The following is a 123,046-nucleotide window of genomic DNA, read 5'->3' as shown; positions in this document are numbered from 1 at the left end:
TTTGCTGATATGGCGAGGAGAGAGGAGTGAGTTTTACAGGATGAGAGAATAGTTTCGTCCCTATAAAACTCCTGCTGGGACTGACTTAATGATACTTTGTTAAGCGAGATATGACAGCTTTTGTCTTTGGCTAGTGCGTTCCTTGTATTCATTGTCATGCCATGGTCGTTCAGCGCGGGAAGCCCCTAAACAGTTCCTATAATGCCCAATCCACTTGAGAGAAATGCGTTCTTTTATGACTAGAAAAGCGCACAAGGAGACGTGAAAAGGGAGCAGAAAGCATTGAGCCGTGGCCCACCCCGGCACGCCACGCCCGATCCTTTCCTTCGGAGCTCAGGCTTCAGTGAACTCGAGCCGTTGTTCGCACTCCTCCACTGGGTCCGCCGCGAGGCGCTCAGCTATCTGTAGGCTGCGATCCGCGAAAATATCGTAGCAATTGGCGGCCGGCGGCGCCGTCGTCATCCAGAAGCACACCATCAGCTGCCGACCGGCATCGACAATTTCGACATCGCTCCCTGCGGGAGGTCGAACGGAATGTTTGTTGGAGCATAAAACCGGGCGGGCTGTTTCGAGAGGCTGGCTAGGCTCTTGGGTGAGGAAGCCCATGGATAAAATAGGCCCTGAATGACGCGACGCTCTTTTAGTGGCTGTATTCTCCGAACGGCCCACTAACCTACTGTGGCCCAAGGGCTAAACAGACGGAAATTATTCTCACTTGCACGGCTCATGTTTCGATGCAGCCACGGGTCGAGTGCGTGCCCCCAGGTCAGATGGACAGGCCGGAACGGCGGAACGGCAGCGGGCGTGGGTCCGTGGTACGGCGGGGCCGGCGCCGCCCGCCGCGACTATAGGTCGCTTATGCGATATCCATCGTACAAACCTTCTCTCACTGCCTCTCGTGGCCCACGGTGGTCCACACGCCTTCTTTCTCCTCGCGTCTCCTCACCGCCGGCGAGGTTAGAGTTCCGGAATTAGAGGTTCGGGGTTGCTGGAGGACGGCTGCTCACCGCTGGCCATAGAGAAAAGTTGCCGACGGCAGGGTAGCGAGCGGAGGTGGCGAATCATGGGTGGAGCGGCAAGGCCGGCGGCTCCGTGGAGAATAAACGGTTGACCCGTGGTTAGACAGGGGAGTCGCGGCGAGTGTGACGGTGGCACGGGGCCGAGCGCCGAGCAGGGTCGGCGGCAGGAGCGGCTCCAAGGGTGGGAGCCCTCGGAGGCGGAGATGGCCGGCGACTAGGGGCGAGGGCTGATGGAGCGGAGAAGAAGAAGAACAGAGGACGAGACGGCGAGCTCGTGCGCCGCTCATGCGCCTCGCGATTCAGACGACGGTTCCTCGAACCATCGGCCCAGCCGCTGATCCAACCACTTGACCAAGAGGCTGCCTGCCTTGATGGCCATAGCGGCCATGGGAACGCTGTAATGCCATGGAGAGCGAGAGGCTCGTTCAGTCGTTCGCTGGTCCTTGCACGCGAGCCGGGTCATGCTCGTACCGCCCGAGCGAGACGGGGATGTCGCCGTCCGGCCACGGATCACGGAACGCTCCGCGGCAAGCCGGCAGGTGCCAGTTGCCTGGCTTGAGCGACAGAGGACCATGAAGCTTCTCGCCGCGTTGGGTTTTCTCTTCAGAAAGCCTTTTGGCGCCAGAAAACTTGCTCCATCAAGCTCACCGTGCACCATTCTCTAAAAAAAAAAAATTGTACCGTGAACCCCCGCCGGCTGGACGGCTTGCTGATGGTCTGAATCAGCACGGCGGTCAGCTGGCCCCACATTGTTCAGACTTTCTATCTTCCGGAATTCCTTTTGACAGGAAATTCTTGTTCCAGATTGATCGACTAACGTGTCCAGTTACTGCATACGCACTGGCGACTTTGGAGGATTAGTTGGGCGATCACGGTGGAACGTACTACTTCTGCAGGAACTTTATTCCGGTACGTGTTGGAATCCTCTGTTCCGTCGACCGTCGCTCAGACCCGATGCTTTCTAGAGCCAAGAGGAACTACTGCTCTGCCTTGCAGGTAGGGTCTTTTCAGAGGGGGGTGAAAAAAAGAAAAGAAAAAAGAAGAAAAAACTCCAGGCTCCAGCTGACTCACGCGGATATTTAGGCATTAGAGTTGGGAGATTTTATGGGTTTATGGGTCTTTTCAGAGGGGTGTGAAAAAAAAGAAAAGAAAAAAGAAGAAAAAACTCCAGGCTCCAGCTGACTCCTTGGATGGTTTTATGGGTTCGTTGCATGATTACCGGCATGATAGGCTGCCTACTAAGACAGCCACATGCTGGAAGCAGCAGTATTTATCGCGGATCAGGAACGGGAACGATCACTCGCTGTCGCATTGATCATGACAGCCTCATGCGGATATTTAGGCATTAGAGTTGGGAGAGCCAGGCTGAACAGGGACAGGGATGTTGAATACTCCTAGATCTGGCGGGGGAGGTTTTCGTGATCTAACACGGGAGAATACTGGGTCGTACTTGTGGATAAACAAGATGAGATATATTCCAGCTATGAAATCACATGTATTATCCACCGGTTTTAAGGGGGGGGGGGATAGTATGTGCATTTCCTGATTTTACAAGATTAAAAAATATCGTTGCTTGTTTTTCGTTCCAAGTAATTAAGAAGGCTAATCCGGACCCCCGGGTGTCTTAGTCAGGATTCCATGCAAAATGGCATGGGTGATGTCAGAGGTTTATTAGCATGACCTCGACCACAGGGACCAGCGGACTAGTTGGTCATCTTTTTTTTTTGGACTAGTTGGTCATCTAGAAAAAGAGAAATAGTTTTTGACATCCTGCAATAATTCATTGACTCCTTTCAATAGGGGGGAAATGTTCGGCTGTAACTTTGATTTTGGAAAAAAAAAAACAGACAGTAACTTTTACTTAAATCCCATATCTTCTCATTTACGAAAGCATGGTTTGTCGCTTTATAGTTTATATACGCCAGGTGTAAAACTAAAGCATACGAAGATTACTGAAGCATGTTTTGCATTTTTTTTTTGTTGCCTTGAATACTAATAAATTCAGTAGGTGGCGAGATCATGGTGAGAGTTTTGAACCAAAGCTCAAACACACTAGGTCCTTTGTTTAAGCAAGCATTAGTTGCTGTTTGTTTTTTTTTTTGTAATGACCACTGGAGCAAGCATATTCTTACTGTTCGTTGACCATAGCTCATAGGCTCATGCGGATTGCGTAACATGATCACCCCCAACAACCACTCCAAAGTCCAAATTCCCATCGTGCCGCAGACACAGTTTCTTTTTACATCTCGCGGTATTTTTTTTTCAGAGGGAGCGAGGTGATCCAAAGCTCCGAACCATAGTCCTTTTGTAATGACAACTACTGTAGCAGACACGTTTCCTTTGCAATGATTAACCTTCTGCCTATGGAAGAAACGATGGGTGCCGAACGCATGCAGGATTAGATTACAAAAATAAACCGTTTTCAAATCACGACAGGAGTTGCAAAGCGCGTCGCGCGACGAGAGCAGAATCGATCGCGCGGCCCTCACCGGCTCACCGCCCATCATATCGCATCATGCTTCCCCGGCATCAAGGAAACCAAACATCCACTAACCATTTATTATTACTGAGTAATTTATTTATAAAAGGAAAGCGACAAATACCATTTTTTTCAAGAAGGGAAAAAGAAGGAAACGAGGAGGAGACCGAGGAACGTGGACGGAGCAAAAGGAAAAAACTTGTGAATACGAAGACCGTGGCGGGGGAGGGGCGATCGGTCAGAGGCACGGCCGGCTCACACGACGCACCTGCCCCGGGTAGAGACGGGCTCAGAGCTCGCCGGCCGGTGTCACTTCACCCGCACCGTCGCCGCCGCCGCGGCGTCCTAAAAAGAAAATTCAGCGAGCGCGTCCTCCGTTTCGCGTTCCGTTATTTAAAGTCCAGGAAAGCCAACAGCTACGACCGCGTCAGTTCTAGCTCTCCCTCGCCCCCAAGCCATCAGCAGCATTAGCCCAGTCAGAGCAGATCAGAGAGAGCCCTTCTTCCTCCTCCCCGGCCGCCGGCGGCGAGAGATCGACGAGCGAGCGAGATGGTGCTGTCCCACGGCGTCGGCGGCTCCGATGAGTCGGTGCACTCGACGTTCGCGTCCCGCTACGTCCGCGCCTCCCTCCCCAGGCACGTGCCGCCGTCCCGGCCGGCAGCTCGCTCTCGCCGCTCGCGCGCGGCTCCTCCGATCGACACAGCATTATTAGACGCGCGGTGCTCGCAGCTAACCCGTCGCCGGCGTGTGCAGGTTCCGGATGCCGGAGCAGTCGATCCCGAAGGAGGCGGCGTACCAGATCATCAACGACGAGCTGATGCTGGACGGGAACCCGCGGCTGAACCTGGCGTCCTTCGTCACCACGTGGATGGAGCCCGAGTGCGACAAGCTCATCCAGGCCTCCGTCAACAAGAACTACGTCGACATGGACGAGTACCCCGTCACCACCGAGCTCCAGGTACGCCGGCTTCCTTTACTTCGCTCCGTCGACCGATCGTCGGCACCGTTAGTTCTCTCTTCTGATGATCCCTGGATGGTATGCCCAAGTCGCCCTCCACTTTCCCCTTGCGTTGCCTGCTCCGGACGGCGAGCCCCCTGTTTCTGATTGGTCCTCGCGGTGGAAACAGAACCCTCTGGTTTTTCATTTGCCCACTTGGCCTCTGATCTGGCCGTGGATATTTTAGTTTATTTTCGGAGGACAATCTGGCCTCGGATCCAAAAACTAATGCTGAAACTGAAAGCAATCCAAAATGATCGAGTACCCAAGCCCGCCAGGCAAGCAGCCATCAATCACATTCACATGCGCGTTGAAAGCCTCCCAAGTTGCCATCTCTTCTCCCTGCTGCTGTATGGCTGGCTCTCAGCACGGGCCTCGGCTCTTCTTCCTCCGCTAGTCCATTACTCCATGTCCTTTCTCCGGGATACCTGCCTTTGAAGCTTCGCAATTCGCAAGAACAAGCGTAACGGAGAGAGCACGCCGGCCCGTGGGAGCCTGCAGGGTGGGCCAGGCACCAAGAGCACTGGCAGCCCAGCAGTAGCAGCGATGCCGACAGAAATGAAAGCAACAGGCGCCGAAGAAACGTACAAGTGTCATGCCTTGCCTGTCCGTGTCTGAAACCAAGAACGTGCGTGACCAGTGCCTGCCTGCCAGAGTGCCAGCAGTGATTTCAGATCAGCCCACTGGCCGGCTGCTGGCTGCCAATTGGCCGGTCGCCATCGAGGATGGCCGGCTACTCGCCGACTCCCGGAGCCGAGCCACCAATAAATGCCACGGCAGCCGGTGGCGCCGTGGCGGTGCTCCCATCCTTTCGGGTGGGCAGGATCAAACGAAAGATCATTACTTCATTAGGCGACGCAGGAGGACGAATTCAGATTGTGGATAAGGCCACCGAGCTCGATCCTAAAGTGTTCGACTAACCTGAAGCAAAGTTAGCAGCATCTAACCCTGGATCCGTGGCGCACGGGCCATGGAAAAGGTCATTGCCATGAACACCCTGCTATAGTATAGTTCTATCCGTTTTGTCCTTGCGTAGTTCCTCTGTCGAGTAGGCTCGTCCTTAACTTTGTACGTCTTCACTGTACAATATTTTTGGCCCGTGAACGCGCTCCTTTCCTTTTGCCTGTCCGAAATCGAGGAGAGAAAAAAGGAACGTGTGGCGCGAGTGTCCGAAATGGTAGCGCTTGCCTCCCTTGCCGGTGGCCGCCGGTCGCGATCGAGAACTGCCTGCGGCTCACCGGCGTTCGGCCAACCTGCTGATGCCTGCACCTGGCTCCCACCGTCCCTTTGGCACTTACCCCGTCCCGAGGCACCTGAATGAACTACGGCAAGAAAACAAACCGGGGTGGCTTCAAGGCCCCATGAGATTCTTTTCTCAGAGGAAAAAGAAAAGGAGGATATCCGAGGAGATCTGCGGCCCGCTGCTATCCACAAAAGCAGAGATGGGAGAAATACAAGTGGGATTGGAGCTGGGGAGGGATGGTGGTGTTGGTCATTGGCCGAAAGGTGGAGCTGAGGGCATATCTTAAAAAGGCTACAATAACTCTAATATAGAGTCCATGCCCTTTTTGAAGGGAAAAAATGTGTCATTAAGAAACACAAAAATTAGGAGAGCAAAGAGGGAAGAGGCCAAGTTGCGCTTTTGGTTCAAGCTGTGACCTTTTGTGATATCAGGAATTCAGGACACCTGCCTGCCTGGATGAGACAGTTGGGTTAGGTCAGGAGACGCTCCGAAAGTGAAGATTGGCCTGAAAAGAAAATACTATGATGATTCGTGGCGTGCGCGCATGAATCATAGAGACGCCTGCATCGTCATCGATCCACCGGCCATTCCTTGAAGCACAAGCGGACTATCTTTCCCCCCAACTACTATTGGAATCATTCTCTACGTTTCTCAAGAATGATTTTAGCATCGGATTCCAAACTTTAACCAGTGTGAAATCTCAGCACCCATCTACGAATTTTCTTTTTTTGGAAACATTAAGCGCTATAATGCCAGTTCCCTCTGCAGTCTGGCTTTTAAATTTCCTAAGATTGACGAATTCTTTGAGAAAGGTTTTTAAAAATATTTTCTTCAAATAATGATTGTGAGTCAAAAGTTCTTCCTATTCTGAAATTGGAGACAATATTTGTCCTGTCCAAGGAGAAAAATGCAGCTTGACCATCGTTTTGAATCTTAACTAATCAGCTTTGACCCGAACGGTGATTTTGCAGAACCGGTGCGTGAACATGATCGCTCATCTGTTCAACGCCCCTCTCGGGGAATCCGAAACTGCAGTCGGAGTCGGCACCGTCGGCTCGTCCGAGGCCATCATGCTCGCCGGGCTGGCGTTCAAGAGGCGTTGGCAGAACAAGATGAAAGCCGCCGGCAAGCCCTGCGACAAGCCTAACATCGTCACGGGCGCCAACGTCCAAGTAAGCAAAAAATGGCAACACCCAATTTTCCATAACGAGTAGCCCAATCATTTATCATTTATGTAATAATACTCGTTCCAAATTATAGGTTGTTTGGCAAATCTAGATATATAGATTTTACTATGCATTTAGATATAAATTATGTCTATGTACGTAGCAAAATTTATATATTTGATTTGACAAAACAAACTATAATACAATTATTGGAACGGAGGGAGTAGTTTATTTCCACCGGATCCTCTAAATAATGGGCTGGGAAAACGCAGGTTTGCTGGGAGAAGTTCGCGCGCTACTTCGAGGTGGAGCTCAAGGAGGTGAAGCTGAGCGACGGGTACTACGTCATGGACCCGCACAAGGCCGTGGACATGGTGGACGAGAACACCATCTGTGTCGCCGCCATCCTCGGCTCCACGCTCAACGGCGAGTTCGAGGACGTGAAGCTGCTCAACGACCTGCTCACCCAGAAGAACGCCGAGACAGGGTAATTGGCACTCTTTACCCGTGCAAGCGGAGCTCAATGTTCCGGTGTGCGCGTGCCAGCAGTGTGGATCCTTAACTATGAGCTTGGTCTGAACGCTCGCGCAGCTGGGACACGCCCATCCACGTGGACGCGGCGAGCGGCGGGTTCATCGCGCCGTTCCTGTACCCGGAGCTGGAGTGGGACTTCCGGCTGCCGCTGGTGAAGAGCATCAACGTCAGCGGGCATAAGTACGGCCTAGTCTACGCCGGCATCGGGTGGTGCATCTGGAGGACCAAGGAGGACCTGCCGGAGGAGCTAATCTTCCACATCAACTACCTCGGCGCCGACCAGCCCACCTTCACCCTCAACTTCTCCAAAGGTCTCTCTTACTTCATTCTGGCCCGGCCGTTTCCCCGTGTCCATTTGATTCGATGCACACAACACAATCGACGATCTGGCCAATGTGCTCACGGCCGCCACCATGATTTCAGGTTCCAGCCAAGTCATCGCACAGTACTACCAGCTGATCCGCCTGGGCTTTGAGGTAATTAAAATTGCATTAGCTTAAACTTGTTGATACCATCAATGGTTTATGTGCGAACATCATATTCTGATGAGTATTTTTTTTCAAAAAAAACACTAAACGTGCTTGCAATGCAGGGTTACAAGAACATCATGGAGAACTGCCAGGAGAACGCGATGGTCCTGAAGCAGGGCCTGGAGAAGACGGGCCGGTTCAACATCGTGTCCAAGGACAGCGGCGTGCCGCTGGTGGCCTTCTCCCTCAAGGACAGCAGCCGGCACAACGAGTTCGAGATCTCCGACTTCCTGCGCCGCTTCGGCTGGATCGTGCCGGCCTACACCATGCCCCCGGACGCGCAGCACGTGACGGTGCTCCGCGTGGTCATCCGCGAGGACTTCAGCCGCACCCTCGCCGAGCGCCTGGTGCTCGACATCCAGAAGGTGCTGCACGAGCTGGACGGGCTGCCCGCCCGCGCCCCCAGCGGCGGCGACCTCGCCGCGCTCGCCGCCGCCGAGGCCAGCCAGAGGGAGATGAACAAGCAGCGGGAGGTGATCTCGCTCTGGAAGAGGGCCGTCCTGGCCAAGAAGAAGACCAACGGCGTCTGCTAATAAGCAACCCTTGCATATATGGCCTATATATCGGGTGCAGGCCAGTTGCTGAACCAACCGAAATTACCTTTCCTTTTCTTTTTCTGAACTTCCGGTGAAATTTGTCGTGTACTGTGCTTTACGGATGAAGGCTGCAATTTGTCGACGTTAATTTTTAGAGGACGGAGTTGCTCCTGCTTCGTATGACGATGTAGCGAGTGTATTATGTTTTCGACATTTGTGTGATTTAATGAACTAGTGAGATGGACCTGCAGGTTAATTAAGTTTTCAAAGGATGAGCTGTTCGATTTTGACGCCAGGGTTTCGCCATGCGGAGAGCCCGAAGGCTGAAATCGCGCGCGTTTTGGCTTTTGGGCCAGAAAATTTTCTCCATAGCCCATCGTAGACATAGCATGAGGTCACCAAGCCCAGCCGCCCTCCGGTCTCTTCCTAGACACGCTGGCGCTCACAGCCGCCTGATTTACAGCACCGAGACACCTCTAGGTGATGCTGCGATGCAGACACCATGGAGTGCGCCACGCTCCACCTTTCTTGGACGATGCATACGCAACGTCTCCGTAGAACAACACCTGCGTACTCCCCGTCAAAAGCACGACCACTGATCCACGGGAACACCACACACGTTGCCTACCTCTGCCGATCCCAGCACACCACACCCAGTCCCAAAGCGTCGCGACTCGCGAGAGGCCAAACCAATCGAGGCGCGCCGCGCTTCTAGAGCGGCGGCAGCAGAGTGCCAGCGTCAAGCCTCCCCACTTTCCGCCGAAGCGCCTGCAAGCTCTCCCCAGCCATCCCAACTGAACCGAGCACTCGCGCACGCGCAAGCGGCCGCCCCGCCGCCGTCGATCCCCGCGATCTGTTATCACCGCCGTCGCCGTCGCCGCCTCTCTTTCTGCCGGACTGATGGCTACGCGTTCGCGCATGTGGCGCTGGGTGCGGGGGGCATGCTCGCTTGGGTTCTACGGAACGGGCCCCCGTGCCCGTGCGTGCGCCTGGCAACGGAAAGCGCTCGCCGCTCGGCTCCGGCGCGCGGGCGGACGGCGACGCGTCATCATTGTTACCCGCACCCACGGGAGATCTGCAGCCAGCCACTTGGTGCGCGACAGCGTCGTCAGCAGCGCACCACTACCTGAACACTAGCTCGTTTAGGGGGCGCAGGATGAGCTTTGCTTCTCTCTCTCTCTCTCTCTCTCTCTCTCTCTCAAGTGGAAGCTCAAATAGTTTTTTTTTAAAAAATGTGGGAGCTCAAATCATAAACGTGTCCGGTGGCTCGACAAAAACAGGGCTCTAAAAATTGCATCGCGGTAAAATACGAAAAAAAACTTAATACGTAAGGTTTCATTTTTTAAAAAAAAATTATATTATAGGCATAGCCGCATAGGCACTCACACGCATGCACACAAAAATTACACCTACGAACGTTTATGAGAGATTTGCTTGGCATATTTTTAGTTTCATGAACTCACCAATAATGTTTTGGTATCAACAGTTCATCACACACGTCACCTTGCATTGCATGAATAGCAAGCACACGAGATGTCATATCTGGAATTTGATCCCTGATGACATGCAAGTTTGTCACCACACGACACGTCACCGACATGTCTCAAGCTATACTTACTCTCCTTGACATGCAAGTCGCTAACTGAAAAGAGCCTGGAACTTCTAACCTGTATCTCCGTCGATGGAAAAAAATTAAAAAATCTTGACAGGTAAGTTTGTAATAAGCGGAAAAAAGAATAAAAAATCTTGAAAGCAAGCAATTTGAGGTTGGCGACAAAATTGACAAGACACGGTAAACCAAAGGGTAATGAAACCAGAATAGTATCCAAACCTAATTTCATTTTCCCGCACCAGAAACAATAAAGTGGCTCCCCACCTTTTCCTTCCAAAAAAGCAGTTATTAAGGTAGGGGTTAAGGAGAGCAAGAGAGCTCAATTCCGCTAACCCTGCAGACGTTGCTGTCTGCGAGATCGCAGTTAGTTTTCAGCGATCGCCTTTACTTGACTTCCGTTAGCAATTCGCCGCCACTTGCGTCCGGGCCGAAATCGCAGCAAGGCTATCGTTAGTGGTGGTGGTACAATCGGGACGGGGCTTCGTCGGAGACTTTAACCGAGAAAGAATATTTAAGGGACGTCAGGCGAAGTGCTCCCGCCTCATCGATCGCACTCCCGCGCGGGAACTGAACAGGTCAGTTGGGACTTGAGGTCATCGATCGGATGAGACATCGGCTTCTGCCTAGTGGCCCAAGTGGCGATGATCTCCGCCGGCCGCGCGCTGGGTTGGAGGGGAAGGTAGGCAAATGGAAGCTAGCGTCTCTCCAGGGTTTCTCCAACTTCCAACGCAGGCGCAGATGGAGGTGCCGAATCCCATCAGGCTAGGTGCAGCATGACCTCCCAATGCAAGCATGTATCTCTGTCAGCCGGGTGACAGGGCGAGGAAAAGCTGCGTGAGCTGAAGAAGCCTGATCGAGGAACCCTAGCTAGCCAACTTCCTGGATGGACTGCTGGGTTTCAGTCAGAAGATGACAGGTCAGACTGCTGTGCGTGCAACCGGGGAAGAATAAAACGTTGCTTTCAGTTTGAGGTTTCATCAGTCTCTAATCAAATCACACTGGGGATTTATTTGCGTCCATACACTTGTAACTAAACACGCACTTGTGGTTGTGCATGCATGTGCCTCGAAGCTACATTATATGGAGGGGGTGCCTATGCACCCACAGAAATAAGCAAAATTAGTGATTCAGTCTAATTTTTCACCCTGTAGTTTAAATTCATGCACCAACAAGGCAAGTGCACCCCTCTTCAATTTGCTCTGGCTTCGCCCAGCTCTATATATTGACTAAGTCCGTTCCTACTGTTCCTTCGAGTTTAAATTGAGATGCCAGAAGCACCGCCGGTTGCCCGTTGACTTGCATTTTTTTGTGCAAAAAAAATTGGTAGAGCTAGTAGCAATATAAAAAAAGAAATAAAATGAAAAAATAACACTTGTACAATACTCCGATCCCTACCTTTAATTTATTGTTTTTAGATATCTAATCTAATTTATTAACTAGTTATAGGCTACGAGAGGGGATGAAAGGTATATGCACGCCTGTGCCGTCCCATCCGAGGCAGCCCCAAAAGCAAACAAGATTCCCGCGCCCTCATGCCTGCTCATACATATAAAACCAAGTCGCTGCCGCATGCTTACCACCAAAGCTAACTTTACCAAGCTGTGAAGAGGCGACGAAACCGGCCGGCCGGCCGCAAAGCCAAAGCGTCAGCTCGACCGGGCGGGCGCTCACGCCAGGTGCCTTCTCCGTCCTCCCCGGCGCTGCGCGTACGTACCCATCACATGCGTGGGGGGTGGTTAGGTGAGTTAGGTATCGCTCGCGCTTGCATGGTGAGAGGAATACCGTACCGTACCGGCCCGGCCCGGCCGGCCTTGTCGTCGTCTCGCCGGCCGGCGTGCGTCCGCGATCTGCCCGCCGTCGCGGTTACTACTTCTCCTCCGGGAGCGGTCGTTTTCCGGTGCGTTGAAGGATGGACCATGGATGGATGGCGTCCGATCCGGCCGGCGAGAAGAGGTGACGGATCGGAGGCGTATCCCATCCGATCGACGCGTACCGGACGCTCACGATCGTACATGGGTGTCCGAGTGCCCAACTCGATCCAAGCCGAATACTCAGATACGTACACGGCTACCGCTGGCTCTGATGGACCATGGATGGATGGATGGATCGTATTGGTCGCGGCGCCAGACGACGGGAGCAGGTGAGCCGCGTACATCGGAGAGCGTACTCGAGCTGACGGCTGTGCTGGCTCTAGCGTAGCGTAGCCCCGAGAGCGGCCAGCTCTGCATGCCTAACAGCCTAAGCATGTGTCCCATTCCGTCAAGTACTAATCTAAGGCTACGGCGTAGCTTGATCTCAGGCAACGGCGCTCGCGAGGTGAGAATTGAGATGATGGCTTGGGCCGCGTACACCACTCGAAACCTTTACCTATGAAAGCCTAAAAAGTCGTCGTAGCTTTTGCTGCGACTGTCTGACGTCTACATGCTTCACAGTCTTTGTTTGGAGTTTCACAACTCCTCATGGTAGAAAAACCTAGCTCCTCAATCCGCTTTTGCTACGGAGTCTCGAAAGCACGGCCTTGAAGCCGCCAATGCCGCCCTATGGTTCTCGCATGGATTTTGCATGAGCTCCGGGTTGATCCGGTCCGTGTCCCGATCGAGCGCGATAGATTCGGTAAGCCCGTCGTGTCACCAGGTGTTGCGAAACTTTCGCAGGCAGAGGACCTGGTGTTCACGCACGGCACGGGCCGATCGAGACCAGATCGGGTCCATTTTTTTCCCGTGTCTTGCATGTCACTTCAACGTAGTAGGAGTGGCCATTCCCGATGAGGTCACGTTCAAACATGGTAGGCTGGAATAACCGGGGCCTGAAAGCCCCGGCTCTGGCTGATTAGGTCACCTGGGCACACAGGCGGCAGGCATCTTGTGACTGAAGGTTCGGCAGTTACGTCCGGCGTTACGGTACGTACGCGTCGCTTTTGCGCCGTTTCTTCGTCGTCGTCCCTGAGATCACTCGCGTCTACTAAGGTCTCCTCTGCTCCCTTTTTCAAATGTTTGGAAAATTAAACACTGCGCGTACAGAAAAGATTTCCATCCGCATGCGAACGAGAGAGGAAAAAACAGAGAGCCTGGTTACATACATACATACATACATACATACATACATACATACATACATACATACATACATACACACACACACACATGTGTCTCGATCGATCAGTCAAGGCTCGATCTGCACACGTGAGAACCGAGAGAATGTGCCGGATGTGCAAACAGCCTGACGTCTGATCAGTCCAAAGTTTATGCCACTGGTTCAAGTACGGTAAGAAAAATTCACCCTCTTGAAAATTCTGGTAAACAGACAGACTTCTCTCAAAGCGATTCTACGAAAGGTGTGCGTACGGATTCTGAAGATTGAGATATGCTGTAGTCTACAGAATCCAGAGGCATTTTTTTTCTCCTCTTTGTAGAAATGGTAGAAAGAAGACCGGTGCGCAACAGGTTGAATTTTGAGCTAGGCCATTGGCTCTAGCTTGTATCGGTTTCCCATTGTTTAAGCTTATTAGGTGCTGCTTGCATTGCTTCATTTCTAAGAACTTTTATCTGCGATACGGAACAGGGTTAGGCCAACGGTCGAAGCTGACACCCCGCTCCCTACTCCATCTTGTGGCGCATGTAACCTGCAACGGAAGCAGAGAACGGGCAGAAGCTCCAAGGCAGCCTGCCTGCCTGATCTTCAGTTGTTGGCCGCGGAAGCAACCTATCCCGGGAAGGAGCGAATAATGTCGAAATAAATTTACTTCTGATAGGCAGTTGCTGTTACCATGATATGCGCTCGCCGGTCACCAGAATGCATGCCATCTCCTCTGTATGTATAGTTGCCATGGCCCCATCACCTGATCGATTCTCGTCACAAAAAGATCCAAGTTTCATGTGTCTAGGTTCTACCATATCTGAAAAAGAAGCAGATCAGGAACAATAGAGACATATATGCACATCATGACCATCTGGAAGTGCAGAGATGTGCAACAACGACCAATCAAGCTAGCACTGGATTTTATTCTTCTTCTAAAGATTTCTGTGCGCCCAAAATATTTCCGATGTTTTTCAGAAAATATTGGAAATAAAGGTTCTCTAATATGGTTTTATATGCATGGACACACACACACACACACACACACACACACACATATATATATATATATGTTTTCAGTTTTGCACCAATAGTTCGTTCAAAAAAAAAGTTTTGCACCAATAGCTAGCATTGTTACTTCTGAATTATCACACCTAGAGGTCTTAACATCAACATGTTAGTCGTACATGGTTGAAGCTGTTTCACAGTTCTAGGAATGCTCGGTATCACCAATAATGTGTTGGTGATCGAGGTATTAAAATAGAAACACTTAACAGCAATCGATCGAAGTAGTGTACATATATAGTTACAACCCAGTTGACCTGCAGAGCAGGCCAATAGAGAAGTGTGTGGATTGGCCGGGTAGGTCTGAGGCGCCCAACAGCACTAGAAACCCGCAGCGACTACAACCGGCTTCTAATGGATTGGATCTTCGTCGCTGCAACGGCCTACAGGCAGAAACCAGCAGTCCATTTTTTTTTCTAAACTACTTGACTACTGCCTGCATGAAAGGATCGGAGCAACGTCAGATGAGTCTCCGACACACTTGCATGCATGAGCCTACAAACGGCTCATCCAACTAATAAACACAAATGAGATGGATTTTGTGGATCAGTAGTGGTAGTTTGCTCCTGTTTCTAAAGCATTAGCTTGTACTTCTCGAAACCGGTCGTCTGATGATCTGATGTGTTCAACACATAACATTGCTGATTACGGTCGCCCAACGCATGCAGGATATATTTTAAGGTATGTTACTATAATTAGGTGCCGAGTACGCTTGGGAAGGGAGAGTGATGGGTTGGTTTTAAGTAGACGTTGTAGGTTTGAATCATCAGAGGGGATGTTGAGACCTGAACAACAGAATTCCTCCCCCCACCAAGCAACCCTACACGGCCGCACGCCGCTTCTCTTTCCCCTTCCTCCCAAACTCCCAAAACCATTAGGTGCGCCAGGTGAAGAATTCCCTCGCACACAACGATCGACCCAGCTTGGGATGGAGAAAATAACAAGTGATCTTTCTGAAAGGTACGTACATGCTAATATTATATTCCTCGAAAAAACAATAAGGTACAGGTACTAAATGGTCGATCTGTGTCTGTCTAATCAAACCATTGATCTTAATTAGATGCGTGTTGATATGTAAGGCTAGCACAAGCTCGATGAAACAATTTTGATTATTTTTAACACTTACTGCATGTGTAAACATCTCGATCATATCCTAAATTTTGTCAAATTAACCCAAACTGTTAGAAAATAATCAATAAAGCAGTTAAATAATATACGCTGGCTCCTGCAAATGTCATGTGTAGTTGGCACTACAACACATGCAGATCGTGCCTGCCTGCTGGGCCCTGCAGGTCCCTACTACTAGCTATGTGTTGTTTGTTGAACAATTGTAACCGGCGAGGTAGTTAGTCGATCCTGTGGACCTCTAGCATGTAACTAACATTTTCTATTCATCGCCCCTGCCGAAGCTAGCTTAACGTACAAAACCACCCGTTAGCCCACACGTAGCATCAAACTAACTCTGGTGTAACCATCTCCTAACTCACTATCTTCTCCCTAACGATCAACAACACCGATGAGAGAGCAGAAAGAAAAAAAAACTGCCCACCACTTTCCCTTCTTCTTATATACCCCTGGCCCGGCCTTATCTTGCCTAGCTATATATCCCTCGTCCTCCCTGATCTCCCATCCTTGTTCAGTTCATATCCCTCCCTCCAGCCCAGCCGCGCTCTCGATCGATCGATCCGTGTTCTACTTCATTCCTATATACCACCTAGCTAGCCTCAGCTGTTGATTCTTCCTCTCCTGCTGCTGATTAATTTATTCCGCCCACGCTCACCTAGCTCGATCAGCTATTAGGAAGCTGAGTGAGAGGTGGTGCAAGATTATTGCAAAGGATATAGAGAGAGACAGCTTCAGGTACCAGCCTGCTGCTGATTGGGTGATCGATCGATCGAGGATGTGCACGAGGGGGCACTGGAGACCATCGGAGGACGAGAAGCTGAAGGAGCTCGTCGCGCTGTACGGGCCGCACAACTGGAACGCCATCGCCGAGAAGCTTCAAGGGAGATCAGGTGCTGTGATCAAGACTATGATCTCATCAGATGCAGCATAGACATGATGCATGTTTGAGTTTTCTGTTGGCTGGGAGCTATGGTGGCCTGGTTGATCCTTTCCTCTCGGTTCGATTTTTTGCGTCGAGTTTGACTTTGTGCTTAGGCATGCGCATGTTCAGTTAAAAGAAGTTTAGATCTGTTAGGCTGTCATGTCAGAGAGGTGTGCTCATCAGCCATTCCTCCTCCTCGTCGACACACACGATATATTCTCCTTGATGTGCACATCACATCTGCATCGCTTGTAGAGCAATCTTATCTCTCTGTTTCCTCTAACGAGTTTAACTTTTCTTGCTTTCTAATTTATCCGAGTGGCCGTGTATGTTCTTCCTTGGACAAGCCATGGGGCAGCATGCAGGATAGTAGCGTGATTAATTAAGGGAGCTAGCTAACTGGTGAAAATGACGAATTGTTTCAGGGAAAAGCTGCAGGCTGAGGTGGTTCAACCAGCTGGACCCGAGGATCAACCGGAGCCCCTTCTCGGAGGAGGAGGAGGAGCTGCTCCTCGCCTCGCACCGCGTCCATGGCAACAGGTGGGCCGTCATCGCCAGGCTCTTCCCCGGGCGCACCGACAACGCCGTGAAGAACCACTGGCATGTGATCATGGCGCGGCGGTGCAGGGAGCGGATGAGGATGTCGAACAGGCGCGGCGCCGGCGCCCCCGGTGCGGCCACCGGCGGTGCTGCGGAAGATGAAAATAACCCTAGGAACGCCAAGAAGCCGAGGACGGATTCGAGCGGCATGGCCTCCTTGCTAGACAAGTACCGAAGAGAATTTGCAGTCCCCTTTGCCATTAACAATGATAGCAACAAGGAGGATTATTGCTCAACTACTAACGAAGAAGGTGAAGAATATATCTTTCATGCAAGATTACATGCATATGTACACTGTACACTAGCACACATTTTTCATTATCTGATATATGTGCATGTAGGAAATCATATTTAATGTCGTAATATCAGCCTAATTATATGCGATTTTAATCTGATCATTAGCAGACACGAACAAATCGGTTGAATTCTACGACTTTCTCCAAGTGAATGCGAACTCGAGCGACACCAAGTGCGGTTCGAGCATTGAGGAGCAGGAGGAGAACCGGGATGATCAAGCCGAAGGGCAGGTGCAGTTCATAGATTTCCTGGAGGTTGGGGCTGCTTCTCATCGCCAATGATTTATATATAAATATTTAACTAGGGGTGCATATCCAAAGCAAGTTGTAATGCTTTGTGAAAGAGGCATGCTGCAAATAGAAGTCTAACACCAAAGATACTTATAGAGGAAGCAAAATGCACCGTACATACATGACATGTAATTTATTGATGCATACATATCTGTCCAAATCCACCATGGTCGGTGTATATGTGCAAAATTATTCCGAGAGAAATGAAGAATTAATTATTCTCTCACATATTTGTAAATTTTATTTAATATAAATAATGTTTAGTTCATTCCCTATACTGGTCATAATTATATTGCAACTGATCTCCACAATTTTCATTGCATTCTAATTAAATTCATGCATGCATGCATGGATTCTTCAGGTTCATTAGCTGCTAGTTAGTTCAAATCTATTTTTTATTTTTGTCCTTCACTATTGATCGTTTAAATATATGATAGCGTGCATCACATTGAACATAAGTGGTATTATCCACTGAAATATGATTAATGTATTCCAATCGTACATGTAGTGAGGTTGAACTATTAGCCCCTTGTAAGCTACGTACGCAACCGATGGTGCCATGTCCTACGGCAGCGGCCGTGTGTACCATCAATAAATCACCGTGCTGCTCTGATCTTGCTTTGTTTTGGACTTACAAGTCTATGATGGCATGTTTGATTGAACAAAAAGATTTGGAAAAGGTGGGGGAAATAAGATGCAGTAGCTAAATGATTTTTGTCGACTTTCGGTGCAGGAGACTTCATCCGTTCACGTTTCTGTCAGAATCGCTTTAGTGACATTATCCCTGCTAGACGAGTGTAACGGTGAAGACTCCTTGTACGACATGCTCGACAAGTCGACATGACATTTAACAACCTGAAAGAACTTTTTACAATGCCGCGCTGTACTGTCGTCCAAAGCTAATTAATTAGTTATAAACAGACGATTGACCGTCGTTCATATAGTATATCACATCTATATCATGTGTTTATGGCTTAACAATATTTAATTACTTATAACTGGTTCTACAGTGATGAATCAAAGTCTAGTACTCATCACCTTATTAGTCAAATCAAAGTAGTGCAAGAGCTTCTCTAACAAACTGCGTGTCTTATGAAAATGATACGAGAGGAAATTATTAGTCCGAGTTTTTTTTTATAAGCTACAGTCTCAATAGGTTTTGGTAGCAAGACGTTTTCCAGCTTCTCTAAAATGGTCATTTTCTCCTGAATTGAAACATACTTCCTTATTTTTTTTATAAGGCACCCATGAAATTCAATATTTAAACCCCTCGTAATTTTCAAACCAACAATAATCAGTCTTAAAAAATGTAAAATAATTTTATGAAAGTGATGCCATTGGTCTCGTAGGGGCAAGTGCTATATCTTAATTACGGATGCAGAATTTGGATACTACAAATATTATACTTTGCACATATTTTCGCAATGGAGGTAGTAGGTGTGTTAGCATAAGATTTGCATGCATGAATAACTACGCCTCCTTTCACCAAACAACCACCACTCTCTTCTCCTCCGAAGAAATCACCATCTATCTCTGTTTATGGGAGGAACGAAGCTACTGGCTAGGAAGGAAGAAATAGGAATCCCATGCATGCGCGCTTGTGCGAAAATGTACCGACCGTGCGCGGCCATGCGGGCACCTAATTAAGCGTGCATCGCGTGTTGCTCCTGGGGATCGAGAGCAAAGTACAGGGATTTATCGGCCGTTTTGCAACTGATGATCCAGTACGACTTGGTAATCATTGCACGAGGCCAGCGTCGTGTTAGTTATAGTGTACTTGCCAGAGATGTCAGCGTCGTCGTCGATCAGCAGAGAGCAACCGCGCGCAAGCTTGCTCGATCGGGAGCGAAGGTGTATGGCAAGCTTGCCGATGACGAGCTTAATTTGATCGCAAGCAACCTACGCGCGCACGGAAGCGCGCGTCCCCCGACCGCGCTGCGCCCCCACCGAGGCGACGTACATGTACACGCCGGCCGTCGCCGCCGCGCGCCCACTGCACGGTGGGGCGCGCGCGCGCGCCGGCGTCGCTTTCCCGGGGCGGTCCGGTATGTCATGGCGCGCTCGCGCGCGGCCGGACAAGCAGGGCGCCGTGTGCGGCTGCGTGTGTGACGCGCGAAGATTCCGAGCCGGGCCTCGATGCGTCAATCCTAGCTGCCGAGCCCACATCGCGTTGTTGGTGGGCGATGTGACCGCGCCAACGAGCGAGGAGCGAGCCAGCGTTCTTCCCCCGCGCGCGCAAAAGCTAGCGGCGGCGGCGGTTCAGTAACGGGCAAGCGGGGACCGGCCGGCCGGCCGGCGGCGACAGCTCGGTCGACCGACCGATCGACCGGTCGCTTGCCGTTTCGTTATCTCATGGCGCGTTGAGAGGGAGCCCGGCGAGCTCGCGATCGCGTCGCGTGCGCGGTGCGGCGCGGCCTAGCTAGCTTTTCGGCTTCAATGGGGGTGGCATGGTGGGGGCCGAAGTGGGGATGGATGGATGGTCGGGGTCGGCGACGGCGACGGCGAGCTAGCGTCTGATCAATGCGGGTGCAACGTGCGCGTCGCGTGGCTCGTGGGGCCGGTGACGTACGAGTTGGATCATCCTCTCCTCTGCGGGGGGCAAGGTCCAACGATCCATCACCGGGTTTAATTTAGTTCCGATCAGAGAGCACTGGTGGTGGGATTAGTGGATAGGATGTTGCTTTCTGGCCCTCTAGCTAAGATACATGCACCGTTGGATATGTGGTCTCCAATAATAGCACGGTCCTAGGTTTGGCAAGAAATCGAAAATTATATTAAACACCATCTAGTAGATTGCTAATCTCTATGCTGATGTAGTATTAGTATATGGTAGTAATCACATATAAGCTGAAAACCGTGCAACTGCATGACTAGATTAATTGCACGGTTAGATATAGCCAGCCTCATCACTTGCTATGTATAGCTCTAATTGTAAGCCTCTAATTAAGGAAAAAAAATTCCGTACGAACCGTCCTCAAAATGCTCCTGTGCGAACCATCGTGGATGGAAGACACCTGGATATCCTAGGGCACACAGAAACAGCTCAGCGCCTCCGCATACTTCGTCCATCGTGGCTTGCATTCCGGCTCCTGGCTCAGTATTCCCATATTTTATTCGGCTCCGTGGCTCCGTATTCCAATATTCTATTCGGCTCCGGCTCTGTACATACGAAGAAAACCAAGCGGAATGCGTTGCCGCAACAAAGTCGCATCGCCGCCGCCGGAAGAGGCCGCTGCTGCTCATGCGATCCGCGAGACCGTGAGTCCTCCTGATCGCAGCGTGGCTTCATCATCGTGGTGAGGCTGCTCGTCTACATCCCTTGGTAAAACACATAATCCTTCTTAATCATCATCATTAATTCTTCTTAACCCTAGCAGCTGCCATGCAAGTTGACTCATGTCTCGGTGAGGATGACATCCTAGCCGGAGATCATGATGTGGCTGGGCACGAGGATGTTGACTTCAACACGCACTCCCATACCATGGAACGTGTAGATGAAGACATTCAGTCAACTCAGGTAGAGGCTCAAGCAACTCAGGTAAAGGTCATGTAGTTTGTTTGATCTTCTATGTTTCTTGTCAAGTAGTAGATAATGTATGATGCAAAATTATGTTATACAACAGGTGACTAATAAAATTGGGCAAACTTTAATCGTTCCTAAAGTTGGAATGACTTTTGAATCCAAGGATCACGCATATGAGATGTATAATAATTATGCTGGCAAAATTGGGTTCAGCATTACAAAGAGCACCACAAAACTCCGATCAGATCGTACTATATATCAAAAATATATAGTTTGCAGTGGCCAAGGATACGGGAACACTGAGTCATCAAAGGGCACGACACGGTCAGGATGCAGTGCTCATATTCAGTTAGGTGTCCGTAAAGAGGGGATTTGGACAGTGCAAAGGGTTGTGCTTGAGCATAATCACTATCTTGCTAGTTCAAATAAGAGAAAAAAATTTAAGATCCCAACATAGAAGCAGATAGAAAGCTAATTGGCCAGATACGAGAAGCTGGAATGAGGCCCGCCCAAGTGTATGAGTTCGTGAAGGAGTTCTATGGAGCAGCCGACAAAGTGCCATTCTCAAGAATGGATTGCAATCTCATTGTCGTGAGCGCAAAAAGTATTTAGAATCTAATGATGCACAGAAACTATGGAACTACTTGAAGAATAAGCAGCGTGAGGATCCTACATTTTTCTATGCAGTTGAAATAGATCAAGAAGATGGATCTGATAAAGGTCGTATATCTAATTTTTTTAGGCAGATGGTCAATCAATCATGGATTATGCATGCTTTGGTGATACTGTATCATTTGACACCACATTTCAAACTAATAAATTTGAATTGCCTTTTGCTCCAATCCTCGGTGTCAATCATCACAAGCAAACCATAATTTTTGGGGCTGCATTGATGTTTGATGAAACTATTCCATCATTTGTTTGGCTCTTTGAAACCTTGTTAACAGCAATGTCAGGAAAGCACCCAAGCACAATTTTCACTAATCAAGATGCAGCCATGGCAGGTGCTATTGCTTATGTATTTCCAAACACAAGCCATCGTCTTTGTATATGGCATATCTATCTTAATGCTGCTAAACATCATAGACATGTAATTGATAAGCATAAAGAGTTTCTGCCTGCTTTCAAGAGTTGTGTCTATGAGGAAAGATCAGAGTATTACTTCAATGAGAAGCGGCATGAGATATTGCGGAAGTTTAATCTTGTGGACAATAATTGGATGACAAACCTTTATAACTTGAGGGAAAATGGGCTATTATCTATCGTAACTCATTTACAGCTGACATGACCTCTACTCAAAGGAGTGAAGATATGAATAATATCTTCAAGAAAAGGTTTCGTAGAAAACTGGGTCTTTCCGAGCTCCTTGTAGAATGTGAGAAGGTGTCTACCAGTCTTCGTGAAAATGAGTTGAATGCAGATTTTCATTCACGTCGAAAGATCTCTGTTCCTTATAGCCCAAATTTACCTATGTTGAAGACGGCAGCTGAATCATATACAAAGAGAATGTACTCTGAATTTGAGGCTGAATTTAAAGATCAATTTTTATTAAGTGGACAATTGTTAAAAGTTGAGGGGTCAATCTTCACATATATGGTTACACATATGCAATCAGACCAAGGGGCAACAATTGTGTTCAACATTGAAAATATGACCATCACTTGTTCTTGCTGGAAGTATGAATGTATAGGTGTGTATAAAATTTCTTAATTATGATATATTTTTATTATACAATTTGATGAATAACATCTTTCATATATGTCAGGTATATTATGCAAGCATGCCTTCAAAGTCTTCAACATAAAGGATGTTTTGTGACAGTTCGTGTATTTGTAATGCTAGGCAAATATTTTGTTAGTGTGAAGTATGTGTTTATTTGTATAAAACTCGCGTGTGTTATGTGAAACTTTTGAAAACTTAAAAGTGCAAGTAAAAAGGGTATTTTTGTAATTACAGAAAAACTTAGGGTTGTTTTTGCAAAATGTACCTGGATAAGGGTAATTTCAAAATAGGTGAAATATACTTATCTTACTTAATGTCTTGTAAAAATATATATATATATATATTTATCCAAAAGTTGCATTGGAAATGTAAGTGTTGAATTGTGTAAAAATTTTGAGTAAAATGGTAAAAATTAAGGATGTTTATGTAATTTTATCAAAATACAAGTTCTTTTATGCAAATATTTGATTTACAAAAGTAACTTTCAAAATTACTCAGGGCTAAAGTGTAAAAATGCAAATCATCATGACGAGTCTATCCCGTCATCATGACGTGTCATAAATGCTTGCATTTAGGTCCTGAATTTTATAAAATTACACTTTTAGGACAAAAGCAATTCAAATCCGACTTTTGTTCAAAAATTCACGTGTAAAAACATAAGTTTTGAGTTTTTGAATCTGAGCCCTAAAGCAATGTTGTAGAGTTTGAAAAACTCTCCGACTTTCGTTTTGCGCATTTCTTCATTAGGGTTTTAAATCAATGGGAAATTTTGTTTTACAAATAGGTCCCTACAGTTCTCTAATTTTACGCATAAGTCCTTGGAGAATTTCATTCCTCTTTCCCTGTTCTTCCTCTCTCTCTCCCCATTATCTTCTTCTGGCATCTTTATCTCTTGCGGCCGGTGCTCTGTCCTGGGGTACTTCCCCTGCCTCTCTTCCTTTTCTCCACCAGACAAGCGGTGGCTGGCGTGTGGGGCGCTCCTGCCCCGGCGGCGCAGGCGGGCGACGGGCCCAGGCGGCGCGGCCCGAGCGATGCAGGCGCGGCGCAGGAGGCACGCACGGGCGGAGCGCGGCTCACGGGCGCGGCGGCAGGCGGCGTGTGCGCGCGCGAGCTGCGCTGGTGGACCCGAGCGGCGCCAGAGCGGAAACGGCGGCCCGAGCGCAGGAGTGAGGAGGCGCGTTGGGCGGGGCCGGATCGGCGCGTTGGGCGGGGCCGGATCGGCGCGTTGGGCGGCGCGGCTCGGCGGAGCGGGAGCTGGCGGCGGCTCAGGCGCTGCAGGTGGACGCGGAGTGCGCGAGCGCCGGGCGCAGGCGGCAGAGCGGCTGCGCGCGGGCGTTGGGGCGAGCGACGGCAAGGGCGGCCAGCAGTGCGGCACGCGCGCGGGAGCTGGAGGTGAGCGCGGGCCGGCGCGACGGCTGGCGAGTGGCGACGGCTTGGCACAGATTGGGCGAGGGCTAGCGCAGCGCGGTGCGGGCCACGGCGCAGCGGGAGGAGCAGCGTGCACGGGCGAGCGGTGCACGGTGGAGTGTCCGAGCGGGCTGGCGGCTGCGGCTCGCGGGCGACAGTGGGAGTAAGCGCGGCAGCAGGCAGTGCGGTGTGCGGCCCGGCAAGGCGGCGGGCGCGGCCATGGCTCGGGTGGTGTGGAAGCAGGCAGTGGGTGGCTCCAGGCGTGGCGCGGATCGGTGTGCGAAGCGCGCGCGGCAGCAGGCGTCCGCGACGCGGGGGAGCGCGTGAGCAAGTGCTGTGTGCGGCGACTTGACTGGAGCGCGGACACAGGGAACCGGTGAGGATACGGCAGTGGCACGAACGAGCGCGCGCAGGTGGAGGGGAGGCCGAGCAGGACGACGACGTGCAGGCGTGCGTGTGCGTGTACGAGACCGGCGGCGCGTTGTGGAACGGTCTGCGCGAACTTGAGCGCGGAGTTCGCGGTGCGGGAACGCGCAAGCACACGTATGCGGAAGTGTCGACGAGGCTGTCGGCGATGGTGCAGGAAGGAGGCGGTCGCCAGTCTGGGGCACCGCCATCAATGGAGCACGCCCGACGAAGGCCGACGAATTGAAAGGAAGGATGCGAGCTCGCTCGCTCATGAGATGCACGAGGAGCGGCGAGCCGAAAGGAAAGGCGGCAAAGTGGAGGTGGCGACCGAATGCGATGAGCTCAGAGGAGCCACGCACAGCGAGCTCCCTCGGTCCTCGCGGAGGCGGAGAAGCGTTTATGGCGCGGCGAGTCAGAAAGGAGGAGTTACGGAGTGAAGGCAGTAGTCGGGCGTGACGAGCTCGGAGGAGATGCTGTGCAACCAGGCACGACGAGCTCCCTTCATCTATACGGAAGTCGAGGCGGGAGCAACGCGACGCGAGTTTGACGTGCAACGCATGACCGGCGAACTTCTTCGTCAACCACGGAATCTCGTCATCGCCGAGCTCATCTTATCACCGATTTTGTTCATCGCGGGAATTCACTTTCCGCCCATTCTTCCTCCACATCCGAAATTACCTCAAGGTTTGCCCTAACCTACTGAATTTTCTTAATGCCGGCGATTCCTTTGCCGGGATATCGTCGTTAACATCCTGTTATCTGTTTTCCCGGACCAGAGACTTGATTGCTACGTTTTAGATAGTTCTAGGGTGTTTTCTGTAAAATTTTCAGAACTTTCTTTATTTCAAATCGATGAACTTCTACATTTCATAGATTTTCATAGGAAGTTCATAAAAATGTAAAATCAGTTTCGTTTGAAACCCTAAGTCAAAACCTATAAGTTTATGTTGTGATCTTGAGTGAAAGTCTTTGATGTGTGGTTTAGGTCAAATGTTAGGGAATGAATGTTTTGTTGTGCTTTATATTGTATGCTTGTGTTATAACTGAAAAGTAAGCCATAGAATATAGATCTTAAATAGAAATATGTGATGTTTCGTTAAACCTTTCATATGAGTGCTCATATCCCTACCATCAAGACATTGTCCCCGTCTCGATTGCTGTTTCTTTAGGTTCCTTGTTGTATAAGGATCCCCGTTAGTTCTTGCATGTCTGCTGCTTAGCCAAAACATCTCGACAGCTATGCTTCAGTGGCGGCTATTAGCTCAGCCGCTAAGCATCCGTTTTCCTTGAGTTTATGATGTTCCCGTGTAACAGCTGTCGGTCGATACTTCTACCATCGGCTGATTAGCTGATACAGTTGTTACCTTTCTAGTATCGGCTGCTGCCGATACAATTCCTTTGTTCTGTCCTACGTCGGCTGCACCTAGACACTGTATCAGAGTTACACGCACGACCTTAAGATTTTTGTTATCGGCCGATCCAAGCCGATTCTAGTCGTTTTCCATATCGGTCAAATATGGCCGATCGATCCTTAGTTTCTCCATCCTTATCCACACACTTCTATCAGTCGATTTATCGACTGAGAGGTCAGCTTCATACTTATCAGTCACATACTCTTAACCACATTCCATTCGGCTATACGTCACTCAATTGCTGTACTGACGTAATCAAGTCGATACAACCACACTTAGTTACCTAGAATAACGCTTAAGCACATCTTAGTTAAGACCATTGCTTTAGGAATCATCCTTCTGCCAAGGTAATCGAAGTCTTCATCGATCATCTAGGAACTCGATGCACCTTTCCATTGGCTAAACCTTTGTTGTTTCCAATCGGCTCTGTTGTAAGCCTCAACGAAAAGCCGATTCTAATTAGTTGTCCACCTACAGCTCTATTTAAGTTTAACTTCAAATCTTTTGATTGTTATGTGAATAGTGTGTGATATGAGTTGTTTTTATTTTACCATCAAAATATATATTGAATAGATGGACTAAATATGCAAAAGAGATTTTTTTTGTTGAGAAACATGGGATCGAGAAGGAGAATTTGACCACTCAAGCTGCACGTATCTCACGAAAGGCGACATCTGTTGCATTGAAATGTTCTTTGTCGAAAGAGCTTCTTGATGATTTAGAGAATGCCATACATAAACTGGACTTGGATGCAAATAATTCTACCTCCAGTTTCGGCTTACTGTTCTACAAATAACAGGCAAGATATCATTTAGAGTTCCACGTGTAGTAAAAGGACCAAAGAAAAAAAGATCCGCCACATCCCTTGAAAAGAGAAAGGGGAAGAAAAATAAAAGTGCCAACAAAGACAAAGGTGCTGATCCAAAACAAACAATGGTAAGACACCTACTTTGTATCATTTATTATATCATTTGTATACTGTACTTACTTACATGCAAAGTTAATGTACGATTTTATATTAAGTGACATGTAGGGTCTTGATGTCAATACAATTGAAGCTAATACCATGTCTAATGATATGTATGGTCAACCTTCAACTACGGCAGTTCCATCAATGCCGGGCTTTAATATGCACATGAATTCTTTTATGATGGATGCTCTTGGTATACAAGGAGAATATACAAGTTTCTTATTTGGAGTTGATAAAGATGCTGCGTCAGCTATTAGGAAATTATATTTTGATGGAGTGCTAGATAATGAAAATATATGACTAGTCCCTTTGACTTTTATTTGCTATAAGGAATCAAACATTTCAGATTTTAGATGAGAGATGCAAGTTTCATGTTTAAATTTCCCTTTTATTTTATTTGTAATACGACAGAATCATTTAGATTGAAGTTGATGGAATGGGACTGTCCGTTTCTTTACTACTAAATCTCTGTCACTATGATGGTTCAGTTTTAGTGTGAGCTGATGTATTTGGACTGCTTGTATGTTTCTTCTCGGCAACTTAAGTTATATAATCTGTCACTATGATGGTTCAGTTTTAGTGTGAGCTGATATATTTGGACTGCTTGTATGTTTCTTCTCGGCAACTTAAGTTACATAATCTAAAGGACAGCAGCAAAGCTGTGGCAACAAAGCAAGGCCAAAGCTACGTACAGATAACTAAAAAGGCAACAAACAACTTAATTAGGTGTCTAGCAACAAACTACCTCGGGCCTAATGAAAAAGACGGAAGCTATCTACTACCAGGCCAGCCACATGAACTGCAGCAAGCAGTGTTCGAGGTCAGTAATGCCGTTTTGCCCTCTCAAATGTTTTTGCGGGATTTGTTTGTTTGGCTCCTTATATGATCGCCATCACTGAATTTATTAAGAATCTTACAGTTGGGAGCGGCTCCTATCCCGCCTGATGTGCCGGTACCATCTGTTCATGATCTTGCCGATCAGGTCGCAGATGTGCTTGACTTCTTGTGGTACTGCATGATGATATTAGTCTCCATGGCATTGTAAGGGTTCTTCCCTGTACAGAGTAGTGCAAGAACTTGTCTTTGAAGTGAATGTCTCACTTCATCGTCATGAAGAGGAACATAAACGCTTGAAGCTAACTGACACATTTTGGAGCTTCGTTTGACACCTGCTGCTTTTTATCTAAGCGGCATCACGGTCTCCAGGACGGTGTTCTCACTGACGACATCGCTATCTCCTGGCTGAACTCTTCCTCGTCATTTCATCGAACACTTGACATGTGGTGAACGTGATGAAGAAGATCAGATCTGGGATTCCACAAATTACAGCCATGAGACCTGATGAAGGGGACCTAGGCCGTGCAGGCCGGCAGCGCAGGTTCCCCGGCGGCGAACCGTTGTGCGGCGGCTTCATTTTCGCATGGACGACCACGGAGCCGAATAGAATATGGGAATATTGAGCCAGGAGCCGGAATGCAAGCCACGATGGACGAAGTACGCGGAGGCGCTGAGCTGTTTCTGTGTGCCCTAGGATATCCAGATATCTTCCATCCACGATGGTTCGCACAGGAGCATTTTGAGGACGGTTCGCACGGAATTTTTTTCCATAATTAATAATGCGTATGATTAAAAGTGCCATTATTATTCACTGGAACTAGTGTACCACCGCCACGCAGGGGCTATGCGTACGGGTGGTAACGGAACATTGGTTTTAGGATCTTTTCACGACCCAATTTAATATTTATATATTTTTAGCTCATATAGAATTAGACAAAATTTATACGCACGGCAACCTTGGAGTCTCCTTTCTGAAAAGAATACGGGGTCCTGAAGTGGGAACCGCACCGCGAGGTATGTTCGCAACCTCGCCCGGCCCCAAGCGCCGCGATCGCCACTCGCGCACTCGACGGAGTTCGCTGGAAGGACGACGTGCACGTACGTGCGTGATCACGTGGATCCAGTGGCGGCGCGAGGCGAGGCGCACGGCTCGGTGAAAAAAAAAGCTCGACCGGATCGGCGCGGATCGGGAGCGGGACCTAGGCCTGGTGGGTGGTGCCGTGGGCTGGGCAGCGCGGTGCGGCCTCGTCTCGTGGTGGTGGGGTCTTTGGGCAATTGGGCGGGCGGGCGGGATTCATGTATGTATGGGGATGAGAGAACTGAACTGAGTGTTTGTTGCAAGGCCGAGTGCACTCAGGAAGTTGTTTCATGGGCCTTCCATCGGAAGGGGAAATAAAGAAAAAATGGTTCCGTATGGGATTATAAGAGAAAGTTATGGGGTCCTTAGAGAAAAGTTACGGCACTTCCGCACTTGATGGCGGATGAACACGCGGTCACGTCAAATTCTCTCGTCAGCGTTTGAGTGTTTTTCCATATCGAACGTTGGCATCTCGTAGCAAGCTGAATTATTCTTTTTCACATATTCAAACAATGCAAATTGGTCGTTTTATCCATATTTGTCAGTTTGACTCACCTACATTCTTTTCGACTCAAGCAAATATTTTATTTCAATTCAAAAAAAATCTCAAACATCCAGATGCACACATCTTTCTATCCCTTAGGTTTTGCAGGATTTATTCAAGATATGTAATAATTTGTTCAAGAATTTTTTGCATCTAAAATAGTCTGTGAGTTGTGCGGGGATATTCACCGGTCAAATTCTTAACAGCCGTTTGTGCGGAGTGGGATGAGACTCAGGATATCTAGGAGCACTACATTCGCAAAGTCTCTTGCGACCAGTTTTTACTTGCACTTTTTCCATCTCCGTGCGTATTGATCTAGATTCTTAAATTATATATTTTTTAACATAATATATTTTTTCGTACCTCCTTGGTGCAATGCAATATTCTAGTTGTCCGGTGAGGCATTGACAAGTGGAAGAGAGTATCCACATTAAATCTAAATATTTTCGGACAAGGTTAATCTAGTTCAGACTAGGCTATGGAAAACGTCGCACCTATGCATCCTGTGTCATGATTAGACCCTTCTATTCTAGATGACGTTCGGATCATCTTCAAGAGTGAATGTGCTGTTTGCGATTTCTACTATTTTTAAAGTAAATAATAATTTCTTGGTCCGGAATTCTATTCGGAATCCGGATAAATCAATAGGAATTCTAATTGGAATCCGAACAAATTAATCGGAATTCCAATCGAAATCCGAATAATCAATACCTCACGCGGTCACGGCACGGCTTATCTATGGAGTGAAAGAGCACAAAGTTAGAGATGACCGTAGCAACGAGTTGGTATATTTATGTAGCAACGAGTTCGTATATTTATGTGCTTAGAAAGGTCACGTATTCGTAAGCTACATAGACTATGAAACATATATCATGAATGGAGATGATGAGAGAATGAAACCATTTTATCAAGCGACGAAGTGACGCACATGGGAGATCGATTCTATATCAAATGTTTGTCAGTCAGGTTGCACGAGATCAAACAAAAACTAATGGCGTGGGATATTATCGCAGTAGCTAGCGGAGCCGCCGGTTGTGATATTTGTGACCGACTTTCCAAACCTTCTTTACCCAGCCCTAGAGTTACACTCCACTAACCGCTGCTGATCACTGGGACAGTCCAAGTCCGACACACTCCAGCCACTTACACAGTGGACCCAGAAGACAGCACAAGGAAAGCCTAGTATCACCTGACATGACGGGTCCACACGTCATACAGATTCGCCTGTAGTCTACTAGTCTTAAACCCCAATCAACTTGCCAGTCCTCCCCAACCCTGCCCGCGGCTGCGCAGTCCTTGGCCGCCGCAGCACACACCACACCTGCGCGACCCCATCTCCCCACACCGCCGCCGCCGCCACGCCAACGCCCCTCCTCCGCGATATGGGCGCGCAGGAGACGGCGGTGGAGGAGGTGCTGCGCGCCGCCGCCGCCGAGGTCTCCACCTCCTCCGTGACGCGCCGCCTCCGCCTCTTCCGCCTCACCCTGCCCTCTCTCGTCGCGAAGGCCTCAGGTACCCACCCCACCTTTGCCTCCGCTCTCCCCTCTCGGGATGGCTCTCCTGCCGTCGTCTGCGTGTTTTGGTCTCCATCCCGTGCGCCCCAGCTCGTTCCCGTGCTCCTACTTTTTCTAGCGAGGGACTCAGCGGTCAGGGCTCTGCGATCGGACGGACATTTGGCGGTGGATTCGCTTCGATTTGCGCGAGCTGGATCTCCTTGTGGATCGTGACGTTTCGCGTGTCTGTTTTCATGCTCAATTCCGCTCAACTTGCAGTGGATCGTAGCTCATTAGCTCCGCCTTCTCGTGCTTGTGTGCAGATGTGCTTAACAGCATGTGTCGACTTTGGTTGAGAATACCGTGTGGCTTTGCGCTGCTTCTATGGTCATTTATGTTTTTTGATTTGATGCATGCCCTAGCCCTACTCGTCTTACCTCCTGCGATCTGTGGTGTAATTGTAGTTATTGGGATCATACATAGTCATCATCACTTAGCTGTGTAGTTTCTGGAGTTACATTTTGCTGTATAGACCCAACCTACCTGTTCTGCATGTGGGTTTTCGACATGTGTATGGAACTTGTAGACAATATAATGATGCTTGTTCTGTCTGATTCAAGTGATTGCCTTGCAGTTAAGCTAGTGACTTCCATTGACCGATTTTTAGTTTGCTTGGCTGCACATGCCGTGTTGCTGGTTGCTGTGGGGCTATCCTATGGCTTCTTCTGTCGCATATCCTATATTGAGCACTGAAAGGCATTTTAACCCATGTTAATGGCCTATTCTATCCTAGTTCAACAATTTGAGACAGGCATGAGATTTCAGCAAATGTGCAGTGCGGCCTGAGTGCCTACTGTGAGATACATATGATCCCCATGGCAATAAAGCGTTATTCTGCTCATACCAGGATTCATTATGCAGAGCATGGATTAACACCTGTGCTGCAACTAGACTGATAGTCACTGTCCTATACTTTAGCTATGCTTCAATATGATTTTAGTCAATTATTTATCTGGCTAGATGCTATGGTTGGGAGTTACTACCACTTGGTTCTAGAGCTTAGCCATATGCCTGGAGAATTGCCAATATTTTGCATCCAGCATCTTGACATCTTGTAGCGTTAGATTTAGTAAACTTTGAGGAATACATGTGGTGTGAATGTTATCATGGGATAGATTATCATGTCATTAGGGCACCCAACTGAACCCAACTCCAGATCACACTTTTGCCAGTGGTCATGTTTCCAAAACATTCAAATGTATTCGCAGTCCACAGATCTTAGACAAGTTATGTGCCACTATTCCAGATGTTTTTTTTGGGCGTCAGGTGAAGCGTGTCCCTATTTTTCATGTGATTCAAACGTATACTTCTGCTGCTCATTTATTCAATCCTTACTGAGGAGGTCATTAGGCAATTATTTTTCTTAAATTACATTGTTCTACATGCAGAGTCACCATCAGATACTGCATTGTTAGTCGATCTCATTTTCCAGACATTGCCTATATATGACGATCGGGCATCACGAAAAGCAGTAGATGATATGGTTATTCAGGCTCTTGGTGAACCCACCTTCATGAAGCCCATTGCTGCGGCGCTTGTACAATCTATGGAAAAAAATCTAAAGGTTACAAACCCCCTTACAAGCTTCAAGCTTCTCAGATGGTCTCACTTTCTTCTGAAATGGAGCCAGTTTGCCACACTTTCAAAAGGCGCCTTTTCCAGACTGGCCAATGCACAAGCTGTCTTATGTCAAGTCCTTATGAATGGGTCCTTTCGTCGGCGCCGGACTTGCAAACAGTTATTCATTCATCTTTTCTCTGAGGTAATTATTGGCAATAAGTAAATAACTGTAGAGCAAGTCAGAATTGTCTCCTTCCCATATCTTATCTTGTTCCATTTCCAGCCTACTGGAATATATAAGATGTACATAGAGGAGGTCAGAGATTTAAGGATTTCGATGAGGGATTCTCCTGCATTCTTAAATCTAATACTGGATTTTACCATTACATCTCCATCATTATCTGCTGAGTACAAGGTACATTTTCAACCTCATGTTATTTGTCAAACAATTATGTATTCACCAAATATTTTGACCTAATTGGTTGAAGCCTTTTGTTGATTCTCACATGTGTTTGACAATAAGTTGCTATTGCCTTTCAGTCAATGTTCCTTGATTTGTATGTCAAAACCATCTTGAGTTCAAAAGACCAGCCACCGAAAGCAGCCATTGAAGCTTTTAAGCCTCTTTTCTTGGAAATTGGGCATGAGGATTTTAAGAATACTGTTATGCCGTCATGCATTAAGATGCTGAAAAGAAATCCTGAAATCGTACTGCAATCTATTGGATATCTTCTAAAGACGGTCCCTTTAGACTTAAGCAAGTATTGCATGGAGTTTATGCCAGTTGTTCTGCATCAAGCTCGGCATTCAGATGAAGAGAGGAGGATTAATGCTTTGAGTATTATAGGAACACTAAGTGAGAAGTCAAGTGATCCGGACGCTCTACCTTCCATGGTCAATGCTATCAAAGCAATTTTAGGAGGTATTACATATATAGTTTCTATTTTGGAAAAATTATTATTGACCTATCATGTTAGGTTGTGTAGCCTAACTCCTGGAAAATTTGTTTCGGCAGGCTCAGAGGGGAAACTATCACTTCCATACCAGAGAGTTGGAACGATAAATGCTTTAGAGCAGCTATCAAGATCTCCTCCAAAGCAAATAGGCAAACTTGCTCCTTCAGTATCTAGTTTCCTTCTAACTTGTTACAAGGATGATGGTAAAGTTCAGTAGTTCCATTCTATGATCCATAGCCATATATAATGGCAACAATTCTTAGTTTTTCTACCTTATGACAGGTATTGAGGAGGTGAAATTGGCGATTCTGTCAGCATTAGGGTCCTGGGCTTCAACATCAGCTGAAGCTGTCCAACCAGATGTTGTTTCATTTATTGCTGCAGGCTTGAAGGAGAAAGACACTTTGAGGAAGGGGCATCTAAAATTATTACGAGTTATATGTAAAAAGTCTGATTCTTTGACAAAGGTAAGGGAGTTGCTTCCAGTTTTTATATAGAAAGAACAACCTTCCTGTTTACTTCATGTTTTTCTCTTTCCCTAAGGGAGTGTCATTTGAGGGAACAATAAATGCTGGCACTAAACATTGTCTCATATTAACTATTGATAAATTCTTGTTCTCCAGGTTACTTCTTTATTGGATCATTTGATTCAGTTGACAAAAACTGGCTTCAGCAAGGCAACACAGCGGTTGGATGGAATCTATGCACTCTTTGCAGTATTGAGGCTTGCTGCAGTTGATACGAAAGCAGGTTTTCTACAATTTCTTATTTTATCCAAGTGCCAAGTTTTATATATGCAAGTACATTTTTTCCCATTAATATGGTTTTGATAAATATGCAGATGGTACTGTTCTGAAGGAGAAACTGTGGCCACTGATTGCTCAAAACGAACCCTCGTTGATCTCCTTACAGTTGGTAATTCTTTTGTTCTTTGAATTTCCATCAAGATTAGTTTGTCATCCAGCAAAATGACACAGGAAGTGGATGTACTTCAGCATCTCATGGACCTTCTTTATTTTTTAGAATCTGATGAGTTGCTACAATATGGCACCTGCTTTTATATAAATTGTGCTTGGAGAATTTAGTGATTAGTGCTTACAAAAACTCTGGTGCCTTAGTGCAGTCATTGGCATTAGATCTTCTGATTTTTAAGATCTTTCGATGCTGCCCTGAAACTAAAGTTCTTTGTATTAAGGTTTACTTAACACTTTTTTGTCCTGGCAGCTTCCCAAACTAGCAGATGATGATTGCTTAGCTGCCGTGGATCTTCTTCAATCACTGCTTGTGGAACATCTCTTCAGGTCTAGCTCTAGCCTTTGCCTCATTAAACTGGGTTTTATGTGTTAGACAAGTACCTTTTGTTTTATGCTGTCTACTTAATTCATCTTTTGTATTGCAGGGTTCAGGAATATTTTTCTATCCAGGCATTGCTACAGGTAGGGCTACAATGCTCTAAATTGTTGAATCTTGACTTTCTTATCTTAAATGAATATATACATGCATTTACTTTACTACTGGAGAAGTATTCGCCCATCATATGTCCGCTATATGGCTGTAGTGTGCATTGATTCATTGTCGTTCGGTACAGGTGTTAATATATCTAGCTTGCCATCCAAGTTGGGAAGTCAGAAAGGTAGCTTACGATGCTGCGAAGAAAGTCCTCTCAAGCTCCAGTGGTCTGGCTGAAGATACTCTATTCTTATTCACAGATTGGTTGTCATTAGTTGGAGAGAGACTGTCAATGTTGAAACAAGGGTATGCACCTGTAGACCTATTGATATCAAATGCTTACCTATTCTTGATTCTTTGTCTTCCCCTTGGAGTCATCTGCTTTCCAATGTGTTGCTACCTTTTCTTCATCTGAATTTTCTCAATTTGCATATCTTGTGTGCTGACACTTCTCTTTTTGAATCAGTGATATGGATAGCTCTTCGGATTCACAACTACCATTCATTCCATCTAATGAGGTCCTTGTCAAGTGCTTGTTTTTGGTTGCACCTTATGCTGTTGTTCATAGTCGGAGATCATATTCCCGACTTATATTGTGCTCCCACCACCCTTGTCTTTCCGGCTCCGCAAGCCCAGCTGGTGTATATAAGGTTCGATGAATCTTGCTAGCTATCTTCTGTTGAATTGTTTTTGTGTCTGATTGCTTTTGTTTATCAAATTTTCAGAGGTTGCAAAGAAGGTTGAAACAACAACAGATTGTCTTTGTTGACTTAATTACTCCTAACATTTCTGTTATCTGCAAGGTAATTCTGAAATTTGGATATCTTTTAAGGGGTTTGCTTTAAGACTATCATATGTTTTTATTTCTGTTTGTTTGTGGTGCTGCTTTTGCAATGCCATTAGCTGGTAATGGCCATGATACTTCATTAAGTTAATACCAAAAGGTGTTGAAGTAGAACATGTTAACAAAAGCTTACTATGTAGTTCATTTTTGTTATCACAAACTATGATTGGGTTATTTAGCAGTAGTGACTAGCCTTAGTAGGTGCATTTTGGAATCTGGCTGGAACAAGATAGGGTAATCATGGTTGGTTTACTGTGGAGAAGATCATAGATTTTGATGCAAGTTTATTATGGTCTCTTGGGCCATCTTCCTAAAGTTAGCATTCATATAACCTAAGGCAACACTTTGTAATTCTTGTGAACATGAAAAAAATGAAAACTGTAAAAGGGAATTTTTTTTCCAAAATAGGCTTGTCTCTGGGGAAGTTCTGGTGGTCCATCATCAATTCCGTATCTCCTTGGTTTTTGGTTTGCAGTATTTGACAATTCCTTTTCATTGGATGTTCTGGCTGAGAAAAGGTGAGCCATGCCTGTGGCTTCATCATGCCTACATTGCTCTAGGAATATATTTTGAATGCTACTATATATTGCTTTTTGAGGAAGTTCCTTTCGGACACAAATTCTTTATTGTGCAATTTTTCAGATTTACTTACCATCCAGAATTTCCCTGTTCACTGCTACCAGTTTTTGGGTCAATAACCAGTAGTTTTTCTTTTTCAGGAATTACTCTCACAGGATGGTTTATTTAGTTCCAACAAGCAAGTACAGAGTGCAGCATTATGTTCGCTATCGACGCTGATGACAATTACTCCTAACGATACATTTCTAGAATTTGAGAAGGTCATCTTATTGCCTTGTTATCTCAAATGGAGCTTGTAATATCTTCTTTTCACAGTTTATTTTTGTTTTGTTTATCCAGCACTTCATAGGACTCCAGGAGCGCACTTTGCACGATTCCTTCTCAGAGAATGATATTAAGGTGGACTTTGAGAACTTATTGATGAAATTTGATCTCAAATAAAAAAACTGGAATTCTTTTTGTCAGCGTGTCACAATGATTTTGGTCATGATTGTCTTGATTTTGGACATGCATTGAACTGTTTTTTTCGCTCTCACAAAAATGATTTCTGCTGCTGCTTTTGTTCCATAAGCTTTGTCACCATATGTTGCAAATAATGTCGATACCATTATTCTTTTTTGCCCCTCTTGAATACTCATTGCCATCTTCTCACACTACACAACTTATGCATTAGAATATTTGGAGATATATTATAGTATACTAATGTTCTTGGATTCCACAATCTATGGAATAGCCTAAATGCTGGCATACAAACATTTTTTTTTAATGCGATGTTGTTAATTCATGTGCAATGAAGGCCCAATATTTGTTGCCTTTATCAATAGCTTTGTAGAATTGTAGTTCACTAGAGTTCTTTTTGAGGATTGAGTCTTACAGTTCTTCTAAATCCAATGTAGATATTCTATACTCCAGAGGGGCAGTTGTCAACTGAGCAAGGAGTTTATGTTGCTGAGGCTGTTGCCTCAAAAAATACAAAACTTGCAAAGGGCCGTTTTCGTGCATATGATGATCAAGATGTGGTAATTTATTTTGTACTTGCAAGTTATTTTTTTGAATCTTTTTATTGGAGTTTATAATGAATATGTAGCTTCTGAGGCTTCGCCAAATAATATACCAAACATGTAATCTAGTTGAGAGTCACATGCGTCTGGCTTGCTAGTAACCCAATCCAGATATTAAGTTTTGTTGTTACTGGTATTTGTAGGACATGTCTCGCTCTGTTGTCCCTGCAAAGACTGAGAAGAGAGAATCCTCAGGCACCGGGAAGCGAGAGACTGGGAAATCTACAAAAAAGACTGGTACTTCAAGCTCTTAGTCTTGACACAAGCTATGTATTAGTGTGTTACTTGGTGAAAATTTGCACTTAGTATTTTTTCCAGCTCCTGTTGATAAGGCCAAGACTGCTAAAGAGGAGGCCAGAGAGTTGCTTCTGAAGGAGGAAGCATCTGTACGTATGAAGGTTGAGCAAGTGCAGAAGAATCTCTCCTTAATGTTGGATGCTCTTGGTGAATTGGCTATTGCTAATCCTATATTTGCTCACGGTCAACTGCCATCTCTGGTTAGCATTCTTTTCTTCCCCATTGTAGCTTGTTTGCATTTTCACTGTTGCTAGACAGCCATAAATTGTGTTTGTCAGAACTTTATCTCGACATTGAAGGCTGCTAGATAGATGCAGCAATATGCACTTCTAGTAGTAATATTCAACAGTAATATTCCCAGAAATTGAATAAATGATAGGAAGTGAATTGAGCAAAAAATGACCTCTTCTTTTATGTCTGTACCGAGGTTTACTATTTTTTTGTTATTTTGAAAATGTGCGAATAGATCGCAGGTGATTTTGATTTGTTGTCTTAATGGACACACTAATATATTATTTTGTTGTGGTATGATTGTTATTACGGACAATCAAATCATGATATCTAAGCATATTGAGTATGTGACTACTGACTGTCAGATATTCAGTTAAAAAGCAGTAGAATTCGTATCTTGTGATCAGTGCCTCATAGAGCCTTGAAGAAATATTTTAGGTTTTTATGTCCTTTTGTGGCATGTATGACATGGTTATTAATTGTGATGCTTCTTCTACATCTGTATTTATCATATCTGTTGTGGCTGAATGCAGGTAAATTATGTTGAACCTTTGCTAGGTTCTGCAATAGTAAGTGATGCTGCATTTCGTACAATGTTGAGGCTTGCTCGCTGCACAGCACCTCCTCTTTGTAATTGGGCGCCTGAGATTGCTGCTGCGATCCGTGTGATATCTGTCGGTGATTTTGAAATGGTTTTGGATCTTATGCCTGTGATCATGGAAGAAGATAGCAAGAAGAAGCCATCATCTGGCCTTTTTGAACAAATAGTAAATGGGCTGACAATTGCATGCAAAGCAGGACCCCTTCCAGCAGATTCATTTACTTTCATCTTTCCGGTATTCTTCCACTTTGTCTTTAGTCCTATCATAGATTGACTTCTATTCCACTTGATCTTTCCCTTTCCACATTTTTTCCCTGTCCCTCTTATTATTATTATTATTTTTGCTACCTTTGGTTCAGATAATGGAAAGGATCCTTCTGTCTTCGAAGAAGACGTGTCTTCATGATGATGTGCTTCACATACTATCTATGCATCTGGATCCAATACTGCCACTTCCTCGTCCTAAGATGTTATCAGTTAAACATTCTTACTTATTCTTTCAGACTTAATGATTTTCCTTGTTTTGTTCTCCTAATATTCACCATCTTAAATGTTTCTGTGCACTAGGTTCTTTATCATGTGCTAAGCACTGTTCCTGCCTATCATCCTTCAGTTGGGCCTATGCTGAATGAGTTATGCCTGGGTCTAAGAAGCCATGAGTTAGCACAGGTGGTTATTGTGTAGTTTGTTATTCAGCTTGTTTTGTATCATCTGGTTCTATGTATTCTTACACTTTTCTTTTTTCAGGCTCTTGTTGGTGTATATGCCAAAGAAGTGCATGTTAGGCTCGCCTGTTTAAATGCTATAAAATGTGTCCCTATACACTCGGTGCAACGGGATCTGCAGGTGTCTACAAGCCTCTGGATTGCTGCTCATGATCCAGAGAAGGTTTGTCAGCATCCCTACGAAATTTGACATGGAACTGTTCTATTAATCCTTTTTATGTTCTTGAAATATGTTGAAATTTTTTGTTGTTTCTGGAGCAAGAAACGATGCTTATTTGCACTTTGCATATGTACCTTCTCTAGGTGGTTGCTGAATTAGCAGAAGAGTTATGGGACCTCTATGGTTTTGATATAATCACTGATTACTCTGGTATTTTCGATGCACTTTCCCATAAAAATTACAATGTTCGTGCTGCATCTGCTGAGGCTCTGGCTGCAGCATTGGATGAAAATCCAGACAAAATGCAAGTAAGTCTCCAATGGTGCAAATTTCCTGTTCTGCATTTGTACTCCCTCCACTACTATATAGATGCTCTAGGATTTTGCAAGACAACTAAGTGATACTTACAAAAGAGCATGCTACCCACATTTAAAGACTGCCTTAGGTTAGTTGTTGCTCTTGGAATGACGTATTACTCTAAGGACTTGAACTGGACTTGGACCACTTAACTAGGAGGGTATAGAAGGACAATTCGTATACATCTCGAGACCATAGAATGTGTATTTAAAAAATTGGAACATATAATGCCATGTATTTGGGTACAGCCTGTAGTTATGCTACCGTGTGTTTAATTTCATATTCGAATCGAACTTGAATAGAGCCACCTTGATCAAATTATTCTTGCTGATTTGGAGTAAATTTCTAATTATGGTGTCGTATTATGACAGGATGCACTTTCTACCCTTTTCTCTTTGTACATTCGTGATCTTGGTCCTGGTGGTGAATTCGGAGATACACACTGGCTTGGAAGACAGGGCATTGCATTAGCACTCCACTCTATTGCTGATGTTTTGGCTTCAAAGGATCTTCCTGTTGTCATGACGTTTCTCATATCACGTGCCCTGGTAAGTAGTTTGCTTCGTTTTTGTGGATCTTATTACTGCAGTGCTGCGTTCATTTAATTTTTAATGCATATTACGGTGAACTTACAGGCTGATCCAAATGTTGATGTTCGTGGTAGAATGATTAATGCTGGCATCCTTATTATTGATAGGCATGGAAAGGAAAATGTTCCTTTGCTATTTCCTATTTTTGAGAGCTACTTGAATAAAACGGTAAGTTTCCTATTAATAATCATACTAATACTATTTAATTATTGTGGCTCTTTCATTTCATATTTGCTACATAATCCATATTTGACAGGCATCAGATGAGGAAACGTATGATCTTGTGAGGGAAGGTGTTGTTATTTTCACTGGTGCTCTGGCGAAACATCTATCAAAGGTGCAAATGGATACTGAACTGTCTTTATTTAAAAGATGCATGCATAGTACTAAATATAGTTTGTAACAGGACGATCCTAAAGTTCACAGTGTTATTGAGAAGTTGTTAGATGTCCTTAACACCCCGTCAGAGGCAGTTCAACGTGCTGTCTCAGATTGTTTGTCCCCACTTATGGTCTCCAAACAGGTGAGTTGTGTTTTGTACCATTGGGTTTTGTGCTTGCGTTGATGACTTTGTACCCATTTTTATCCACTTTTTATGCTTTTCTTTTTCTGCTTCATTTGATTATAATGTTCACTTCTCTGTATTACCAGGAAGAGGGTCAAGCTCTTGTTTCTAGACTTTTGGATCGGATGATGAAATGTGAAAAGTATGGCGAGCGACGCGGTGCAGCCTTTGGCCTTGCAGGGGTGGTTAAAGGATTTGGAATTTGTTCCTTGAAAAAATACGGTATTGCTGCAAAATTGCGGCAAAATTTGGAAGACAGGTTGGTTATTAGTGCTACTTAGAGATTTTGTGAATAGAATCAGTATGTATTAACCTGTCACAATGTTAATCATAATTATTGACCTAATTATGTGCTACAGCCATTGTATTCAGTTTTCATGTCTTGTTATTCTCTAGGCATTTGGCCTTTAAAGGTTTGGGGTAGTTCCTTTTTCTCTTTTATAGAGAGCCTAGTACCTTCGTTTGCACCGTAAAGCTTGAAGTTGGAGGCATAGTGCCTAATTAATGCATTTTTGCAACATGGGACTGTTTTTGTTTCTGACATTTTCTTTTCATGCCATTTTCATCTTATGTTCTCACCTATTTTTTAATAAAGCATTCAATGTATTGGCAATTTTCTGATTGCTTGTCATTGTAGCACTGAACTTTCCATTTGTGAGCAGAATGTCTGCAAAATCTCGTGAAGGAGCTTTACTTGGATTTGAGTGCCTGTGTGAGAAGCTTGGCAGACTATTTGAGCCGTAAGTGATGCACATTTTCACTTCAAAATTTTGGTCTGATTCAAAGTGACTTATTATGTTTGCTGTCTTGTAGGTATGTCATTCAAATGCTACCCTTGTTACTTGTGTCTTTCTCTGATCAAGTCCTGGCAGTGCGTGAAGCTGCTGAGTGTGCTGCTCGGGCAATGATGTCTCAGCTCACCGGTCCTGGTGTTAAGCTTGTCCTTCCTTCACTTCTTAAGGTATCAATATGTTCACTGCTATCAAACTGTAAATTTATTGTATCCAAATGATCTATAGGGTACAGCCATACAGCTGGTCTGTTCATCTTGTTATATTTTTATTTGACCTAACCACTAAACCATCTGCTGAATATTTAGGCCATTGGCACCAGTAAACTACTAGTTGATTCCATTAACTAGAAAGAGCAGAACACCTTCATGTTTCCTTATTATTTGGTTGTATCCAAATGATCCATAGGGTATCCCATTGTTTTATTGATTCTACACATTCCAGAAATTTTGTTCCCTTAGGCCCCGATTGGATCCTTGGAATTGAATTCCATTCTAATAATCATAATTTAGCTATAAATTAATTAAGCTAATATAGTTGTATGTGTAATATATTTGTATATTATTGTTGGCCATATGGGAGAGATACTTATGCACTGCACTTCTGCTATAGGGAAGCGAATCGAAGAGTGTGCTATAAGTTGTACATTAGAAACATAACATGAGGACCTATAGAATCAATTTCCATCTCCCACCCCCATGAATTTAAGATAAGCTTATATATATATACTTTGGAAGGTTATGGAATGCCACAATCCAAGACAAATAGCCTACTCTATTAAATAGATTCCAATTCCTCAAAATGAAGGGATCCAAATGGGGCCTTATTCTCATTTGTATTGTCCATACCTATTATAATTGTTCTTTAAAAGAAGATGAAATGGATATTCAGATACTTTTGACAGAATACGATTCTAGTCGCATCCATTTTCTAGAAGTGTCATACAGTGATTTTATTTAGTTAGTCTGATACATTCAATGTTTTCCTTAAAACATGTATTTGGATGGATATCATTAACACGCTTTTCCAGGGTCTAGAAGATAAAGCATGGCGTACTAAGCAAAGCAGTGTTCAACTTCTTGGTGCCATGGCATATTGTGCTCCTCAGCAACTGTCTCAGTGTCTTCCGAAGATTGTTCCAAAGCTAACAGAGGTATATGATGTTATTTGTATTTTGAGCTTAGCTGCTTATATAACTGTTTCTTTCCTGAAACAAAGCTGCTTATATTACTTAACAATCAAGTTTTATATATTATGCAATATATTTGCCAGGTACTGACAGACACACATCCCAAAGTCCAAGCAGCAGGACAGACAGCTCTCCAGGAGGTAATGTTTGCTTATTTTACCATGATAATTGTATGTTATTATGCTTTATCTTTAATGGACTCTGCTTTGTTTTCTTTTGCCAGGTTGGAAGTGTCATAAAGAATCCTGAAATTTCTGCACTTGTCCCTATTCTTCTGTCAGCTCTGACAGATCCAAATGACCACACTAAACATTCTCTTGACATCCTTCTTCAGGTAATAAGATCTAAGATAGTGTTCATGCAAACTGTTAGACTTTCAATCGCTTGCATCACTTTGCCAATTAAGAATTCAAGATTGGTTATTATTGTTTAGGTTTACATCTTCATATCTTTTTTGGCAGACTACTTTTATTAACTCGATAGATGCACCATCGCTTGCATTGCTTGTGCCTATTGTGCATAGAGGACTGAGGGAGAGGGGTGTTGAGACTAAAAAGAAAGCTGCTCAAATAGTTGGAAACATGTCTTCTTTAGTTACCGAACCAAAGGATATGATCCCATACATTGGTTTGCTCCTACCAGAAGTGAAGAAGGTAAGTTCCCTTCCTCTGTTTATTGCACCACATCTCAGAAGAGGGCAACTGCTTATAGCAGTCGTTTGTTGCTTCAACTGACTGTAGTTTCCTTGTTTGCTATGCTGTGTTTGACTATATCTTGCAGGTTCTAGTTGATCCTATACCTGAAGTCAGGGCGGTGGCTGCTCGAGCTCTTGGGTCTCTTATAAGTGGAATGGGTGAAGAAATCTTCCCAGATCTTGTGCCATGGTTATTAGATACTCTTAAATCAGATAATAGTAATGTTGAACGTTCTGGTGCTGCCCAGGGACTGAGTGAGGTTGGTTTTTCTTTTTTACTTGCCTTGAGCGCCTTCTATTTTTGTAATGACATTTTTTTGGCCTAGCAGAGTGTGTTATGTTTTGTTACTGCCATTGTTTGATCTATTCGTAGCACTTTATTTTTTTATTAAAGTTGAGTCAAATGAATGGATGTTAAGGCATAAATGCTGACACACATACATACTTTTCTCACAAGCTATGGTAAAAAAGGGATTTGTGTGTTTGTCCAATCTGAAGTCCATTATGTTCAATATGATTGTCAGTTGTCACATAGGGAGTTCCTGGAAAGGCCAAAGCCTTGATGGTTGCTTGTGTGATGGATGACTGGTGCAATAAGAAAAGTTTCCTGTTAACATATGTTTGATTATATTCAATTTCCAGGTTTTAGCTGCTCTTGGCCAAGTTTATTTCGATCGTATTCTTCCTGACATCATCCGGAACTGTTCCCACCAGAAGGCTTCTGTCCGTGATGGACATCTTACACTATTCCGGGTAATTTCTCCCAAACTTTCCTGTGTTATCATATGACTATATGCCTGTAATGCAGTATGTTATTGATGGCTGCTATATCAATTTTGTAGTATTTGCCAAGGTCTTTGGGCGGTGTTTTCCAGAACTACCTGCAGGCTGTTCTTCCTGCTATATTAGATGGTAAGATTGTTCAATATCTATCATTCTCAGCTCTGCACCTATCACATTGATTTTCTAACCATCTACTCTTATCAGGGCTTGCTGATGAGAATGAATCTGTTCGTGATGCTGCACTTTCTGCTGGCCATGTCTTTGTGGAGCACTATGCAGCATCGTATGCTATCCTCTTTGAATTAATTGCTGATTTTATTTGCAGCTTATTGATATATAATGGATTTTTCTTTGTTGAATAGGTCCTTACCGCTTTTACTTCCTGCTATTGAGGATGGGATCTTCAGTGATAATTGGCGTATCCGACAGAGTTCCGTTGAACTTCTTGGAGATCTCTTGTTTAAGGTTGATACCTCATTTATTTAGTACTGAACTCAAGTTTTAGTTATGTTGCATCATCTGCTGATACTTCTATCTTTAGGTTGCTGGAACTTCTGGGAAGGCAATCCTTGAGGGTGGAAGCGATGATGAAGGTGCTAGTACAGAGGCTCAGGGACGTGCAATTATTGAAGTGCTGGGAAGGGAGAAACGCAATGAAGTTCTTGCTGCCATTTATATGGTCCGCTCTGATGTCAGCTTGACTGTCCGGCAGGTATATACTTTATCCCAAGATATCATTAATAGCTGTTCTTTATGTTTTTAGTTCACCACTTCTCAATATTCCTGGATAGCCCCTGTTCTAAATTTTTTCTCTGCATCTCAGGCTGCACTACATGTGTGGAAGACAATTGTAGCAAATACTCCAAGAACTCTGAAAGAAATAATGCCAGTACTTATGGACACACTGATTTCATCTCTTGCATCATCTTCCTCAGAGAGGCGTCAGGTCTGACCTATTTCATGTTCTATTTCGTACCTGTGGAGATGTATTGTATTTTTAATTTTTCTGTGTGTTGCCACTTTGCAGGTTGCTGGGAGATCACTTGGTGAACTTGTAAGGAAGCTTGGTGAGAGAGTTTTGCCCTCTATTATTCCAATCCTGTCACAGGGACTCAAAGATCCAAATGCTAGCAGAAGACAAGTAAGTTTCTTAATCAAATACGTGTGTGAAATTTTGCAACTGCACCAACCTGTTCGCGGTCACCCTAGAATGTGCCTGAAATAGCCCAAAATGTTTTAACCATTTTCTGAATAACATAATGGTTGTCTTTGTATATTTCCGAATAGAACATTGTCTGTTATTTTTGGTGGAATGTATATGTGCCCAAAAGTAATTTAATTTTAAAATATTAGTAGTAACCCCATCCATGTGCCCAAACCCTGTTGGTGGCTACACCTTTTACTTTTATCCGTTCTAATGCGTTGTTTACTCTTTTGCTACTTATTGGTGACTCTTGTTGGGTTTCAGCTCTACCCGATCCAAACTTGCTTGTGCTTAAATTAATAATTTCTTGTTATATCTGTAACTTTATTTAAGGCTTGCTGGACCAGTCTGTTGTTGTTTCCCCTAAAACTAGACCTTATCCAAGGATAGTCCATCCAAGCAGTTCAGGAGTGTCATAGAACTTTCATGGTTCCACTTATGTTTACAAGGATGTTTTATTTTTAAGTAGATAGTAGTGAAAATATTCATATTGTGAAGATACACTTTACTATCAAAATCTCTCCTCGTCCAGAAGTTCCCTTTGAGAGACCCTACTTTATGTTTTTATTATTTTGAACTTACCATTTATTTTGTTTCATATGCAACCCATTTCTTTTCAGGGTGTTTGCATTGGTTTGAGTGAGGTTATGGGCAGCGCCGGAAAACATCAGCTCTTAAGTTTTATGGATGAACTTATCCCTACTATCCGTACTGCTCTATGTGACAGGTATGCTTTCTTACTGGACCTTTTTGTTGTTTTTATCTAGTGTCTCATTTAGCCATATCTCCCTGTAACAGCACCCAAGAGGTCCGTGAATCTGCTGGGTTAGCGTTTAGTACTCTGTATAAGGTATTTGAGCTGAACCAATTCTGAATATTATGGATGATTTGCCATTTTCTTTAACATGTTCACATTATGTAGAGTGCTGGACTGCAAGCCATTGATGAGATTGTCCCCACATTGCTACGGGCTTTGGAAGATGATGATACATCTGCAACAGCCCTTGATGGTCTGAAGCAGATCTTAAGGTCTTCTTTTCTTTTCCTCTCTTTTTTGGTTCTCATTAGTTTGGTGAAACCAGATATCTTACTTGAACTCGTGATCTGATTTTACAGTGTCAGAACTGCAGCTGTTTTGCCCCATATACTGCCCAAATTAGTCCAGCCCCCTCTCTCGTGAGTTGGCCACTGATATTATATTCTTTTTATTTGTCTTCGGATAACCCTGCTTTATTAACAAATTGCTTTATTGGTTCAGTTCATTCAATGCACATGCATTGGGTGCTCTAGCAGAGGTTGCTGGACCAGGTTTGAATTCACATATTGGAACTGTCCTCCCAGCGTTGATTCTTGCTATGGATGATGAAGATGCGGTGAGATGCATTCTAAACACAACCGTCTTGTATCTAGGCATCTAACTAGTTTGTTATTCATTTAATTTTTCCATCTAGGAATGATAGCCGTATGTTCTCTTGTTTCTTACATTTTTTTTCTTCCATCTGTATAGGATGTACAAAACTCAGCCAGGAAAGCTGCTGAAACTGTTTTGTTAGTTATTGATGAGGAAGGAATTGAAACTTTGATACCTGAGCTTCTAAGAGGAATCAATGACAGTCAGGTTGTTTGGCCTGTGTTTTTTTAATTTGGGATTTTGAACAATATCAGGCCTTGCTTTTGTCCTTTTTTTGTTCAAGTTTCTTAACGTATTATTTGCGTGCAGGCATCAATGAGGCGGGGCTCAGCCTATCTAATTGGTTTCCTCTTTAAAAATACTAAATTATATCTGGCTGATGAGGCTTCTGATATGATGTCAACCCTAATTATTTTGTTGAGTGATACTGACAAGGCTACTATATCAGTGAGTACCTTCCATACCTGCAGTATGGTTCCACCTCACTAGTTCTTCTGAGACTTATTCATTTATGATGATCAACAGGCTGCTTTGGAAGCATTTTCAAGGGTCGTTGGGTCTATTCCAAAGGAACAGCTCCCAACGCATATAAAACTAGTACGTGATGCTGTCTCTACAGCCAGAGATAAAGAGCGTAGAAGGCGAAAGGTGCTACTTCGACTTGAACTACTAAAATTTGTACCCAGTACCCACTATTTTTTAAGTTGCTCCAAATCTTTGAGATTGTTTTTCTATCCTAGACTAATAGTTTCATCTCCATTTTCAGGGCGTTCCTGTTCTTGTGCCTGGCTTATGTCTTCCTAAAGCACTGCAGCCTTTCCTTCCCATATTTCAGCAGGTATTTATTTGTAAAATTTATACAGTGTACGAATATTTTAATTTCCAGAGTAAGAAAAAGCAGCACAAGATTAGGCTAGTCTTGTTTCCTATTTTGTCATCAATTTCAGGCGTGAGCACATCTGATACATCTTTCTGTTGCACTCCAGGGTTTAATTAGTGGAACGGCCGAAACAAAGGAACAGGCAGCTGAAGGTCTTGGAGAGTTAATTGACGTGACAAGCGAGAAAACTCTTAAGGAAGTTGTTGTGCCAATTACAGGGTATGGCTTGTGTCTTCTTGAAATAGGCTCCATTTTATGATTGCCCTTTAAATGTCTAACATACGGAGATTTGTGCTGTCTGAGCTAGCCCCAACATGTAACTCCATTACAACCATGAGGCAATTTATCACATGTCCAGCTGCCAGTTGAAGAGCTCCTTAGCATTTTTGTTCTTTGACAAAATGGTTCCTGAAATGGCTAATAGTTACCATGAAATGAACTAGATATACATTTCATAAGCATATTGCATTATCGCATGTTCTCTGTTTGGTTATGCGTCATTTATTGATGCTTAAACTGGTTGCGCATAGATAATTTCTTGTTGGAATAATCATTTTCTTTAATTTGCACCTGTCTACTGCTTCACCATTTGTTCAATTTAGGTCATATATTTACATGGGCAACATATATACCACAATGTGAATAGCATTGTCACATTATTGCTGCTAAGTTGTAGTTTTTGCTTGGTTAACTTGCTGTATACTTGGAAGAAAGCAAGTACAGGGAAAGATAATTGCAAACCCTGTTTGTGGAACTTTAGAAGAAGTCCCCACGCACATGGCTTCTGAACCTTAATAACTAGAAGCCATAAGCCAAAAGCAGAAGCTACCCTGAGAACAAAACAGCCCTCCAAACATTCTGTCAAACCACTCAGTCTCATATTTGCTATCATCCTAAGTTGAATGGTTTTTTGATGTATGTAGGCCTCTTATTCGCATCCTTGGCGATCGGTTTCCATGGCAAGTTAAGTCAGCTATCCTATCAACACTGACAATCATCATCACGAAAGGAGGAATTGCACTTAAGCCCTTCCTTCCACAACTTCAGACTACATTTGTAAAATGTCTACAGGATGCCAATAGGTCAGTATTTTCTTCTTTTTCTATGCCCCTTCCTGTTATGGGTTTACCTACACATGTGAATATATTTGAATTGCAGGTCTGTCCGTACGAGGGCTGCAACTGCCCTTGGAAAGCTTAGTGCACTTAGCACGCGGGTGGATCCTTTAGTTAGCGATCTTCTGTCCATGTTGCAGGTTGTGGATGTTCTATCTCTTATCCTTTTGAGTTTGTGTAAATGCCGCCGCAAGTTCAAAAGTTATTTAAGTTTTTCTTTCTTTCTTTTTTCAGTCAGGAGATGAATCTGTCAAGGAAAGTGTGCTTTCTGCGCTTAAAGGTGTTATCAAGCATGCTGGCAAAAGTGTTAGCGCTGCAATTAGATCTCGTGGATGTGATCTTCTCAAAGATCTGCTGCAGGCTGATGCTGACGATGTCCGCAGTTGTGCTGCAAAAGTGATTGGCACGTTGTCTCTGGTAATTATAATTTTCATTTTTCTTCATCTTATACATAATACATCCCTCTTTACTTGTCCATTCATGATGTGTCATAGAGGTTGACGCTATAAGAAATAATGCTTCACATTTGTCTAAAAAGACTATAGTCTGCTGACTCGAAAAGAAAAGGGCCAATTAAAATGTAACTCAATATACTGCCATGTACTTGTTTTTAATGAAAAGGTTGTCAAGTGAGAACTCTCATTACAATGAGACGATGGTTTTTTATCTGTTTTTTTCTTGGTTGAGATAAGAAGAAATGTTATGAGGTCCGCTGCTATGCTTCCCTAAGTTTGCATTCAAGAATGGATGCACGAGCTACGGTTTGCTAGTGTCTTAAAATTGTGTTCAACCTATTTCTGGACATTTCTTTGGCTACTTTTTATCCTTAGTGGAAATTTAGTTTGTTCTTTAATTGAAACAACATTAATATCTGTTCATTTGATGACTGATGAGTGTTGCAACAAAGCAACAGAAGCTGACATAACTTGATAGCCTGCAGCAGTTATAAGCTCTAAGTTGATAAAATAGCAACACCTTCGGGGAACTATCATGTTCTCCGGTGCACTCATGAATGAACTTGCCATTGTTGGATCTGTGGAGATCCATTCTCTTTCATGCATTTCTTGGCCCTGTTTCACTATAATTTTGCCACATTTATCGACTGTGATAACCATGCTTTCTTTACAGTACATGGAGGAGACCGAGATTTCAGATTTGGTGCAAATCCTGTTGAACCTGAGCACATCACCAGACTGGTGTACCAGGCATGGTGCTTTGTTAGGATTCTCATCCATATCAATGCATTCTCCATCAAAATGTTGCCATTTGGCATCCTTCCCATCTCTTGTTGATCTTCTGAAAGATTCTCTTAAAGACGACAAGGTATTAGATCAAGTTGCACGCTTTGTCTGTTTTAACTATTATTAGGTGCTATGTGTAACTCGTCTGTGTTTTGTGAAGTTCCCTGTTCGTGAAGTTGCCACAAGAACTCTGGGAAGGATACTCTGTTTCCAGTTACAATCAGAAGCCGGTACCTCGCATTTGGTTCAGTTGCTTGTCTTGGCCATGCGTGATGATTCAAGTGAAGTTAGGAGGAGATCTTTATCGTGTCTCAAAGCTGCCGCAAAGGTTCATAATTGGAGCCTCTCTCTCTCTCATTGTTCGCTGGTGACTTTGTTCTTGGAGATGTTGTGGTAATTTAATGGTTCCTTCTTGTAGATAAATCATTCAGCTCTCGCTGCACATCACCAAATATTGGGCCCGGCAATTGCTGATGCTTTGAAGGACTCTAGCATGCCTGTACGTCTAGCAGCGGAACGCTGTGCCCTTCATGTTTTCCAATTGACTAAAGGTACTTTCACTTCTTGTTCTTTGTTTCTACCGCCACCGTGTCATCTATCCCTTGTCTGGTGTTCTCTTTCTTATGAATTTTATGGTAAACTTTAAGTAGGAGTATGGTAAAAACTTTATAGAGATTGCACACTTGTTGTCTAATAAGAACTAACAAATAATGCTACTGCCTCCTCTTCCAGGGCCAGATAATGTTACAGCTGCGCAAAAATACCTTGGCATGACTGGCTTGGAAGTTAAGAAAATCGCAAAGCTGAACGAGGAGAGGTACGTGTAGTTAGCTTATTAACCTCTACATTGTGGATGCTTTTGATGCTTTGTCAAGTTTCATCAAGTTGGATCGCCACTTGACAATTTTCTGTTCATGTTTTCCCATTGCAGTGATGGAAGTGAGAGCAGTGATGATGACAAGAGGACATAAACCCTACTCACAGCAGCCTTCTGGGCAATCTTTTCTCAGTTGCAGTCATATATATGATCTTTACATATAGTTAGCTACACTGATGGTGGAAGATGGGGTCGTTTTTTCTGTCTGACCCTTGTTGTGAAACTCCTTTTTGACAACATATAGTAGCAGAGGAAGACACATCGGCATTGTTCATATTTGTTGCGGCAAACCAACAATATTTACGTTACGTTATCATTATAGTGTTGAAGGTGTTCAGTCTACGAATTCTGGCTACCAAGTGTTTCCTTGAATGTTCCGACTTTGAACCTGTTCATTTCAAGTGGATGAACAAATTTCGAGCACTCAACAATTTTGTTGCAAACAATCTGAGTCGCTAGTTCTAGCACAATCATCTCAGTTGTACAACAAAGCACGCCAATAAATCGAAGCCCTTTTCCGTTCCTACCACCTCTCGTCCCCCTCCCAGTTGTTCTTCTCCTTGGGGCCGGTCGGCCCTTCCTCCCTGGACAGCTCGTTGGGCATCTTGTTCAGCATGTTCTCCGCTCGGCACCTGATCCGGAGTGGCAGCCGCCCGACTATCCACTCCATCCGCTTCCTCGACTTGTACACCACCGTCGGGCCCCACTCCCGCATGAACTGCAGCCACTGCGGCTCGGCGACGGCGCCCTCGCCCAGGTACTCCGCCGCCACGATGCGGTACTTGGCGCTGGAGTCCACGAACAGCCAGCTCCGCGCGGCGTCGTTGCGGATGCCGATCCCGAGCGCCGCCGAGCCCTGCAGGTACACGCCGGGGTACGCGTAGCTCGCGTGCCCGTTCCTGGATGAGTACACCACGGGCCGGTTGCCGTCGGTGTACTCCAGCGCCGACGCGTCCACCCAGTGCCCGCCGCTGTGCTGCGAGTAGTACACGCCCATGAGCTCGCCGGTGAGGTTGCTGACGCGGAGCGTGAAGTGCTCCCAGTCCCCGACGTGCCGCCCGGTCTTGCCCAGCGGGAGGCTGATCGGGCCGAGCTTGAGCCGCGCCGGGCCGTTGAACGGGCAGAACACCCACATGGCCACGTCCGTGCACGCGCCGCCCATGGCCGGCTTCACGTGTGCGTAGAGCTCCGCGCTGTCGATGTTGCCGCGGCACAAGGCGCGGCCCCGCTCGCCGCTGGGAACGTCGATCCAGTACTCCCCGTCGTTGCACCCGCCGCCCGGGAGGTTGGACCCCTCGCCGTCGACCTCCTCGCCCGCGCCGTCCCCGCCCCGCTTGTACAGCGCGGCGCCGTTCTTGAAGAACCAGGAGACGGACGACGGCAGGTACACCTCCTTGGGGTGGAAGAAGAGCGTGGGGCCGTAGTGCCGGATCACGGCGTGCGCCTGCTCCAGCGTCGGCATCGCCGACAGGTCGAGCTCGACGTTGCTCAGGCACGCCATGCCCTGCTCCCGCGGGGCGGCGCCGTCCGCGGCGCAGCAGAAGGTGCCCGCGCCCACTCCCTTGCCCCACATCCCCCGGTGCACCGGCCTCACGCCGCGCACGGCGAAGGCCGGCGCGCAGGACTCCGAGGACGACGGCGGCCGCGCGAGCTGCAGGTGGAGCAGCGAGCCGTGCGGCTCGCACTCGTCCGTGAGGTCGGCGCGGACGCAGGTCACCTCGTCGAACGGCGGCTTCTGTGGCTCGGTCGTCACGAGGCACCCGAGCGCCTTGTACCCCACCGGCGGCACGGGGACCCAGAAGTAGGCGTCGCAGAGGCCGTAGCAGGAGCCGGCATCGCCACGGCTGCCACTGCCACCACCAGCGCGGAACTCCCAGACGAGCGTGTAGTCCCGCGGCGCGCAGAGCGGCGGCGGCTTGAGCGGGGCGCCGGTCGGGCGCGCGCCCAACCTCGCGACGAGGAGGTGGCCGTGGAGCGGGCGGCAATTGGGCTGGCAGTAGTGCCCGAGGAGGCAGAACCCCTCCGGGACGCCGACCGGCCGGTAGAAGGTGGTGCTGCTGCCGCCCCGCCCCGTCGACGACAGTGTGCAGATCTTCTGGAACGACGTGGCCGCGGCGAGCTCCAGCTCCCCTCCGCCGATGCACATCCTCCCCCGCGCGAATCCCCCACCTTCAAGAATGCCACCACCGAATCCATCCATTAGCAACGGTAGCCATCCCTCGCCCTCGTGGGAACAATCTAGCGGCACGCATTTCGCACGCGCGCGCAGAGGCAGAATCCAAATCCAGAGAAAATGGAGGGTGTGCCGCCACTCACCTGGGGCCCACGCCGGGAGGGGTTCGGCGAAGGCGAAGACCTCCGGCTCCGGCTCCTCGAGCGGGCGCCCGCCCACGCGGACGTCGCCGCCCGAGAAGCAGCCGCCCCACCGCTGGCGCATCGCGTGCCCGCCGGATTCGCCCGAAGCCGCCGCGTGCCGGGTCGGTACGGACGGGACGGGCTCCTCCGCGCTAGACGGCCGGCAAGGCTAGCGACCGGAGGACACGCGCCTCATCGGCTCATCAGCCAGCGGCGGCAAGCAGCGGAGTACCACGATCCGGCCCACGGCCTGGGGAAGGGAGAAGGCATTTTCTTTATGCCCGCATGGTGGATTTGGCTTCGTCACAGGGTTTGACGCTTGCCGCCTCGACCCGAAAAGGCCGGGGGCCGCGCGCGCCAAGAAGAAAAGGACACGGCGCCTGCCTGCCACCTATCCGTGCCTTGGGTTGGTGGAGGGAGCTTGGAATCCGAGTCCTCCCGCCGCGACTTTGCCCGCACGGCGCCCACCAACCAGCGCATCGATCCGGAGTGAAGGCGGTGGGGACGCCGGGGGCGCGCGCTGCCGACGTGCCCCTCCGGGCTCCGGCCGCGGCCCGCGCAACCTCACCTGATTGGTCAGCACGGTGCACCCAGCACACGGTGGTCCGGTGGACGCCGGAACGCTGGTTGCTTCTACTACTGCAACTTTCATGCGCTAGTAGGGTTCTGAGCTCCGTGAAACTTGATTTAGCACTCGTTGTTGGGACTTGAGAGATTGAAGATACAAAACATGTAAAATGAAGCGAATTTGAAAGGATAGGAAGGATAACCGAAGATATAAATGGAACATTAGGAATGGGATAATAGCAAGCTTGCTGCGGCATTTATTAAGTGCCTAACATTCAGCACCTTATAAGTGAAACAAATAGCGACAAACTGTTCTAATCACGTAGAATTGATGTTTAGTTCCAAATGTCGGAAGCGGCGATGTCGCAAGGGCAAGAGAAGATAATCACTGAAACGCGGTGAATTGAGATGTCTTCTCAGTCACAGATGCAACCAGACTCCGGGTGCGCCAGTTCATTGTGCACGGGGGGAAGCATAAACTCTTTGCAAGTTGCTGACGGCTGACAAGTTAGTTGCCAGAAACGGCCGATCATATACGTCAATTTGAGCTGGAACCTGGAACTGGAAGTATGGAGCGGAAGCAGGCATGTGGGCCGGATCACTCGCCCTTAAAAAACACCCTGGAGTCTGCTCCCTGGCTGATGGTATCACATCATCTGTATCTGATTTACCGGATCGGTTCCATCGCTCACATTTCCATAGTGCTCCAAAGCCAGGGGGGGCCGGAGTTTACCAGCTGAATGAACAAAATGCAGATCCAAGCTGCCTCATTGAGAATTCAAAGATAGCTATGTCAGACAAAAGGCATACGAAACAAGGATCTCTATGAAATATTTATGAGCGACTGCAAAGAGATCAAAGATATAACCAATCGTAGTATAAAATCAGGCCGAAAATCAGGCTGCACATTGTCACAGCCTAGCAGCAGCAGGTAGTTCAAGCTCATTTGTTCAGTCTATGCAATAAATAAGTTAACCTTCATGTTTGCAGATCATCGATCCAACAGAAGACCGGTGAGTTGGGGAAACTGAATTTGATACACCTACTGGTACAGAGTCTATAACACATTCTTCCCAGGGTGACCATGCTATTCCTTCGTTCAGATTCACTCCTCTCAGAAACAAACCCGTGGTGGTGGTAGACGCAGCTGCAGAGAAGAATGGTTGGCAGATGAGATAGTGAGCTATAAAAGCAAAATGAAAATTATTGTGCATAAGAATAAACAACAATATATGAGCATTCTCTATTGTCGCGATGCATGTTCTGAATTGCTGCTCTTACTGCTGATGCCCCTTGAGATATTTTGGTTAAGTTTAGTTCCACATTTTAAGCACATGACTAATAATAGCACAGATGCTGCCCAAAGTAGCTAAATTCACTCCCTGTAGTTTTGAGATTAATGATGGAGTACTAGAATGAATCATACACTGGAAAAAAATCAAAACAACTAGAAAGGGGTGTCTGAAACTGAAAAGGGCTGCACAGGAATGCTACGCCAGGACCCCCAAACTTAAAAGAATCTGACTCTGACAAATTCTTAGTTCACCAAGGCAAGTATGATTCGTCAATTATCATTCTCAGAAAAAAAGAAGATTCATCAATTATCTGTAGTTCAGTAATACTTTGTAATTCAAGTGCCTCAAACAAGCAAATCCTAATCAACAGTCACTTTAGTGTTATCTAGACAAATAACTAGCGACAGCTTCACCTGCTAGCAAACCTTCAGGAAATCTAACATATGTTCAGTCTGTTGGACAACCTTTCTATAGATACCTTTCCAGACATACAAAATTAAAAATTCATGTTTAAACATACAAAATTAAAAATTCATGTTTAAAGCTTAGATGAAATCAAAATAGTCCTGATAATCTATGCCCAGGAGCAAGATCTTTTAATTCTTGACTGCACACTACTTGCATGTCAGAACTAAAGGACAAATATCCAAATCAACAGAGAGCAGAGTAGCTGGAGCTAAACCTACATACAATATTGGCTAAAATTTTGAACAATTATTATAATTTTGAAACTCAAAATTTTATGAAAAGGCCATTGGCCAAGCACTAGGAATTTTTAAACAGTGGAATCCAACAATATTCCAAAATCCAAAGTGTCCTTACTACCTAATCCCATGACCCAACATCATTTCAGGCCTAATTACTGGTGCACCAAATCATAAGCAATAGCATTATGCTGGAAAGTGGGACATCTGGCTCTCGTGTGCACCATGAAACACACTGAAAATATAATAGAGACTGCCTCCATACATTTAACTTTAACTATTAATTTCTCTCAGAGTCAAAGTTGTTCTAGACAGAACGGTGTTCACAACTATGCTGAGAACAGTCAGGTTCATAGTTTTCATGGTGTGAACTGAGATAAAGAATTCCAACCATTTCAAATTAAATTTGACTGCTGTAAAATATGAGTGGACCACAAGTGGTATATGCATCAGAGACACTTTTACAGTCCAAAGTAGATAAGAGTCAGAGCTATGCTAAGGATGTCATCTTTGTCCTCAACGAACAGAAGATCAATGATGAGAAGTCTTCCATTTTTCTCCTACCACAACTAAAGGGCATAACCTCTATTCATTATTTTTGGGCCAATACGGTACTAAAAGCGTAAGGTAGCAATGCACACACACTTGTATTCAATCTACAGAGGTCTATACATAGGCAGTACAAGGATCAAGGATTGACAAGCACATTACTTAACAAACAACAAAACAGGACGAGATCCTGTGCATACAGATGGACGAGCCATTTAGGTGAATTGTAAAATATTGTGGACTCAGTCATGGCATGGTGATCATACAAATCAGTCACAACTCTCAGTCAGACGTTAGCGACCCCTCTGTATTCAGCCTCTGCACTATATGGTGAAACAGTGATCTGCTGTTTAGATGACCAAGAAACCCAGAAGCGAAAGTGTTGGCACAGTGTTCCTTAGGGCAAGAGAGGTCTCAGTGCATCATCTAATAAGTATATGCCATGCAAACAACTATACAACAAAAGGAGGAGGATATCCTGTGTACATGGATGGATCATGAACACTATGGGCTCGGTCATGACACAGTCATGCTGAAGCGTAGGAATTGGTCACACTAACAAAACGCAACTCAATCAATCTGAAAACATCAATCACTTGTCACCCACATGCATCCAAAAGGTCTGATCTAACCATTTTCATCAGGACTGAGCATTACGATCTAATAATCTTTGTAAGACACCAGAGATCCGAATTTTAGCACAATCAGTAAAGCGTACCGACGAAATTGAAGCAAAGAGGTCGATCTGGTACCTCAATTCACTTTCGGATCGGGCATGGGGAAGAGGCCCCCGCCGGCCGCAGCAGCCGCGCGTGGCGGCGCGAAGCCAAGCAGCTTCTGGAGGTTTGTTCGGATGCTCATGGAGCAGAGGAAGTAGAGGAAGACCATGGAGCAGTCGGTGGGATCGTTCCCGGGCAGGCCGCGGTGGCTCATCCGCTGGACGAGCGGGACGGGCGCGAAGGGCAGCTTGGCGACGACGCGTCCCTCGAAGAGCGAGTTGAGCAGGCCGAAGACGACGAAAAGCACGGCCGCGACGACGGCGCCGGACTTGAGCTTGGCGAGCGAGAGCTCCCGCGCGGCGTCCTTGAGGCTGGTCTCGACGCGGTCCATCTTCTTGGCCCGCGACGAGGCGGGCTGCGCGGAGGAGGAGCCGCCCCCGCCGGCGCCGGAGGAGGCGGAGGAGCCGGCGCCTGACTTCATGGCGTCGAGCTTGCGGGAGTGGCGCTCGATGGAGGCGCGGAGGGAGTTGTAGGTGGCGGTGCGGTAGATGAGGAGCCAGGAGATGGCCTCGCAGAGCACGGCCGTCGCGGCGGAGATGGCCACCACCGAGAGGCTGTCGCCGTAGCGCAGGGAGGAGAGCGCTGAGGCCATCTCCGCTTCCGGTTCCTCCTCTTCGGCTCCTCCGCCCGACGCGATGCAAGGCGCTGCCGCGGTCGGCCGGGTCCGGGAGGGGTGGGATTCTGCACGGCGGGGGGGGGGGGGGGGGGGGGGATAGATCTCGATTTGGCTGCGGAACGGAACGCGCACGGGATCTTGGGGGCTTGACGGCCGCGGGGTGGTTGGCTCGGCTCCGCGGCGCCGCCCTGTTGCCTTGCTGGCGGCTTGCCTGACCGCGGCCTCAACCCGGCCGCTGCAGGTGTGTTTGGTTCGGCTTATACGCGTCACGTTACCGGAGTTACGTGTTTGGTGAACAGCTACCATATTTTTAGGCACGGTTCCATTAATATACCATACAATTTTCACACCGCATCTACAGCGGTCGATTTGAGCACCGCAAACCTTATACCGGCGTGTTAGGTAGCAAACCAAACATGCCGTGTGGAGACTCGGCGCGGCCGCGGGACAGTGGTGGAGGCCTGGAGGGATGGGTGCGTGACGTGTGGGCCTCCGTTGAGAGGCCGGTCGAGACGAATCTGGTAACGGGCCCTCTTCATCAGCTCATGCACTTGCACGTCCAAGCATTTGTACTTCTGTAGGGAACCATTGAATCAGTTCTAGGCACTTTCAGCTTATCAATTCCAGTGAGCACGCAGCATGCTCCCTGTCAAGGCAAGGCAATATCAAGGCAAGCAACGTCATCACCCAACATTTCGGCGGGGAAATGTCAAGGCAGAGTGCCTCGTTCCAGAACTCCATTATTTTATTACCGTTTTTCATCCGTTGACATCCTATTCCTGCTGGATTATATAATCTAGTTTATTGTAGAATTATATAATCTAGCTTATAACCTGAAATAAGCATCTCCTCCGTAGCCTATAGGATTATCATAATTTAGGACATGGATTATATAATTTAGATTATAATCTAAAATGTTTGTTGACCATTGAGGATTAAGATATTTGTTCACCATTGAGGATTCTTTAAGCTAAGTTATATAATCTATGGGTAAACAAATAGGACCTTATTATCCTGCACAAAAGTATGATGCCAAATTCTCGTGTGAAAGTGAAACCAGATAAGCATGTACTGAAGCTGTTTAGCACAAGGAGGCAAAGGGGAATTGTGTACCAGTTCCTATTGTACTCATGTAAATATTTCTTCTTACTACTAAAGCCAACTCCGAAGGGTCGTAAGACTAGGACTAAAGAATTACTCTGGTTTTTGTGTATTTCCTGAAGGTGATTAGAGCATCTCCAACTATGAGTCCTATATTTAGGTCCTATAATTTGTATTAGGGACACATTTGATGTGTTTAGAGCTAAAAAAAAGCTTATACTCCAATAGCGAGGTCTCAAATCATGTCATTTACAACTAATTGGGGAAAGAAGTCTCTGTCAGTTAGATTTCGTGGCAAAAGGGAGATAGGACCCAACCAATTGAGTCCTGTATTTAGGACCCGGGAGACCGAGTTCTAAATTGATTTGCTAGTTTTTTGTAGAATAGGACTCCTGTTGGAGACTATTTTTTCTATAAAATATGATCCAATTTAGAACTCCTATCGGAGATGCTCTGATTGGGGACCAAATGCAAGTGAATGTTCAAAGTTCAAACCATTAGAAAACTACCCAATTTCACATACGGAGTATGAGATTTCTTTTATTCTTTTTCGGATACACTATTTTACGATACAAAAAACTTTTCGAATTGTTCTACGCAGTATGTGAATGCTTTATGGAGGGAAATAAAAAATCCCCGCCTGAGAAAAAGGGAAGCATTCCATTTCACACCCGGCCAAGCTGTCCCGCCACGTCACCAATCCGTGCCTCTGAACTCCCAGCCAATCACAGCCCGCCTCCCACCCAAACCCTAACGCTATAAAACCCCAGGTGCCGCCCGCCCCTCCCACCAACACCTCTCCAGTCTCCACAGCGCCCCCAGCCTCGAAAGAGTTCAGAAGTTTCCAGATCCCCCCCCCCCCCCAAACCAAGGCGAAGCGGCGATGAGTTCCTCCGGCGGGCGCGGGAAGGCGAAGCCGGCGGCCAAGTCTGTGTCGCGGTCCTCCAAGGCCGGGCTCCAGTTCCCCGTCGGCCGCATCGCGCGGTACCTCAAGGCCGGCAAGTACGCCGAGCGCGTCGGCGCCGGCGCGCCCGTGTACCTCTCCGCCGTCCTCGAGTACCTCGCTGCTGAGGTAACCTCCCGATTCCCGTTCTCACCCAGCCTTGCCCCATTTTTCGATCCGCGCCGATCCGATCCGATCCGATCCCCCGGTTTTGAATGGATGGTTTCGTGGGTTTTCTCAGGTGCTGGAGCTGGCCGGGAACGCGGCGAGGGACAACAAGAAGAACCGCATCGTGCCGCGCCACATCCAGCTGGCGGTGCGGAACGACGAGGAACTGAGCAAGCTGCTGGGCACCGTGACGATCGCGGCCGGCGGCGTGATGCCCAACATCCACCAGACGCTGCTGCCCAAGAAGGCTGGCGGCCACAAGGGGGACATCGGCTCCGCCTCCCAGGAGTTCTGAGCGCGTCGGCGGAAGGGGGAGAGGGATCGTCCTGTCTTTGCCGTGTCCGCGTGATGGCGATGATGTTTCTTGCGGGTTTTTGGGATGTTTGGGGATGAGTTGGGGTTGATCGAACTTTGCTGGCTGTAAACAAACGCAGTGCATTGGTTCGTGAATCAATTAATAGAAGACAACATTTACCATGATCTCCTCTTGCCTGAAATGGCTCTGCGTTTTGCATTCGAATTCGATTTGTTTATCCTACAGTACAGTATGGTGCATTTGATAAATTGCTAGACTTGGTTGATTGTCAAGCTGGATGTATTTGCAATCTGCATCCCTCTGGCAGCAGCTTGGAGCAGCAATGCTGAAGATTTTTGAGAGGTGATGGCAGTTGTCAGTTCAGGCGTAAACCAATCCTTCTTTGCCCCTTGCAAAGGAGATCAAGACCACGTATCGAGCAGCGATGCTGAAAATTGCTACTGCTGTTCGTGTTGTGTTATGGTGTTCTGTATGATGACTTCAGGAATCTGCAATGTCTGATGACGCTCTGACATTCTGTTCTGTTCAGTACGCGGTCTGAACCTAGTACAAGATCCTTCATGCTCTATTTCATTGCTTGTTCAGATCATGGTGTGCCTTTTGCGCTTATTGATAGCCAAATCTTATTGGTATATTTGGCATGGCAAAAATTGGTAGCAAACCAAGCAGGCTCGGAATGCAATAACATTCAAAAACTTCTAAAATGAGCCTGATCATTTGTTTCTAATGGATACTGTATTTGCACGACCCAATCTCTCTGTTGGACAGTACAAGACAAGCATTATGGTGTGCTCCTATCTATTTACATTTACCTGAATCTCTGCAAATGCGCAAGATCAGTATTCAGTTTTTAATGCTAAGAATGCTGGCCAATGTTTGTCAACTCATCATAAGATCAGTGAGCCTGTAATGTCTAGTAATGCCCTTGCCAGTTCAATGTAAGATCAGTTTTTCCGATCATGATGAATTGATGATCATGCGGTCTTGCACGGCAAATTATATGTATGGCCATGCAATGCAGAAGTGAAACACCATAAAGCCAGAAGTTTTTGAAAGCGATGTAGGAATTGTCAAGGAGAGATGCAATACTTGCACACACAGAAAACCTCCAAATCATGAACACACTATTTACTCGATCCAAATTCTCAGTTGAACAATACAACAGAGAAGCATAAAGAAAATTCTCCTATATGATCACCAGAAAATTAGCTATTTGCCAGATCACGAAAACCGTGGTTGCAGTACCTGAATCCCTGATCACCAATCCAACCTACTAAACCAATGAGTTCCCTGTGCGAGATCGGCGGCTCAGTTCGTCTTGCTAAACCAATGTGCTCCCTGTGCGCGATCAGTTATCAGTTCTTCGTGCTAAGGATGTTGGCCTTCATGGCTTCCAGCTCCGCCATGTTTTCGATGGCGCCAGAGGGGAAAGACGGCTCCGGGATTGGCTCCTCCACCATCTGCGACAGCCTCACGAGGCTCCTGGTGGCCAGCAACGCGGGCGCATCCACCGTCTCGGCGGCCCTCCAGTACAGGCACTCCGCCGCGCGGGCGGCCTGCGCCTTGAGCTCGTCGGAGCGCGTCGGGCCCAGCAGGCAGTGCGCGACGATCCGCACCACCGGCTGAAAGAGCTCCCACGGCAGCGGCACGCGCCGCCATTTCTCCGCGCCGCCGGCGGCGGCGGCGTCCGGTAGGCGCGGCTTGTCAGCGCCGTCCAGCTTGCTCTGCGTCCCCGCCCAGGCGACGCAGAACTCGCAGAAGTCCATCTTGGAGGAGAGCGGCATGTGCGCGAGCTTGCCGTGGTAGAGCTCCAGGACCGCGCCGACGATGCGGGCGCGCCGCGTGGCGCGCATGGTGCCGTGCGGCTCCAGCGGCGGGGAGAGCACCGCGACGTCGCAGTCGGCGGGCTTGCCCTTGGGCGGCACCTTGGCGTCGTGGTACGGGCTCGGGTTCGCCAGGTTCGGGAGCGACACGGTCTCGGCCTGCCCGGCGCCGCGCTGCGCCGCGGCGTGCGCGTACAGCGCGAGGAGCACGGCCTCGAACCCGGCCAGCGGCTTCCGCGACACGGCGCGGCACATGTACACCCCCGCCAGCGTGGGCACGAAGCGCAGCACCGCGAGCTGGAGCTCGGGGACGTTGGCCCGGAACGCGTCGTACAGCCAGCGGCAGAGGGTGTCGTTCCCGGCGCCCGACCCGGCCCCGCGGAGGCGCCCCGTCACGGCGCTCGCGAGGTCGGGGTCGTTGAGGAGCGCGGCCGCGGGGTCCTCGGCCGCGGCGACGGGGGCCGGGAGCGCGCCCCCGAGGATGCCCGCGAGGGCGTCCAAGGCGTCCTTGGCGCTGTGGATAGGCTGCGGCGGCGCGTCGTTCGGCATCGTTGCAGAGAGGAGGCCGGGGGCGAGGACGAGGACGAAGAGGGAGGGTGTCACGGTCGCGTGTGGCGTGGCCTCGACGACGTAGAGAACGAACGGCAAGGGAAGGCGAGGAGATCGGAGGGATTGCAGAATTGTGCGGGCGCGCACTGCTTCAGCTTTGACCCGGCATGCTCGCGCGTCACGAGAGCGAAACAAGGACGTGCTATTGTTGGAGTACGATAAGAGTGGCAGGCGCTATCTCCTGTATCGGTACCGTTGGAAGCATTTGCCCATTATAGTACGAGCTATATCTAGATAAGAGTATATACATACGAGTACATACATTCTGAGTAGCTTTCTTCCCATTTTTTTCCTCTCTAAATCTTTTTATAAGTTTGAGTAGCTTTCTTCCTTCTTTTTTTTCCTCTCTAAATCTTTTTATAAGTTTGAGTTTGAATAACTTTGCTCATTATCCATATATTATCTTACCCACATTTATACAATTGAATATTCGTCCAAAAATTGATTACCAACTTACTTATTCTATAACCGCCGCTTGTTCCCTTCGAAAATATAAATATGACACCCTGTAATACTTTTGGGTAAAATACTATAATGGTATTTCGTACGGTTGCGGATTTATCTGTGACGTAAGAAATACCAACGAGCATTTTTTATGCTATTGCTAGGGACTAACAATCCTGCTGATGATGCTAAGAAATTTCAACGGAAGGTATGACGGTAAAACATGGAAGATATGAAGGCATAAAACTAGAGGGCAAACGGGGAATGCTCAAGAGAGAGTCCCCCTCCTCGTACCTCTTGATCCTTTATATAAAATAGGAAGGGATGTCAATTTGTATCAAAACCCTTGATAGGTAAAATATTTTTAAATGGGTTTTTGGGCTTTTATACGAGCTCTATTTCTACATGGACTAAACTATTCCCCAACAAATAGGTATTTACTAAACACGCACATTACCCGATCCGTTGCCATCCCTAGACGGGGATGATTCCCCGATCGGGAACGAGGATGGGGGAAATCATTTCTCGTTAGTGTTGGCGGGGCTGGGATGTGGTGGCGATCCCTGATAGAAAATTCCCCGTTGCCATCCATAATCGCCGAGAAAATTTAGGCCTTATTCGGTTAAACTCCTCCACAAAAGGATTGATGGGGATTTTGATACCCTCTAATCCTTCAACTCCCTTACAATTGAACAAGACCTTGGGAACAAATAAGAGAGAAGGGACTGCTGTGAAGAGGGAGATAACCATATGACCTTTCACTGGTTGTAGCGGCTAGAAGGTCAAAACCCCAATAGTGGGCTGCGTCCATCCCCGCTATGGCCGAGTCATGGATTCTAGCGTCCAAAAAGAAATAATAAGATCCAGTTTGGATCCATAAATTAAACTTTAATCCTAAAGTTTAGTTCATTAAGGTAGACTAAAATTCCACCTCAAGTTTAGTCCATTAGTCCACGATCCCATCTAATTCGGACTAAAATCACCCAGCCAACTACGAATTGACAAAAATACCCTCACCACTCTTACTCATTCCCCACCCGTCGTCACGCGCAGCCAGATCCGCCCGACGCCGCCTCCTCTCCATCCCGCCCGGCGGCGCCCGCCCACCGCTGCCCCAACGGCCCCGCGCTCCTCCTCCTCCTCCTCCTCAACCGCCCGCGAGCCGCCTCCTCCTCACCTGCACGCGCACCGCCGCCTTATCCGCTCGGGCGCCGCCACTCCGATCCACGGCTCGGCGCCACCCCCATCTTCCGCGAGCCCGCGGGCCGTCCCCATCGGGCGGCCGCCAACACCTCCCGATCCGCCCGCACTCCGCCGCCCCTCCTTGCGCTGGGCGCTCGCTGGAGGAAGAGGTCGCCGGCTCACTGGGCTGCTCGCCGTTGAAGCTCTCGCGGCCGCTCGTCGGAGGAGCTCGCGCAGCAGGCAGCGGCAGCACAGCAGGGGCAGGCAGCTTGCGGCGGCGGCAGCAGCGCAGGGCAGGTAGGCAGCCGCGGCAGCACAGCAGGGCAGGCGAGCAGCAGCGCAGGCAGCTGAAGCGCCTCAGCATCCTCAAAACTGAGGGCAAAATGGACAATTATATGTTTCAAATGATCTTCCAACTAAAATTTAGTCCACGGATCCGAACAGCGGTGGACTAAACTTAGGGCCTGTTCGTTTCCTCGTATCTAAACTTTAGATCCGTCACATCAAAGAAAATCTTGCTATTTAGAAGTACTAAATAAAATCTGTTTATAAAACTTTTTGCACAGCTAGATGCTAATTCGCGAGACAAATTTAATGAGCCTAATTAATCTATAATTTTGCCACCGTGATGCTACAGTAATTGTTCGCTAATCATGGACTAATATACCTTATTAGATTCGTCTCGCGAATTAGCACTAGGATTCTGCAATTAGTTTTGTAATTAGACTTTATTTAATACTTCTAAATGATAAGATTCTCTTTGACGTGACCCTAAGTATCCGGAAACGAACACCCCCTTGGTTACCTAAACTTTAGCCCACTGTTTGTTAAGGTCAGTTTTATCGAGGGATTCTACCGACCCTCGCACGCGCACACACCGAGGCAGCAGCTTCATGGCCGCCGGCGATGCCTCCGCCACCTCCTCCTCTGCAACTCCTTACCCCGACCGCCTCCGCGAAGCACTCGACGTCCTCTCCCAGGTAACCCACCATCTTACTATACATCGATCTCACGGACCATATGTTGCTTCTCCCAAACCCTTCTAAACGCTCCCCCCATCTACGCCTCCGCCGCAGGCATGCGAATCCGGCGTCTGCGATGCTTTGGAAGCCGCCTCTTTCACCGTCTCCGAGATTGTTGACGCCGCCGCCGCCACGAGTGCCGAGGCCGATGACGGGAGGGACGACGGCGACGCCACGGCGGCGGCCAGGGTCTCTGAGGAGATGCTCCGCGAGGTGCACGAGTTCCTCTCTCGTCCGTCTTCGAACCAGGTCGGCACCCGTTCTTCTTTGAAGCAGTGTATCGTATTGTGGTTTTTTGGGGGAGAACGGTTGGTGATTGGCATGCTGATTTCGTTGCTTTGTTGTGAGAACAGATGGCCATTGACGCGCTGTCGCTTGTGCTCCCCAAACATGTGGCGAAGCTGGGAGCTCAAATAGGGGGATGCTGGGACCTTGCCGCCGCTATCCTCAAGTTCTTCGTGATGAATTGCAGTCCGAGGGACATGCTCTCCATCCTCTGTGAGGTGATTACGCTTTGATTTGTTTATGTTAAGTTCTGGCTGTTGGTTAGCTGTCGTGTCGTGATGCTGATAGGAAGTTCCTCCACACATGGAATCTTGAACTTGATAATGCTTGCAAGCTTGACTACATTTGCTGATATGAAATTGCTCCACCCTTAGATTGCAGTTTGTGGGGTGGGGGGATAAGGATGAATGAACTTGTAATGTTAGATGTGGGATAGCAATAGTGTATAAACATGGCTCCTTTCTGTTAGATGTGGCCTGTGGGATAGTAATAATGTATAAACATGGCTCCTTTGATGTACTTCTATATGTGCATTGACTGGCAAAGGGTATAACTGATGGCCATTTGGCCTCTAAAATGCTTGATATGGTTTCTTCCCATCAAATAGATCTGGATGGATTAGGCTTCAATATTTAAACGGGAATGCTATAGTTAGGGCGTCCGATGGAGCAGCTAGAATCGGACGGCGCGTCGACCGTCAAAAGCACTCCCAATTAAAAAAAAGAATCATCCTTATCCGCACGCCGCTTCTCCATGCCGCAACCATTCATTTTGCAAGCGCAGCCCCCTCTCCCCTTGCTCCCCTTGCTCCGCGGCCTCTGCATGAGGCCGGCGGCGACAAGCGCGGCGCCCTCTCATCCTAGCCGTCCTCCTCCGCGGCGGGCAGCACGCCGTCGTCCCCATCGCCGAGGAAGGCGCCGGCGTCGTCTTCGGCGCCGTCGACCCCAACGCCAGCGGAGACGAAGGATGAAATGGAGCGTGTGTTCCGAAATTTCGACGCGAACGACGACGGCCGGATCTCGCGGTCGGAGCTGGCGGCACTGTTCGAGATCGGGGCCACGCGGCCACTGACGATGAGGTGTCGCACGCAACGGAGGAGGCCGACGCCGTCGAGGAGGTCCTCGCTCGCGCGGGTGGCGGCGCGCGAGGGCGACCGCGGGATCTCAAGGGTGGCGGCGCACGAGGCTGGTAGCGTGCTCCGCGCGGGCGGTGGCAAGCTCCATGCCGGCGGTGAGAGATGCGGGGGCGGCGAGCCCCATGATGTTGTAGTAGAATTTTTTGAATGTTGCAATGGTTGATTCGAGATGTTGAGGTCGAAATTCATGTTGCCATGTGGGTATTCTTCTTGCTGGTTGATTTCGTGGAGGCAACTCTTTTTTTTCATGTTGCACCTGTATGAATTTGATGTTGCAGTAGTCTTGTTTTGATGTTGTGTAAATTTGAATGGATGTTGCATGAAATAGAGCTATGATGTTGCGGCGGGAATTTTACTCTTTGCATCCAGATGTTTTGATGCGTTTTAGTACGTGTTTTTTGATGTTGCAAATATTGATTTTTTATGTTGCAAGCGTGTATTCTTGATGTTGCAACGGAGCGTCCGATAAAAAAATTTTATCGGATGTCCGGGCGCTAGCAATTCCGATATTTAAATGATGTTGTCTTTGCCCAGACTTGTGTAATTCAAATGGTGTAGCATCAATACATTCTTAAGAAGTATATAAGCATTTGTAACATTGAAATTATAGTTTGTGTTTTCTTCATCTCTCAACTCAGCTCCTTTAGTTATATGATCTCTTTTGCTTAACCTATCAAATTTTGTTGATATAGGCATTAGATGCGGCAATGGACGTACCTAATGACTCATCCAGCTTTGTTCTTCTACTCAATGCACTTGCTAAAGGTATGTGCACTATTGTCTTGAAAATGCTTCTACAGTCATTTTGTCATTTCCATGGTCAATTGTTAATAGTTTTGCTCGTGTATAACTGGGTCTTGCCTGAAAATTAAGCTTAGTACACACCTAATTTTGTTCTACAATAAAGTTGTAGCATTTGATCTTATAATATTGGCCTGTATAGAATTGATATACACTCTAGATTTATGTTGCTCAACTGCTGTCTAAAATATCAATATACGTGTTATTAATTGTGCATCAACTAATTGTTCATTGGCCAGTGCTTACTTTAATTCAGAGGCGGCATATCGAGCAAGTAAAGGTGGCGCTTCCTGTTGTCCTTAAAGTTATGTGTACTACTGTACAAGAATGTGATGAGGAACATGGAAATGCTGTTGTTGATCTTTTCAATGCAGCACATGAAATTGGCAATGCCATTCAAGAAATGTGCAAAGCAGTGGTCTGTTGATTTAACTAACTTTGACGAGCTGTTGAATCTTGAAACTTATTTAACTGTTTTTTATTACTTTCTTGTTATGATTGGTTCTGCATTATTGTTTTGTTTACTGAAAGGTCAATAAGAACAAAGACCTCTGTGCAATTCTTGGCTTATACTCGCTTCAGATTATAGTGAGTACCAAATTGAAGTTCTTCATGATACTTCTGTTTACAATTCACTTTCTTTCCTTTCCCCTAATATGTGCTATAATGGTACAATACATGCCTCTCTTACTTGCAGGCTCTTGTATCACAAAGCAGACAGCAGGATATTCTCTCTGCTTGCGGTTCAGTTGTTCTTCAGCATTTCAGATTTCTTAAATCTAGTGGATTCACCTATCTCGGTCTACTAACTGGTAGTGATGCCACAGCAGCCACTGATAAGCTTTCCAAAGGTGTCTAACTCATCCAATTGATTTCAGTTTTCTTTTCTGTTATTATTTGTGTTTAGTTTATTTTCAACTGATGCATTAGTTTGCAAAGTGATGTAGAGGACGATGCTGAATTTTTAGAGTGGTTTTCTCTTGCTACGGATGGCACAGCGCTTACAGGTGTGATGATAGTTTCTACTGTAGCAATTTCTTTTGACCATGTGTATTGTATTGTTCATATGCTCCTTGGCTACATGTTTCACCTGTTTTACAGTTGTGTGGACATTTATGTATGATGCTATGTCAAAGTATGCTGGAGAAGAGTTGGAATTAGCACTGAAGGAAGTTCAGGGCAACTATATGAAGAAATGGGAAGCAATTAACATGCTTAAATGTGTCCTGTCCTCAATTAGTTACCCATGGATAATCAAATCCCACGGTATCAACTTATTGCTCAGTCTAACTGGTGAAAATCATGTTCAAGAAATCAACAATCATGTAGACTTCACATTTTATGTTCCTCGTACTTTTGCAACACTCAAGGTATCATTATGACATTCTTAAAAATATGGTATGTTTTTTAATCTACTGTATAAACATTTTAAGGACATTGATAGGCCATTGAAAGCGTAATGATGGGTGCCCCTGAGGCATTGATGCGGAAAAAAGCTTTTGCTGCTTTGAAAAAGGTAAGTACCCTGGATTTGTTTTTTCTATGCATGGAGATTTTTTTTTTTGGTTTGCTCCTTAGGGGCATATTTTTCCAACTAGTGGGCAAAGTATAACGCCATGATTCAATGGACAAAAGAAATCATATGGAAAACATGATAGCTTGATTTTGAATGTTATCTCTAATGTTATATGTGCTGTGCATTGGCTAGTTTCCTTTTATAACACTAATTTTGTCAGGTTATTTCAATGGTGCCCTCATCTCAGAGATTCAACATCTTACAAGCTCTTCTAAGCAATAGCATGTCGCCATCCTTGGTAAGTACACTATTTGTCCTCTGACACTAAGTTCAAGTGGTACATTCTTTATGTTTTGGTAACTCCCATCCTATTGGTGCCTATAATCTATTGTAGGACAAAACAAATATAAGAATATTGCGAGCCTTATTCTTAACCTTTTCTGATGGACATGTGCTAGGAATGACAGAAACCCTATCTTTGAAAATTTCTTCTTCTTTTTTAACTTCATCAATAAAATTCTGGCTTCTGCTTACTGTTCAGACCGCAATTCTCCTAGATCTAGTGAGGGACGAAGTTTTGAGAGAGAGTCGTCAAGCTGAAAACGATTGTGCTGAATCTGATGGATTGCCACCTTGGGCTTCTCATGCGCTTGAGTTAGTCGAGCTGATTTTGAGGCCTCCACAAGGTGGCCCTCCGTGCCTTCCTGATCACAGTGAACAGGTACATTTCCTTTTACTGGTCTACTACTGTGCTTTAAATAATGGTTGCTTGTGTATAAGGAAAGGAGTTAAGAATAAATCCCTTTGACTAGGAAGTAGTCATTTCCCCTCTTAATCTAAAAGGATGGGATTTGATCCCAGTCTTCCAAACAACCCCTTAAATGCTGCACAGATACAATTGGTTGGCCTCTTTGATTGCTCGTGCTTGAGTAGTTTGGGGGTTCAAATCAGCAATTTTGCTTAGTTTCATGTTTATAATAGTTAAGGAGATTTTATCTTACATTTCTCTGCTAGTGAAGTGGAGCAAAACCAATGTGAAGTGCATATGTTTCCCTTATTCTACTCCATTCATAGTGCATTGGGATGTATGCTATATTTTAATTTTGAATGAAGACATTGTGTAGCACACCCCTAGGGGCACAAAATCCATGTTAGAGCATCTCCAGCAGATTACTTATCTCTCTCCCCAATACCAAAAAACTATCCTTTTGGTAATGGGAGGTGCTCTAGCAGATTACCAATTCCATCGCCAGATTGATCTTTGTCCATAGTGGACAAGAATGCAAGCATTCAAAGCTGCTGCCAGTGCATTTTGTCCTGAAAGGATAAAAGAAGTGCAGGGATGATATGACATGTATTTGAACATCTGGATAAAGCTGTGCTGTGCTATTTGTCAAAGAATTATGAAACCTGCTTAGCAATACAATGCTGCTGCTTGTCTTCCTAGACACCCTGTTTCCTTGCATGTGGTCGAGCAAGGTGGTCTTCTGGTGCTATATGTTTGCCACTGTTTGATTGCTGTGGTGTGGGCTCAGTGGTTCATTTTAGAGTGCTCTGCTGTTGTACATGTATACTTGTCTGCCAATCTGCTATGATATTTCACAATTTCCTATTTGTATGCAGGTAGTATCAGCTCTGAACTTGCTTAGATTTATCCTGATAATAGATTCAAGAGGTAACATCCAATCCAAACCTTAATGTTGATAATTTATCTTCAAGTATTGATAAATTTGTCACAACCATGGCATGACCTTTGTTCTTTCAAAAGTCATGCTATGCCTATATTGCATCCACTACATTTCAGCTCATGCAGCAACTACCATTTCTTTATTACATGCTTCAGATTTTTCCAGGATTTTTACGTCAATGTAAACTTCTTATTTTTGTGATTCTCAATTATGCATTCTGGTTTCATTTTCAATGCCAAGTTTTGGCAGATACTATGATCTTTTTTGCTTACCAGGTTGCTTGCCAAAGATGTGGCCAATTAGCGAAATCATTGCATCGTGCAAGTTTGTATTTTGCTTAACAAATGTCCAAACCAGCATAGGTTCTTATTCCTAAATTTTAATTCATGCACATACTTGTTCTATATGCATATTTGTGTCTGAAGGGAAGTGGTAACAAACATATATATACGTAAAATTCAGCCACTATGTTGTGGACAAATGCAGTATGGATCGCAAATAGGGTGTGGAATCAATTATAAAACTTCAAAGATTTTCCATTGTTGTAAACCCACAGAATGAAAGGATGTTGGTTTTGACTTTGGAGACACTTGATAAATTGATCAAAGTTTGCATGTGGCAGTGAGTCATATGTGAATTGTGTGTTTGATCATCTTTTTTTTTTCTTCCTATTTTGGTCAGGACCAAGATCAGGAAAATTGTTCCAGAAAGAGACTTTACAGAAGGTGCATTCGGAGTGGCTGATCCCATTAAGGCCAATTGTCTCGCGAATTCAGTCAGAAAATGAAAGGGGTGATAGTGAGCTTGCAAATCAGATCTTGTGCTCGTTAAATCCTGTTCAACTAGTGTTGTACCGCTGCATAGAGTTGGTGGAGGAAAAGATAAAAGGTTGCTAACGTTTTCGGTTTTCACTCTTTCCATGCGGTACTAACCTCTATTGAGTAGGTGGTGAGAAGATAGAAAGATCTTGTGGATTCAAACTCCGTCGTTTGTCTTGTGGTCTCAGGCATTCTTCAGTCCCTCTGCCAGTATGGTTTTCCTTGAGAAGTTTATGAGAAAATTTCCTATTTGATACTAGCAAAATGACTAATTTCTTACTTGACCCTTAAAAGTTCGAATTTGGCTATTTGACACTAGATCTAAGTTTCGTTCCCAATATGATATTTCCATCTATTTTGAGTGGTAACGATATTAAGTGGCATATGAAAAAATGATTTTGCCCCCCCGAGTTTATTACCAGTTTTTGATACATAATGGTGCATAATTTGCAAAAAATAAAGTATATGTGATCAAGACTATAGCATGTGTATTGCAAATGGTATAAGACATTTTTTCATATATTATTTATGGAGTTCTGCTAAAACTTCTGAAATAAGGCTTTCAGTTTGTTCAACAGAAACTATAAACCAATATGTGATTAGCCAAAGCAATCAACTTTCTAAGGTAGAAAAAACCCTACAATAATTTAATAAGGTTCTGCTGCACAAATTACAGTAGTCACAATCCCCATTTGGAGCCTATGTCAATCAAATAAGCGCGTTCTATACTTTATAGGTTGAGTATAGGTCTTGGTTGGATCCCCTTGCTAAAATTTAGTTGGCTAAATTTAGCAACTTTGAATCCAAATGGATCTATCTAAAATATTGCTAAGCTTTAGTTGGATCTCAAAAAGAGCTTTAGTAAGTAGCCAGCTAGAAAAGGAGTTTTAGTCATTAGCTAGCTAAGAGTTGCTAAAACTTACTTTCTTGCTAAAACTTGCTAAAAGTAAGTAAAGTTCGAAATACCTTCACATTTGCTCCAGCGGTTGGAGTTGGCAGTAATAAATGAAGGGTAGCATAGTTATTTAGAAGGGTTTAGTTCAAGGATCCAAACAACCCCTGCCACCCTGCCAAAGTTTAGCGACCTAAGCTTTAGCTGGCTAAAAAAAGACTCCAAAGTACTTGAGATGGAGGGGATCCAAACAGGCCTATAATAATTTTACAATTTGGAACAAATCTGAACTTATCATCGAATATGAAAAACAACATCGAACGTAAAAACCAGAAATTTTGCATATCTCAACTATCAAAACCAGATAAACTATCCTCTTGATTGTTTCACAGCAGGCTTTACAGTGGTTTTGCTTATATGGCGGCCATGCAGTCCCAAAGGCAACCTAGCGGAGGAGGGAGACAGATCCCTGTCCGCTCCTCTAGCACCACCGGCAAAAGGACCACAACCTCATCCCCGGCCGGCCCACCGCCGGCGAGCTCCGTCCCTATGCCCTCACCCACAGGTCATGGCTCGTGTAGTCAAGCCGTGGATCCTGCTTGTCAGTGGAAGCACTAGGGAGTGGGTAGGACTTGTCGGGTGAGAGATCAAGCTCTAAAAATTATGATATGTTGGGTCCATTGCCATCTTAGTAAAACCACCTTAAAAATCATTTTAAAATGGTCAATGTGGATAATTTATCTAGTATTTTAAAGTTGGAGGGTGTAGTTGTTCAATTATTAAGTTTAGGAAGTTATCCAAATTCGGTGATAAGTTCATAGATGCAAAACAGACTTTTCTCTTCTAGAAATATTCAGAGCACGTGGCCGCGCCGCACGGTCATCTGAGCTTGCAGCTGGACATCCCAACATTGAAGCACTCTTCCCTTCCCGTCCGCAGCCGCGCCCGCACGGTCATCTGAGCTTGCAGCTGGACATCCCAGCAGAGCCCGTGGCCGCGCCGTCACAGGCCGCAACAGAACCCGAGGCCGCGCCGCCCCCTAACATAGCATGTCGCAGAGGCCTCCATGATTGCCCTCTACGGCAGCAGCCCCACCATGACCACCAGCCGCGCGTGGCATGTGCGCAGTCAACAAGTTCTCGGGAAGAAGGTAAAAGTGCATTTAGACTCCAGTAAATTTTGGTGAATTGAATGATATCATAATTAAAAAATTAATGATCTCGTTAAGTGTATGAGCGGAGGTGATTATCATATCAATAAATTATTTATGATAAAATATATTGAAAGTGAAGATAAAAATCTCGTATAATAAGGCTTATAACTAGACTATGATTAAAATGATGCTATTGTCAAACAAAGTGTATCATATGGATTGAGTCACGTATTTGATAATAATTAGTTATTTTATAATGAAGCTTGTTGGTAAGGCCATAGCACTAGAAGAGAATATCTTTTGAAGAGATGGACAATCTATAATTAAAAGATATAATTTGCAAAGAATCGTAAAGAATGGATTTTATTAATGATTTCATTATGATACAAATCTATATGAAACTCTATGTGATGCAAGGATGAAGAGTTAGAATTTGGAATATAATTTCGAAGGACAATTGGTTTTTGCCAAGGGACCAATGCTAGGGTGAAGAAATTTTCTTTTAAATTCAACTTAAAAAATCTTGATCATGTATAATGTTTCATAGTGAGAAATATCAATCTTTCTAGAATCATAATGTGAAGACGGTGTATTGAACTACAAGTGATTTTCATTCATAAATGAAGGTTCAAGTCACCGGCTCACGCAAGTTGTGCTCAAGTTATAGAAATCAAGTTGGATGCACTTCTCAGATTGTGAATGATCAATGTACAATATGGTACACTTTTGAGAAGCTCAAGTGATTGAAATGTAATCTATCTTTCACTTTGAGTATAAGTATGCCGTACTATCAAGAGGGATGCATCACGTTGTGTTTTGGTTTAGTCTCATTGCTTAAGTAAGTTGAGAGAGACACAAAAGCCTCAAGTGCATATTGGGTGGAATTAACAGGGGCAATCCGGAAGTTCCGGGTTTCCCAACCCGAAAGTTCCGAAATTGCATACGTGGCACTAATGGCTAGTTGGTTTCAAAACTCGGAAGTTCCGAGTTTGTGAATCCGGAAGTTTCAGGTTATAACTATAACATAACGGCTAGTTTTTTTTACCCAGCTACATATGCCCTTGAGCCATATCTTTGGTGGGCTGTTGTTCCAGTATTATTATGCTGCTTGCTGGTCGTTCTAAGAAAATTTGGTAGTGTTGCTGAGCTCTTCCCAACCTCTCTTTGTGAGATTGTGTGATTCTTGTAATATCTTTGAGTTGGGTTTGAGAGAGTGACTGCTTGAGAGTACTAGAGAGCACAACAAACCTTGAGCACTTGAGTTTGATCGAAATTGCGTGTTTCACATTTGTTACTTTTGGAGGTCTTGCGTCTAGACGGTTAGAGGTTGCCCGATGAGCTTCAAATCTCGTGGTGTTCCACGGGAAGTTTGTGCAGGTTGCGCTTCGCCTCCGCAAGGGAAGAAGCAAGCTTAGTGAATGGGGAAGTGGTTGGAAGAAGACTTGACTCGGTGGAAATGAGGTGGAATAGATTCACATCCTAAAGAGTTTTTCAACGGAGAGTAGGATTCACTGTGCTTTAGTAGCAAGCAATGAATCCGAATTTTGGTAAAACAAACCTTTGTGTCCCCTGCTGTTTTGCTTCTCATTGCACTCATCGTGATATTTGTGAAATGGGTTGATTTACTCAGTTGGTGGTGTTTCTAACTGTGTGGACCTGCTTTAGAAACTTCACTGAGCCTACTCTGCATTTAGGGTTCGTAGGGTTTGAACTTGTATCCATTTACTCGCACTAGATTAATTATGTTCACTCTGCTCTGTGTGAAACCGGACGTTCGGATTTGTAAAACTCGGAAGTTCCGTGTTCACCTAATGCTCTGCTCAAATCTTAAACTTCAGGATTTGCAAACCCAGAAGTTTCGGATTTGGCGAGCAATGAATTTTATCCGCTGTTTTTGAATGAAAATTTGTAGGTGGTCTATTAACTTTCTATAGGCGACATCACGGTCATTTCAGAAGGATTCAAGGAACGCGAAATGGGAACGTCATATAGCACTTGGGATAGATTTTTACACGGCGGGAATGAAAATATTCCCATATTCCCACCATCGAAATAGGGTTCCCAAAATGAGAAACATAAGGCGTTCCACGTTTCCCGTGACCGTGGGCATACACCACCAAACTGGGAACGGGGGGCGAGCAGGGGCCGCGGCCCCTCTTAAGGTTGCAAATTTTTTTAACCCCCTCTTTGCAGCAAATAATTAGATAAGTAACTCTGCAATAGATAATTAGACAATTAACTCTGTAGAAAGTCTAATATCTAACAACCCACATTGCACTTTCAATTAAAGCCCAGCGGATAGCCCAAGAGGTAACAACAACAAGTAAGAAGCAACGTTTGAAGAAATTATTTGGTATGACCTCCTCACCGGCTTCTGATGAAATTTTGAGAAAGGACCATTTTCAAAATAGCTTCATCATGGGAGCCGTGAATAAGTTGCAAAACGGCTTTGCTTGCGCGACCCAAGCAAAAAATTGTAACTTACCGTGATCCTAACCGATTGAAGCTGTTTTACTAAATATTTTTTTAAAACAGCCTCAACTTCCGCTTCATAAAAAAAATTATAGCAGGAGCTGTTCTAAAAGGTGCCGCAGCCATACCAAATACGCTCTCAATGTTTCTTCGACGGTATAGCAGACTCGCGGACGCCGCGTCCGGACTACAGACACGCAGACGGCGCAGCGGCGCCGCCATGGCCCTACATTAAGGTAGCGTTTGGTTCCAGAGCCAGGTGGGACGGAGCGGCTCCATCCCAGATTCTGGAACGGAGCCGCTCCGTCCCGTGTTTGGTAAACTGGAACCGAGCCGCTCCGTTTTTTGTTTGGTTGCAGAGTAACTGGAATGGAGCCGTTCCGTTTTTTGTTTGGTTGCAGAGTGACTGAAATGGAGCGGCTCCATCCAGTGTTTGGTTCAGGAGTCAAGTCAAGTAAAAAATAGTAACGTTTTTATGTCTTAGCTCAATAATTCATACAAAAATAATAAGAACCATCACATGAAACAAAATTTACACAAGACAGAGAGGGTGAGACAGGAGGCGGCGGAGGCAGGGGGCCGAGGGCGCGCGTGGGCAGGGCATGGCCGTGGACGCGCGGCCAGGGACGGGGCGCGCTCGGCCGTAGCGGAGGCAGGGGCAGGACGGAGCGGAGGCAGGGGCAGGGGCGTGCGCGCGGCCAGGGGCGCGCGGGGCCGGGCGCGGCCGCCGGGCGCGGAGGGTGGCGGGTCCGGGCGCGGCGGCCGGGGGCGGGGGCGGCCGCAGCCGCCGGGGGGGCGGGGGCGGCGGGGCCGGGCGCGGCGGCCGGGGGCGGGGGCGCCAGCGCCGGGGGGCACGCGGCCGGGGCGGGGGCGGCCGCAGCTGCCGGGGGGGCGGGGGCGGCGGGGCCGGGCGCGGCGGCCGGGGGCGGGGGCGGCCGCGGCCGCCGGGGGGCGGGGGGCGGCGGGGCCGGGCGCGGCGGCCGGGGGCGGGGGCGGGGGCGCCAGCGCCGGGGGGCGCGCGGCCGGGGGCGGGGCCGGCGGCGCCGGGCGCGGCCGCCGTGGGCGGGGGCGACGGGAGGACCGCCGGGGGCGGGGCGGCGGCGGGGAGCAGGGGACGGGGGCGGGGATGGGGGAGGCGTACCTGATCCGTTCGAACGAGAGCGGGGGTGGGGAGCGCGTGGCTCGCGAGCGGCTCCGTCCGCCAGAAAAATTGGAGCCTCCCCATCCCGAATCTGAGGGGAATATTCCCTAGGTGCGATGGCTCCGTTCCACTGATTCGCGAACCAAACACCCCCAAAACGTGAATGGAATGGCTCCGTTCCACTTCGCTCTTGAACCAAACGCTACCTAACTTAGCCTCTTGTCCCCCACCCCAAATTTTTTTTTCTGGTTCCGCTATTGACGCCTCCCCTGCCGTGTGTGGCTCGTTGCCCTCCACGGCCGTACCCGCGCCATCCACGGCGCAAGGAACGCCCTCTATAGCAACGCAAGGCCCGCCGCCGCCTGCCTATTGGCTGCACCGCCAGCCGAGTGTGGCAACCCGCCGCTGGGAGTCTGTGTGAGAGTGAGGACACAGGAGAGAAACCATATACACACGAATCAACATCTAAGCGGAATCTAACCATACCCAAACATGGGGTAATCGTAAATAATCGGATCGCGATACAAATCAGGGGGTCAAATATTTACGATTACCCCCTGATTTGGATCGAAATTATGGATCGCGATACAAAATTCAGAGGCTACCTGTAAAAACTCTGGCTGGCGACCGGGATCTGCCGGCGTGGTCGCGCTGCCGCCGGTGACCTCCGCTAGACCCGCCGCCAGATCCGACGAGTTCCGGCGCACATCCGCTGACTCCCTCTCCCCTCGCGTGACGCTGACGGCGCTCGCTCCTCTAGAGATGCCGCGGTGGCCCGAGACCGCCGGACCTACAGCTCGGCGCTGCGGCGCCTGCGCGCGGATGGCGGGGCCGCTGGCGCGGGGTGGTCGGGTGGACAGAGCACAAGCTGCAAAGCTCGGCGCTGCTGGCTCGGCTCCTCTCCCTGTCGCATTCCACTTGCAGGTTGCAGCGATGGACGGCTGGTGGTCGGTCGACGGCCGGTGGTGCTCGCGGCTGCGCACAGCGCACTAGCTGCTTTCCATATTCTGTCATCAAGGTTGCAGAATGCATCTGCACATACACTCCGATCAGATCCTAGCAGAGCGCGCATAAACACTGCAAAACCATACGCTCCACGTGACGCACCGTATAATGCTAATTTCCAGCGAGAGTAGTTTCTTCCTCGAGTACTCTCAACTAGGTGCTCAGGTAACTAACAGGAGATCCTACCATTTATTGATTCAGCAATCTGTTGTACAACATGGCAATGAAGAAGCACAGAGAATTCCACAACTGAAAAGGCCCTTGTAGCTCAAACACAGACCAGTAGTAGTGCAGAGACACCCGCTCCATGATCAATCAAGAATGGTCGGCAGCTAGCTTGGCGAATTCGATCTCATCGTGCCTTCATTTATGTTGTACTAATATACAAGATTAACAATATCATGGTTTTCCAAGGAGGAAGGGGCTGTAGAATGCATGGCATTGCGCCATCTCAATCCTTTCTCCAGGATCATTCATTGTTTCATCCCCAAAAGCTTGGAGAATGTCTCTTGCTGGGAGCTCCCCGCAGATTTCATAAGCCGTGTAGAGTCATGAGATGTTGTGTTAGAGGTTTTGATGGTAGTTCCCGGGATGAATTGATCGTGTGACTATATCTTTATTGTATTTTATATAACTTTCCTAAAAGAAGTGATCTCTATATAACTTTTTTGACAAGGAAATTGTTTTTTAGAAAAGTTTACTCAAGAAAATATTAGTAGAGCTATTCATATGAAACGAGCCAGCAATAATGCATGGATAGTATGAAAAAGAAAATAGTTCAAATATTACATTGTGGATTCCATGCACATGGGAGGTTGTGGACAACCCAAGAAACTTTTGTGGAAATTGGATGAACTAGGTTACATAGATTGGCATGGCGTGTTGTTCCCTCAATTACTGCATGGCAAACAAGCAAAATTTTCATGTAGAAATTAATTGTCTTGCTTGCGTGATTGTATTCATTCTTGGACGATATATTCCAAAAAGATTTCCATTTAGCCTACTAGCACCAATTAACTCCTTTTAACACAAAATCTTCACGAATACGATTGATGTATCAAATCAACTACCTATAGGTATAAATAAATATCCTTATACTATACAAATCGCTCACATAACATGTGCTACAAATCCTTTCATTTTATAAGCCGTGTAGAATCATGAGATGTGTGTTAGAGGTTTTGATGGTAATTCCCGGGATGAATGGATGGTGTGACTATATTTTTGTTGTATTTTATTTAACACGTATTAGAATTAAAAGAGTTTTGAAAAGTTCTTGGTCTACTTTTGAACTAGATCCAAAACATCTCAATAAGATTTAACTAGATCCAAAACTTCTCAGTAAGATTTCTCGATCCAAACACGTACTTGGTAATTTTTTTTAAGTTATACGTACTTGGTAAAAGTAAAAACTCAAAATAAAACCACCGGCCATTCGTGCTGGGCCATTGCTTTGCAATTTGCAAGCAATGAGACGCAGCAAAATGCAAACCGGGCGCCGTTAAAAAAAAATGCACACCGGACGGGCAGCCCGGAAAGGAGTTAGCTGCCGGTGCCAAGGACCCCACCAGTCAGTGAGACAAATGGCTTTGCTATGGGCACCCGACGCCACGTCCCCGCAACTTCACACCGAACAGCAGAGAGGTAGGAGAGCACAGAGAGAAGAAGAAGAAGAGGGGGAGGCGGGGGGGCACTGGTAGGGGCGGTCGGCAGACGCGGCGCGCTCCCCTCCCCATCTCCGGCTGGTCTCGCCGGGAGTAAGGGAAGCGAAGCCGCCGAAGCGGCATGGAGCCCAAGCCGTCTTCGGCGGCGCACGGTGACGCGCCCGCGGCCGAGGCCCCCCGCCGCCGCGGCGGCGGCGGCAAGCGCAAGTCGTCTGGGTCCTCGTTCACGCCGTCGAAGCGGCAGGCCAAGGAGAGGAACGCTGCCTTCCACGTGCCCCCGCACCTGCTGCACAGCGGGCCACTCACGCGCGCCGCGCGCCAGTCGCCGCACAAGCTCGCGGGCGCGCCGCCGGAGCCGGGACCAGCGTCGTCGTCGGCCCCAGCTGGGGATGGGGTGAGCGGCGGGCAAGGAGAGGTCGGTGCGATCCGGCCCGAAAGGGAGGAGACGCCGGCAGCGGAGCAGCCGCTGGTGGATGAGGTGTTCGAGGCCGTCCGATCCCGCGACGCCGGCGTCCATGTGGTACCTACCTTTGCTGGTGAGTCCTCTGCGCCACGAAGACTGATGTGATCTCTCGGTTGGGGTTGTGAATTGTGGATGTTCGCGACCAGTTGTCCAGTTTGCGTCTTGGTAGAGGATGTTGGGTGGAGTTGTTCGGTAGATTAGTCCACTGGAAACCATCCCCCTTTAGCTTATTGTTGTGCAATTTGAATGGTCTTGTCGAAGACCAGCTCATTTTTATGCGTAGTTTGCTTCACGATGTGTTAATTACATGTGTTTTTGGTATATGCGTAGCTTTATTTGGTGGCATACTGCTAATTTAAGTAGTTAACTGATTGAACTTAGAATTTTATAACATGCTGTTAATTGAAGTATTTAACTAGTTTAATTTTTAATTTGTTATATAGCCTCATGCTGCTAATTTTAGTAGCAGTAATTTGCTTTTGAGTTTTCTGCTGCTGTGGGGACTGATCCATTTTGTGTGCTTCTCAGTGTGCATGTAACCAAGGTGAATAGCTGTGATAACTTCTTCAATGACCCTGTATGCGTTTTCTAACTCTAGATGAATGCATATTATCTAACTTATAAATTTATATCTAACTTGGACATAATCAAGGATTTGTAACGTGTACTGCAATAACTAATGCAATCTTGCAGCCAATTTTCATTCCATTTTGAGACTTTTGTTCAGAGTTCCACGCAGTTGCCAGTTTGGCAGTATCCTCTATGTACTATTTTAATATGTTGTCTGATGGAAACAATAAAATGACTTGTTAGAGAGTAAAAGAATCTGATACAACAACAACAACAGCATAGCCTTTTGTCCCAAGCAAGTTGGGGTAGGCTAGAGATGAAACCCAAAAGAAACAAGGATAAGAGAAACACAAAAAAAGACACAAGACAGAAGGTGGAGATAGCGCTAAACAGAAACAGAGACAAAAACAAAGGTCACAGTTCAGGCACGTTGATTACTAGTCTCTAAGCGCTCCTATCCATAGCTAATTCTTTGGAGATATTCCACTCCTTAAGGTCTCTCTTAACCAACTCGCCCCAAGTCAGGTTAGGTTGACCTCTACCTTTCTTTACATTGTCGACCCGCTTTAGAACCCCACTACGCACCGGCGCCTCAGGAGGCCTCCGTTGGACATGTCCAAACGATCTCAACCGATGTTGAATCAATTTCTCCTCAATTGGTGCCACCCCGACCCTATACCGAATATCTTCGTTCAGTAAAAGAATCTGATAGTTCAATAATTTTCCTATCTCTTGTGTGATTGCAGTAGGCCAGTAACTATTTCACACCATGTTAATCAATGTATAACTCCTTATTTCTTCTACTGCACAGTTTAGCAACCTTTTCTATTTCTATAAGATTGTATTTCAATAACACCTTCATGTACTTTGTGCCTTCGTGGTCATTGTCTACTCAATGCATATTAGGATCTTTTTTTGGGTGGAATGAAAGTATTTCAAATATAACTTAGCAGAGAAAGCATTCCACTGTTTCATGCTGAGCTTCAAGGTCCCACCTTCAACTGTATCAGTCATGGTTCTTGCTGTCTTCTCTGCCCATTGTTTAAAGCAATTTTTGCTTGGAAACAAAAAATACAAAAAATAACCCTTTCTTCCACAGGATGGTTTTCATGGAAAGAGATCCACCCAGTTGAGAAGCAGACCTTGCCTTCCTTTTTTAATGGCAAATCTGAAAAGCGGACACCTGAGATATATTTGGCGATTAGAAATTCCATCATGATGAAATTTCATGCCAATCCTCAGTTGCAGCTGGAGTCCAAAGATTTGGCCGAGTTGTCAATGGGGGAGATCGATGCTCGGCAGGAAGTCTTGGAGTTCTTGGATCACTGGGGCTTGATAAATTTTCACCCTTTTCCACCAGCTGGACAAGAGGAGAGTAAGCCTGAGGAGAGCCAAGACAATTCTCATGATGAGGAGAAAGCTTCTTTGATCGAGAAGTTGTTTAAATTTGAACCAGTTCAATCATATATGATGCCTTTACCCAAGAAAGAAGATGTGGGAGCTCCGCCCCCTCTGCCTAGCTTGTTTCCTGATCCTGTACTTCTTGAAGATGTAGTTGCAGCAGCTGAGCCTTCTGTTGAGTACCACTGCAACTCCTGTTCAGTTGATTGCTCGCGGAAGCGCTACCACTGTCGGACCCAGGTTTGGATTTTTTTTAATTCAGTGCTGCAGTCCCTTCTGAAACTTTGCTGTATGTCTCATCACCTTTGTGTATACTCCTAGCACCTATATATCTGCACTTTGGGTACACTTATTAGCACTCGTTTGGTATAGTATATGGAGATGCGTGCTGTATTATTTGTAAGCTGATTGGAGTTCTTGTATACGTCTTATTTTCTATCAGTGTTGTTTTCTACTCCTTTTCCCAAATTGATTGGCAACAGCTATACGGCATAAACAACAACCATTAGATCATTGGATATGGAATTTGGATGCCAGTAACCTGCCAAAATGCTGATATATCTTATGCATTACAGAGATCTGTCAACATTAACTTGATGCGACTTTAATACTTCTCTGTAGCCAATACTGCTTACCTTCATTCTGAAGTCAACCTTTTTCTTGTTACTGCTGTTGTTTAAGAGAGAAACAGTTATGTTTTAAATCTGACGATCAGTAGTATTGATCTTTCATTCATTTCTACAGGCAGATTTTGACCTGTGTTGTGATTGCTATAACGAAGGAAAGTTCGATCCAGGCATGGCCAAAACCGATTTCATCCTCATGGATTCTTCAGAAGTTTCAGGTGCTAGTGGTACTAGCTGGACTGATGAGGAGACCTTGCTTCTTTTAGAAGGTTTAGAAATTTTTGGTGGAAAATGGGCTGAGATTGCTGAACATGTTGCTACTAAAACAAAGACGCAATGCATGTTGCACTTTCTTCAAATGCAAATCGAGGACCGCTTCCATGATGCCGAAGATATTAATCAAAACATCCCAGGAAGTACAGAGCAAGTCACAACTGAGAAAGGCATTGCTGAAACATCTGATAAGATGGACGTTGAAGATAAAATGGAAGGAAAAGATACTGCAGATGAGAAGGCATCAGAGAAAATAGAGGGCACCTGTGAAGGACCGAAAACTGAAGATGCAAGTGCTGTCGAAAATAAAGATACTCAGAACTCAGTTAGCAAAGATTCAGCTGCATCTCCAAACACTGAAGAGCCAAAACAATCATCTGATGAGCAACCTACTGTAAAGGAGAATTCTGCTGATGTCGACACTTCTGGTGAAAAACTGTCGAATGTTGCTATTGATATCCTAAAATCTGCGTTCGAGGCTGCTGGTCACAGCCCAGAATACGAAGGTTCATTTGCTGATGCAGGAAACCCAGTTATGGCACTAGTAAGTTCTTTTTACTATTTGTTCTTTTTACTTATCTGTACAGTATGTACTACCCAAGGCCTAAGATATGTCTCCGCAGGCAGCATTTTTAGCTGGCATTGTGGAAGATGATAGCGCTACCACTTCATGCCGTAGTTCCCTAAAAGCTATCTCTGAGGTGTCTCCTGCGCTCCAATTAGCTAGTAGGCACTGTTTTATTCTTGAGGAACCACCAAATGATCTGAAAGACATTTGTGTTAGTGTAAGGTAAGCAATGCTTGCAGCTATCTTACACAGAAGTGCTCACAAGAGTTTTCTGACGATATAAATGAAATTTGCAGTAATAAAAATACAGATGGTGATCAAACAAAAGATGAGGAGATCACACAAAATTCAGTTGATACTGAGAAAAAGGAAAACAATGAGAAAGAAGATAATTCTTTATCTGTGGAAAAGCATAATAATTCATCCATCTCACAAAACGACAACCAAGAATCAGACGGTAAGAGTGTCTCACGTGATGATTGCCCCATAAAGGAAGCCAAAACCAATAATGCCAAGGAGTCAGGTGATTCAACTGCTACTGTGGATAAGAGTGCAACCGACAATGCAAAAGGTTTGATAAGTTCCATGAAAGGTTCAGTTACTCTCGATAATATGACTGAATGTGGTTTATTAGCTTCACCAGTGGTTGTTGCAGGAAGTAATATAGGTGCAAGTAATCCTAAACAAGTAAATGACAAACCAAATGTTGAGGTGGAGGCTCCTGATGATTCATCTTTAAAAGGGAAGAACCGGCCCAATAAGACTGAAGATGCAGTTGCTACACCACCCGCCCAACAGGACAATAAGCAAAGTGAAACATTGGAAAATGGCAATATGGGAGGTACTTCATCTGTTTTTTCTCATCGAAACTATTTGTATGAAACCAGTAAAGGATAACTGCGCATTTTCATTCTGTTTCAACTAAAACTTCTTTATTGTTTGCTGCTTTTTCTATAAAAGAGATACTTCATGGCTTTTATTGAAAGGACATAGTGGAGCTATTATTTACTAGTATGGATGACCCACTGGTGACTATTTGCCTATACAATTCACCAGTGACTAATTCACATGTTAAGCATATTGCTGACTTTACTGGCTAAAATTCTATATTTTACAATATATCCATCATCATTTGCTAGCCTGCCAGGCTGCCATTGGATTGAGCTTTATCTGAGCTGCCGTAGATAAATTCAGAATTATGTGCCTTGCTAATTGCTTTGCTGGTACTGCATGAATATGTTCCTGATTGACCATCATGACTGACACAAAATACAAACACCTAATGAATAGTTCCATTTTCCAAAACCTTAACGAAGTAAATCTTCTGTTGCTAGTATGTGTTTTCGTATGGTCAGTCAGCCCTCCATTAGAAAGCAAGTGCCTTTGGGGTTTGTGTGTGTGGGGTAAAAAATTTTGAACTTCCAAAAATATTTTCGTCTTTCTCTCCATGAGTTTGGTGATTACTACATGAGCTATTGCCTCTGCTATTTGTCCACGATTTTCCATACATCGATGACATCTGTTCCATACGTATCCTCCCAACCATTGGAAAACATATAGCAAGTTTTTACCAATCACAGTGAATTGAACACATTAGGGGGAAGGTCAGAATTCTGAAAATGGCTCAGGCTCCATCCTTTATCAGCTGATTCCCTTGCTCTATGATGTCTATCTTGCAGAACCTAACAACATTGAGAGTGTAGCTGCCAATGAAGAGAAGGGCTCTATAGTTACCGCAAACCAGAATGATTCCATAACTAGGCTCAAACGAGCAGCAGCCACTGCTATATCAGCAGCTGCTGTGAAAGCTAAATTTCTTGGTGATCAGGAAGAATATCAAATTCGAAGGTTGACAGCACTGATGATCGAAAAACTGGTAGTGTGAAAATCCTGATCATGGAACCATACCTGCTTCGTGTTGTGTGTTCTACTACTTATAACTGTGATTCTTAAATATGATTCTTCATTTCATGCAGTTTCAAAAAATAGAAGTGAAGATGTCGTTATTTGCTGAGATTGAGCAGGTGGTCCTTCGAACAAGAGAGTACACGGAGAAGACCAGGAAGAAGCTCCTATTGGAGCGAAATGCGATAATTGCAGCTCGCATGGGGGCATTGCCATCTAGGCCAAATCAGCCTGGTGTAGCTGGAAACAGATTACCGCCTGGATATGGCAACCCCGCTGTACGGCCGCCAAATGCAATGCCGCGGCCCAGCAGCTGAGGAAATCCAGATTCCAGACTCCTAGTGACCTATACTTCATTCTTTTAGAAGCATACCTGAAAGACTCAAACCTACCAGCTTGTTGTAGCATTTTTTTAGAAAGTACATTGTACAATTGTCTGTGTAACTGCTGCCATGAAAATTCACCATTTTTCGCTTGAATTTTCGATTGTACTTGCTTTTCGGGACGCCATAGCTCCACAAAGATTTTAAACCTTCAGTCAGATATGGTCTATGTTGTAAAATAGAGAATAATTCTTATCATATTCTGTGATTGGAGTATGCTTCCATTCCATCAGATTTGATCTATGCTGCACATTGTAAGATATGCTGCTAGTAGCTACGCTTCACCTCCGTAAGCTGCATTTTTGCGTTGTTTGTACCGTGGAAACTCCATAGTATACATGTAAATTTCTCTGGAATTCCGACAAATCCTTCAGCTCGAACTATGAACAAATTTTACAGTGCTCTCACTGTAGCAGCCGAAGAGCTGAACCGGATACTGAACTCCGGCTTCTCGCCGGCCGGACCCAGGCTTCCAACGGTCACAATGCCCATTTACTCCGCCGCAGCCATCGAAAAGACCAAAAGGAGGCCAAAGTTTGAACGCGAGGTCGGCTGAGCCATACCTAAACCTGGCCGTCCTTTGGCTTTTCACCCGGTCTGCCCAATCGCTTGCACGGTAACAGCACAACACGCCACGCACCATCCGCCCGTGCAAACCACGTAGACCCGTTCCGCCGCGGTTTCAGCGGTGACCTCCATCATGACCCACATGTCAGTCAGACACGGTCCATTGGACCTGACCTATTTGGCGGGGAGGCCGTACCATCCCCTTCTGCAGAGATCGAGGCAGGCAGGCGCCCGTGCTTCCCATTTACGAGCCACGATCTCCACGAACAAGGGGTGGCTGTTGGGACCTGTCACTGACACGTGGGGTCGGGAGGTGGACCCAGAATGGCAGTGGAGAGACAGCTCAGGAATGGATGTACACGTATTCCTGCAAGTGAAAGCACCGTCGCCCAGCAGGAACGCCGTTTGAAACATTGAATGGCCCCCGGCGACCCAGATTACGGAAATACCCCAAGCACGGCCCGCTGCGTACGCGGGCCTACCTGAGGAAATATGCCCTCAGTGGCATAAGAGGAAATAGAGGGGGAAATCGAGGGCCATTCCGCCTTCCGCTCCTCGAACTTTCCCGCCTGAAACCCTCTCGCCTCCCAAGAGCCCTCGCCGTCTACTAAAACTTAATTAAGGCCACTGCTCGTGCTCTCGTCCTGTTCCTCTCCCCACTCCCACCATTTCTCGGCTTCCCCTGATTTTTTTATTCTGATAAATTGTCTGTGCTTGGGGAAGCATCAATCAAGGTATTTTGTTTTCCTCTTCGAGTTTCTCTTGTTCGGATGTTCATCCGGGAAATGGCATTTTTTTTGTCTGAATCCCCACTGCGGGAGTGCAGATTCTGCATGCTTTTTCGGACTCTCCTAATTTGAGTTGCTAGTTTGGTACTCCTGATTTAGGTTCTATCTCTTGGTTTGAGGTGGTACTAATCTGATGAAGCTGTGATGAAATGGGTTTTAGGGTTTTAGATCGATCGATGATTTAGGTTTTTTAGATCGATCGATGATTTGGGATTCTTTTCTGAAACATTTCGGCAGGGCCTGATCTGGTGGGAGACCCATGGTGGAAGGGATGGTAGTCGCCGTGCCGAACGGGGTGAAGGCGGAAGTCGCCCCCGCCGCTGCCACGGCAGATTCTCCTAAATCCGTTCTGGAGGAAGAGGTGATTTTCTGGCCTGCAGATTGGTGCATTTTGCGTGCCCAAGCTTTCCAAACATTCCTACATTTTGACCTGAATGTAGTTGTTGACACTATGTTTTTGTGTAAAATCAGAAAATTTCTGACCCCAAGAACGGGAACGCCTCCCTTGCCACTGAGCCAACTAAGCAAGAGGAGAGCTCGGATGATTTTGTGGATGCAAGCTCGTCCCTGCCTGTTGATCTTGAAATCGATAGTGCTAGTAAGCACCCTGTCAAGGAGGAAGAGCAGCTTCTGGAGCCCGTCAAGGAGGAGGAAGTTGATGGTTTCGTGGATGAAAGTTTATCTATGCCTATTGACCTTGAGGCCAAGAATGGCGATGCATCGATGATCACAGAAGCAATGAAGAAGGAAGAGGAGCAGCTTGAGGAGGTGCGGATTAAGGCAGAGGAAGAAGAGGAAGCCAGGAAGAGGGAAGAAGCTACAAGACTTGCTTTTGATCCTGAGGCTAAATATAGCAAGTTAGATGAGTTGCTGACGAAGACGCAACTCTTTTCAGAGTTTTTACTCCAGAAAATGGATCAAATCGCTGATGTATGTGTCTCTCATGGTGCTGGCAGTTTTTATGTTTCTTTGCATTAGTTATTTTTGTTTCCTTGCTGACGATCAATGCCATTACCTGTTTGTTAAGCAGGAAGTTGTTGAACCTCAAGCTGAAGAGCCACCGGCAGAAGAAAAGAAGAAAGGACGTGGCCGGAAGAGGAAAGCTAAAGCTGTGCCCCAATACAATGATGTGAGTGCAGGATTCATTAAATTATCCCTGTCTTTTGTAATTTTTGAGTTTAATGTTTTCTATAGATGGATTATACGGATGTTACATTGGACATATAATTACTAACTACAATAATATGTCTCGTCTGCTCACTTGGACTTCCACCAATAGCATGTTAGTTTTTCTTTTTGTATGGGAATTATGTTAGGGATTGTGATGTGCTGGCCACGTTTCAGTTGTAGCATCTTTCTGTTATACTGAATAAATTCTGAAAATATAGTTGAATGCTGTTCAAGGATGGGTTCAGCACAGGTACATTGGTTTGTTTGATTTAGACTTCTTGATTTCTTCTGATCTAATGGCTATAGAATTATGGAACTTTTACACATATGTTCTGGTCTTCTGGGGATGATCTGCAAGCTAATAAACAAGTAAAGAAGGATCAACAGAAAATTAATGTTCACAGAATAAAGCATTAAGTTTTGTGTTATTTCTGTTCTGACATCCATAAATATTAAATAAAATATTTTTCAGAAAAAGGCTAAGACGGCAGTGGCAGCCATGCTTACAAGATCTCGTGAAGAACGCCTTGCTGACGATTGTACTCTCTCAGAAGAAGAAAGGTGGAAAAAAGAGCAAGCCAATCTTGTGCCTTTAATGACTGGTGGGAATTTGAAGTCATACCAGATAAAGGGTGTGAAGTGGCTAATTTCATTGTGGCAGAATGGGCTCAATGGGATACTGGCTGACCAAATGGGCCTTGGGAAAACAATCCAAACAATTGGATTTCTTGCTCATCTGAAAGGGAAAGGAACGCATGGTCCATACATGATAATTGCTCCTTTGTCCACTCTCTCGAACTGGGTGAATGAGATCTCGAGGTAATTATCTCAAGGCATTCTATTAGCGTCCTTATCACTGATGTTCTAACGATGAGACACTTAATTCCAGGTTTGTTCCATCTGTTACTAGTATCATTTATCATGGAGATAAAGTGGCCCGGGCTGAGATAAGAAGAAAATTCATGCCTAAAACTAAAGATGCTGTTAGCCCTGATTTTCCGATAGTAGTGACTTCATATGAGATGGCCATGTCAGATGCAAGATTTCTTGCTCACTATAAGTGGAAGTATGTTGTTGTGGATGAGGTGATGGGAAAAGCAAATTCTATGAATTATTACCTTTGTATGGCACTTTTCCCTTTTTTGTATTTACATGTCAGTTATATGATTTCTGCAGGGGCATCGTTTGAAAAATTCTAAGTGTAAATTGTTAAGGGAGATAAAGCGCATACCAATGGATAATAAGCTCCTTTTGACTGGGACACCCCTTCAGAACAATCTTGCAGAGCTGTGGTCACTACTTAACTTCATTTTGCCTGATATATTCTCATCACACGAGGAATTTGAATCATGGTATGGTTCGCTGAATCACTTCATCTGGCAACCAATACCATTTTAACTTCTTATACATGTTCCATTTGTAGTCTCAGCTTCAACATTTTTGCACTCATCTTACTGATGGCAATCTTGAGGCCTTCTTGCCTTGTATTAATACTGATAATTATTTAATCAAACCTTCCAATGTGCCATTTTGGCTTCGCTTTCATTTAGCTTGCTCTGCTATTGATAACTTTGATAATTTTGCTTGGTCACTGTTCAGATTCATATTGACTGTTTTGTGGTTCAGAAAACTATATTTGTGTGGTAAACCAATTGCAATGCAATCTGCTGAAGTACCCAAGTGAATTATCGGTTTCATATCCATGCTTCAATGTACATGGAAAGATTTTGAATTAATAAAGCCTAATAAATGCTGTTTGTTCCAATTTTATGCTTGGGATGTTTTGCTCATAAGACTTTCACTTTAGTTGAAATTCAATTTCATGGGTTAGCAGACTTATGTGTGCTGATTTGTATTGTGCATCTACACGTCATATCTTCTGCAGCCTCTATTAAATGTCAACAGAGATTCACAATGCATTTTTTGCCCATTAATATTCGATTCTGACATGCTACTTACTCAAATCCACTTATGGTTCAAAGTAATATTCCCATCTTTCAGAGAAATAACAACTAAATAGCTGGATTATAATGTTGCAATTGTTGCTAAGTATTCCATGCATTATATTTGACTCGCTCTGCCTCTGTTGTGGTGACACCTGTTTTCTTAAAGGTTTGATTTTTCTGGAAAAGCAAGTGAAGAAAAAGAAGAAACTGAGGAGAAAAGGAGGGTTCATGTTGTTTCAAAGCTTCATGCCATTTTGCGTCCATTCCTTCTAAGGAGGATGAAAGAGGATGTAGAGCAGATGCTTCCACGAAAGAAAGAGATAATCATTTATGCTAACATGACAGAACTTCAGAAGCGAATCCAGGATCACTTAGTTGAGAAAACATTTGATGTCTACTTGAATGAAGAATCAGATATTGGTATTACAGTTACATATGTTCATCTGCAGACTTACAGTCCAGCATGTGTATAAATTAATAACCCTGTATTCTGACAGGTTTTTTTGTACTGTAGTGTTGCGGAGACCTGGCATTAAGGCAAAGCTAAATAGTCTCTTTATTCAACTAAGGAAGAATTGCAGTCATCCTGATCTTTTGGAAGCTGCATTTGGAACAACAAGTTTGTCTACTTCTCAATTATAATTCTGTGCTTGTTTGCTGATCTCTCTTTACATTAATCATGTATTTTTGTTTTTGCAGTCCTGTATCCACCTGTTGATAAGCTTCTAGAGCAATGTGGCAAATTTCAGCTTCTGGACAGATTACTAACTTCGCTACTCGCACGAAAGCACAAGGTATATGGTTTCTCCTCTTCTTGTGTTGTGTTTTACGCTTTTAGCTGTGTTTATATCCAAGCACACATTAACTTTAGTTCAACCACAAGTTTGTCTTTTTTTTTCCTTCTAATTTTAGATGTTAACTTTAGTTCAATCTGTATATATTTGTAGGTTCTAATATTTTCACAATGGACAAAAATTTTGGACATTATTGAGTATTACCTAGATTCAAAAGGCCTCGAGGTTTGCAGAATTGATGGTAGTGTTAGTTTGGAAGAGAGAAGGAGGCAGGTAATGTGCTAGCCTGTGCAAATGTATTACTATTTTTCTTTGAGGATCTTAACTCTGAGGAATTGCATTATGCTTAGTTGTATTTTGCTGGGATTTTTTTGCAAATGTACAAAATTTGGAATGTGCCATGACACCACCATCAATGACTTCTTACTTGCACTGTTCCGAAGGCACTTGTTGAATTGCACATTCTTGAAGTACAACTGAGAGCCCTTGGTAATCGTATTTTTGGTGATTGACATACATAGTGTAATGTTGTTTTCATGATACTGCCTGTGTTTCAGCACGATTGTAATCAAGGGATCTCAATTTCCCATGTCTAAAAGACGCCCATGTTTAGCTAATTGTTTAGTTGGTCATGGCATCACATTTCCCCTGCAGCCATGATTCCTTAAAATCCGATGATGTAGAACAATTTCTGTCATTTGGTGAACACTAAAAACTAGCAAGCTGCATTTTAGTGCATTTGTCTTGCACCTTATTTGCTTCTCGGTTATTGTTTGTCTGTCTTCACTTCACAAAACTCATTTGCTACTGTTTTTCCATCGCAGATAGCAGAATTTAATGACTTGAATAGCAATCTGAATGTCTTCATTCTGAGCACACGGGCTGGCGGGCTTGGTATCAACCTTACTTCTGCTGATACTTGTATCCTATATGACAGCGATTGGGTAATTTTCTATCATTAGTGTTGTACTCCATGAACCAAAATGTTTGTATGTTGGCATGTTAAGATGTGTTATTGCTGACTACATTCCTGGGCTCTTGGTTATTCATGTAGCTATGTTTCTCATTTACCTGTTAGTTCTAATTTGCTGTACGTTTTCTTCATCCTTCAGAATCCTCAGATGGATCTGCAGGCCATGGATCGATGCCACCGGATTGGTCAGACACGCCCAGTGCATGTATATAGGCTGGCAACATCACATTCTGTTGAGGTGCGGTTCAATGATCTGTATTTTCAGATTTGTTGCTTGGCCTACTCTCAGGTTTGCTCAGCTTTGCGTCATTGCAGGGGCGGATCATCAAGAAAGCTTTTGGGAAGTTGAAACTAGAGCACGTAGTGATAGGGAAGGGACAGTTTGAACAAGAGAGAGCAAAACCTAACGTCTTAGAGGTAATAGGTTCATCCCAACCCTAAGTATATATAAAGCTAGTGACGGTTTTTTCTTCAGATTTGCAACACCAAAGTATTGGGCAGCAAACAAAGTAAATGCCAATGAGAAAATTGTAACTGACACAATTTTCCATGTTAATGCAGGAAGGGGAGCTGCTGGCACTGCTCAGGGACGAGCAGGCCGAGGAAGACAAGATGATCCAGACCGACATCAGCGATGAAGATCTCTTGAAGCTGATGGACCGGAGCGACCTGTCAGGACCGCCTGGTGCTGTCGACGCCGCACCACTGATCCCTCTGAAAGGCCCTGGCTGGGAGGTCGTGGTGCCCACGAAGAGTGGCGGCGGCATGCTCTCGTCGCTCACCAGCTGAGCGCTGGTGCTGTGTTTTGGCTGCACATCAGGCGATATTTTTCACATATGCCCTGGAAAAAACTGTTGAACGGGGTGTTGCGCCTGCAGCAAGTGGATTAGGCGATGTTGGGGTATAGCCCCTGGAAGCTGCGTTCTGACGTGAGCTGTGTGCTCTTCTGGTGCTGCATTTGCGTTTGCGGCGTGGTACATGCACTAGTTGGTGGTGGAGCCTGTAAACCTCGAAAACAGGTTTGGATGCCTGTGTATGGTACCAGTGTAACTTGGGCAAGGTTGTAGGTTCGGGCGTTTAAACTGTGATGCCTTAGAGCACTTACATACGGTGGCCCTTTTGAATTCACTTGCCAATGCCACGAATTGAAAGCCAAGGCTCATTGCTACAAGGCTGAGAAATGTAAACCATGAGGCACAATGAGGATGTTCCAGGCGTTAGCTTTTGCGGCATCACAAGGTTTGGAGTTGTTTGTGAAGCTGGGAGGTGGATCGCGGCCTGATTATGGCGGCCGTTCCCGGCGGACGCAAGTTCAGGACGTTTTCTGGAGGGCCGTTCCAGGGTGTTTTCTGAAAGTTTTTCGCTGAAATGAAACAGCTTTGCAGGATTTTACAGGGAAATTGTTGGCACAATGAGAAGAGAGTGAATTCAGGTACGTGTACCAACCGCTGCACATCTGCCTGTCCGCGCAGATCCGATCAGTTGCTTAAAATCAGCCATACACAGAAGCTGATTCTGGCCAGCATCAACACCCACGATCGATGCTCCAGGTTATTCCGAGCCGCTGCAGCCCACAAATATATACTGCACCGGCTAATTCAGTCACCAGCACGCATGTGAGTCCAAGTCCAAGCAAAATGACAAAACAGAGGGGAGACCAACCAGAGCAAGGACAGGCAAAACAGAGAAGAAAGCAGAGCAAGAACAGGGGAGAAAACAGAGGCAGCGAGGCACACCACAAAACAGAGAGGATGAGGAGGAGAAGAAACAGAGAGAAGAAACAGAGGAGTCGAGTGGAGGAGTCGCGCTCCCGTCTGAAAAGTCTTGAGCCGGTTCATGGCGTGAGCCCACCTGTCGGCTGCAGCATGCATGCATGCAGGGCCCTCAAACCGGGCGAACGAATCTTCTTCTTCTCCCTGGCTTCCCCTGCCGGCCCACTCCTCAGCGGCCCAGCATGCTGCATGCCGGCCAGGCTACTAATGATTCCTGATCATGCATCACCAAGTTCAACCGCAAGTTTAATGAATAATTTGCCGAATAATCACTGCAACATCAACGCGTCTAGTCCACAGGACACCAGATCATGCAATGCCACTGTTTTGTTGCTGCCATCATCTGCCTGAAACAGACAGCATGCAGGAAGAATATACCATACCACTCTCTGTCAGTGAAACATGAGAACTAACTGCTAGCACCAGCAGGGGGGCAAACCTGAAGCGCATGGCGACCCAGTTCAGTCAGGGCCGGCACGGATAAACATCCGCGCGCGATCCACGCTTGGCTGTACCAGCAAATCTGATCATGGTCAGTCAACATCCGGAGGTCGATCGAATAACCCGAGGCAATGGGCAGATTCAGGGTGGACAGGAGATAACAGCAGGCACTTCCTGGCTAAATCAAACTCATCAGAAGGCAGCCAGGCAGGAGAAAATTTAGACGAGCTATGGCCGGCTCCCGCCTGATGGGTCGTCGGTTGCCAGGACGATCAGATCAGCATCCGAAATCGACAAAAGCAGTTGTGTACGCCGAAGACTGCATGTGATGTGCATCTACACTCTCCACAGCCCACAGGATCAATCGATGGAGCGAGATCAAGAGCGCACCACCGCATGGACCTGGCCATGAAACTTGAGCTAGCCCCCCGCGCGACTATAAATACCGTTCACTAGCCAGCCACCATGGCTCTCCACACCAAGCTCGTGGTCGTGGCGGTTTGCTTGGCAGCCATGGCGCTGACGTCTGCCGGCGGCATGGCATGCCGAGCTGTGCGCCGCGGAAGGGAGACCGCGCCGCCTGCTGGTCACGGAGGACCAGCCCTCCCAGCACCAGCTGGCCGTCACTCCACTCCACCAGCCCACGCTGGTGGCCACGGCCATGACGGCACCGGAGGACTCCCACTGCCAGCTCCTGCTGCAGCCCCGCTGCCGGCGACGCCGTCGAGGACCAAGGAGGCCAAGAAATCGAGCGCCGCGGAAGGGAGACCGCGCCGCCTGCTGGTCACGGAGGACCAACCCTCCCAGAACCAGCTGGCCGTCACTCCACTCCACCAGCCCACGCTGGTGGCCACGGCCATGACGGCACCGGAGGAGGTCTCCCACCGCCAGCTCCGGCTGCAGCCCCTCTGCCGGCGCCAGTGGACGGGCGCGCCCGCGACGCCGTCGACCTGGACGACGGTACGTTTCTCTTCAATCTTTTGCATTTTGCTCCTCGACCGCGTCCGGTTGATGCGCATAATCTTCAGCTAATGAAACCGTACGTGCGTGCCGGCATGCAGGTGCTTCAGGGGAGGTCGTGGACGAGAAGTTCACGCCGAAGGGGGCCGTCAACCTCGCGTACAACATCGGGCGCGGAAGCTACACTGGCTTCCAGAACCAGCTCCACCAAGTTCTAAGCACAAATAGGTTGGTGGAGGGGATCCCGGTGATGACTCCCCAGTCCCCTGGGGCGCCGCCTACCTGGATTCTCATCCAGCTCCTCGGCAGCAACATGAAGGAGAAGATCACACTGGCCGTCAGGAACGACAACGCCTACATTGCTGGGTTCAACAGCGGCGGCTGGTTCGCGTTCCCGCGGTATCAGCGTCAGATCGATGGCTCCACCGCGCTGCCCAAGAGAGAAGACTACCCCTCCCTCATCGGCGGCAGCAACAATTTGGTGGATCTCGACGTCAACAGGGACGCGGCCCTCGAGGCCGTCCACTTTCTGTCGACGTACCGGACCTCCGACGACGAAAGTAAGCTTGGCGTGAACCTGGCGAGGCTCTGCGTGATCGTCGCTGAGGCCGCACGGTTCAGGCGAATTTACAACGCGGTACTTAATGGTTTGCAGCAGCAGGAGCACCAAGCCCGGCTGGCCGTCGAGGACGCCAAGTCCGTTGTCCTGTGGGGAGAGGTGTCCCGGGCCCTCGTTGGGTTTAACAAGACCGGTAAGTGGATCGATGGCAAGACGGCACTGGAGAACTTCAAAGCGGCGGGAATTGGCAGTCCTCAAGAAGCCATCGACGCCGTCAGGCTCCTGGTCAGGCCGATGGACTTCAAGTTGGACCAGGCCTAAAGGTCCTGTTCTGCGTAGCAACTAGTTCTGTAACTTGGTGCGAACTGTGATGATGATCGATTGAGCTTGTGCTCCGATCAAACAATCTGTGGCGGGATGCCTGAATAAAATAAATGTTACTGTTGGACGTGACGAACCTTGTGATTGGAACAATGGATGGATGCTTGTATCGAATTTCTGCTTGTTCAGTCATCTATTTATTTCAATCGTTTGATGACAGGAGGGATGAATGTTCTATTTTTCAGGGTTTTCTTTTTAAAAAAAGAAGAAAAGAAAAATGGTGAATAGAAACCAAGCAGCACAGGAAACGAACACTAGAGTAGACAAAGTAACCACCATTCCTCAATTCTAATCAGAACCAACAAACATCTCGGTCAAGAAGAGCTCGTCTGTCTGACGATGAATGAAGCAGCGTGAGGCACGGAGAGTGCTTCACTGGGCCAGCCGGCCAGGAGTAGAAGCATAATGTTGCATGTCCCGCTGCGCCGCCCCTGCGCCGGGCCGTCCGCCGATCCGCCGCCGCCGCGGCGTCCCCGTCCCCGTGCCCCATCGCCGCCGTCGCGCCGCCGCCCCCCGCGCTTTAGGCCACGCCGCCGTGTTTCGCATCTACGGCGGACCGTGTTCGTCTCATCTGACTCCGACCTCGTCAGTGATGTGAGTGCCCGCTTCCTGCACCTCCCCTTCCTCTTCCCTTGAATTAATCTTGTTGGTGCTTCTGAAAAGAATTTGATCGGCGCCATTTCTTGTGCGTCCCATGTGTTTGGTGAAATGCTTCCCTAACCAAAGTGGTTGCCTGCCTATGCAGCATGAGGTGTCTCGTCATCCGCTCACCAGTCTGCCAGGCCCCCGTATGTGGTGTCTTTCTGCTCGACTGCCTCCCCACGACCCTCAAGATGTCATAGACTCATTACCCGCTCAAGATGTCATAGACTCATTACCCGCTCGACGTACTCGCGCTCTCGAGGCTTTTGACGTCTTAACCTCTGGCATCTCCCAGTACCCACTCAATGGAATACTGGATGGGTAGGGAGGCACCATCAGCATCTAAAAAGGCTCATAGGGTACAATAAGCCAATTATATTGATTAATCAATTTGATTAGTTGATTTGCTATCATATATTGCTATAGTTGTGCTTGCCTGTTGTGTGGCCTCCTGCAAAATCTTTTCTTTACCATATATCCACATGCACAAGATATCTGCAATTACAAGTATAATCCTCATGAATTGAAAAGCTTGGGATTTTGTTCGTGCAGGTAAGAGACAACAAACATCGATTGCTGACCAGTGTGTGGATGGCCTCTGCAAGCACCTATCCTGGTAAGTGCAGCAACCGATATTGTGTTGAAAGCTGACGAAAATAGAAGGGGATGACTGGGTGGCTACACAGCTCAGGGTAAGGACCAGTTTGGAGTTGTGCATCTTCTTTATGAAATATATTGTGTATTGCAGTCCTGGCATTATTCCAATAAGGATATCTATCAGTAGGATCAGCTTGCTGTGTGTTTGCTGCCCCCTTAATATTGAAGTCATATATTATATAAGTAGTTGACTTCGATAAAATAGGAGAACTAAACTTTTATACATTTTGAGTGGATAGGCTTCGATCAGATGCTGGAGCTTCTAGCCTAAACAACTGCTGCAATGGATGCACTCAGATTTTCATGACTGTTGGTTTTGTCCTATCACTTGAATTTCCAGTTAAGTCTGAAATAATTTGACAAGATGCAAGCTGCAAGTTAGATTTCAACCTTACAATGAGTATTCGTAGCTTGTGATGAATTGGCGCATGATTTTCATTTTGTTTTTTCATCAATGTCCTAACTCTTAAGTCCTTACAAGTACAATGATTGAGATTTTCATTTTTATAGTGAGTATTTATGATGGTTAGTTCATTCTCTGAAGTTTCAAAATGGCTTGAGTACTAAAAAATATGCATTACCTGCAGCTTTGAACTACACTTTCCCCTTCTCTATATATACAATTTTTGTTGATTATTCATTGAATGCAGAAACGTGTGCTATACCATACAATGGAAAGTCCATTATATCTTTGTGCTGTATAACTCAGTGCAGATATGCTACGCTGCTCTAATTTTCCCAAATAGATGGAACTGAAATGCGACTTTGAAGTATTCTGACACTCTTGCAGTATCCAAACTCATTTTATTATGGGTTCTTTGTGTCTAATCTAAAGCAGGTGAGAGCCTAGAGGTTAGCCTGAACAAAGATTTTACACATGTCTGACTAATGACTCACTATTCCTTCCGATCTGATTAATGCAATAGCTACGAGGCAACCTGCAGAAACCAAATAGTGCAATGGGGCTAGGCTCGGTTTCTAACTGTTCATACGATATTAGTAAACACAGTCAACAAGATCCTAGAATTTCCTATGGGCACACATGATATGTTACCATTAAATTAAATTGCGAATAGGAATTGAGTTTGTAGGATACTTTTGGTCAGCGTGGCTCTTAGGCAACTTCAATTCACAGTTTGTTATGCCTCACATTCAGTTGTGCTAACTCATTGGATTGTGGGACATTCCTTCAAAATATAGTCTAATATTACTGCACGACCTGTACAAGATCTTTAGCATGGTTAGCACATGGTTAATGACATTCCAATCCAGATTTTGTGTCTTCTCTGGTGTTTGAGCGCTGCATATTTTCCATTGCAGACATGTCTTCAACAGCTTTCACCCAACCACTACAGATTGACTTTATGAGGAAGATTCTAGGCAAAGAACCGAGGATTGACTTTAGAAATTTTGCTCCCATGGCTTATGTCAAGGTATGCCTCTCGCCTGGTTCTAAAGTGCACTGTGCAAAGCCACACTTGAGATGGATGTGGTACCTTTGTGTACCATCACCTAATAGGCAGTAGTCATCAGCCATGGTTCTGGGAGTAGTCTGGTTGTTGACTGAGGCTGAAATGCTCACAGGCCATAACATTAGCACCTCTGCTGGCAGGAACGGTGTGAAAGGCATGCTAGACCCGAATTTAATTAAATCTATTTATATTAAAGGATATTTTCATTTTTCAAGATGGTGTGTGCAAATTTCAATTTAATTATTGGTTTGTATGGCCAGAAAGATCAATTTAAACCCTATATCTTGATTTGGCAATGCAGGCTTGATATTGTACAACACAGAGAGATCAATTTTCGCATTTTCGAAGGCAGGCGCTCAAGGTCAGGGCTGATGGCGTTGTGCATCTATTGAAATTGCGGTATGTCATGGTGAAGGTTATGTTATGTTATAGTTTGTAAAATGAGAGATTTGTGAATGCCCTAAAACTCATTGCTGGTTGTAGTTCTCCTTGAATTTGGAGGTAGTCATTGTGGCCTAAAATAATTCGTGCTGGCTAGGACCTTCACACAATGGATGCAGCTATGAAGGTATTTTTCTGATTTGCAGCTTCTATGGGCTAAAGAATGGGTGCATATACAAGGTGCAAAAAAATTTGGAATTTGAGGTTTACAGCACCAGCACAGAGCACATCTATCTACATTATAGAGAATGCACGTGAGTTTTTCCATAGTTCTATTTTTGTTGAACTTGCAGTATACAACTAACATGTGTAGTAATCTAGCTCTGATAAGTGGCTTCTGTTGGCATTGGAAATTCTGATTGATCCATTTGGCTGGAGAGATATCAATATATTTTCAGCACTCATTGAACTGGCAAATTTCTAGGAGCACTCTGGCTTCTTTCTATAATGATCTCTGTGCGTGTGATATTGGAATCTGATCAAACAACTTCATTAAATTCGATATTGGTGATCTTAAAACGCTAAGTTTATGTATGTTTCTCTTATTGCAATGGACGGGCATAGACCTAGTCAAACTAAAAATTATTTCCTGTGTCATAATCTGAACCAAACATTAGCCCCAAATGTGGTTGTCACCCAAACATGCAGTGAAGCACGTAAGGTGGGCCCTTCCTTTGGAGAAAATGATGCTTCCAGTACAAAATTTTGCTCCATTTTAACATTAATCTAAGCTTATGTACACGGAGATCCAGTGAAGGAGGGCAATAGTATCCATTTTGACATTGATACAAACATATTGGCATCGGTACACGCTACATAGTGATCTGGTAGAGGACAGTAGTAGTGCAGTGACTACCAATATATACAGCAAAAGGGTGATCTTTTTAGTTATGGCAGTACTTCCAGTGGAGATAATGTTGCAAAAGATAAAATGGTTCTGCTGTTCTGCTCTGACCATTCTTTGTAGGACCTGCTATATACAACAAAATGTAGTTCCTATATAGAGCTACAGATGTAGTAGGTAGTTTCTGTCCAAGAACAAACTACTCGATATGTAGTTCTTACATTCTGAAGCATGATAATATCCTGAAAATGTACCTCTTTGGATTACTTTGATTTCTTGTATATCATTTTCATTGATGTACCAGAGACATTCTGCTGCGTCACCTAGGAAATAAGAGCTTAATTTTATGCATTTCATAGAAGTCCCAATAAATATTGTTGTAACATGGTTGGACTGACCATTGTTGTAGACTGATTCTCCCTGAAATTCTAGAGCTCTTGTTCCCTGTGTATTGATATAAATCAGGAAATGACGTTAATGGGAATGTATATTTTATTAAATTGATTATAATTAGAGGATCAATGGCTAATTCGTTTTCTACTTAATTTTCACTGTACATAGCAGAGTGAGATTACAATTGACCTAACACACTCTATTCTTGACTAGTCTGCTCTATATCTCTTCATCTAATAATAGCCTGCTACGACAAAAGAAAAAAAGCTCTAGCACCATAATGTCACTGGGAACAACCTTTGGATTAAACAATACCTCATTCAGTATTTATACATTATCGTGTAAGAATAAGAAAGTTTTTTCATTAACAACGCTATATAAATCACACTGATTTATAATTCACATAGTTTGATGATAGGATTTCATTATGACAGTGCAATAATATGTAATCAGATAGATTAGCACATCAATCAATCATATTTAGGGGGAAAACATTCAATTATTTTAACATGATAGAGATTAATAAGTTTGCTGAAATAATGTTTGGAAATAAAATTTCTTCTTACACAGTTAGGGAAAATAAATATTTCACAGAGAGATCTTGACTAATCTATGAATCTTCTTAGGCTCTACCCTCCTCATGGCATAATGGATGTAAAATCTAGGGGAGAAGCGTACCTCGTTAAATCAACTTGTTTCACCATGGTAGTTGTTGTTACCAAGATACGAATGGAGAAAAAATGTGGAGACAATGCGAACATAGAACTACTAAGATCTGTCATCTGACTATGACATTAACAAAAAAAGGCACCAGATTTTCTAAGCAATCAAGTACAAGTAAGCCACCCTACATTCAGTTCAGAAAAGAAGTTTGCAAGAGCATAGCACTTATTACATGTCCTTCAGCACTACAAGCTGTATAACAAGTTTGTCTTGTCAATCTAGCAAACATTAAAACAACAGGGAAACTCCTGTCCACCATAGGCCTAAGGGTTGAAATTGTTTGAAATGAATCAGCTAGTCTAACTAACCCCCAACATGGGCTTCTGATTTGTTTTCTGGGAACTCCCCCATCAAACAGGGTGTGTACACAAAAGACGATTTTATGTATGCCGCAGGACCACCATAATCATAGGGGCATATTTTACCCAGATCTTGAACCATTGAGGTATTTAGATGATATGCCACTGCTCTGTCAAGTGAAAGATCCAAGAAGATGACATCTTTGTACGGATGAAATCCAAGGATTTTAATAAATCCTGAGAAGTTCTGTACAATGTCATTGTCAACAATGCCATCACTGTCAGAATCCCATTCAACCTTACTCTTCACTACTGCACTGTTGCTGCCATCTTCATCGTTATTAGAATCTTGTAAATTTTGTTGTCCATAATCTTCACCACAGTTAGCATCCTGTAACTTCCAGGGTCCCTCATTTTCTTCACAGAACAACTTCACACGTGAGACACTATGGTGAATGTCAATGTGATGCTTCAACACCCATTCCATCTTACCACCCAAATCGTCATCGTCAAGGATCCAAACCCGAAGCTTGTACCAATCGTGAAATGATGCACAACATAACCCTTCCTTTGATCGTCCCAGATAAACGTCATAATAGTCCATCTTTCTTCCAATCTCAGTTGGCATCTTAATAACTCATACTTATTATTTGACAAGGATATTCTGCAAAATATGAAATCATAAACATCAACTCCTGGAGAAAAGGTGTTTAAAGGTCATATTGATTAGATATCATCTACAACGCATTGATATGTTTATTATTATAAATATAGTCATATGAGCACCAAATTTAGAACTCGGTACCATTGCATTGCGATACACAACTGAATTATATGGTGCTTACCTCATAACAGTTACGCCACCATTGCACTGCACATAGAACACACCCCGCCAATAAGCGCTGCAGCTTTGATGGAACGAATCGCCCTGCAATACCTCATCGGAAGCCATCCCTGCAGCCTCGCCTTCCCGGGTAAACGCCCTCTCCTCCCACTGCCCTGTGCATGATGAGAACACACACAACACCCATGTCGATGCTGGCCATTCCACGGATGGCTCGTCCCTCGCCTTCTGCCACAGATCAACGCTTACCTCCTCGTTGCCCGGATGCTCAGGAACAAGCAAGACGTTATAGTGCGGTGACTCTGCGGGATCAAACACAAGGTGCTCGAAGCCCCACAAGCGCCTGCCGAAGGGAGGGGGCGGGGGCGGGGGCAAGAGAGCCCGCCGCTGCGTGGCTGGGTTGACCACATGGAGCCCTCGCTTGTCCTCGTAAAGCAGGAGGCCGTTACAGTGACCAAGGACGGAGGCAGTGCTCCAGCTCCAGCAGTAGGGGTCGGTGTCGCGATGGAAGTCAAGCTTGCCGAAGACCTCCGGCTCCAAGGAGGGGTGAGAGAGGAAGGCCGGGTAATCGAGATCATTATACATGAGGAAGATGCCGCGCACCGAGTGCGGCAGGAGCTCTGGGAGCAGCAGCCGGCGGCCATCGACGACGGCGCGCCACGCCTTGCACACGCACCGCGAGGCCGCGAGGCTGCGCGGCGGGAGGCGGCGGAGGATTGCCGCGAGGGCGTCCTCGGACAGCGCCACGCCCGCCGGAATCTCCTTCCATCCAGTTCCCACCCTCTCTCGATGGGCGGGGCGAAGGAGAGCAAGCTGCCGATGGAGTCCGCGGCGGCGCGATTGTTGGAATCACCGAGGGTTTCGATTCAGTCGCCGCTCCAACTGCGCCTACTCGACGCCATTGTTGCCGCGGTTTGGATCTCGGATCAGATGAGTTCAGGCACGAGGAGGTGTGGCTGCCGGATCGAGAGGATTGTTTGGTTTGGGATTTGGGAATGGTGCAAGATGAAGCAGAGAGGCGCTGCGTCTGCGTGGGAAGGTCTCAAAGGATGGCCGATGAAGACGGTCGACGCCGCCGCTCGGCCTTCTTCAGTTCTTCTCGCGGACTAGTACACTACAAATGGGCCGACCTTAGTTACAAGGGTGGCCTCCGGCCCGTATGCATGTGCTGGTTTGTGGGCTTCGATATGCGCTTTCATTTGTCATTGGGCTATATGGGAAAACGAACTGGACGACCGACCCCTATTTAACATTTTTTTTCTTAATTAGCACATCTTTGGTGCCTCCTCTCTGACTGATCTGCAGGCATCGACTCCACCATCAGTTGCAAGCGCTACACTTGCTCGTTTAAATTCATCACCTGTTGCCAAGAGTTGCAACCAGGCCTCTAAAGGCTAGCTCATGTAGAAACACAAAGGGCTGGCACTTGACAGACTATTAACCATAAATAGATATTGGCCAGTTGGCCCTATACCCTATGTATCATAGAGCAAGCACCCGTCAACAAAGGCAAATTTCCACTTCTACATACCCAGTCTTTGCCTGATGTCTCCTGACGTCACGCAGCAGCAAGCACTTGCCTGCAATAGTGGTATGAGACATCTCTCAGGTGTCAACACCCATATGGCTCATCTTACCCAGGCCAGGCCAAAGGAAAAGTAGAAACTAAAAAAAAAACTCCAAGTTCGTGCACCTTCAGCACCCACTTGCAGATGGCAATGCACAGCAAGCCTCTCACCTGTCACCACGTCCCATGCGCTTTGCGCAAATGATAGGCGTGTGCCCGTCGTGCCACTTGCTGCTACGCTGGTAGTGGTAGGCAGGAGTTCCTCCCGTCCGGCACTCCATAGTCCAAGGGCAGCACGGCAAGCAAGACCATGGCGGCCATGCCGACCCTTTCCTAGCGGCCTCCCTAACTCCTAGGCAAAAGATAGGTTCGCCATGTTCCCTCGTAAAAATTTATCACCGCGAGAATTACATTCCATAAACAATGAAGCTTCTTTCTTCTAGAAATACAAAAAAAAGGCTTTCAAAAGAAAAAAGAAATACCTTTTTTTTTTGCGTCCAGCTGAAAGCTTATGCCCCCAACATCGAGACACCGGTTTCTCTGTTCGAAACTTATTAGTGCGGCCGGCGTGACTGGGGTCGCCAAAAAGAAACAAGGCTTGCCATGATATGATGGTGTTTCTTAGGATCAAAATACAGGTCAATTGATTGGGGGTAATCTGACTGGTATCAGCTTTTATCTCTATGATTACTCACCATGCCCTTTGTATAAGCACCCAACAAGATCACCTGTGGTCCATCGCCATCCTTCCACAGGCTTCCTTCTACCCTTGCTTGCCGCACAGTTCAAACCGGGCGGCTTCGCTCGCCGGCCGTTCGAAAGACGGGACGCGAGGGCGGCTTTGTTTTCAGCGGAAGCGGAGGGGCTTTAGCGCTTTGGCACTCTGCTTTTCCACCCGTTTTAGCGAAAGCTTTGCGCGGCCTTGTTGTTGTTATTGCTCCGGAAAAGGCAGCGGCGAGAGCGCCCGCCCGCTGTTCCTTGCCTCTTTCTCTTCCTCACTAAGCAACCGGGGCTGGAAGGCCCGACCAGGGCTGGGTCGCCGCGGCCTGCCGGGAAAAGCGAGGGCCCGAAGGCCGCAGCATAAGAAGCGGCAGAGAGCCTGAGGGTCACGCGGAGTCCGATCAGACCGGCGGCCTCTCCGTTTGTTTGTGTGAGGGAAGGGACAGTGGTCAGTGGAGATGGCAGGCAGGGGGTGGGTTGTGCTAGCGCTCTTGGGAGTCGTCCAGCTCCTTCGTCTTCCTCTCGCAGGTGAGTGTCTTCCTGTGTTCGACTCTGTCGGTTCATCGGAGCTCTACTCTTGCTGAAACACTTGAGGCCGGCATCTTTCTTTTCATTTTCTTTTTCTTCTTTTGAGGGGATTTGGGTTGGATGTCAGTTCATCAGGGTTCTGTTCTTGCTGAAACATCAAATGTTGGTTGCAAGTTGCAAAACTGATTCCCAGAGAGAAATTCAGCATAGCTGAATCTGTTGATTGCCAGCTACAAACTAGCTCCCAACTTGGATAGCTGAATCTCTTCTTGTGCCCTACGCTCTTCTTTCCCCTCGTCAAGCTACTGCTTCTCTAGACTCCTCCATCAGGCTTTCCCTGTTCGTTATCGGACAGCGAAAGGAACAAATGCCCGTGTAGAATACAGCCGTGTTGGCATTCTCTGGAGCTTTCGTCTGGGCCACACTCATGCCACCGTCAGTGTGTCAACATGGCCGCGTCGCGGAGTCATCGGTCGTCAGGACATCGTGCGACGGCGACATGTAGCGCCGGGCAGTGACACGGTGACACCTGCGGCTACTTCCATACAGATACCGTTCGCCGGTTTGTTGGGTGTGATTAGCCGGTTTGAATTATTTTGGATGCGATTTCGCTTTTGACGTGTGATGTTTGAAAGTTTAAACCTTGCCTCTTCATTCTTCAGTTCGTTGCGACCGAACTCGGTTTAATCTCTGGGCACTGAATTTCTACATTTTGCTCAACTGCTTGTGTTCAATTTGACTTCGTTTGGAGCGGGGGATTTTTAGAAAAGAAAACTTATGGAGATGTCTAATTTTTTATGAAATTTGTCTACATTCTTGTCGTTAATGGTTGATGTGCAGTTGTGCACAGTACGCTGACTAGCTGGCAAACGTGCCTGAAACAGCGCCGCAATCGTTCATCGGCATCAACTACGGCGACGTGGCGGACAACCTCCCGCCGCCGTCGTCCACCGCGCGCCTCCTCCAGTCCACGACCATCTCCAAGGTCCGCCTCTACGGCACCGACCCGGCCGTCGTCTCCGCCTTCGCCGGCACGGGGATCTCCCTCCTCCTCGGCGCCACCAACGGCGACATCGCCAACCTCGCGTCCTCGCCCGCCGCGGCAGCCGCCTGGGTCGCCGCGCACATCCCGGCCTCCTCGCCGGCGGTCTCCACCGTCTCCGTCGGCAACGAGGTCCTCTTCGCCGACGCCTCGCTCGCCTCGCAGCTCGTCCCGGCCATGCAGAACCTGTACAACGCGCTGCCGCCCAACTCCAGCATCAAGGTGTCCACCGTGCACGCCATGGACGTGCTCGCGAGCTCCGATCCGCCGTCCTCCGGCGCGTTCAAGCCGGAGCTCGACACGGCGCTCGACCCGGTCCTGGCGTTCCTGAGCAAGACCGGCTCGCCGTTCCTCATCAACCCGTACCCCTACTTCGCGTACCTCAGCGACCCGCGGCCTGAGACGCTGGCCTTCTGCCTGTTCCAGCCCAACGCCGGGCGGCCGGACGCCGGGTCCGGGCTCACGTACACCAACATGTTCGACGCGATGGTGGACGCCGTGCGCGCGGCGCTGGACGCCAAGGGCTACAAGGACGTGGAGATCGTCGTCGCCGAGACCGGGTGGCCGCACAAGGGCGACCCCGACGAGGCCGGCGCCACGGCGGAGAACGCGCGCGCGTTCGTGTCGGGCCTCGTGTCCCACCTCCGGTCCCTGGCCGGCACGCCGCGCGTGCCCGGCAAGTCGGTGGACACGTACATCTTCGCCGTGTACGACGAGGACCTTAAGCCCGGCAAGGGGTCGGAGCGCTACTTCGGGCTGTTCCAGACCAGCCTCACCGAGGCGTACCCGACGGGGCTGGTCCGGAACGGCACGGCCGCGCTGGGCCCGGCCATGGCGCCGGCGCAGGCACCAACCTCAGTGCAGCCGGCGCCGGCGTTGCCAAAGCCAGGGCAGCAGCCACAGGTGGGGGTTACGTTACAATAAAAGCTGCTGCTGTTTCGCTCGCTTGCGAATTTGTGAGTTCTGATGGAACGATTCCGTTGGTGCAGGTGACTCCAGCGCAGCCAGGCTCGGCGGCGGTGGCTGGGCCTTCCGGCCTCTGCACGCCGGGGACAGCGACGGCGAGGGGAGCTGCCGTCGCTTGCTCTCGTCATAATTCTGCCGAATCGTCTCGCACTTTCTCAGTGCCAACTATCATTGCTGGTCTTTTGTTCACAGCTTTGCAGATGTTAATATGACCTCTCTCTTTAGAAGCTTTTCCCAGCTAATGTATTGAGGCAACTTTTGCATAGTGAAGTAGTAGTGCGTGGCTTCTTCACGATCCAAGCAACACTCTATTTCAAGTACGAACGATAGATGCATTGCCATCTGTCACATTGTAAAAGGACAATCATCTGGAAAAGACTCCACAGAGCAACCGTCCACATCAATTGAAATATAATGAGATCCAGTGTCAAAGAATGATCAGCTAAAGACATACACCAAGGAGTGTGCTGGCATATAAAAAACCAATCAAACGAAACCACCGAACCAGTGTGTAAACAAAACATACACCGCGCACTGAGCCGACAACAAAAATAACACTCGCAGCCCCGGTACAGTGCTGCAACAGACCCAAAAACTGCTACAGATCTCAGCATACCATCATCTTCAAACAAGGTAAGGCCGGTCAAACAAACATACACACAGTAGCAGTAATAATCATTGTATTTACGCTCCAGAGTGCGAAACTGGTGACGTGACAAATTGCCCATCCTTGAAACTATGGATGTACTGCTGAGGCAAAGCATGCTCCACCTGTAACATGAGAGCTCAAGTTAGGTACAAGCTTTTGATAGTTGGTGTACACTTACAGAAACAGGAATATGTCATTCAGTCCAAAATTACTGACTCCCGGAGAGTGACAATCTAGGCTGCTAATTAAATCGCCAAGTTAAATGCAATGCATTCGTAGCAAGTACCAACACTTCACATAATGCAGGGAAATAGAAATACGGCTACCAAAGTGACAAGGAATGTCAGCAAGTGGGGGGAAAAAAGAAACATATTCTAGCATCTAAAATCAACTTTCAAAATCAAATCAGGATGAGGCACAATTAACTTGGCCATCCACTCTATTTCTGCCTAATTAGGAAGTATTTCTACAATAATATACAATAAGTGTCTGCAAATCTATGGGCCTAAATGCTCTTCAAAATGACATGTTGCCACATTTAAACTTTTACTTCAACACTTGACAATTGATACTACAATAAGTTTTGGAACAACGTCATCCAAAGGTACAATGGAGCAGATCTTAATTCTTACCCAATCACCGTCAGTGGCACCACTAGGAACCATCACATTGATTTCACTAGATTTAGCAGAAGTAATTGAAGCTCCCAGCGAATCTTTGCTCAAGTATAACTGACATCCAGATGTGTTGTCGATTGATATTGTCGGTGCTGTACCCTGAGAGAAAAAGACAAGGAGTTATGTTTTTTGAAAAAAAAATGAAAGTACAAAATGTAACAAATTATATTTAAAAATAGTGAGTTTGTGTATTAGAGGATAAAATAATTAGCTTGTGTTCTAAATTATAATCAAGATTCCGAAAGGCATTTAAGTCCTCAGAATTGAAGAATTCATTACAAACAAGAAAGCAATCACATCATAATTCAAGAAGCTGCGTAAGCGATAAAAGAGGGCAAAGAAATTAGAGATCATAAATAGGCCAACAATCATTGAACACTTTCCATACAGTAGACTGTCTAGACACCTGCTCAAAAGGATAACAGGGCAGCTACAGAGGAAACAATGTCAAAAAAGATCCCAGAAAATGAAAAACAAACAAGATAGATACATGCACACATAAAATTTAGGTATTATAAAACATTGAGTACCTGACATTGGACCTCAACACCATTGCAGTTGACAACCTCAAAAGCTGCTACAACATCCTGAAACACACAGTAGTAGCTAAATTTATCGTTGCCAGGACCATAAGACAAATTAGCTGAGAACCTCTTGGCCTCGTACAAAGTTACTAACCTTGAAAACAATTCCAAATTTAGTGCATTTGTCAACAGTGATATTGTTAACCTTGCCTGCAAAAAGCTTATATAATTGTAGTTAACAAAACATAGAGAAAGGTGAACATCCTAACTAAGATACACATTACCATTTACTTGAAGGACGGAATCCTTGCATCCGTAAACATAGATGGATTGTCTGGAATCACAATCATCAATAGCAAGGGTCTTCTTACCAACCTGATTCTCAACCACCCATCTGTCATTAGTTACAAGGGATGGAACACATATTAACATATGGGCATCATATGGTAAACACGTTAGTCATGTTAGTAAACACAAGGGAAGTTGGAATGGAGTGGTGTAATGTTTGTGTCCAGGTATAGCTGAGTGAGGAATGCTTGAGATGAAGGATGCATCCAGGAAATGCAAGTGAGAGATGCTTGAGATGCAACCAGGAAATGCAAGCAAGGGGTGCTTGAAATGGCGGAAAGATGGTGTTTGGAGGGTGTATTGATTTTAAAAGAACACTAAGAGAGCTAACTGTCTACTCTACCTAAATAACCCTTAATAGTAATTAATTTAATCCATCTCATTCCAATATTCCATCTTAAAAGTTTTGACACAATCGAATAAATGATCTAATCAAACTATCAAATCATTACACCTGACCAAAAAACGAACAGCTTAATTTAAGCTCCGCGCCCTATTTCCTACTATGCACAAAATCCAAAGTCCCATTTTGGTGCACATTTGTGCCATCTTGCTACAGCAACCCAGCAAACAAAACAATATGTTATCCAAACATCAACATGGTTGGGCTTGGACCTGGTAGCTGTTGTTACAGGTTACCAATCATTAAGCCCAATTTCTTAGATAACAAACTAGACGGTGTGCCATTTCAGGAACTACAGCAAAACTCACTTGCGTCCCATCTGAAGTTCCAGCTTTGGGGGTCCAGACTTGAAGGAGAAAGACCCTGCACGAGAGGTCTTCTCAGGAGCTGCAGGAGCAGCAGCCGTGCTGCTGACAACACCACTTCTATCAGCACGGTTTTTAGTTTTCATGTCATCAGTAACCTTTCGCAAACCTGCAGAACAATAATGTTGTTTAATATGTCTGTTAATAAGGTCTGAGAGTAACAAGGAAATCCTCATATCCTAACAAGTGTCTCCATCTACCTGCAGTCACAGGTTTCGAACTAATCTCTTGAAAGACAGCGGACATCCCTTTCTTAGGCTGTGAAGATTTTGGAGACTTCTCTGTGGTAAAAAGAGGCGCTGAAGGAGGAGCCGGTGGAGGGGGAGCCTTAGCTTCTGGTGCTTTAGGTGTAGGAGCAACAGCCTTTGGTTGGGAAGCAGCGGCACCTCCAGCAGGACCCCAGACAGGACCAAGAGGGTAATGCTTCTTAACAAAATCCCGCAAACCAGGCATGTATAGATCCTTCAGTGCTTTAGCCCACTCAACATGATCAGGGTCTTTGTTTCTGTACTCCACAAGAACCTAAGAAGGAAAAAGATGATGTAAATGCTGGATCAGCCAGAACATTGCAAAGATGCAATTGCTTCACGGAAGAATAAAAATTTGAATTGTTAAGAGCATAGAGCATTGCAGTAAATTAATCAGAAAAGAAAGCATATGAGAGTAGTTAAGTGTACATAAGCTGTTCTAGAGTTGCATTTTAAGAAGGATGCAGTTATCTTTTGGTGCTAGTGCTACTGAATTTTTCCTTAGAAACATATCTTTGACAGCTACTTCCTAAATTTATATCCATAACCCATATATACAATATACTAATAAAATCATACATTTATGAAAGCATTTCTAAAGAAAAAATCTAGTAAGATAAATATTCATATAGTCAATATTGTAACTTTAAACATATTAATGGAGGAGTAAAGGTGCTTTCAGAGTTTATTTATATTAAGATTTTATGGAAGGCAAGAAAAACTTAGTAAGATAAATTTTCATATAGCCAACATTGGTAAAATTTAAGAAAATATTAGTAGAGTAATGTGTTTTCCTGGGTTTTGTATGTGGCATATTTACGTTAGTGTTATTGAAGTGGCAAAGAGCCAAATACACATTTTCTATAAAATGGATATACTAGATAAACAAAAACTTCCCATCTCTGCTGTTGCTAGACTAGACATACTCAGTTATCTTTAAATCATAGTTATATATATATATATATATATGGCCCAGAACTGCCATTTGAGAAGTATGTTATAGAAGCTCCATCAAATACCATTTCTCAGAAATTTAATTAGCTGGTACCATAACGGTATAACCCCTAGTACTAGAAATGCTAAAGCATTGCCTGAAGAAAATTAATATAGTCACAGGCATACCCCCCCAGTCCTATATGAACCTGTCTTGAAGAAGTGTGATAATCTTTTCAATAAAATGCTAGTCTAATTTTAACTATATGAATATATGTCCAAGGTATAGTATGGAAAAAACTACAAAATGGTCACAGAAAAAGAATACCTTATTATTATAGAACTCAGCCATCTGCCAGCTTTCCTCTACATGTGCTGTTGGGAAACTCATGCCTTACACAGAAGAAGGGGGGAAACCAAAATGAGTGGCATATCTTGTGTTAGTTTGAAAAAATTAAACCCAGGTGAACAAATTTACTAACCACAATCCTTCCCTAAGAATGCAACCCAAGCCAAAGCAGGGAGACTGTCAGCAACACTTTTTAAATGGTTGAAATAGTCGGGCCTCCTTCCTTCAGTCATTGCAGTTGCTTTGGCGATAACATCACTTAGGGGCTTAAAGAAGTCCTGTGCATCAGCCATTGATGCTGGTTTCTGCACAAAAATAAAGCTTAAAATGCTCACTGATTGTAGTAATAAGCATCGCATTGTTCAGATCCACCGATGCCTGCATAACTCGTAACATGTACGAAATCAAACATAGAATAGTTCACTGCTAGAGAAACCACTCCAGCAGAATGATCTTAGCAAGCCACTACTCGTGATCAACAAAATCTGGATTATACTAAACATGCCCCCCCCCCCCCCAAACATCAGCTCAATGGGTCGCACCCCCAAAATCCCACGCATCTGATGGGCAGAACACCCGGAGATCTACGCGCGGAGCACATTCGACGCAACCAGATCAAGTGAGGAGGAGGGAAGCGCGTTGTCCCATACCTGGAGCTGCTTGGCCTGGACGAGCAGGTCCTTGGCGACGGCGAAGGCCTCGGCGAGCAGCTTGGTGGCGTCGAGCACCTTCCCGCCGATCTTCTCTGCCGCGGCCGTGAGCCGCCCGACTGCCTCCCCGACGAACTCCTCGTAGGCCACGATGGCCGGATCCGCGGCCGCCGGGACGTCGACGTCGCGCGGCGCCGCCGACGCGAGCGAGGCGCCGGAGGCCACGGCGGCCTCCAGCCGCGCCACCGCCGCCTCAAGCCGCTCCACTAGCGCCGCCTCCATCCCTGCTGAGATCAAGCCACTTGGGGGTGTCCCTCGATTTCCCTCTCTCCCAAGTACTTCTCCCTTTCTCAGCGTGCGCGCGTCGTGCGTCTCCCTGACGGCTGACGCCGCTTCCTCCAGCTGTGGCGGTTTTATGGCTTTGCGTCTTCTCGGCTCGCGGTGCCGCTCTTTTCTTTTGGGTTTCCGCGTGTGTGTTTTTTCCCTTTTTGCGGCGACAGCAAATATACATGAGATGACCTAGTTATTTTATTTCGGATAATTTCAGGAAGTGCCTGTACCACCCGTTGCACGCCGTAGCTGTACGCCTGCGCCGTGCAGCTGTATGGCGTAATTGGTATGTACGGTACGATACGTGCACGAACACGGTTTCAGTCGATCGATTTGCACGGTTTGGTTGGAGCAGGAACTTGCCTGAGATGACTGGAGTGCTTGCAAGAAATCAAGTGTGTTACGTGCCCAGAAGCCCAACAAAGGTCACCGGTCACCACTCACCACCACGACGTTTGGGCTTGCGGCACCGGCAAACGATCTTTCTTGTGCCCTTTTGGAATCCATGAGCTGGTCGAGCTGCCGAAAGTCGAAAGGTACCATGGACTGACCAAGAAGGCGAGAGACGCAACAGCCGACAGCGCAGCTTTCCGATCTTCGTCGTTGCGACCGCAGTCTTGTGCTGTCAACTGGCAGAAAACGTCGGTCGTGTTACTTTTTTTTTCCTTTTCTATTTACTGCATACTAATCATTTGCGCTTCTGCTTCCCATGAGGCCATGAGTACGTCTGCCCTGTGCAGCACTGCAGCGTCTGTTCAGTTGATCAACTTCCTTTCCAGTTTCTATTCCTCAGCTTTTCTATATATAGGGAATTACTCCCTAGCTTAGAGCCATAGCTTTGACTCGCAGTCACCTGACCAGGCTCCGCGGCGGAATCGCTTCTGTTGGAGCTTGAGGTGTATAGCAGCTGAATTGCTCGGCTCGTTAGATTCACGCGTGCAGCAGATAGAGGCCAAGACGAAACAGAAGGCCGCGCAGTTCAGTTGGGCTCGGCCCAGATCGATATTCAACCAGATTATCCGCCTTGGGCCCCTGGCAGGCCATCCTCTCATGCAGTGTGTGTGTGTGTGTTGCCGGCCCACAGGTTTAGCGGCTGGTGAGTGGGCTGGTGTTCTCCTTTACTTTCATTTTTCTCCTCCTTGGCTGGCTCCTTTAGAGCAGGAATTGCTTCGCCCCGCATACGAGTGACAGATTGTCGGAATCTTAGACCACACAGGTGCTGATGCTCCACCACGTGATGGGTCGGTCCACTGCAGCATACGCTGCCACATGCATTTATACACGTACCGTGCGTACCAGTACAATACTACGCCCTACCGGACCATTGCCATCGCCCGATCAATCATACGCGCGTTGCGTACAAGACGACAAATCGACAGCCGAGACCGGCGAACGAGACAAGACGGATCGCCGGAACCACCGCCTATCATCCAGAAGAAAAAGAAGAGCCACTAGGCCCGCACGATTTCTGAATCCAGGGTGAACAGCTAGCAGTAACCTGCGTGCACGCACGCAACGCAAGGTGGGTCGATCGCGATCGATGGGTCACTAGTGCTGCGTGCAGTGCAGATGACGCCGGGGGCACGCTTTCTCCTACTCTTCTCGTTCTAAATTATAGTTTATTTTAACAAATTAAGATATATAAATTTTATTTTATATATACGTAGATATAATATAAGATAAATGTATAGTAAAATTTATATATTTAGATTTACTAAAATAATCTATACTTTTAAGCGGAGGACGTACATCCGAGCGGAAACAAGCGCGGCTGGAGGAGTAACCTGCTCGAGATGGATGATTGATCGATCACTAGATCGGGTCTGTACTGTACTGGCAGGTCTCCCAAACAAGCAAAGCAAAGCCATGATCAGGTGCCCCAAGCAACGTGCCAACGTCTGACGCGCCGTTCGCGCGGGCCTAGCTTGTCAACCGCGCGGCACCCACGCCTCTAAAAACCGGGCTACCTGACCATCATCCAAGGCTCCAAATGGCAGATACTAACCTCGGCGGCCCAGTCGTTGCCCAAACTGTTTATCAGTGATCAATTAGTTTGCACTCTTTATAAAGACATACCTTTTAGTAGATAGATATGATATTTTACGAAAGGTTCACGAAGGAGTCTCAACCTCCAAACGACGTATCATTTGAACACACCATTTCACCATATATAAATATATAATCATACTGTGCATTCAATCAATCAATGAATCATTTGTTAATTCCATTCTACTCTCTACTTTCTAGTTTTAACACGTTATCAGCGTACTCGCCGCTGAGCGAGTGAAGAAATTTTGCCGAGAAAGGAAGAGAAGCAGGAAGGCCGGCGACGACGTCTCCGACAATAGCCTGCATCCATCGGCGCTGCCGCAATCACCTTCACGGTACTGCAACCAACGCAAGGCAATGAAAACAGATGCGCATGCTGAGTTCGAAAAAAAGAACGGGAGGCCGCCGACACGATAACGACCATGCAGCAATCTTCTTCATCGCAACAACAATCCCTACAGGGAGCCTTGCACGGAAACCAACACAAGAAAACAGAGCTCCGTATCAGATGGATCAAAAAAAAAAGGCCATTCGGCCTCCAGGAACACAATCTATTTTTTTAGATATATTTTGAAATGAACCGGATTCCCGAATCGAGAAATCCGATTCCCTGTACCATCGTGATAGTCCCTGGATCAAGCGCTATCACATACAGAACTCATTTCAGGCATAATATCACAGTCATACTCATGATGAGATCAAACACGGGTTTAATTATTACATAAATCCAAAGGATCTGTAGTACGGAATTTATTACAAGCCTCTCGGCTAGATCGAACAAGCAGAAAGCGCAAAACGGTAGCTAGGTCTTCGGCCGTCCTCCATCTTCGGGAAACACCTCCACAGGCGACTTGAGCGTAGCTCGGGCCTCAGTCGTACCATCCGTCGTCGTTGGGGTCGAACTCCGGATCGGATCCTGCATCGTACCAGGCTATCCCCAAGGAATGAGATAGGTTCACGTCACCATCTATATGCAAGCTTTTTGTGGTCTACACTACGGGTATAACAGAGTTCAAGTGGTAAAGCTGGGGTTTTCCTATGCATGCAATATATATATATACATAAGAATACATATCTCCTTTCATTTCCGACTCGGGCCCTTCCGGCATTCCGGACTCCCGGTCACACACACCTTCCAAAGCCACCAAGTCGATGCGAGGACTCCCTCTCCTCGCATCTCAACTGCCCCTGGCAGAAAAATATTCTAGAGGGAGGTAGAAATCATGAGTAACACTAACTAATAAGAGCAACAGAGGAGTAGGGATGTCCATAACCGAGGACGCGGCTATACGTATAGTTTTCACCCTGCAGGGGTTGTACACCTGCACCCACTCGAATCGACACTAGCCGGAAATCAGCCGACTAGTATACGAAACACCGGTCCACTGAAACGGAAATAGGAGCCACGGCACCATCCGGCTTTCCCGGGTCTTGGGCGCATCCTCCCACGAGAGGTCGCCCCGGGACTGTGAAGCCTCCCTTGCGTCTCGGGGAACGTGAGGTCAGCACCTCCTTCCCCTGCACCGATACTCGATCCTCCTACCGGCTTGGTACCGCGCTTGCTAATTCCGGACCGGGCCCACCCTCATAATGGTAAGTGGTGTGCACGTTTAACAAATTCCCACAAGTCATGGTTACTCTCACCCGGTCCTTATCTGCCGGAGCGGGCATCTTCGTCCAAAGCGTATCCACCACGGTGGTCCGCAACTGCACCCTTAACGGGTGCCCCAAACACCTCAAACGCGTAACCAAAACTGTACCCGCCACAGGTACTCCGTAGGGTGTGCCAAATTACACACCCCAAGCCCTCGATCCACGATCGAGTTAGGTTGCCCACTCCCGGCTAAACCCTAATCACCAACTCCTGAAGAGAACCACTTTACACACGCCAAGACTATCCATCCATATCCCACACATACACATTCAAGGATTTACAAGGCATTTCATATAATAAACAAGTAAGATAGGTTGGCAAGGAGTATGGTTCATAAAAGAGGCCATGCAGGTTTATCTCGATAGTTACATATAAACATATATATACACATTCAGCGATAGCATATCTACAAGCAATGCCTAATAGGGATTCAAATCGTAGATGGGCGTGAACCAGGCGTCTCTTCGAAGTCCTCCTGAGCCTCCGGATAGTCCTAGTCGTCGGTCAGCTCCTCGAGGACGGAGCCTATTCGTAAATACGGGTAAGAGTAGGGACCAAAGTGCAAATATGCACCAAATGCTGCAAATAAGATCCAAATCACCACAATGCCTACTCTAACAGGTGGTTCATGATTTTAGAAGAATTATGAAACTGGTTTCATAATTTTCGGAGGTCCGGATAATTTATTATGAATTTTCTAAGGAAAAACCTATTTCTGAAATTAATAAAAGAGTTTCAGAAAAGAAATGCCTTTAAACAGAGACACGTGGCAGCACCAGGGCGTGCCACGTGGCATGATGACATCATCAGGGGGGTCCGGGGTGCTGACGTCAGCAGTGGGCCTGCTGACGTCAGCGTTGACCGGTCAACATTGACCGGTCAATGGTCAACGGTCAAGGTGGGGTCAGCGATCAACGGGCCCCACTGGTCAGCCTCACCCCGAGGCTGACAGGTGGGCCCCTCGGGTCAGGCCGGAACAGGAAGAAAAGACTCGGGCTGTTTCTGGGCCTAAAGTGGTGACGGGCCGGCTCAAGGCCCAATGGCTCGGCTTAAGCTCACAGGGGCAGCTCGGCCTGCGGCTCAGCAGGCCGGCTCGGGCAGCTGGGTTGGCTGGGCGTGAAGGCTGGCTTGGATCGGATCCTTCGCGGGCCGGCTTTCCTTCCTCCGTGGGCCGGACTCCTTTCTTCTCCTCCGCGCGGCTGGGCTGTCTTACTCCTCCTCCTCGCGGGCCGGCGGCGTCGTTCTCCTTCTCTTCACTGACAGGACGGGCCCAGGTGTCGGTCACGGCGGGATCCGGTGCGGCGGGGCTGGATCTGGTGCGACAGAAGGTGTGCGTGTGTGCGTGTGGGCGCCGAGGCGCGCGTGCGGGTGTGGACGCCCGAAGGGCGCTCGGGGAAATGCCTCAACGGCATGGCCGCGACGCGAACGCGACGTCGCGGTCGCGTCGCGGGGGCGGACGCGCACGGCAAGGCCGTGGCGCAGGCAAGGCTAGGCTGGGGTGCGGCCAGGTCGCGTGCCCAGGGCGTGCACGCACGCGCGCGGGTCCTGGCGTCCCAGGGCCGCGGCGTGGCCGTGCCGTGCGCGAGGCGCCGGCATCCCGAGCCCGCGGCACGACGCGGTGGCGGTGAGGCGACGGCGGTAGCGGGGGAAAACAGCGGCGCGTCGGGCTCCTGCACAAAAAGGACGGCACGGCGGCCGGTGGGGAAAGGGTGGTGCCTAGGGTTTTCTACAGAGGGCTCCTCTGCAACGCCGGCAGCAGTGGGGGAAAGAATAGGAACGGCGGCAACAGAGCTCACCGTCGGGGCTGAAGAAGGGGGGTGCTGAAGCAGCGGAGAGGTGAGGCCGGCGGGTCGAAGCCGTGCAGGGCGAGCAGCAGCGTCGATGAAGACGATCGGGGCGCCGGCTCGGTGAAGACGCTCCGGCGTGGCGGTGGTGTTCTCCTCCTCGGGCACTCCTCCTGCTCTCTCTCTCTCGGGTGCGGCGACGGCGGAAAGGGAATAGGGGTGCGGTTAGCTAGGGTTTTGGGCTGCGGCCGAAGGGTTCTTATGCGCGGCGCCGGGCTTTTGGGCGTCCGCGCCGGGACATGTGGCGGCATCGTGGCACGGGGCGAGCGCGGCTAGGGTTAGGGCTTGGCAGCGCGGGTGGCCGAGGCGCGGGGGAAAAGAGGCGCGCGCGGGCGGGCGGGGGCGCTGCGCTGCGCAGAGCGGCGACAGGCGCGCGCGGCTGCCAGGTGACATGAGGGAGCGGGGGCCGCGGCGGGGAAGAAAGAGGAAAAGGCGCGGGCGGAAGAGGGAGCGGCGGTTACGGTGCTTGTCGCGAGGCGGGGGCGAGCTGCGACGAGGGCGGAGCGATCGGGAGACGGGGCTGTCGCGGAGCGAGAGGAAGAAGGGAAAGCTGACGGGTGGGTCCCGCCCGTCAGCTGCCCCGGGTGGAAAGGAGGCGAGGCGTCGAGACAGTTCGCGTGCGGTGGGCTGGGCCGGTGGCGCTGGGCCGGTTCGCGTGCGGGGAGAGAGAAAGGAAAGAAAAGAAAAGCAGCTGGGCTCGGGTCGCGTGGGTGGTGGGCTGGTGGCCCATTAGGGGTGTTTAAAGGGTAAGGTTTGGATTTGAATTTGATTGGCCAATTCAAATTCAAATCCCACACATTTAAAATAGCAAAAGGAAAAATTCCAAGCAAGTGAAACCCAACGACGACTTTAAATCAAGTTAATCCGCAAAAGTTTTTGAAATTCCATATTTTTGCTATTTAAACACCCTAGTGTAAACATGGTATGTTACATATTTCTTATCACTTTTGCTCTTACGTAGCTAATGGATAACATGCAGAAAAGTTTGATGCTATGGCCAACAAGAGAACAAGAACTAACTGCATGAATAAAGAGAAAACAAGAACTCAGGCAAATCGGTCTCAAATTAGACGCATTCAACATGCTCTTACTTTTGGTGAGTTACCATGACACCACGGTTCTTCAAATTCTGCATTAATCCTTCATTTTCGTGTACTCTGCGAATTGCTTTGTCACCGTCACGGAGGGTCACCATCACGGTAGTAGAGGCCGCGCGGCCGCGCTCCAGTTGCGAGCATCGGGATGATGGCTTGCATGAGGCCCTCGATGACGATCCGGCATGATAACAACGCTCACTCGCCGGCGCTTCTGCGGCGGTAGAGTTCGCTTGCCACGACAATTGCCGATGGACCACAGGTCCATAGTGGTGAAGGGATAAGAATTTGTATAGTGAAGCATATTTTTTACTCTTATGCACTAATTATTAGATTGAAAATTTAAATACGTCAGCCTTGTTAATTTTGCAATTTACTATGTAAATTGTATTTTAACAAATAGAATTCTCTTAATTAATTTTTACTTAATTAATGACGTATTCGATGTAAAATATACTACGTGTCTTTAACTTGGAACTAGAACACAAGGTGATGGAGACCTAGGCATTGGCTGCAATATGTTCTTATAAAGAATTTATTTGCCCTGAGACCAAACTTTTAGGCAGCAAATTACTTGCCTATCACTGAGATGTCTACATCTTATGATGATTACATACACGTGTGCTTCCAAAAAAATATTTTGCAGATATGAGATTGGACTACACCTTAGTTATTTTATGCATAGTAATTTCAATGTTTAAGTCCTCGGCTTAAACTCGAATTACATCCGTGTTAAGCCATGCAAATTCACGCTCTAGACCCTATTTGTTGAGCTATGCAAATTCAATATGTATGTGCAATCACTATAGCATACAATACATTTAGTGATTTGTTAGTTTTGCAATTTGTTACCAATTGCAATTTTAACAATAATAATTCATCGTAATTAAGCACCAAATTTTAAGAAGAATTATATGATCATGAAAATTAAGCAATAAACACTTGATAATACCTAACAAGCTTTACTAAAGAATCAACTTAACTGAGCACCAAATATCATGTAATGACGTGCTTTATTGAACTGGAACTATATGCAAAACATAAATGTCACCTTATCATTTTATACAATATAAAATTCCAAAACCTTATATATTGGCCATACACATTGACCATACAAGATAGTACCTTATTAGTGGGATATATATATACTAACTATCCTCAATATGCATACCCAATATTAAAGTTTGGAATGCTTAATGGTTACATCTTTTTTTCGGTGATTATCTTAATTCATATTTCATATTGGCCATACACAAGGTAATATCATAATACTACTGCGGGGTCTACACTATCACATTGTGATTATTCTCAACGTGCGTACCCAATTTTGAATACGAATTAAATAAGGTCTACACCAATATGGTAACCACCCCTTACTAGTATAACACATATGCATGGAGTCTAAGTCATCTATTGCGATCTCTGCAAACTATGCCTATAGCAACGAGTTTCTCGTCCACTTATGTGAGGTCTACACCATTTAGGTGACTACCTTTGATGTGCTAAATGACAAGTACATAATAACAGAGTTGATATCTAGAGGATGAGTATCATTTATCTTTGATAATAGCAGCAATTTTATCGTCTATTAACTTTGAGGTCCACACACTACACATAGATCAAGTCGGATTTTGGATCTATAAAATTTTGCATATATTAATTCAAGACTCATCTTGAATTCATAGTTTAAAGCATTCATCTTTGCTTAGTTAAATAGCAGAAAATAGTGCAACATATTTTGGTGACTATCTCTACTCAAATAAGCAAAATCTATATTTTGATAATGATTCTTGCATTGTCTATTCATCATTTGAATAGAGTTCAAAATAATAGCAGCGACTTTTTGTCACTTATCATTGCCAATTATTGGATAGTCCGCTTATACTCAAGTATCATCTTGGTTAAGAAATATGAGCATTAATATTTTATGCTATGTAATTTACGATCCAAGTAAATTAATTATATACATGATTAGTTTATGTAGGACATGGCTAATGTTTTGGTAATGGATTTTTTTTCCTGAACTCGTGTTGAATGGGATTAATTCTCTAAGTAGAGGCACTACATAGAAATAATATTATTAGGCTATTCATGACAGCATTGCCACCATAGCTCTACCCAATAGAATTCCCATCATATTCTAAAAGTAACCACACATGCAATATATTGTGTTCTGTCTACTAAATTTTTTTATAAAAAAAGATGAGTATTTGAAGAAGCAAGGTCCATCAACTTTTGCAATTTCCATTCGGAATTAATATTGCCCAAATATAAGTAATTCTTTACTCAATCATATATCATGATTTTAAGATAAATGGTAATTTACAAAGCAATGGATCTTTAAAATACATATGATGTTAGTAATGGCAAGTCCACACTTTTTCAAAGGTGTGGTTGTATAGCTTACATGCATACCAAATTAAATATTTGGTTGAATCATTCCTCCAATCCATTGGAGATAGTCGAGTTTAAGGGGATAAGTTTGGAGCTCACTTCAACAAATGAGATCCATAAAAATCTCCATATTATAATGGAATTAACATTAGTTAAGTATTATACTACATGTGTATTATATTGTCCATTATAAATATCATATAATTATACATGGTATTCATATCTTGTATGAGCCAAATTTCATACTAAAGTTCATTTGGGATCCAACCAGATAGAAAAGAAAATTTGTTTAGTGAAGTATTGCACCGCTAACATGAGCATGGAGATCGTACACTCATTATGAGTATTCAGTTATTAAATATGGATGCACTCATGCATCACCGCTATATGTTTTCACAATATCCATTTATATAATTTCATATTGAAATATATTACTAAGAGTGATGATGAAATATAGCACTCAACTTGGTACGATGGATATAAAAACTAAATACTCACAGAAAGAAATCTTTTCATAGCATCTGGGGTGTATTATGCATACATCAATCCCATATTATATATTGCGTGCAAAATATTTTTTCAATCTTAATAGAAGACTTGGTATGGGATGATAAGAAAAATTATTATCAATTGTATTGGTCATGGCATATATTCCTGTAATTCTCAGATTCTATATACACCTCATGTATCATAAGGGAATTGATTTTAAG

At 46.2% G+C, this 123,046-nt stretch overlaps 15 protein-coding genes and 2 long non-coding RNA genes across 33 annotated transcripts; 11 read left to right on the top strand and 6 right to left on the bottom strand.

Annotated features, from left to right (window-relative positions):
• The first annotated feature begins 3,777 nt into the window (after positions 1-3,777).
• On the top strand, positions 3,778-8,773 carry LOC112875141 (glutamate decarboxylase 1-like). The gene is made up of 7 exons (XM_025938872.1): positions 3,778-4,133; positions 4,252-4,456; positions 6,710-6,910; positions 7,177-7,391; positions 7,496-7,749; positions 7,862-7,914; positions 8,031-8,773. The coding sequence occupies exons 1-7, from the start codon at positions 4,048-4,050 to the stop codon at positions 8,499-8,501; spliced, it is 1,485 nt and encodes a 494-aa protein (XP_025794657.1). The 5' UTR covers positions 3,778-4,047; the 3' UTR covers positions 8,502-8,773.
• A 6,982-nt stretch (positions 8,774-15,755) lies between these two features.
• LOC112875724 (transcription factor MYB52-like) lies at positions 15,756-17,714 on the top strand. Of its 2 annotated transcripts, none has more exons than XM_025939676.1 (3): positions 15,756-16,271; positions 16,729-17,154; positions 17,306-17,714. In XM_025939676.1, the coding sequence occupies exons 1-3, from the start codon at positions 16,157-16,159 to the stop codon at positions 17,479-17,481; spliced, it is 717 nt and encodes a 238-aa protein (XP_025795461.1). In that variant the 5' UTR covers positions 15,756-16,156; the 3' UTR covers positions 17,482-17,714. The 2 variants fall into 2 exon arrangements, with proteins under 2 accessions (XP_025795461.1, XP_025795462.1); XM_025939677.1 differs by having other exon boundaries at positions 15,764-16,271; positions 17,309-17,714.
• Positions 17,715-26,342: 8,628 nt separating this feature from the next.
• LOC112875960 lies at positions 26,343-28,098 on the top strand. The gene is made up of 2 exons (XR_003225239.1): positions 26,343-27,752; positions 27,852-28,098. It is a non-coding gene; the product is annotated as an uncharacterized LOC112875960 (long non-coding RNA).
• A 2,589-nt stretch (positions 28,099-30,687) lies between these two features.
• On the top strand, positions 30,688-51,446 carry LOC112877606 (protein ILITYHIA). Of its 2 annotated transcripts, none has more exons than XM_025941947.1 (60): positions 30,688-30,903; positions 32,333-32,706; positions 32,788-32,919; positions 33,045-33,426; positions 33,520-33,663; positions 33,743-33,927; positions 34,084-34,210; positions 34,302-34,375; positions 34,685-34,761; positions 34,860-34,896; positions 35,049-35,215; positions 35,376-35,559; positions 35,635-35,712; positions 36,473-36,592; positions 36,672-36,731; positions 37,229-37,351; positions 37,537-37,630; positions 37,712-37,890; positions 38,455-38,757; positions 38,882-38,998; positions 39,090-39,191; positions 39,270-39,410; positions 39,551-39,715; positions 40,136-40,312; positions 40,400-40,522; positions 40,611-40,691; positions 40,761-40,877; positions 41,006-41,178; positions 41,582-41,659; positions 41,733-41,880; positions 42,741-42,863; positions 42,983-43,039; positions 43,123-43,233; positions 43,361-43,552; positions 43,680-43,853; positions 44,236-44,346; positions 44,436-44,505; positions 44,581-44,659; positions 44,739-44,841; positions 44,918-45,088; positions 45,200-45,322; positions 45,404-45,517; positions 46,201-46,307; positions 46,379-46,430; positions 46,503-46,609; positions 46,697-46,756; positions 46,839-46,953; positions 47,088-47,198; positions 47,301-47,438; positions 47,517-47,639; positions 47,758-47,829; positions 47,978-48,090; positions 48,795-48,953; positions 49,030-49,126; positions 49,221-49,403; positions 50,115-50,309; positions 50,388-50,555; positions 50,646-50,778; positions 50,960-51,044; positions 51,159-51,446. In XM_025941947.1, the coding sequence occupies exons 1-60, from the start codon at positions 30,774-30,776 to the stop codon at positions 51,196-51,198; spliced, it is 7,878 nt and encodes a 2,625-aa protein (XP_025797732.1). In that variant the 5' UTR covers positions 30,688-30,773; the 3' UTR covers positions 51,199-51,446. The 2 variants fall into 2 exon arrangements, with proteins under 2 accessions (XP_025797732.1, XP_025797731.1); XM_025941946.1 differs by having other exon boundaries at positions 37,700-37,890.
• A 72-nt stretch (positions 51,447-51,518) lies between these two features.
• Positions 51,519-54,108, bottom strand: LOC112877607. The gene is made up of 2 exons (XM_025941949.1): positions 53,421-54,108; positions 51,519-53,273 (listed from the first exon to the last, which is right to left on the bottom strand). The coding sequence occupies exons 1-2, from the start codon at positions 53,539-53,541 to the stop codon at positions 51,628-51,630; spliced, it is 1,767 nt and encodes a 588-aa protein (XP_025797734.1). The 5' UTR covers positions 53,542-54,108; the 3' UTR covers positions 51,519-51,627.
• Positions 54,109-54,260: 152 nt separating this feature from the next.
• LOC112877927 (calcium load-activated calcium channel-like) lies at positions 54,261-58,209 on the bottom strand. 3 transcript variants are annotated; one of them, XR_003225601.1, is made up of 3 exons: positions 57,327-58,209; positions 55,003-55,173; positions 54,261-54,788 (listed from the first exon to the last, which is right to left on the bottom strand). XR_003225601.1 is itself a non-coding variant. In XM_025942304.1 (2 exons), the coding sequence occupies exon 1, from the start codon at positions 57,943-57,945 to the stop codon at positions 57,328-57,330; it is 618 nt and encodes a 205-aa protein (XP_025798089.1). In that variant the 5' UTR covers positions 57,946-58,209; the 3' UTR covers positions 54,834-55,173; positions 57,293-57,327. The 3 variants fall into 3 exon arrangements, 2 of the variants coding, with proteins under 2 accessions (XP_025798089.1, XP_025798087.1); XM_025942304.1 differs by lacking the exon at positions 54,261-54,788 and having other exon boundaries at positions 54,834-55,173; positions 57,293-58,209; XM_025942302.1 differs by lacking the exon at positions 54,261-54,788 and having other exon boundaries at positions 54,834-55,173.
• Positions 58,210-59,892: 1,683 nt separating this feature from the next.
• On the top strand, positions 59,893-60,661 carry LOC112875375 (probable histone H2AXb). The gene is made up of 2 exons (XM_025939204.1): positions 59,893-60,142; positions 60,255-60,661. The coding sequence occupies exons 1-2, from the start codon at positions 59,954-59,956 to the stop codon at positions 60,474-60,476; spliced, it is 411 nt and encodes a 136-aa protein (XP_025794989.1). The 5' UTR covers positions 59,893-59,953; the 3' UTR covers positions 60,477-60,661.
• A 949-nt stretch (positions 60,662-61,610) lies between these two features.
• LOC112877587 lies at positions 61,611-63,583 on the bottom strand. The gene has a single exon (XM_025941928.1). It carries the CDS (start codon positions 62,867-62,869, stop codon positions 61,853-61,855), a length of 1,017 nt encoding a protein of 338 aa, XP_025797713.1. The 5' UTR covers positions 62,870-63,583; the 3' UTR covers positions 61,611-61,852.
• An 800-nt stretch (positions 63,584-64,383) lies between these two features.
• Positions 64,384-72,175, top strand: LOC112875302 (aberrant root formation protein 4). Of its 3 annotated transcripts, none has more exons than XM_025939105.1 (15): positions 64,384-64,852; positions 65,388-65,535; positions 65,632-65,826; positions 65,931-66,080; positions 67,690-67,762; positions 68,038-68,216; positions 68,330-68,386; positions 68,496-68,649; positions 68,746-68,805; positions 68,900-69,168; positions 69,243-69,314; positions 69,535-69,612; positions 69,856-70,035; positions 70,938-70,989; positions 71,684-71,898. In XM_025939105.1, exons 2-15 carry the CDS (start codon positions 65,449-65,451, stop codon positions 71,896-71,898), a joined length of 1,821 nt encoding a protein of 606 aa, XP_025794890.1. In that variant the 5' UTR covers positions 64,384-64,852; positions 65,388-65,448. The 3 variants fall into 3 exon arrangements, with proteins under 3 accessions (XP_025794890.1, XP_025794891.1, XP_025794892.1); XM_025939106.1 differs by having other exon boundaries at positions 64,389-64,852; positions 65,393-65,535; XM_025939107.1 differs by having other exon boundaries at positions 64,843-64,976; positions 65,366-65,535; positions 71,684-72,175.
• Positions 72,176-80,112: 7,937 nt separating this feature from the next.
• On the top strand, positions 80,113-86,577 carry LOC112874990 (SWI/SNF complex subunit SWI3D-like). Of its 3 annotated transcripts, none has more exons than XM_025938643.1 (8): positions 80,114-80,683; positions 82,280-82,821; positions 83,326-84,024; positions 84,104-84,270; positions 84,345-84,619; positions 84,692-84,889; positions 85,728-85,924; positions 86,025-86,577. In XM_025938643.1, exons 1-8 carry the CDS (start codon positions 80,269-80,271, stop codon positions 86,268-86,270), a joined length of 2,739 nt encoding a protein of 912 aa, XP_025794428.1. In that variant the 5' UTR covers positions 80,114-80,268; the 3' UTR covers positions 86,271-86,577. The 3 variants fall into 3 exon arrangements, with proteins under 3 accessions (XP_025794427.1, XP_025794428.1, XP_025794429.1); XM_025938644.1 differs by having other exon boundaries at positions 80,116-80,683; positions 84,704-84,889; XM_025938642.1 differs by having other exon boundaries at positions 80,113-80,683; positions 84,345-84,889.
• A 923-nt stretch (positions 86,578-87,500) lies between these two features.
• On the top strand, positions 87,501-93,806 carry LOC112875616 (ATP-dependent DNA helicase DDM1-like). 2 transcript variants are annotated; one of them, XM_025939530.1, is made up of 15 exons: positions 87,501-87,637; positions 87,929-88,052; positions 88,163-88,621; positions 88,722-88,820; positions 89,334-89,680; positions 89,751-89,946; positions 90,038-90,213; positions 90,974-91,227; positions 91,322-91,426; positions 91,507-91,601; positions 91,755-91,874; positions 92,426-92,545; positions 92,714-92,812; positions 92,890-92,991; positions 93,136-93,806. In XM_025939530.1, exons 2-15 carry the CDS (start codon positions 87,951-87,953, stop codon positions 93,361-93,363), a joined length of 2,502 nt encoding a protein of 833 aa, XP_025795315.1. In that variant the 5' UTR covers positions 87,501-87,637; positions 87,929-87,950; the 3' UTR covers positions 93,364-93,806. The 2 variants fall into 2 exon arrangements, with proteins under 2 accessions (XP_025795315.1, XP_025795316.1); XM_025939531.1 differs by having other exon boundaries at positions 92,874-92,991.
• A 1,602-nt stretch (positions 93,807-95,408) lies between these two features.
• LOC112878024 lies at positions 95,409-96,716 on the top strand. The gene is made up of 2 exons (XM_025942408.1): positions 95,409-95,747; positions 95,849-96,716. The coding sequence occupies exon 2, from the start codon at positions 95,998-96,000 to the stop codon at positions 96,625-96,627; it is 630 nt and encodes a 209-aa protein (XP_025798193.1). The 5' UTR covers positions 95,409-95,747; positions 95,849-95,997; the 3' UTR covers positions 96,628-96,716.
• Positions 96,717-96,879: 163 nt separating this feature from the next.
• On the top strand, positions 96,880-101,094 carry LOC112873574. Of its 7 annotated transcripts, XR_003224775.1 has the most exons (6): positions 96,880-97,281; positions 97,433-97,475; positions 97,882-97,945; positions 99,307-99,419; positions 99,760-99,819; positions 99,935-101,094. XR_003224775.1 is itself a non-coding variant. In XM_025936583.1 (5 exons), exons 1-5 carry the CDS (start codon positions 97,100-97,102, stop codon positions 99,763-99,765), a joined length of 408 nt encoding a protein of 135 aa, XP_025792368.1. In that variant the 5' UTR covers positions 96,880-97,099; the 3' UTR covers positions 99,766-101,094. The 7 variants fall into 7 exon arrangements, 2 of the variants coding, with proteins under 2 accessions (XP_025792368.1, XP_025792369.1); XR_003224779.1 differs by having other exon boundaries at positions 97,433-97,650; positions 99,760-101,094; XR_003224776.1 differs by having other exon boundaries at positions 97,433-97,688; positions 97,882-98,021; positions 99,760-101,094.
• Positions 101,095-101,898: 804 nt separating this feature from the next.
• Positions 101,899-104,482, bottom strand: LOC112873573. 2 transcript variants are annotated; one of them, XM_025936581.1, is made up of 2 exons: positions 103,004-104,477; positions 101,899-102,822 (listed from the first exon to the last, which is right to left on the bottom strand). In XM_025936581.1, the coding sequence occupies exons 1-2, from the start codon at positions 103,585-103,587 to the stop codon at positions 102,630-102,632; spliced, it is 777 nt and encodes a 258-aa protein (XP_025792366.1). In that variant the 5' UTR covers positions 103,588-104,477; the 3' UTR covers positions 101,899-102,629. The 2 variants fall into 2 exon arrangements, with proteins under 2 accessions (XP_025792366.1, XP_025792367.1); XM_025936582.1 differs by having other exon boundaries at positions 102,817-102,853; positions 103,004-104,482.
• Positions 104,483-104,531: 49 nt separating this feature from the next.
• On the bottom strand, positions 104,532-105,184 carry LOC112873576. The gene is made up of 3 exons (XR_003224780.1): positions 105,052-105,184; positions 104,741-104,921; positions 104,532-104,582 (listed from the first exon to the last, which is right to left on the bottom strand). It is a non-coding gene; the product is annotated as an uncharacterized LOC112873576 (long non-coding RNA).
• A 158-nt stretch (positions 105,185-105,342) lies between these two features.
• On the top strand, positions 105,343-108,240 carry LOC112873572 (glucan endo-1,3-beta-glucosidase 7-like). Its single transcript, XM_025936580.1, has 3 exons — positions 105,343-105,817; positions 106,702-107,762; positions 107,849-108,240. Exons 1-3 carry the CDS (start codon positions 105,748-105,750, stop codon positions 108,035-108,037), a joined length of 1,320 nt encoding a protein of 439 aa, XP_025792365.1. The 5' UTR covers positions 105,343-105,747; the 3' UTR covers positions 108,038-108,240.
• On the bottom strand, positions 108,209-113,443 carry LOC112873571 (cyclase-associated protein 1-like). Its single transcript, XM_025936579.1, has 10 exons — positions 112,972-113,443; positions 112,455-112,626; positions 112,301-112,365; positions 110,992-111,313; positions 110,735-110,900; positions 109,960-110,069; positions 109,830-109,885; positions 109,682-109,738; positions 109,107-109,250; positions 108,209-108,596 (listed from the first exon to the last, which is right to left on the bottom strand). Exons 1-10 carry the CDS (start codon positions 113,251-113,253, stop codon positions 108,510-108,512), a joined length of 1,461 nt encoding a protein of 486 aa, XP_025792364.1. The 5' UTR covers positions 113,254-113,443; the 3' UTR covers positions 108,209-108,509.
• Positions 113,444-123,046: the final 9,603 nt, after the last annotated feature.

Source organism: Panicum hallii, chromosome 9 (genome assembly GCF_002211085.1).
Source record: "Panicum hallii strain FIL2 chromosome 9, PHallii_v3.1, whole genome shotgun sequence".
Taxonomy (NCBI): domain Eukaryota; kingdom Viridiplantae; phylum Streptophyta; class Magnoliopsida; order Poales; family Poaceae; genus Panicum; species Panicum hallii.
This window is presented reverse-complemented; position numbering and strand designations above follow the sequence as displayed.

Bases quoted from the DNA above. Each gene is read 5' to 3' on its own strand.
- LOC112874990 (XM_025938642.1), top strand. From the start codon at position 80,269: ATGGAGCCCAAGCCGTCTTCGGCGGCGCACGGTGACGCGCCCGCGGCC. The intron at 80,684-82,279 runs GTGAGTCCTCTG...TTTCTTCCACAG, and splicing joins TGTGGTACCTACCTTTGCTG to GATGGTTTTCATGGAAAGAG. The intron at 84,271-84,344 runs GTAAGCAATGCT...TGAAATTTGCAG, and splicing joins GACATTTGTGTTAGTGTAAG to TAATAAAAATACAGATGGTG.
- LOC112877927 (XM_025942304.1), bottom strand. From the start codon at position 57,945: ATGGCCTCAGCGCTCTCCTCCCTGCGCTACGGCGACAGCCTCTCGGTG.
- LOC112877587 (XM_025941928.1), bottom strand. From the start codon at position 62,869: ATGCCGAACGACGCGCCGCCGCAGCCTATCCACAGCGCCAAGGACGCC.
- LOC112877607 (XM_025941949.1), bottom strand. From the start codon at position 53,541: ATGCGCCAGCGGTGGGGCGGCTGCTTCTCGGGCGGCGACGTCCGCGTG. The intron at 53,274-53,420 runs GTGAGTGGCGGC...GCATTCTTGAAG, and splicing joins CCTCCCGGCGTGGGCCCCAG to GTGGGGGATTCGCGCGGGGG.
- LOC112875141 (XM_025938872.1), top strand. From the start codon at position 4,048: ATGGTGCTGTCCCACGGCGTCGGCGGCTCCGATGAGTCGGTGCACTCG. The intron at 4,457-6,709 runs GTACGCCGGCTT...GTGATTTTGCAG, and splicing joins CCGTCACCACCGAGCTCCAG to AACCGGTGCGTGAACATGAT. The intron at 6,911-7,176 runs GTAAGCAAAAAA...GGGAAAACGCAG, and splicing joins TCACGGGCGCCAACGTCCAA to GTTTGCTGGGAGAAGTTCGC.
- LOC112875616 (XM_025939530.1), top strand. From the start codon at position 87,951: ATGGTGGAAGGGATGGTAGTCGCCGTGCCGAACGGGGTGAAGGCGGAA. The intron at 88,622-88,721 runs GTATGTGTCTCT...TTTGTTAAGCAG, and splicing joins AAATGGATCAAATCGCTGAT to GAAGTTGTTGAACCTCAAGC. The intron at 91,602-91,754 runs GTATATGGTTTC...ATATATTTGTAG, and splicing joins TACTCGCACGAAAGCACAAG to GTTCTAATATTTTCACAATG.
- LOC112875724 (XM_025939676.1), top strand. From the start codon at position 16,157: ATGTGCACGAGGGGGCACTGGAGACCATCGGAGGACGAGAAGCTGAAG. The intron at 16,272-16,728 runs GTGCTGTGATCA...GAATTGTTTCAG, and splicing joins GAAGCTTCAAGGGAGATCAG to GGAAAAGCTGCAGGCTGAGG. The intron at 17,155-17,305 runs GTGAAGAATATA...TCTGATCATTAG, and splicing joins CTCAACTACTAACGAAGAAG to CAGACACGAACAAATCGGTT.
- LOC112873572 (XM_025936580.1), top strand. From the start codon at position 105,748: ATGGCAGGCAGGGGGTGGGTTGTGCTAGCGCTCTTGGGAGTCGTCCAG. The intron at 105,818-106,701 runs GTGAGTGTCTTC...TGCCTGAAACAG, and splicing joins CCTTCGTCTTCCTCTCGCAG to CGCCGCAATCGTTCATCGGC. The intron at 107,763-107,848 runs GTGGGGGTTACG...CCGTTGGTGCAG, and splicing joins AGCCAGGGCAGCAGCCACAG to GTGACTCCAGCGCAGCCAGG.
- LOC112873574 (XM_025936583.1), top strand. From the start codon at position 97,100: ATGTCCCGCTGCGCCGCCCCTGCGCCGGGCCGTCCGCCGATCCGCCGC. The intron at 97,282-97,432 runs GTGAGTGCCCGC...CTGCCTATGCAG, and splicing joins ACTCCGACCTCGTCAGTGAT to CATGAGGTGTCTCGTCATCC. The intron at 97,946-99,306 runs GTAAGTGCAGCA...TTTCCATTGCAG, and splicing joins CTCTGCAAGCACCTATCCTG to ACATGTCTTCAACAGCTTTC.
- LOC112875302 (XM_025939107.1), top strand. From the start codon at position 65,449: ATGGCCGCCGGCGATGCCTCCGCCACCTCCTCCTCTGCAACTCCTTAC. The intron at 69,169-69,242 runs GTATCATTATGA...GGACATTGATAG, and splicing joins GTACTTTTGCAACACTCAAG to GCCATTGAAAGCGTAATGAT. The intron at 70,990-71,683 runs GTAACATCCAAT...TATTTTGGTCAG, and splicing joins CCTGATAATAGATTCAAGAG to GACCAAGATCAGGAAAATTG.
- LOC112873573 (XM_025936581.1), bottom strand. From the start codon at position 103,587: ATGTATAATGATCTCGATTACCCGGCCTTCCTCTCTCACCCCTCCTTG. The intron at 102,823-103,003 runs GTAAGCACCATA...CATATTTTGCAG, and splicing joins GGTGGCGTAACTGTTATGAG to AATATCCTTGTCAAATAATA.
- LOC112873571 (XM_025936579.1), bottom strand. From the start codon at position 113,253: ATGGAGGCGGCGCTAGTGGAGCGGCTTGAGGCGGCGGTGGCGCGGCTG. The intron at 110,901-110,991 runs GTAGATGGAGAC...ATTGTTCTGCAG, and splicing joins TTCGAAACCTGTGACTGCAG to GTTTGCGAAAGGTTACTGAT. The intron at 109,251-109,681 runs GTACTCAATGTT...TTTTTCTCTCAG, and splicing joins GTGTTGAGGTCCAATGTCAG to GGTACAGCACCGACAATATC.
- LOC112878024 (XM_025942408.1), top strand. From the start codon at position 95,998: ATGACTCCCCAGTCCCCTGGGGCGCCGCCTACCTGGATTCTCATCCAG.
- LOC112877606 (XM_025941946.1), top strand. From the start codon at position 30,774: ATGGGCGCGCAGGAGACGGCGGTGGAGGAGGTGCTGCGCGCCGCCGCC. The intron at 32,707-32,787 runs GTAATTATTGGC...TTCCATTTCCAG, and splicing joins TCATTCATCTTTTCTCTGAG to CCTACTGGAATATATAAGAT. The intron at 46,431-46,502 runs GTATTTGAGCTG...CACATTATGTAG, and splicing joins CGTTTAGTACTCTGTATAAG to AGTGCTGGACTGCAAGCCAT.
- LOC112875375 (XM_025939204.1), top strand. From the start codon at position 59,954: ATGAGTTCCTCCGGCGGGCGCGGGAAGGCGAAGCCGGCGGCCAAGTCT. The intron at 60,143-60,254 runs GTAACCTCCCGA...GGGTTTTCTCAG, and splicing joins TCGAGTACCTCGCTGCTGAG to GTGCTGGAGCTGGCCGGGAA.